The sequence below is a fragment of the Phyllobates terribilis genome, unplaced genomic scaffold, assembly GCF_046119375.1.
Source record: "Phyllobates terribilis strain yellow unplaced genomic scaffold, ASM4611937v1 Scaffold_3__8_contigs__length_932513732, whole genome shotgun sequence".
Lineage (NCBI taxonomy): Eukaryota > Metazoa > Chordata > Amphibia > Anura > Dendrobatidae > Phyllobates > Phyllobates terribilis.
Window position 1 is genome coordinate 680,144,575 of NW_027362763.1, and position 127,610 is coordinate 680,272,184.

General features: G+C 45.9%; 1 protein-coding gene across 1 annotated transcript; it reads right to left on the bottom strand.

Annotated features, from left to right (window-relative positions):
* Positions 1 to 20,023: 20,023 nt before the first annotated feature.
* Positions 20,024 to 96,351, bottom strand: LOC141257346 (calpain-13-like). Its single transcript, XM_073671810.1, has 24 exons — positions 96,273 to 96,351; positions 94,194 to 94,410; positions 90,619 to 90,688; positions 89,327 to 89,445; positions 79,963 to 80,096; positions 79,308 to 79,482; positions 79,105 to 79,137; positions 78,731 to 78,778; positions 76,228 to 76,269; positions 64,399 to 64,473; positions 62,571 to 62,656; positions 62,324 to 62,401; positions 53,239 to 53,399; positions 50,340 to 50,491; positions 46,741 to 46,943; positions 44,795 to 44,822; positions 44,117 to 44,152; positions 41,260 to 41,317; positions 33,078 to 33,145; positions 32,301 to 32,369; positions 31,721 to 31,799; positions 28,613 to 28,729; positions 23,516 to 23,571; positions 20,024 to 20,848 (listed from the first exon to the last, which is right to left on the bottom strand). The coding sequence occupies exons 1-24, from the start codon at positions 96,290 to 96,292 to the stop codon at positions 20,828 to 20,830; spliced, it is 2,145 nt and encodes a 714-aa protein (XP_073527911.1). The 5' UTR covers positions 96,293 to 96,351; the 3' UTR covers positions 20,024 to 20,827.
* Positions 96,352 to 127,610: the final 31,259 nt, after the last annotated feature.

Genomic DNA, 127,610 nt, shown 5'->3' on the forward strand with positions numbered 1-127,610 from the left:
ATTGATTGGTGAGAGATGTTGATTGGTTCCATGTTCCTTAGCTCATCTGTCGTCCATGGATTTATCTCATGATGTACAGTACAGACCAAAAGTTTGGACGCACCTTCTCATTTAAAGATTTTTTCTGTATTTTCATGACTATGAAAATTGTACATTCACACTGAAGGCATCAAAACTATGAATTAACACATGTGGAATTATATACTTAACAAAAAAGTGTGAAACAACTGAAAATATGTCTTATATTCTAGGTTTTTCAAAGTAGCCACCTTTTGCTTTGATGACTGCTTTGCACACTCTTGGCATTCTCTTGAATGTGGACACATAAGATTATCTCAACACAGGAAAAAAAATTTAAACACATCCAATTGTGGAAATTATTATTGTTCCAAGATGTATTGATTAAAATCAACCTTAAAATTAACTTTGATCATAGGAAAACTGCATGTACCATTTTTTTGCATACATGAAAAACATTTACGTCTGAATGAGGTTTTACAGTGCTCCTTACCCAGTAAAAATGACCCCCCATTATGCTTCACACACAGTTAAGTGCCCTGTTATTGCCCCTACACAAAATTAGGGATCCTTAGCGCCCTGGATTAATAGTAATAGTGCCTTAAAAAGTTATTTTGCCAGGTGTCCAGTCAATGAATGTATTGTGCCCGGAACAAGCCCACGCTGATGTTGTGCTCCTACCTCTTCCTCAGCCCCAAGAAAAATTTGGTTTCTGCCAGTAGAGGATGGTTTCCAGCTGCAAGTCATAGGGTTGCATCTCTCTAATTTTTCATTCTTTTTATTGCTTTCAATAATCTATTCATGTGTAGTAATGGTGAAGGAAATAGCTTCCCTCTGGCACTAAAAGGGTTAAAAAGCATGTTCCCAAAAGTTAAATCTCTCTGGGCTGCAGTTAGGTCCAGTTAAGGGGTTAGCTGTGATAATCTAGCCCAGTAGAGGGAGGAGGAACCCAGTGCTGTTGTTGAGCACAGGAAGTGAATAGTTCAGTAGGGTGCAGGGCTTCAAAAAAGCGACAGGCTCCATATACTGGCTGCTAGTGTAGACGTGGGCCTTAGTATCCCAGACAGTGCATTATCAAAGGCAAGAATCTCTTCACAAGAGTCCCTTTAGCTGGCCTGGGAACCTTGTGAGAGTCGTCGGGGACCTAGGGGCGCATTCAGTCTGCAGGACTGCAGAAGAAGTTAGAACTCAAGGCTAGCACGTGGAGAGAACTCAGATCCGGATATACTTTCACAGGTGAGGAAGATTCTCTAGGGCTACAGAACAGAGCAACAGAGATACTTAACCTTTAGTGGGAACCAGGGCTCAAGTTGTATCAAGTACCTGTGGGAAAGATGACAACCCGTTGGGCCTTATCCTTTATACCTGCCTGGAAATATTTTACATACTCCCAGTTACCCAGTAAAGTCCCAGTTATTGTTATGAACTTTGTGTCCTCTGAATTCATTGCTGCCCTGCTTCCAAAAGAGAAATTCCTGGAGACTGCAGAGACTTGCTGATCAGAAGTAAGTGGAAAACACCGTATACACCGCAGCACATCAGAGGGAGGACACACTTTGTCTGTAGGGTGCCAGAGCGAATATGGGCTACAGCTCACCCACGACTACCTCACTGGGGCAGCTTACGCATGCAAAGCCAAATGCCTCCATAACTCTTACTTGCCAGCAGTCCCTGTTTTTCAGGGACATTCCCAGCAACATGGCCATAAAAATTGGCTGGTTTATGCAAACCCCACCCAAAAAATGTCATAATCCCAGACTAATCAATCATTATAAAATCTACGTTGGCTTATAGTCCAAAGATCTACTGTTAGATTTGGCACCATCCATTTTCACAATACATAATTGTGCTGCATGTACGATCTCTTGAACCGTGTTTTTGTATTTCAACATTATTTTTGTCACCTTGTATACAGAGCAATGCCAGGTCAGGGAAGCATCAAAACTGTTTCTGGTAAAACAAGCTCAACAACATGAATTGAAAAAAAGAACCGAAAAGAGTTCGAGCAATTCCCACCACAACTGATATCAGTGAACCTTCACATTATCCAATAATTCAGAAAAGCTTCATCCTAGAGGACCTTTCACCACTTTTTAATTGCTAAACTGGCTACATCACTATTAAGGGGCTAAAGATCTAAATAAAGCGTAGCTTTTATTTTTTTATTTCTCCGTTGCGGAGATATTGGCTTGTAAAGTTTATTTGACAATTTTCCGTTCATCCACTGATGTTTATTTTTTTCCCTGTATGACATTACCCAATCATAAGCAGGAGAAAAAAAATAAGAAAATCACCTCAGAGAAGCATGGAACAGGCTTTGATGGAATGATGGACTTGTTATGGAGTGTCAAGATGGAAAGCTCAAACATGGGACCGCTATTCAACACAAAAAAGACAAAGATATTGACTACTTCCAGGTACAACCGGGTCACTTTTGAGATGGACTGCAATGAACTGGAGGTTGTAAAGGACTTCAACCTAATCGGATTGTAGCATCGGCGTCTCTGCCCCTTGCTAGGCAGAGACGCCGTCTCTCTCACCTCCGAGCTCCTGGCACAGCGTCCTCCAGCGCTTCTCTCCTCGCTGCTCCTTCCCTGCCAGTGTGCTTAGGGCGCATGCTCCCCCTCTCTTAAAGGGACCGCGCGCCGTCCTAAGGAGTCCCCGGCCAATTGCCGGAGGACCTCCCATATATAAGGCACCTCCTCCAAAATGGAGGTGCCCGAGCAAAGTTGTTTGCACTGTGTCTGATCTTTGCTTCAGCCCCCTGGTCCCGCTGCTAGCCTGACTCCTCGTCCTGCCTGCCAGCCTGTTATCTGCCCGTTACCTGCCTAGCCTGCCAGCCTGCTCACCTGGAGCGCTCACCTGTTACCTTCCTGTTACCTGCCTTGGTAGTCAGTCCGCTCACCTGGGAGCACCCGACTGTTATCTGCTGTGTCCGTCAGACCGCTCACCTGGGAGCACCTGCCTGTTATCTGCTGTGTCTGTCTGACCGCTCACCTGGGAGCACCCGCCTGTTACCTGCTGTGTCCCTCAGACCGCTCACCTGGGAGCGCCCACCAGTTACCTACTGAGTCCGTCAGTCCGCTCACCTGGGAGCGCCCACCAGTTACCTGCCAGTTACCTGCCTCATCTGTCTGCCCGCTCACCTGGGAGCACCTGCCTGTTTCCTGCCTGCCTGGGACCCTGCCGTCACTTGCTGTGACCACCTTCCTGGTAAACCTAAAGACTGCTACTTGCCCTGCTTTCTCGAACTGTGACCACCTGTCAGCTACCAGAGACTTCCGCCTGCTTGCCGTGTCCATCCGCCATACCGGTCAGTCCCAGCCATCTGACCCGTGGGTGCCACCTGCTCTCTTACAAGGTCGTACCCAGAGTAGCACCTGGTCCCTCAGCCAGGATCCTCCTTGGTCACGGTGTTGTTTGCTGCCGTACGACCAGGGTCGGTTCGGGTGGATACTTAGTCACGCCCCTCTGGGTCCCTCCTTGCACCTCGGCACAAAGGTTCCACCACCCGGACCCGTAACAGTTTGCTCGGGCCATGGAACCCGGTGGCACCCAAGCTCCCTCGTTCTCTGACCTATACCATGAAGTCTTCCTTCAGAGATCCCAGCAGGAGTCCATCCTGAACCACCTGCGGAATGTCAACTCCCGCCTGGACACACTGACTGCTCCACCAGCAACCACCACTAGTTGCACGACTCGCACCCCGGCAGCGCCGCTGCCCACCAATACCATGGCATCCTGCCCCGGACCCCGGCTTTCTGCACCTCCTCGTTTCGGAGGCGACCCCGCTCATGCTCAGGGCTTCATAAACCAGTGCACCCTGCACTTTGAACTCTTGGCTCATCAGTTTATCTCCGACCGGGCCAAAGTGGCATTCATCATGTCCCATCTCACTGGGGAGGCACTGGCATGGCTTAACCCCCTGTGGGAGAGAGGGGACCCCCTGGAGTCTGACCTGTCGTCTTTCCTCACTGCTTTCCGGAGAGTCTTCGATGAACCGGGACGTAAGACCTCATCTGCCTCCTCTCTGCTACGTCTCCACCAAGGGAGTCTCACCGTGGGCCAATATGCCATACGGTTCCGCACCCTCGCTTCTGAGATTGCCTGGGATAATGAGGCCCTGGTGTCCGTCTTCTGGGAGGGCCTTTCCGGTCGGATTAAAGATGAGCTCGCCGGTCGGGACATTCCTACCACCCTGGATGACCTGGTGTCGCTGGCTACCCGGATTGACATCCGGTTTCTAGAGCGCACCAAAGAGACCACCCGGGAGAGAAAGTTTCCCTGCCTTGCTCCTACTTTCCAGAGACCTGTCTCCTCTTCTGTCATTCCCCGGGCGCACTCACCCGAGCCCATGCAGATCGACCAGTCCAAGATGGTCAAATCTCGCCAAGTGTCACGCCGAGCCGAGGAGAGCTGTTTCTATTGTGGCAGTAAGGAGCACCTGATCCGTTCCTGTCCGGAGTGGCCGGGAAACTCCAGTGTCTAGGACGGCTCGGAGAGGTCGCCCTAGACAAAAGTAAGTCCTCTCCAACCCTGACTTTGTCTGTCTCTATCTCCTGGAGAGAGAGCCGTCACTTTGAACTCGCCCACCTGGATTCTGGATCCGCTGGAAACCTCATCTCCCAGTCCCTGGTTGAGAAATACCGTATTCCCACCAAGTCTCTGGCTGAACCATTGTCAGTCGCCTCCTTGGATGGAGGACTCCTTCCGGTGACCATCCTGCTCGTCACGGAACCCATAACCCTGCAGGTGGGAATGCTGCACTCTGAGGTAATCTCCTTCCATGTGCTACCCGGACTCTCCCACTCCCTATTGCTAGGCCTACCTTGGCTCCAGACTCATGAACCCGTGTTGAACTGGCATTCTGGTGAAGTACTCCGGTGGGGGTCGGCCTGCCATAAGACCTGCCTGGTTCCGGTTCGCCCGGTTCGTCCACCACCTACCCCAGCTAATTTACCCGGTCTTCCGGCTCCTTACTGGCCCTATGCTGACGTCTTCGGTAAAAAGGAAGCAGAGACATTGCCACCTCATAGGCCATATGATTGCCCGATCGACCTGGTACCTGGCGCCACTCCCCCCCCGTGGGCGTATTTATCCGTTGTCTGAGGCTGAAACCCGGGCCATGTCCGAGTACATAGAGGAGAATCTGGCTAGGGGATTCATCCGGAAGTCTACTTCCCCGGCTGGAGCCGGATTCTTCTTTGTCAAAAAAAGGATGGCTCGCTACGCCCCTGTATTGACTATAGAGGACTCAATCAGATCACGGTTAAAAATAAATACCGCCTTCCGCTCATCTCCGAGTTATTTGATCGCCTTAAAGGCGCCAGGATCTTCTCCAAGCTGGATCTACGTGGAGCGTATAACCTGGTCCGTATCCGTCAAGGAGACGAGTGGAAAATGGCATTTAATACCCGGGACGGACACTATGAGTACCGTGTGATGCCCTTCGGCCTCTGCAATGCTCCCGCCGTCTTCTAAGAACTGGTCAACGACATCTTCCGTGACCTTCTTTACTCCTGCGTGGTGGTATACCTGGACGACATCTTGGTCTTCTCTCCGGATCTTCCCACACACCGGAGGGATGTTCCTCAGGTCCTGCTTAAGCTCAGGCAGAACCACCTCTATGCCAAATACGAGAAGTGCCTATTTGAGCAGACCTCTCTTCCATTCCTGGGCTATGTTATCTCCCAGACAGGCTTGCGAATGGATCCCGAGAAGCTCTCTGCTGTCCTAAAGTGGCCCCGTCCAGAGGGGTTGAAGGCGATACAGCGATTCCTGGGCTTGGCTAATTACTATCGTCTCTTCATTCCACACTTCTCGCCTCGGACTGCTCCCATATCTGCGCTCACCCGTAAGGGAGCAAATCCCAAGGTATGGCCACCCGAAGCTGAGGAGGCCTTCCTTTCCCTGAAGCAAGCCTTCTCCTCTGCCCCTGTGCTGCACCGTCCGGACTGCAACAAACAGTTCTACCTGGAGGTTGATGCTTCCTCCTCTGGAGCCGGAGCGGTGCTCACCAAAAAGTCTTCATCCGGGAGAATGGTAACCTGCGGCTTTTTCTCCAAAATCTTCTCCTCCTCTGAGCACAATTATTCCATAGGAGACTGAGAACTGCTGGCCGTCAAATTGGCGCTGGAGGAGTGGCGCTATCTGCTAGAAGGGGCTCTATACCCGGTGATCATCTACACGGATCACAAAAATCTGGCATATCTCCAAAATGCCCAGAGACTTAATCCACGTCAGGCCCGGTGGTCTTTGTTTTTTGCCCGCTTCGATTTCATCCTTCATTTCCGCCCGGCGGACAAGAATGTCAAAGCTGATGCCTTGTCTCGATCCTTCCTGTCCTCCGACCAAGAGGAGGAGCCTATGCACATTATTGACCCCTCCAAGGTGATGAATGTGGCCCCCTTGGATTTGACTCGTCTTCCACCCGGCAAGACGTTCTTGGCGGTTCCTGACCGTGAGCGGGTTCTTCGCTGGGGTCATTCTTCTAAACTAGCTGGCCATGCCGGCCAAAAGAAGACTTTTCTGCTCATTTCCCGGCATTACAGGTGGTCTACCCTGCGTAAGGATGTGGTAGACTTCGTCTCTGCCTGTTCATCTTGTGGCCGCAACAAAGTTCCCAGACACTTACCAGCCGGTCATCTCCTCCCGCTTCCCATACCTGTTGCCCCATGGCAACACATCGCTATGGACTTCATTACCGATCTCCCTGTTTCTGCCGGGTGTACTGTCATTTGGGTGGTCGCGGACCGCTTTTCTAAAATGGCTCACTTCATTCCCCTGCCTGGTCTCCCGTCTGCACCTGAGCTGGCTAAGGACTTTATCCGCCATAACTTCCGTCTCCATGGCCTACCCCTCCACATTGTGTCGGATCGAGGGGTTCAGTTCACCTCACGCTTCTGGAGAGCCACATGTAAACTGCTGGACGTCACCCTGGACTTCTCCTCCGCTTACCACCCTCAGTCCAATGGTCAAGTGGAGCGGATCAATCAGATCCTTACCAGCTACCTCCGGCACTTTGTTAATGTCCACCATTCTGATTGGGTGGACCTCCTTCCTTGGGCGGAATTCTCTTATAATAACCACGAGAGCGAATCCTCTTCCAAGTCCCCGTTCTTTATTGTCTATGGCCAACACCCCCGGATTCCGTTTCCCGTCTCCGCTTCTGTGGACAATCCTGCCGTGGAGTCTCTTGTCAGCGAGTTTTCTACCATTTGGGAGAGTACTAGGTCCGCACTTCTTCAGTCCTCCGAGCGGATGAAGAGATACGCTGTTAAGAGATGTCTAGATCTGCCTCAATTCCGTCCTGGAGACAAGGTTTGGCTCTCCTCCAAACATGTGCGGCTCAAGATACCCTCCTACAAGTTAGGTCCTCGCTTCATCGGCCCTTTCGAAATCCTCAAGCAAATGAATCCAGTGGCCTACAAATTAAAACTCCCGGCCACCCTACGGATTCCCAACTCCTTCCACGTATCTCTCCTCAAACCCGCTGTCTTTAACTCTTTTTCCAACAATCCAGGTGCTCCCCCTGCTCCGGTTTCCGCTGAAGACGTCTTTGAGGTAGAGAGTATTCTGGCCACCAAGAGGGTAAGAGGAAAGACCTTTTTTCTAGTAGATTGGAAGGGGTTTGGTCCTGAGGAGAGAACTTGGGAACCCAGGGAGAACATCAACGCCCGCTTCTCCTTGAAAAATTTCTTTCTGCCCGAAAAAAGAGGGAGCCTAAAGGGGGGTGTACTGTAGCATCGGCGTCTCTGCCCCTTGTTAGGCAGAGACGCCGTCTCTCTCACCTCCCCGCTCCTGGCGCAGCGTCCTCCAGCGCTTCTCTCCCCGCTGCTGCCGGCGCGCGCTACATCCCCGGTAGTGTGCTTAGGGCGCGCGCGCGCGCGCTCCCCCTCTCTTAAAGGGACCGCACGCGCCGTCCTAAGGAGTCCCCGGCCAATTGCCGGAGGACCTCCCATATATAAGGCACCTCCTCCAAAATGGAGGTGCCCGAGCAAAGTTGTTTGCACTGTGTCTGATCTTTGCTTCAGCCCTCAGGTCCCGCTACTAGCCTGACTCCTCGTCCAGCCTGCCAGCCTGTTATCTGCCCGTTACCTGCCTAGTCTGCCAGCCTGCTCACCTGGAACACTCACCAGTTACCTGCCTGTTACCTGCCTTGGCTGTCAATCCACTCACCTGGGAGCACCCGCCTGTTATCTGCTGTGTCTGTCTGGCCGCTCACCTGGGAGCACCCACCTGTTATCTGCTGTGTCCCTCAGACCGCTCACCTGGGAGCGCCCACCAGTTACTTACTGAGTCCGTCAGTCCGCTCAATTGGGAGCACCCACCAGTTCCCTGCCAGTTACCTGCCTCGTCTGTCTGCCCGCTCACCTGGGAGCACCCGTCTGTTTCCTGCCTGCCTGGGACCCTGCCGTCACTTGCTGTGACCACCTTCCTGGTAAACCTAAAGACTGCTACTTGCCCTGCTTTCTCGAACTGTGACCACCTGTCAGTTATCAGAGACTTCCGCCTGCTTGCTGTGTCCATCCGCCATACCGGTCAGTCCCAGCCACCTGCTCTCTTACAAGGTCGTCCCCAGAGTAGCACCTGGTCCCTTAGCCCGGATCCTCCTTGGTCACAGTGTCGTTTGCTGCCGTACGACCAGGGTCGGTTCGGGTGGATACTTAGTCACGCCCCTCTGGGTCCCTCCTTGCACCTCGGCACAGAGGTTCCACCACCCGGACCCGTAACACGGATCAATGATCACTCAAGATACAGCGTTGACACTGGAAGTCAATAGGAGAATAATAGGTATGGGCAAATCAAAAATGAAGTCACTGGACAAGGTCTTCAAATCGAGGAACATTTTGCTAATGACAAAGACACGTACATAGTTTGGTCTTTTTTGTAGTAACATATGGATGCGAAACATGAATGATAAAGAAACAAGACAGAAGAAGAATCGACTCCTTCAAAATATGGTGCTGGAGAAGGATGTTATCAAAACCGTGGATGGAAAGAAGAACAAACAAATCAATTTTGGAAGAAATCGAGCCAGACATGTCACTTGAAGTAAGCAACACCAACCTGCGACTTGCTTACTTTGGACACATCATACAAAGAGAGCAATCACCGGAGAAAGACTTCATGGTTGGAAGAATAGATGGAACAAGATGAAGAGGAAGACCAGCAACCCAATAGCTTGATACTATCAAGATAACTGCAGAGAAGACCATGGTGGACCTATCTAGGCTTGCACAAGATCGATCGTCCTACAATTCGTTCATCCATTAAGTTCCCATGGCTTGAGATTGAGCCAAAGGCAGTTGAAAATTAAAAAAACCTGGAATAGATGCATTGCAGTGTGTGTAACATGTTACTTGCACACTGCAGCTCTCTTCTCACAGCACTGTCACAACAGAGCCAGGGATATTAGAGCTGCAGCCTGAAAGTATTGTGTCCCCGGGATTTTATTCCTCAATGCCTGTCATAGATGCAGAGCAGTGTATGTAATGACACAAACCTCTTCTCTTCCTTCCCTGTGCTTGGAATCACAGTAAGTGCCCGTAGTGAGATTGCAATAATTTATGGTTAGTTATATATTACTCTGAAAAAGTGTTACGCTCACAGGTGGCGCACGTGGTTTGTGGACCCACTGTGTGACTGAGCAGCTACTTTGGTGTTCACTGGAGCCTCCAGTGGTGAGGTCAGGCTTGTGCGGCAGGTAGTTGCCAGGTGCCACTAGAGGGCAGCATCCGGCAGTAGCAGCTGACCCCAAGGATAAGCGACGTTACTTCAGATTCCAAGACAGGGCAATATTGCCACTTGGGACATGAACAGACTGTACAGACAGGACAGCCACTTGAGACAAGTTCAGACTGTGCAGACAGGATGGTCACTGGGACAGGTTCAGACTGTGCAGACAGGACGGTCACTGGGACAGGTTCAGATTGTGCAGACAGTATGGTCAATGGAAGAGGTTCAGACTGACAGTTCTCAGTATAGCAGACAGGTGCCGCCAATGCGGTTTCAGGATACGGACACCGCCAAAGCGGTCACGGGAACAAGGACAAACTATATTGGACTAATGGGACACAGGATATGGGAAGCAGTTTAACAGACTAAGGACGGAGGACCTGGCGACATACAGTTGCATACACCAAACACCTAACAGTAACTATAGGGGTTCCTCAGGCACCTCCCTACGAGGGAGGGTGCATTTTATACAAGATGTCTCCCAGCTACTAACTAGGAGACATCTTGCAGGTGATCATATTAAATAAATGCTTCTCAGTTGTTAGGCATTTAGTTAATGTGTTAGTGCGCGCTGCCCCTTTAAGAGCAGGGGAGCGCCCTAGACGCGCCACCGAGACACAGGAGAGTAAAGGGGACAAGCCGGGACCACGCCGGAGGGCCGGGGAGGTGAGTAAGCCGGCATCCTTGCATGGAGGGATAAGGGGACACCATGCAGGGGCACCAACCATTGCGCTATAAAAAGCCAGTTCTTAGCTTCTCTAGGAAGGTTTTCTTATTTTTTCCTGTATGTCACTGTCTGCTTATAATTAGGCAATGTCATATAAGATAGAAAGGAAACGCTCCCATAAAGGAATCTCTGCTAAAGCTTATGGGAAATTAGCAAAATTTATAAACTAATATATTCAAAATGGAGATGAAAAATTAAAAAATAAAAACTATGTTTTATTGAGTTCTTCTCATACTTTATTATGATGTGGCCAGTATAGCACATAATAGTGGTGAAAAGTAGAGATGAGCAAACGCAAACTGTATAGTTTGGGGTTTGTACTGGATGCTCAAATCCGAACACAGACTTCTCACGGAAGTTCCTTTTAGTGTTCGGAGTTCAGATGCTCAATAAAATTTGTTGAAAAGTTGCAGCGCAGCCACTGAACAAGCTTTTCGGCGGTGCACATTTCCTCAGCTCTCACAAGCATGCCGTGTACTGGCATGGCTGTGATTTGTCAGTGCACCGCGCGACCTGGTCTGTATAACTGCCGGATTATGAGTGGCACTGTCATTGTGCTCTGACTAGTGTAGGGACAGGACGCGGCTTGAGTGAGGGACAGTGTTATGTTCTGTGGGGGTACTCTGAAAACATGCTCCGTGGGGGTACTATGAAAACAGCCTTTGCGGGGCTACTCTGAAAACAGGCTCTGTGGGTGTCACGTCAGGTGTGGGAAAGACTAGTGCAACACAGAGGGAAGAGGGAAAGGGAGCCCCGACACTAGGTAAAGGAGGGAAGTGAAGACCTCCTAGTCTGGTCTATTGTCACCCTGTCTCAACTACACATGTGGTCAAAATTGTTGGTACCCCTCGTTTCATGAAAAACAAAAACCACAATGGTCAAAGAAATAGCTTGAATCTGACAAAAGTAATAATAAATTAAAAATCTATGAAAATGAACAAATGAAAGTCAGACATTGCTTTTCTGCTTCCACAGAATTTAAAAAAAAATTAAACTCATGAAATAGACCTGGACAGAAATGATGGTACCCCTGAAAATAATGTGACAAAAGGGACATGTTAAATCAAGTTGTGTCCACTAATTAGCATCACAGGTCTCTACAGTCTTGTAATCAGTCAGTGGGCCTGTATATAGGGCTACAGATACTCACTGTGCTGTTTGGTGACATGGTGTGTACCACACTCAACATGGACCAGAGGAAGCAAAAGAAAGAGTTGTCTCAGGAGATTAGAAAGAAAATTATTGACAAGCATGTTAAAGGTAAAGGTTATAAGACCATCTCCAAGCAGCTTGATGTTCCTGTGACTACAGTTGCACATATTATTTAGAAATTTAAGATCCATGGGACTGCAGCCAACCTCCCTGGACGTGGCCGCAGGTGGAAAATTGATGACAAATCAAAGAGATGGATAATACGAATGGTAACAAACGAGCGCAGGATAACTTCTAAAGAGATTAAAGGTGAACTTCAAGCTCAAGGAACATCAGTGTCAGATCACACCATCCATCATTGTTTGATCCAAAGTGGACTTCATGGGAGATGACCAAGGAGAACACCATTGTTAAAAAAAAATCATAAAAAAGCCAGACAGGAATTTGCCAAACTACATGTTGACAAGCCACAAAGCTTATGGGAGAATGCCCTATGGACAAATGAGACAAAAATGGAAGTTTTTGGCAAGGCACATCAGCTCTATGTGCCCAGATGGAAAAATGAAGCATATCAAGAAAAGAACACTGTCCCTACTGTGAAACATGGAGGAGGCTTTGTTATGTTCTGGGGCTACTTTGCTGCATCTGGCACAGGGTGTCTTGAATCTGTGCAGGGTGCAATGAATTCTCAAGACTATCAAGGGATTCTAGACAGAAATGTGCTGCCCAGTGTCAGAAAGCTTGGTCTCAGTCACAGGATAATGACCCAAAACACACAGCTAAAAACACCCAAGAATGGAAAGCATTGGACTATTCTGAAGTGGCCTTCTATGAGCCCTGACCTAAATCCTATTGAGCATCTTTGGAAAGAGCTAAAACATGCCGTCTGGAAAAGGCAACCTTCAAACACGAGACTACTGGAGCAGTTTGCTCATGAGGAGTGGGCCAAAATACCTGTCGAGAGGCGCAGAAGTCTCATTGACAGTTACAGGAATCGTTTGATTGCAGTGATTGCCTCAAAAGGTTGTTCAACAAAATATTAAGTTAAGAGTACCATCATTTCTGTCCAGGCCTATATCATGACTTTAATTTTTTTTTAAATTCTGTGGAAGCAGGGTTCAAAAGCAATGATTGACTTTCATTTGTTAATTTTCATAGATTTTTAATTTATTATTACTTTTGTCAGATTCAAGTTATTTCTGTGACCTTTGTGGGTTTTTCTTTCATTAAACAAGGGGTACCAACAACTTTGACCACGTGTGTACTGTCCCTATATTGCCTCTTCAGCAATCGCCGCACACGTGCCTCGCCCTGTCCTTCCCTGGCGTATGACTAAGGCTATGGATGGGAGGAGATGAGCACTAGTCGATCTCCACTAAACTCTATAGACAACAAGGGTAGACAAACAGGGGGAGATTGCTTAGCTTTTGACGACTCCAGACAAATGAGCGCTTGGCCTCAAGCTCCGGAGAGGACGAAGTACTGCTCTTACTAAGCCTTGACAAGTAAAAATGAATATAGCCGGCACCTCCCTCTCAGACACACCAGGTATTTATTCACCCAGGCCAGAGAGCTAATTAACTAGAGGGAGGTAGCTGCTAGGTCCTAGAGGCACCCTCTCATCTAAGAAGATGTCTGTAATGCCGAACGTAGAGATCTCCTGCAACTAACTTCAGGGCAACTGTCTGTCACCTCTGATACACCCGTGACAGTGGGGGTACTCTAAAACCAGGCTCTGTGGGGGTACTCTGCAAAACAGCCTCTGTGGGGGTACTCTGCAAAACAGCCTCTGTGGAGGTATTCTTCAAACAGCATCTGTGGAGGTACTCTGCATACAGGTACGTATTAGCAGGAGGCAGAATTTCAAGAACATGATGGAAGAGTACAGTCATGGCCAAAAGTATTGAGAATGAGACAAATAGTAATTTTTCCAAAGTTTACTGCTTCATTTTTTGTAATGGCAATTTGCATATACTCCTGAATGTCAAAGAGTGATCAGCTTAACAGCAATTACTGTACTTGCAAAGTCAATATTTGCCCAGAAAATGAACTTTAACCCCCAAAACACATTTCAACATCATTGCAGTCCTGCCTTAAAAGGAGCAGCTAACATCATTTTAATGATTGATCCATTAACACAGGTGTGGGTGTTGATGAGGACAGGGCTGGCAAGCAATCAGTCATGATTAAGTAAGAATGACATCACTGGACACTTTAAAAGGAAGCTGGTTCTTGGTATCATTGTTTCTCTTCAGTTAACCATGGTTATCTCTAAAGAAACACGTGCAGCCATCATTGCACTGCACAAAAATGGCCTAACAGGGAAGAGTATCGCAGCTACAAAGATTGCACCTCAGTCAACAATCTATCGCATCATCAAGAACTTCAAGGAGAGAGCTTCCATTGTTGTCAAAAAGACTCCAGGGCGCCCAAGAAAGACCAGCAAGCGCCAGGACCGTATCTTAAAACTGTTTCAGCTGCGGGATCGGACTACCAGCAGTGCCGAGCTTGCTCAGGAATGGCAGCAGGCTGGTGTGAGTGCTTCTGCACGCACTGTGAGGCGGAGACTCTTTGAGCAAGGGTTGGTTTCAAGGAGGGCAGCAAAGAAGCCACTTCTCTCCAGAAAAAACATCAGGGACCGACTGATATTCTGCAAAAGGTACAGGGAGTGGACTGCTGAGGACTGGGGCAAAGTCATTTTCTCTGATGAATCCCCTTTTCGATTGTTTGGGACATCTGGAAAACAGCTTATTCGGAGAAGAAGAGGTGAGCGCTACCACCAGTCTTGTCTCATGCCAACTGTAAAGCATCCTGAAACCATTCATGTGTGGTGTTGCTTCTCAGCCAAGGGAATCGGCTCACTCACAGTCTTGCCTAAAAACACAGCCATGAATAAAGAATGGTACCAGAATGTCCTCCAAGAGCAACTTCTCCCAACCGTCCAAGAGCAGTTTGGCGCCCAACAATGCCTTTTCCAGCATGATGGAGCACCTTGCCATAAAGCAAAGGTGATAACTAAATGGCTCATGGAACAAAACATAGAGATTTTGGGTCCATGGCCTGGAAACTCCCCAGATCTTAATCCCATTGAGAACTTGTGGTCAATCATCAAGAGACGGGTGGACAAACAAAAACCAACAAATTCTGGCAGAATGCAAGCATTGATTATGCAAGAATGGACTGCTATCAGTCAGGATTTGGTACAAAAGTTGATTGACAGCATGCCAGGGAGAATTACAGAGGTCTTGAAGAAGAAGGGGCAACACTGCAAATATTGACTTGCTGCATTAACTCATTCTAACTGTCAATATAACCTATTGGTACTCATAATATGATTGCAATTATATTTCTGTATGTGATATAAACATCAGACAAACACTAATAAAAACCAGAGGCCAGCAGATCATGTGAAAATATAATTTTGGTGTCATTCTCAAAACTTTTGGCCATGACTGTATGTGTCCACACATCTCCAAGTACTGAGTAATTTTTCAGCCACATTTAACTTCTGGGTCTCCAAATTGGACACATGGCCTGAGCTTGCCCTTCATGCGTTGGAGGTGCTGGCCGGTCCTGCGGCAAGAGCCATGGCAGAAAGTGTGTATAGCAATGCAGGGGGAGTGATCACGGACAGGTGCATCCTCCTGTCGACAGCCAATGTCGGCAAGCTCACTTACATTAAAATGAACCAGGCGTGGAACCCACTGGACTTGTCTGTACCTTTGGCTGACTAGAGAAGTATACAACAAGCCGTACCCAGCCATTGTTATACTACACCGCAGTTTGTTCGTTCTATTTGCCATTCTCAATGTTTTGAGACCTCCCCAAATTAAAAAAAAAAAACAAACACAAAAACTGTGTTGGTTACCTTCCCCTCCACTTCTTCCACCTAAACCTCAATTTCCACCTCCTCCTCAACCTACTCCTCCACTTGGACCTCGGCCTCCTCATTCAAAATTATTATTTTTTTATTCTGATATTTTAAGCCATTCGTTTCCCTATCCACGAATGTTTGCAGGGCAATTGTCCTGCTCTTACCCCCATTTTGCTTCCTTTTGCTTCCTTTTGCAGCCCCCTAGCCCATAGTACGACCATTTTAAAGCCATTTTATAGCAAAAAAGTTTGGGTCCCCATTGACTTCTATGAGGTTCGGATTTGAGTTCAACTTCGGATAGAGTTCTGGTACCCGAACCGAACTTTGGACTTTAGTTTGGTTGAACCCGACGAACCCAAACATCCATAGGTCTGTTCATTCCTAGTGAAAAGTCCTTTTTAACGGGTTATTCCTAGCTAAAAAAGTTATTACCTATCCATAGGATATATGTCAACTTGCTGCTAACTGGGGGTCCCATAGCTGAGACCATCACCGATCTCCAGAATGGGGCTCTGAAATGCTGTGTTAAAATGGAGTAGTGGCCATGCATTGATGCTCCATTCATTGACTGTGGAACTGCTATTGAAGGTGGAGTACAGCACTCGCTTTTCTCCCTTAGACAATGAATGTCATGTTTAACCTGCCTCAAATTCTCCGGATCAGTGGTGGTCCCAGCAGTCGGACCTCTAGTTATCAGCAAAATCCTGTGGATAGGTGATACTGTGCAGAGTTGGGAATAACTCTTAGACTTTAGCTGTTGCTATACGTTATGGTTGGGCCTGTTTATATAGTTATGTTGCCCATTAGTGATGAGCAAGTTTGTTTGCCACTGTTCAATACTCGATCGAGCATTAGTGTGCCCGTTACTCAATCGGTATTGCTGGTGTTCAAGTATCATGCTTGAGTCCCTACCCTGCATATTTTGCGGCTGGTAGGGTACGTTCCCACTATCAGCGTTTGTTCAGGCTTTCACGCAGCTGAATTTCAGTATGAGTCTCGCACCTCAGCTCACTTGCGTTTTCGCTTGCATTTTTGTATGCGTTTTTGCTGCATTTTTGATACATGTTTTTGTCTCTCTTTGGTATGTTAGATTAGATGTGTAAAGATTTAGATATATACGGGGTACAAAGATAGATATCCATGAGATATCTAATCAGTGCCATGAGTGTAAATAAATGAATGAAAAATATGATGTGGGGTCTCAACTATTTTTGATAACCAGCCAAGGTAAAACAGACAGATGAGGGCTAATATTATCAGGCTGGGAAGGTCCCTGATTATTTGGCCCTTTCTAGCCGAAAAATACAAGCCCGCAGCTGCCTCTCATTAGATGCGTCAATTCACATTTTGTATTGAAGGACTGAAATAAATTAACTTTTTGATGATATTCTAATTTAGTCAGATGCACCTGTATATTGTTTTTCAACAAAATTAACAGGATTAAGAGCAAAACGAATATTGTCAACCCTCATATCTAGGGCTATTGATAGGAGTTCCAGCAGCAGAAAGTGGACCCTATTCTGTATTATAATAGTACAAACTCTCCACAAACTCTGCCTAACTAGTGCTATCAGCAGGATTAATAGTTTCTTCAGAATGAGCCCTTCCAAGGACTGTTAGAGTAGATTTCTAATAGTGATGTGGATTCTCTGTTTTAATTCTCTCCCTCACTCAGCAGCATCTCTCCCTAATCTACCTGTTTGACCGGTAGACTGTGACGAGCATAGGGTCCCTGGTCTTATATAGAGCCGATGACACTATGCGGCCAGCCAATCACTGTAATGCCACAACCAACATGGCTGCAGCATTACAGTAATAATAATAATTTTTATTTATATAGCGCCAACATATTCCGCAGCACTTTACAATTAGGCGGGGACATGTACATACAATAAGTTCAATACAAGGTAAAATAGTTACATTAGGATTGAGGTCCCTGCTCGCAAGCTGACAATCTACAAGGAAATGGGGGGACACAGTAGGTGGAAAGTGCTTGTTATTTCAGGTCTGGCAATTATAATAATAATAAGTCGGGATTATCATATAAAGCTGTATGATCCGGTCATCAGCCTGTATGTTCAAGTGCAATACTCACTGTAGTGCAATTCCTGCATAGTAATTGGCTGTCTAAAATGCGCCCAACATGCAGGGTGGGGACCCGAGCTCCCGCCAGAGCATTTCAGAATTACTCACCGAGCACTATGATACTCGGGCGAGTAGTGAATAGTGTCGAGCACGCTCGCTCATCACTAATCACTATGAATATTACTCTCTCTTTCTTTTTCTTTCTCCTTCATCTCCTCTAAATCATGTGTGTTCTTTTTCATTGCAATAGTATTGTATGTCTTTAAGAACTTTCAATGTTTTTTTTACTATGTATCTAGTTTGCCAGGATTAGCTTGGATGTATCACGTGTCCTTAACAGGAAAAGGTATATAATGTGGATTGAATGGTCACTACACCATGCAATGACTAAAAACCTTACCATCTGAATTGCATCTACTAGACCATGTTCCCCCCTCTAGGGGTTGTGACATCCATGCTTTTATCGCAGATTTTTAATATTTACGCAATAAAGCAATGTTTTTACAGGATCCTTGAAGCTGGATTTTTTCTGATCTTGCCTTCCATGGTTATGATAATATCCTTCTCCAGCACTACATTTCGAAGGCGTCAATCTTCTTCTGTCTTGTTTCTTTATCATCCAGGTTTCACATCCATATGTTACTATAGAAAAAAACAGACTATGTACGAGTCGTATCTTCATTGGCAGTGCAATTATTCTGCTCCTATGTACAGGAATAAAACTACTATAATACTGCCCCTATGTACAGGAATAAAACTACTATAATACTGCTCCTATGTACAAGAATATAACTACTATAATATTGCCCCTATGTACAAGAATATAAGTACTATAATACTGCCCCCTATGTAGAAGAATATAACTACTATAATACTGCTCCTATGTACAAGGATATAACTACTATAATACTGCTCCTATGTACAAGAATATAACTACTATTATACTGCTCCTCTGTACAAGAATATAACTACTATAATACTGCCCCTATGTACAAGAATATAACTGCTATAATACTGCTCCTATATACAAGAATATAACTACTATAATACTGCTCCTCTGTACAAGAATATAACTACTATAATACTGCCCCTATGTACAAGAATATAACTACTATAATACTGCTCCTATGTACAAGAATATAACTACTATTATACTGCTCCTCTGTACAAGAATATAACTACTATAATACTGCCCCCTATGTACAAGAATATAACTACTATAATACTGCCTCCTATGTACAAGAATATAACTGCTATAATACTGCTCCTATGTACAAGAATATAACTACTATAATACTGCTCCTATGTACAAGAATATAACTACTATAATACTGCCCCCTATGTACAGGAATATAACTACTATAATACTGCTCCTATATATGAGAATATAACTACTATAATACTGCTCCTATGTACAAGAATATAACTACTATAATACTGCCCCCTATATACAAGAATATAACTACTATAATACTGCCCCCTATGTACAAGAATGTAACTACTATAATACTGCCCCTATGTACAAGAATACAACTACTATAATACTGCCCCCTATGTACAAGAATATAACTACTATAATACTGCCCCTATGTACAAGAATACAACTACTATAATACTGCCCCCTATGTACAAGAATATAACTACTATAATACTGCCCCTATGTACAAGAATATAACTACTATAATACTGCTCCTATGTACAAGAATATAACTACTATTATACTGCTCCTCTGTACAAGAATATACCTACTATAATACTGCTCCTATGTGCAAGAATATAACTACTATAATACTGCTCCTATGTACAAGAATATAACTACTATTATACTGCTCCTCTGTACAAGAATATACCTACTATAATACTGCTCCTATGTACAAGAATATAACTACTATAATACTGCTCCATATGTACAAGAATATAACTACTTTAATACTGCTCCATATGTACAAGAATATAACTACTATAATACTGCTCCTATGTACAAGAATATAACTACTAAAATACTGCCCCTATGTACAAGAATATAACTTCTATAATACTGCTCCTATGTACAAGAATATAACTACTATAATACTGCTCCTATGTACAAGAATATAACTACTATAATACTGCCCCCTATGTACAAGAATATAACTACTATAATACTGCTCCTATGTACAAGAATATAACTACTATAATACTGCTGCTATGTACAGGAATAAAACTACTATAATACTGCTCCTATAGCAGGTGAAATAAGTACTGAACTTGTCACCAATTTTCTAAGTAAATATATTTCTAAAGGTACTATTGACATGAAATTCTTACCAGATGTCATTAACCATACATCCAATCCACACAGGTAAAGAAATTAAACCATAGATGTCCATAGATTAAGTAATGTGTAATAATGAGAGATGACACAGGAGAAAAGTATTGAAGACGCTTACTGAAATTTAATTAATACTTCGTACAAAAGTCTTTGGTGATGAAGCTTCAAGATACCTCCTGTATGGAGAAACTAGTTGCATACATTGCTCAGGTCTGATTTTGGCCCATTCTTCCACACAAACCCTCTTCACATTCTGAAGATCCTGTGGGCTCCTTCTATGAACTCTGAGCTTTAGTTCCTTCCATACATTTTCTTTTGGATTCAGGTGCGGTGATTTGCTGGCCCATTTTAGCTGCTTTATTTTTTTTCTCTGAAACCAAATAAGAGTTTCCTTGAATGTGTGTTTGGGATCATTGTCTTGCTGAAATGTCCACCCTTATTTCATCTTCATCATCCTGGTTGATGGCAGCAAATTTTTATCAAGAATGTCTTGGTACATTTGTCCATTCATCCTTCCTTCAATTATATAAAGTTTGCCAGTGGCACATCCTGAAAAACAGCCCCACGCCATGATGATCCCACTTCCAAACTTCACTGTTGGTATGGTGTTTTTGAGGAGATATACAGTGCCTTTTGGCTTCCAAACATGAGTGACTGCAGACTTATCGATTTGGACTGATTAACCCCTTTAAAGTTTCCAAGATGGGATAATTTTAGCAATCTTAAGAAATTGGTAGAGAAAATGAAAACTATGTCTTTTATTTTTTCATTTTAATAAATATTGAGTAGTTTAGTAATACAGAATCTTCAGGATTCTCGCACTTCTGGCCAGGTCTGGTCAATTCCCATTGACCTGAAAGGACCCAAACCCTGTTCATCCAGTCTTCACATATACAGTGTCTGTTAGCATTATAAATTGTTTCTACATCATTAATTGCAGCCACTGTAAAAGAAAAAAAAAGGAGAGCAAGTGAGATTGTATATATTAACAAATTAATAATAGAAATTAATTATTTTTAAGGGGTTGTTGGCAGTAAAGGAAGACTAAAATATAATTTACTAAATAGTTTTTATGATTATAGAGGTTGGCAAACTTCAAAGATCATTTTCCTAAATAAAACAGATGGTATTAAAACAATAAGAGTAGGCAGAATCAGGCAATCTATGCATCTGTCACAGCTGTCTAACAGCCGTAACACTTGCAGCTGTGGTGAAAGTAAAAGCAATGCCGCGCACGCCAAAATACTCGGTGAGCACGAGTATTTAGGGTTAATGAAACATACTCGCTCAACACTAGTGGACAGCTAAAATAGGAGCTTTAGCTGGGAGAGAGACAAGCCAGAAGTTCTCTGTAAATGGAGATTGCAAGGCTCAGCTAGGAAAGCTGAGCAGTTTGTGTGCTAGAACTGCAGAATAACGTGTGGAAGCTGCAGTCTGTTCAGTGTGAACTGTGCATGGAATTAAACACTTCTGTTTGGTGCTGGAAACTGTTGGAGCTCAGACTGAAGGTGACACCAAGATGGGTAGGGCCCCTTCTGTGTTTAAAGTTTGGGTGAGCCCGCTCTGATATATATGTGCATGCTGAATGGACTGTTTATTTGCTGCGTTACTTTTGTGCCAAGAAGAAGCTGTTTAGTTTTTTTTTTAGTTTTATGAAAGCAATAAAACGACACGTTTGGACCAAACAGCACTGCATGTGTGAACGACACCTTATGCCTGCATGAGAACATGGATCCCTACAAAATATATATAATTATTTTATCCAAGCATTGCTACGTTTTGCCCTATACTTCATTACCTCATTTTGTTTCCTTCTTTCTCAAATCCTATGCTGCAATGTTGATTCAAAGTTTGAGCTTTTTTTAGAAGCTGCTTTCAACCGCTGCTCCAAAAGTATCTGTACACTATATTCAGTCTGTGTACAGGACTTTTCCTGTCAGAGCTCCTTTGCTTCCCAGCCTCCCATACTTAGAGAAGATTTTTGTTGCAGATCTTGCTGAGCAACAATTAAAAAAACTTCTAAAGGAGCATGAACTGAGCACTGCAACATCTCTACAGCTTAGTTTGGAAGAGATGAAAGCATTATTGGCAGGGTTCCACAGAGACGACACCGGGGAGTTCACACAATATCTCACTGCTGCCGTCACTCTGTCCGGATTTCGTCAGGGATTCGCGAGCCCACGATCCAGAATTACTCATTACGTAGGTATCGGCAAGTGACCAGTAAGCGTATGGCGTCACACCTCTGGATTCCAATGCATGGAATATGCGTATACGCCCCCGTACAGTCACTGTCAGCTTCACGATAGCCCAATTGTTATTATTTGCTGCCACCACGTGACAGATTTGAAATATAATACAGGCCTGGTCGGATGCCTGCTTTCTGGTAGCATATATGGCTTCGGGGGAGGGAACAATTACAGAGCAAAAGAAACAGAACTATTAAATTTTATATTTAACCCAAAAGGGGACATTACAATACATATGCAGGTACACAAAATAATGATTAAAGCAGATACTATATTATCGCTGAGATGATTCAATATAGGTGGAGGGGAGATACTCTGCTTGATTAAACAGTTATCGAACAGGATACGTTGCTATATTAAATATATACTCCCGGCAATGAATACTACTCCAACCTCAGCAGATTCTTTTATGCTGAAGGAGGAGACCTGCCCACACATCCCCTGTGCTGACATCACAGGGGCTGGGCTCTAGCCTGCACATTTTTAGTAAGATATCTGGTTTTTGGGATAACTTATCGTTGGTTGATCATAGAGGCCCGAAAGAGATACCATTTTTTCCAATATGATTTTACCTTGCTTTAGAGACCACACATGGAGTAGCTGCGATCCGTTATTCTGGTGCTTTCGCACTACAGCTCCACAGAGGGGCTTACGGCGATGGGAAAATATCCATATTGGTCCCTAGCTGAACCTGTCACTAAAAATATAGGTCCCATTATTACCGGAATTCTGGAACTTGAGCTATTCCATATTTCTTATCGGTGCTGGACGGCCTGGGACTCCCTATTAAATTCCCTTTGAAGTCCTGAGAATAGAACTTCCTCGGCTACCTGGAAATTGATCGCTGCCTGTGTCTAATTATCCCCGGCCTCTGCCAGGGGGGAAGACACTCGCATTTTAATTGGGTTGGTGGCACCTCTTGTGTGCCAGCATTTGTTAAAGCTACTTCTGCTGTGGGTGATAATTTGCAGAGAGAGACAGATGCTGGACTGTCAGCTCTCCTCTTGTGACAAATGAGGGATAAGGGAGGGGTGAGAGGCAAGGGGGGTTTGGGAGAAAGATTTCTTAATATCTTCTTAATATATATGACAGGGGAGAAGAAACGATTTTAAATTTTTCTATGACAATTTTGGTTGCAAAATATTGCTGTAAAATACTATTAAAATCTGCTGTGTGTGAATGAGGCCTTACTGCAAAACAACCGTGTTGTCCAGAGTTTTCTAAGGATCTCTCCAACAGGGACATAACAACTTGTAGAAATTCAAAAGCTGATTTTCAGAGCATATCCCCTTCATTTGCTCTGTCCTGTCCCATTACATGCCATGAATATATACATTCTGTCTTCCTTTATGACCACTCACCTTCTCAACAGTCATGTTTGTAATTTTATCATCAGCTGTCAGCTTATAAAAAGTTTCTGAAATTGTGAAAAAAAGTTAAATGGTCACTGTCTTTTCAATGAGTTCTGTGTACAGTCATGGCCAAAAGTTTTGAGAATGACACCAAAATTATATTTTCACATGATCTGCTGGCCTCTGGTTTTTATTAGTGTTTGTCTGATGTTTATATCACATACAGAAATATAATTGCAATCATATTATGAGTACCAATAGGTTATATTGACAGTTAGAATGAGTTAATGCAGCAAGTCAATATTTGCAGTGTTGCCCCTTCTTCTTCAAGACCTCTGTAATTCTCCCTGGCATGCTCTCAATCAACTTTTGGACCAAATCCTGACTGATAGCAGTCCATTCCTGCATAATCAATGCTTGCATTTTGCCAGAATTTGTTGGTTTTTGTTTGTCCACCCGTCTCTTGATGATTGACCACAAGTTCTCAATGGGATTAAGATCTGGGGAGTTTCCAGGCCATGGACCCAAAATCTCTATGTTTTGTTCCATGAGCCATTTAGTTATCACCTTTGCTTTATGGCAAGGTGCTCCATCATGCTGGAAAAGGCATTGTTGGGCGCCAAACTGCTCTTGGACGGTTGGGAGAAGTTGCTCTTGGAGGACATTCTGGTACCATTCTTTATTCATGGCTGTGTTTTTAGGCAAGACTGTGAGTGAGCCAATTCCCTTGGCTGAGAAGCAACCCCACACATGAATGGTTTCAGGATGCTTTACAGTTGGCATGAGACAAGACTGGTGGTAGCGCTCACCTCTTCTTCTCCGAATAAGCTGTTTTCCAGATGTCCCAAACAATCGAAAAGGGGATTCATCAGAGAAAATGACTTTGCCCCAGTCCTCAGCAGTCCACTCCCTGTACCTTTTGCAGAATATCAGTCGGTCCCTGATGTTTTTTCTGGAGAGAAGTGGCTTCTTTGCTGCCCTCCTTGAAACCAGCCCTTGCTCAAAGAGTCTCCGCCTCACAGTGCGTGCAGAAGCACTCACACCAGCCTGCTGCCATTCCTGAGCAAGCTCGGCACTGCTGGTAGTCCGATCCCGCAGCTGAAACAGTTTTAAGATACGGTCCTGGCGCTTGCTGGTCTTTCTTGGGCGCCCTGGAGCCTTTTTGACAACAATGGAAGCTCTCTCCATGAAGTTCTTGATGATGCGATAGATTGTTGACTGAGGTGCAATCTTTGTAGCTGCGATACTCTTCCCTGTTAGGCCATTTTTGTGCAGTGCAATGATGGCTGCACGTGTTTCTTTAGAAATAACCATGGTTAACTGAAGAGAAACAATGATACCAAGAACCAGCCTCCTTTTACAGTGTCCAGTGATGTCATTCTTACTTAATCATGACTGATTGATCACCAGCCCTGTCCTCATCAACACCCACACCTGTGTTAATGGATCAATCACTAAAACGATGTTAGCTGCTCCTTTTAAGGCAGGACTGCAATGATGTTGAAATGTGTTTTGGGGGTTAAAGTTCATTTTCTGGGCAAATATTGACTTTGCAAGTACAGTAATTGCTGTTAAGCTGATCACTCTTTGACATTCAGGAGTATATGCAAATTGCCATTACAAAAAATGAAGCAGTAAACTTTGGAAAAATTACTATTTGTCTCATTCTCAATACTTTTGGCCATGACTGTACATCAGTAGTAAAATCAAACATAAGAATCTTTGTAATATATATTGAGAGAAATCTGCTTCTTACTCCACTTTTGAGCCACTTCCACCCCCCTCAGCACCTACTTTCTGGTCTCTTCATTCACTCTGGGGGAAAAAAAGCTTAAATCCCTCCTGCTAAAATCCAAGAGGGTCTGTCTGCTCACTGAGAGATCAGATTACAGCTATTTGACAGGCTTCGTGCACACGTTGAGTATATGCAGCAGATTTTTCTGCACCAAAATCCATAGTGTTGGCCATAAAAAAATGGTGCATAAATTAAGCGCCTTTCTATGTGCGGTTTTGATGCGTTTTCCCCAATACATTTGAAAGGGAGAAAAAGCACTGCAAAAACACTGAAAGAATTGACAAGCTGCAGTGGTGAAAAACAAAAATGCTATGATGGTTCAAAGCTACAAAAAAAATAAGCCGAGATTTCAGGAATCTCATTCGCTTTGCTGGTACTCTAAACTGCAGCTTTTTTTAAAACACTTGAAAAACGTGCAGAAAATATGCAATGTGTGAAGAAACCCTAAGGCTATGTTCCCACAATGAGCTTTTGATGAGTTTTTGATGTTGCAGATTTTATGCACCATTTCTGCACTCAATAAGTAAAATAGGTTACTATCATTTTTTCCAAAATAAGCAACGGAAAAAACTCACTAAAAGCTCATAGTGGGAATCTAGCCTTAAAGCCTGTGAAGAGAGAAGAAAAGGAGGAAGGAAAAGAGTGAGAATCAGAGCGAGAAATAGAAACAGATGTGTGGCTTCTTTCTAGCAAGTGTTTATCCCCCCCAGACCTTGATTTTTTAGGGACATTTGTAATTTACGTTCCATTCTAGGTAATTTTCCTAGGATGGGATGTACCGATTTTAAGGTATATAGATGCTTAATGCAAACTGTATAGCATAATGTAAACAGAACCACACTGCTATACTAACTATGGGACGTCCTTGACCCATATTATCACCGGTGTTAGAAGTTGCTGAGTATCTGTAGTTTGCATTCTACTTTTGCAGTGGCTGCCTCCATGTTGGTCTTCTGCTCCTCTCAGTTGTACAAGGGCAGAATAAAGTTGTTTTTTACCTTCTCTGTATACATCTTCCAGGCCTAAAGGAGAGGTTGGGTCTCCAGAAACAAATACAATGTTTCCAAAGGAGGATCGGCAAGTATATTGGTGGCCACAACAGAGACTATAAAGTATCCTTTCCCCCGCACACAACCTCCAACAATGTTCACTTTCCCTACTTGATACATTTTTGCCTTCGGTGGTTTAGGGGTTATTGATTGTATTCCTGTGGGTCTAAAGTGGTTGAGTTTTCAATACCCAATATCTTTGGTGGTCTTGGGTGATGAAGGGGATAATATTGATAACTATTATCCATGGTGGTCTAGGATCGCTTTATGTTTGAGAAGGCTGTGCCAGTACCTATTACTGATGACCTTTTCTTATAATGGGTCATCAGTATCAGATCGGTGGTAGTTTGACACCTGGCACCCCCACTGATCAGTTGTTATTATCTTCGGTCGAAGGCCTCTTGAATAAGAGCTGGGATGATGCACTTAACCATTAGCAAATTGTCTCTTCAGGGAGGAATACGACTTGAACTCTAGTGCCACCTATAGGAAGAAGCAATCCTAAAAGTCAATATCACATGACTTAGGCTGCGTGACCGCTATGTGTTTTTCAAGCGTTTTTGGCGCGGTATTTCCGCAGTGAAAATGCTTAAAAAACGCTTGGTAATACGTGCCCCATGGTCCCCAATGATAATCCGCATGTGCTGTGCACATGCTGCGGAAATTTCCACTGCGGATTATCATTGCGGAAAAATACGCAGCACATCCATTATTTTTGCGGACACGCAGCATAATTGCCGCCATTGACTTGCATTGAATCGCTTAATATCCGCTTGACTACATGTGCACATGTGGATATTAAGCGATTCAATGTGCGGAGACTCCTCCTGACCCGGGTACCATAATACCTGTTAAAATAAAAAATAAACATTATACTTAACTTCTGATGGTCCCCGGTCTCTGTATGATGCGTCCGTTCTCTTGTACGGCTCGCGATGGTCTAAAAGGACCTTTCATGACGTCATTTAGTCATGTGACTGGTCACGCGGCTGCTACGTCTGCGGTCGCGTGACCGGACGCATCGTACAGGAGACCGGGGGCCATTGGAAGGTAAGTATAATGTTTACTTTTTTTTTTTTTTTTTTACCATTTTTATTCTTTTTTTTAACTATTAACTTGGTCACACTCTATAAATCCATGCCGGTTGCATGGATTTATATAGTGTGGTCAAGTTGTCAAGCACTTTTCCAAGTGATGCTAAAATCGCTTGGAAAAGCGCTTGATAACCCACATGCAGAAATGCATGCAAAAATGCTTGACAAACGCTTCTACCTGGCAGGAAAAACGCATGTAAAAAACGCATGCATTTTTCCTGCCAGGGAGATGCGTAAAAAATCGGCAGCATTTCTGCATCATGGGCACATAGCCTTAGGATAAAGGCCAAAACCAGATTCTCAATTTGAAGACACAGTGTTTCGGGGTACTGCCTCTCATCAGTGTAAAGTGTGAGATCTGGTTTGGCTGGGTGAGAGGCGTCTGACAAGGATCCAAGGGGGTAACGTTTCTCCTTGCGGAGAGTGACTTGTTAAGCATGTCAAGGTGAGGAGACTGGTTTGGCTTAACCATTTGGTCACACCAAGGGTGCACCAAGCACCTCATTAGCATTTAAAAAAAAATCTGATAATTTCATGCAAAAACATCAATGTATAAAAGCACCAAAGGTATAATTTTTATTAGGGCTTTGTCCCATGCAAGGTGCTGTCTTTAGTTTGGACACTCATTTTGTGCTCACAGACTTCCTTTAAGGTGAAAAGTAATCATCACCATTTTGGGAAGAAAGGAGGATATTGGGGGGAGATGGTCACCTTGTCCTGTGGGGCACTGTGAAAGCAGTTAGGAGATTGAGCTGCAAATTCTTATACTCTTTTAACCCCTTCTTGCTTTAGGACGTTAATAAACATCCTTCGCTGGGTCAGCATATTTGTAGAAGGCTCAGGAGCTGAGCCCGCTCCACCCATGGTAGATGCAGGCTATACTGCATAGCTGATACCTGTGACTCACAGCCGTGGCTAAAGCTGGGTTTCAGTTGCGGTTTTTAACCATTTAGGTGCCACTGTCAATCTCTGACAGCAGAAATGGCATGTCGCAATAATGGGGTACTGATTTGTTACCACGGCCAAAGCTGGCCTGCTGAAGGCCTCCATTGCTGCCATCTTGATGCTCCTGTGGATGGACTATGTAGGAGGCCAAAATTTTTTCTATACACCGCAAAACCAATTATTTCACTTCATTAGTCTATAAACTAATTAGTCCAAAACTTACCCATAAAGCCCTTCAGTCGCATTGTACAGACCAGGTAGTCAACAAAACTTAGTTTCCCTTGACCGTCTGAATATCGAGCAAAAAGCTGCTGCAGGAGATCATTCTGGACATTGAGCCCTAGATAATAAGAGAATCAAACAAGTAGCTACCCATCAGTGACAGCGCGGCGGCCATGAGGTAGTGACATAAAAAGCGTGGGAATCATTTCTCAATGGTGATGTCTGTACAGCACATTTACAAAGTTGCACCAGACTAATCACATAAATTGGCATCATTTCACAATAAATTTGGTTTTAGCTTTGCCCATGTGCATGTATGTGATACTGAGCCATGGAGGAGCAGGAAATATGGAGACAGGACCCAGGTTGTGTTATAACTATGCATCTATAAATATATACAGTAAGTGTCGGTGGTCTCTGTGTCCGCACTGCACGTTCACTGGATGGGATGGAAGATTTTGGCCAGGACCCCTTCACTTGTCCATACTAAGTGGTGGCACTTAACAAGATGCTTGACCCCAATCCAATGCAATGTTGCTCGGACAATATGCGGCAATGTTATTTTGGACACTGTATAGCGCATTATTTAGACAATGTGGGTCAGCGATATATGGGAATTGTATCATTGTGTTTTTTGGGCACTATATGGTAAGACTGGGGACTCAGTAGAAGGCATGGCCGAGGGCACCACCCAACCTACGATCTACCCTGACTCTGATAACAGGTCCAAAGTTACATCCAAGTGTAGCAAATTATTCAACCCTTTAATGGCCACCAATACACCTTTTTACAATGATCATTAAGGGTCTTTATTCATTAGCACACCAAAATGTCACAAAAACTCCAGTTTCTCAGCTACCAGAGGGAGAGGAGAACCTGGAGTGCTGAATAGGGGACATTTTGTTTGCTGTTATTTAACGATTACCTGCAAACACATTTGCAAAGTGCAGTGAAAAAATGTTTTACCTCTTCTCTGCCATAATACATTCTGCCAGAAGAGACAGGAAAGATGCCCACCAATGGTAAGATAAAGGGGCTTCACACTAATTATAGGTATCTGGTGAAGGGTGGGGTGGTTGGTCACACATCTTACGCACTGTTCACATCTTAAATTATCTATTATGACGGGAACCAGATGGACTCTGTTATAGCCACATTATTTATTGTGTGATTGTGTAAGGTTGGCTTTGTCAACCCAATAAAGTCTGTGCAGAAGGGAGAGGTAGTGTATTGTGCGGCAGAACCTCCCGTGATCATTTATAAAAATGTAGCAATGTTGTAAGGATTTAGGGAGATGCAGAACTGATATATTGCTACACCTAGTGCAGCATCGGAGGGTTGTGATCTTTGAGTCCTTATGTCATGCTCCACCCTCAGTGTTACAATGTATCAGTTTTGTCTGGAGTATATATAGATATATAGATACACTACCGTTCAAAAGTTTGGGGTCATTTAGAAATTTCATTATTTTTGAAAGAAAAGCTCATTTTTTTTTCAATGAAGCTAACATTAAATGAATCAGAAATCCACTCTATACATTGTTAATGTGGTAAATGACTATTCTATCTGCAAACGTCTTGTTTTTATTGCAATATCTACATAGGTGTAAAGAGGCCCATTTCCAACAACCACCACTCCAGTGTTTTAATGGTACATTGTGTTTGCTAACTGTGTAAGAAGCTAATGGATGTTTAGAAAACCCTAGAAAACCCTTGCACAAGTATGTTAGCCCAGCTGAAAACGGTTTGGCTGATTTGAGAAGCTATATAATTGACCTTCCTTTGAGCTACTTGAGAATCTGGAGCATTACATTTGTTTGTTTTATGAAACTCTCAAAATGGCCAGAAAGAGAGAACTTTCATGTGAAACTCGACAGTCTATTCTTGTTCTTATAAAATGAAGGCTATTCCATGTGAGAAATTGCCAAGAAACTGAAGATTTCCTACAACGGTGTGTACTACTCCCTTCAGAGGAGAGCACAAACAGGCTCTAACCAGAGTAGAAAGAGAAGTGGGAGACCCCGATGCACAACTGAGCAACAAGACAAGGACATTAGAGTCTCTAGTTTGAGAAATCGACGCCTCACAGATCCTCAACTGGCAGCTTCATTAAATATTACACGCAAAACGCCAGTGTCAACATGTACAGTGAAGATGCGACTCCGGGATGCTGGCCTTCAGGGCAAAGTGGCAAAGAAAAAGCCATATCTGAGACTGGCTAATAAAAGGAATAGATTAATATGGGCAAAAGAACACAGACATTGGACAGAAGAAGATTGGAAAAAAGTTTTATGGACAGGCGAATCAAAGTTTGAGGTGTTTGGATCACACAGAAGAACATTTGTGAGACGCAGAACAACTGAAAAGATGCTGGAAGAGTGCCTGACGCCATCTGTCAAGCATGGTGGAGGTAATGTGATGGTCTGGGGTTGCTTTGGTGCTGGTAAAGTGGGAAATTTGTACAAGGTAAATGGGATTTTGAATAAGGAAGGCTATCACTCCATTTTGCAACGCCATGCCATACCCTGTGGACAGCGCTTGATTGGAGCCAATTTCACCCTACAACAGGACAATGACCCAAAGCACACCTCCAAATTATGCATGAACTATTTAGGGAAGAAGCAGGCAGCTGGTATTCTATCTATAATGGAGTGGCCAGAGCAGTCACCAGATCTCAACCCCATTGAGCTGTTGTGGGAGCAGCTTGACCGTATGGTACGCAAAAAGTGCCCATCAAGCCAATCCAACTTGTGGGAGGGGCTTCAGGAAGCATGGGGGGAAATTTCTCAAGATTACCTCAGCAAATTATCAGCTAAAAGCCAAAGGTCTGCAATGCTGGAATGGCTGCAAAGGAGCATTCTTTGACGAAAGCAAAGTTTGAAGGAGAAAATTATTCTTTCAAATAAAAATCATTATTCCTAACCTTGTCAATGTCTGGACTATATTTTCTATTCATTTTGCAACTCATTTGATAAATAAAAGTATGAGTTTTCATGGAAAACACAAAATTGTCTGGGTGACCCCAAACTTTTGAACGGTAGTGTATGTGGCAATATGGTCACATTACAAATCTGTTCATCCATAATATTTGATCTAGCACTGTACTGTACCTGTTTGTTTTATTATCTTGTGTAATGCCGTCAGACTGATGTATCCACTGCCATTGGTATTCACTTGATTAAAATGATCCTTAAAAAGAAACATATACAAAGCTTCATAGATAGCATTTCCCATATTGAATGCGTAATAAAGTGATTTACAAATACAGCAAATAGATTGTTTTTAATACTTTCTGCTTTAATTCCTCACATTTAAAGATCTCTGCTTGCTCTAAGGAAACTTTGCTCTGTGCTTCCATATGTCCTGGCCATGTGATGGACAGACGGGTGCACGGCTCGTCATAGATGCAAAACAGTTATCAGAATTGTGCTGAGATCTTGGAAATGGCTCAGAATTGATAGAGAAAATATATTGAAAAATTGTATATTGTTACATTACCTCTCTATTTCCTGAAATTGGAATAATTCCCAGTGTTTTTGTGCTGAGCCCAGTGCCCCAGTAGTTAGCACTTGAGCCATGCAACGCAGGGTCCTGGGTTTAAATCCACACTATCCATGTTGTTAATGTGACAGCCACAGCACAAAGACATTGCAAAGAAATGGTTTAGTTTTATTTTAAACTTTTATTTACCTTATATTGGGTGATAATTTTCCACAATTTAGCAAATGTCCCTGCGTCAAGTTTTGATTTCTTGGAGATCTACATGTGCGTTTAGGAATATGGTCAATGTACAGGAAAGGAGATGGATGAATGAACCTGTAGGATTAGATTCAGTTCCCTCCAACATTTGTGATTTTATGATACCACCCGCCTTTCATCCTAAAAGTTTATTCACAAAATATAAAGTTATCCCTATAGGATAGTGGCTAACCTGCTCATGTCTGGAGGTCTGACCACTGGGACATCCAAGGAACTAGAGTTCAGGGCTCTGAAAATCTGGAAAACGGAGCTCTGCAGCGTCCTCTTAAGTGGAGCAGAGATGCCCACACTCATCCTCTTCTCCATTCCTTGTCTATGTGGCCGTCGAATGCTGAGCACTAGACAGTGAATAGAGTAGGAGACCAGCATGCACCTCCGCTCCATTCAGGATGGGCTGGCAGAGCTGTATACACCGGGTCCCAGAGCATTGATCTCAGCATCACTAGGAGTCCCAATGGTTGGACCTTCAGTGATCAGCAAGTTATCACCTTCCTTTGATTAGGGGACAACTTGATTTTTTTGAATTTATTCACCAGATTAAGTTCAGATTAACCACATTTTATATGAAACTACTAGCGTTCACCTTCCCCCCGGTGCACAAGTGACTGGGGCTGATGACACAAGAACACCATACTTCTGACTGGTCAGAAACACTAGTGACATCTTTCACCCCTAATGATAAAGAAATAAATAAGTAGTAAAGGATACATCTACTGATGCCAGGATCTCCCGGCAGCCATCAATGGTAAATTTTGCATTAAATGGATGCGAATATTCTAGAAAAAAATAAATATGTATTAAACTAATAAGTAATAAATTCATGTCCTGTAATTTTATTTTGGAAGTAAATTAATAAACATGGAAAGTAAATGTTTCACATCCATCATATCCATCCATCCATCCATCTTATCGATCCATATATCCATCCATCGCATCCATCCATCTATCTAAAAAAATAAATATGTAGTAAACTAATAATTAATAAATGAATGTCCTGTAGTTTTATTTTGGAAGTACATTGATAAACATGGAAAATAAATGTATCACATCCATCATATCCATCCATCGTGTTCATCCATCTATCTTTATATATATATATACAGTACAGACCAAAAGTTTGGACAGACCTTCTCATTTAAAGATTTTTCTGTATTTTCATGACTATGAAAATTGTACATTCACACTGAAGGCATCAAAACTATGAATTACCACATGTGGAATTATATACTTAACAAAAAAGTGTGAAACAACTGAAAATATGTCTTATATTCTAGGTTCTTCAAAGTAGCCACCTTTTGCTTTGATGACTGCTTTGCACACTCTTGGCATTCTCTTGATGAGCTTCAAGAGGTAGTCACCAGAAATGGTCTTCCAACAATCTTGAAGGAGTTCCCAGAGATGCTTAGTGTAACATGCCTGGCGGCATCCTTGCATAGTGGTCCATCTCCCACTGTGCAAGAGCGCGCACTTGATCTCCAGTCCAGTCTGCTAGCCTGGCTTCCCTCCATGTTGTCTGCTTGCCTCTGTTTCTGCTGCTTAAGGGTGGCGCCCGATCACTTCCTGTTTCTTGTACCTGCTGCGGGCACACCCCTTGTGCATCCTCAGCCTATTGCTGTCTGTCATCTGGTATTTAACCCAGCTCCTCCCAAGAAACCCTGCCTGAGCATTGTGTTCTGTCAGTTGGCTTCTGGTCACTGATATGCCAGGTCCCGTTTATGTTTCCTGCCTTCAGTATCAGTTCCCGTGTCTGAACTGTATCCTGTCTGTATTATCTTCTAGCCTGTTGTCTTCTGCCTATCCTGGAGGCTGTATTTCCAGGCCTGTGTGAACACGCTCCTAGCCTGTTATTTCCGCCTTCTAGGGGCCGCATACCTAGACCCGTTCCTGTATCTTGCCTGTTCCTGTCTGAACACGTTCCTAGCCTGTTCGTTCCGCCTTCTAGGGGCCGCATACCTAGACCCGCTCCTGTATCTTGCTGCTGTGTCTGTTCTTGTCTGAATACTCTCCTAGCCTGTTTCCTGTTTTTCTCTTTGTCCGTACCTTCCCTTTTTCTGCAGAGTCTGAACTCGTACCTAACTCCTGCTCGTTGTCACTGTACTTCCGTTTGTGAGTTTGTGGTCCACTCGCTACTTCACTGCAGTACCCTGTGGGTATCTGGTTCTGCCTTTCCCTTCCTGTCTGTTCCGTGTGAACAGAGCCCTGTCCCTCCTGCTCTGCCTTGCTCACCGCTCCGGCGGTTCTAGCCTGCTCTGCCTTGCTCACTGCTCTGGCAGTCCTGCTCCGCTCTGACCCTTTGCTCACTGCTCCGGCAGTCCTGCTCCGCTCTGAGCCTTTGCTCACTGCTCCGCCAGTCACGCTCTGCTCTGACGCTTTGCTCGCTGCTCCGGCAGTCTCGCTCCACTCTGACCCTTTGCTCGCTGCTCCGGCAGTCTCGCTCCGCTCTGACCCTTTGCTCGCTGCTTCGGCAGTCTCGCTCCGCTCTGGCCCTTTGCTCGCTGCTCCGGCAGTCTCACTCCGCTCTGACCCTTTGCTCGCTGCTCCGGCAGTCTCGCTCCGCTCTGACCCTTTGCTCGCTGCTCCGGCAGTCTCGCTCCGCTCTGACCCTTTGCTCGCTGCTCCGGCAGTCTCGCTCCGCTCTGCCCCCTTGCTCGCTGCTCTGGCAGTCTCGCTCCGCTCTGACCCTTTGCTCGTTGCTCCGGCAGTCTCGCTCCGCTCTGGCCCTTTGCTCGCTGCTCCGGCAGTCTCGCTCCGCTCTGACCCTTTGCTCGCTGCTCCGGCAGTCTCGCTCCGCTCTGACCCTTTGCTTGCTGCTCCAGCAGTCTCGCTCTGCTCTGACCCTTTGCTCGCTGCTCCGGCAGTCTCGCTCCGTTCTGACCCTTTGCTCGCTGCTCCGGCAGTCTCGCTCCGCTCTGACCCTTTGCTCGCTACTCCGGCAGTCTCGCTCCGCTCTGACCCTTTGCTCGCTGCTCCGGCAGTCTCGCTCCGCTCTGACCCTTTGCTCGCTGCTCCGGCAGTCTCGCTCCGCTCTGACCCTTTGCTCGCTGCTCCGGCAGTCTCGCTCCGCTCTGACCCTTTGCTCGCTGCTCCGGCAGTCTCGCTCCGCTCTGACCCTTTGCTCGCTGCTCCGGCAGTCTCGCTCCGCTCTGACCCTTTGCTCGCTGCTCCGGCAGTCTCGCTCCGCTCTGACCCTTTGCTCGCTACTCCGGCAGTCTCGCTCCGCTCTGACCCTTTGCTCGCTGCTCCGGCAGTCTCGCTCCGCTCTGACCCTTTGCTCGCTGCTCCGGCAGTCTCGCTCCGCTCTGACCCTTTGCTCGCTGCTCCGGCAGTCTCGCTCCGCTCTGACCCTTTGCTCGCTGCTCCGGCAGTCTCGCTCCGCTCTGACCCTTTGCTCGCTGCTCCGGCAGTCTCGCTCCGCTCTGACCCTTAGCTCGCTGCTCCGGCAGTCTCGCTCCGCTCTGACCCTTTGCTCGCTGCTCCGGCAGTCTCGCTCCGCTCTGACCCTTTGCTCGCTGCTCCGGCAGTCTCGCTCCGCTCTGACCCTTAGCTCGCTGCTCCGGCAGTCTCGCTCCGCTCTGACCCTTTGCTCGCTGCTCCGGCAGTCTCGCTCCGCTCTGACCCTTTGCTCGCTGCTCCGGCAGTCTCGCTCCGCTCTGACCCTTAGCTCGCTGCTCCGGCAGTCTCGCTCCGCTCTGACCCTTTGCTCGCTGCTCCAGCAGTCTCGCTCTGCTCTGACCCTTTGCTCGCTGCTCCGGCAGTCTCGCTCCATTCTGACCCTTTGCTCGCTGCTCCGGCAGTCTCGCTCCGCTCTGACCCTTTGCTCGCTGCTCCGGCAGTCTAGCTCCGCTCTGACCCTTTGCTCGCTGCTCCGGCAGTCTCGTTCCGCTCTGCCCCCTTGCTCGCTGCTCTAGCAGTCTCGCTCCGCTCTGACCCTTTGCTCGTTGCTCCGGCAGTCTCGCTCCGCTCTGGCCCTTTGCTCGCTGCTCCGGCAGTCTCGCTCCGCTCTGACCCTTTGCTCGCTGCTCCGGCAGTCTCGCTCCGCTCTGACCCTTTGCTCGCTGCTCCAGCAGTCTCGCTCTGCTCTGACCCTTTGCTCGCTGCTCCGGCAGTCTCGCTCCGTTCTGACCCTTTGCTCGCTGCTCCGGCAGTCTCGCTCCACTCTGACCCTTTGCTCGCTACTCCGGCAGTCTCGCTCCGCTCTGACCCTTTGCTCGCTGCTCCGGCAGTCTCGCTCCGCTCTGACCCTTTGCTCGCTGCTCCGGCAGTCTCGCTCCGCTCTGACCCTTAGCTCGCTGCTCCGGCAGTCTCGCTCCGCTCTGACCCTTTGCTCGCTGCTCCGGCAGTCTCGCTCCGCTCTGCCCCCTTGCTCGCTGCTCTGGCAGTCTCGCTCCGCTCTGACCCTTTGCTCGTTGCTCCGGCAGTCTCGCTCCGCTCTGGCCCTTTGCTCGCTGCTCCTGCAGTCTCGCTCTGCTCTGACCCTTTGCTCGCTGCTTCGGCAGTCTCGTCCTGCTCCTCTCTCGCTCACTGCTCCAAGTGGCCTTGTCCTGCTCTTCTCTCGCTCACCGCTCCAGGCGGTCTCGTCTTGTTCTGCTCTTGCCCGCCGCTCTGGGAGGCCTCACTCTGCTGTTTGTCCACCGCGTCTGCGGTTCTGTTCCTGAGTCCCAGTCTGTACTGGGTCCTATCCACTCGGTGCTCCCTGGTGCACTGGCGTCGTATGCCGTCGTGCGATCTTGGTCGGATCGGGCAGATACTTAGTTACGCCCCTCCAGGCACTCTCCGGTTCATAGCACAGTGGAATCACTACATAAACACGCACACGCCACTCAGCCCGGGCGTGTGCATTACACTTAGCACTTGTTGGCCCTTTTGCCTTCACTCTGCGGTCCAGCTCACCCTAAACCATCTCGATTGGGTTCAGGTCTGGTGACTGCGGAGGCCAGGTAATCTGGCATAGCACCCCATCACTCTCCTTCTTGGTCAAATAGCCCTTACACAGCCTGGAGGTGTGTTTGGGGTCATTGTCCTGTTGAAAAATAAATGATGATCCAACTAAACGCAAACCGGATGGAATACCATGCCGCTGCAAGATGCTGTGGTAGCCATGCTGGTTCAGTATGCCTTCAATTTTGAATAAATCCCCAACAGTGTCACCAGCAAAGCAACCCCACACTATCACACCTCCTCCTCCATGCTTCACGGTGGGAACCAGGCATGTAGAGTCCATCCGTTCACCTTTTCTGCGTCGCACAAAGACACGGTGGTTGGAACCAAAGATCTCAAATTTGGACTCATCAGAACAAAGCACAGATTTCCACTGGTCTAATGTCCATTCCTTGTGTTCTTTAGCCCAAACAAGTCTCTTCTGCTTGTTGCCTGTCCTTAGCAGTGGTTTCCTAGCAGCTATTTTACCATGAAGGCCTGCTGCACAAAGTCTCCTCTTAACAGTTTTTGAAGAGATGTGTCTGCTGCTAGAACTCTGTGTGGCATTGACCTGGTCTCTAATCTGAGCTGCTGTTAACCTGCGATTTCTGAGGCTGGTGCCTCGGATAAACTTATCCTCAGAAGCAGAGGTGACTCTTGGTCTTCCTTTTCTGGGGCGGTCCTCATATGAGCCAGTTTCTTTGTAGCGCTTGATGGTTTTTGCAACTGCACTTGGGGACACTTTCAAAGTTTTCCCAATTTTTCGGACTGACTGACCTTCATTTCTTAAAGTGATGATGGCCACTCGTTTTTCTTTACTTAGCTGCTTTTTTCTTGCCATAATACAAATTCTAACAGTCTATTCAGTAGGACTATCAGCTGTGTATCCACCAGACTTCTGCAAAACACAACTGATGGTCCCAACCCCATTTATAAGGCAAGAAATCCCACTTATTAAACCTGACAGGGCACACCTGTGAAGTGAAAGCCATTTCCGGAGACTACCTCTTGAAGCTCATCAAGAGAATGCCAAGAGTGTGAAAAGCAGTCATCAAAGGAAAAGGTGGCCACTTTGAAGAACTTAGAATATAAGACATATTTTCAGTTGTTTCACACTTTTTTGTTAAGTATATAATTCCACATGTGTTAATTCATAGTTTTGATGCCTTAAGTGTGAATGTACAATTTTCATAGCCAGGAAAATATAGAAAAATCTTTAAATGAGAAGGTGTGTCCAAACTTTTGGTCTGTACTGTATATATATATATATATATATATATATATATATGTCTCAGTATAGCGACCAAAAGTTTAGCATTTTTTTAAAAAGTGTGATTACTTCTGTCTGGTTGTTGTGATGCCATTTTCCTGGGGATGAATTGAAAGTGCATGAAGTTGTCATCATGCAAGCCATGATTTTTAACCAAAATGCTTTTGAATATAAGTACGGTCATTTACTTAAAGAAAACTGACGGCCAAAAGTTTTGCATCTACTATTTATTGATCACAACATAGAGAGTAATTCATTGTTTACAATGCCATAACTTAGTATTTTGTAGCATAACCTGTTGCTTTAACTACTGCACCGCACCGACGGGGCATTGAAGCCACTCGGGTATTCAAGACATCTTGAGGGATCTTGCACAATTCATCTTTATTACTCTGGGTACGGGCCCCAACTCATCACCCTAACTCATCCCAAAGGTGCGCTATAGGGTGTAAATCAGGTGATTCGCTCGGCCATTGCAACAGGCAGACATTTTTCTTTGCTAACCAATTTTTGACTAAGTTGGATGTGTGCTTAAGATCATTGTCTTGCTGGAATTTCCATCCCCTATCTACTTTGGTTTTACCATGTGGCAGCAAGACATTCTCCAGTATATCCTTGTACATGGTAGCAGTCATATTTCCATCAATTCTATGCAGAGGGACAATGGCAGATGCAAAAAAGCAGCCCCAAACCATGACAATTCCACCACCATGTTTCACTGTAGGTGTTTGGCACCTTACATCATTACATTTTCCAATTGGGTGGTATATATAGTGCTTGCCATCACTACCAAACAGATTGAACTTGGATTCATCCAACCAAAACACCTTACACCAATCTGTCTCTTTCCGTTGGCTGTGTTCTTTGGCAAACTCAAGTCGGACCTTCCGGTTCTTTGCAGACATGAAAGGCTTCTTGACTAGACCGCGTACATTCACCCTTCTGCTCTTAGCCGTCGCACCACAGTTTGGCGACTCAGTTTGATCCCATATTCTTCATTCATTTTGTGTGAAATCTGTACAGCACTTTTATGGACATCAGATACTGACTTTTTCTTAATAATGTGATAAGCTCTGGAGGAAGCTTCCCATTGTCGTCCACTTCTAGGTTTGTCAGCTGTCCCATAACCTTCTTTTTCTTTCTTTAATATACCTGACACTTGACTCTGAGAACAGTTGAATTCCATAGCTGCCTCTTTATGGCTTTTCCCTGACTTCACTCTCAGAATAATAAGCTTCCTGACATCTGGTGATAAATTTGGCTTTGTCTTTGACATGTTTTAACCTAAAAGCACACATTAAAAAATGTAGGCAAAATTTGACTACACATAACAAAATATGCAAAACATTTGTCCCAGCAAATGTTGAAAACTAAAACATAAAGGGATAAAACAATGTCAGCCACTGTCAAGAAGATATTGAGAAATATTGAACATATTCTTTCTTGCTTCCCCTGAAGCTCCCTCACCCTTCCCGTATCCATCTTTTGTAACGAGACAAGAGTTGACAGTCCACGCAGCTGTCTGTATGCAAGTAACAGTGCAAGAAGCTCAATAGCCTACTCTACTTAACATATGAATGGATTTCCTCTTAACACAGACCTGGGATAGATTGACACCTTCCAGCATAGGTGCAGAGATGGAAGGAAGGAGGAAATGGCTAGTTTAGTCTCAAAGAGCGTTTAAACAAAGACTGTAGGATTTTCGACTCCGATACGAAATATGGAATAACTAAAGTTCCATACACCCGGTAATGATGGGTCCCATATTTTTAGGGGCAGGGTCAGTTAGGGAACAATAGGGATATTTTTCTGTCGCTGAAAATCCCTCTGTGAAGCTGTAGCGCAAAAACACCAGAATAGCAGACTGCAACTATGCCATATGTGGTCTCTAAATTAAGGTAAAATCATAATAGAAAATATGGAATCACTTTTGGGCTTCTGGGATCAACGAGCGATAAGTTATCCCAAAAGTTAGTCTTTTAATACAAACATGAAGGGCATAAAATAGCATAAAATAGTTGGCTGAGGTTGGAGATTCATTCATTGCCAGAGGGGTATAAGGACTGTAAGCAACGAATTCTGTTCGATAACAGTCTAATCAAATCGGGGAGCCCCTCCTCCACCTATAGTGAATCATCTCAGCTATCATATAGTAAGTTTCTTCCTTAATCCTTATTATTTTGTGTAACTGCTTATGTATTTTAATGTCTCCTTTGTAAAATCCTTGTATATATTTTTTCTAAACACTGCTTCCCTTTTGGATTAAATATAAAATTTAATAGTTCTGTTTCTTTTGCCCTGTAATCGTTCCCTCCCCCGAAGCCATATACACTACCAGAACACAGGCGTCCGCCCAGGCCTGTATTATATTTCATATCTGGATGGTGGTGGCAGTGAATAATAATATTAATTGGGCTATCGTGAAGCTGACAGTGACCACACGAAGTGCGTAAACACTTATTCCATGCGTTGGAATCCAGAGGTGTGACGCCATACGCTCACTGGTCGCTTGCCGGTACCCAAGTAGTCTGGATTGTGTGCTTGCGATTCTGGACGAAATCTGTGACACAGTGACGGCACAGTGAAATATTGCGTGATATCCCCAGTGTCGTCACTGTGGAATACCTGACAGACACAATTTTCATCCTTTTAGCTGAAAACCATTTGCTTTCTTTCATTTCTTTACTCATTTCCCAGTATTACCTTTAATTAACTGATCATTCAGAAGTTGTTTCAGATTCCAGACAAAGATTTTGGATTCCTGTTACAGGATAAATCAGGAGATAAGACCCATCCATTATTACATTGCATCACACTGTATATACTCTATATGGAAGCAAATAAATATATATATAACTGTACAGAGAACTGGGAGCAAGAAACGGGAGAAGAAAACCCTCAATATCATCCTCTATGTGTGATCGGACCATTCACACTCACTTTCTCGCCGAATGATAGATGTATTCAGGGTCGGACTGGCGTGGCGAGGTATTGGTGAAATGCCCGGTGGGCTCCAGAGAAAAAGAAGAAGAAGAGGGATTTTTTTTTTTTAGGGACATGGGCCCTTTAAAAGCGCGGGAGGCAGGGTGCCAATATACCGTATGGAGCAGCATGGGGCCAATATACCGTATGGAGCAGCATGGGGCCAATATACCGTATGGAACAGCATGGGGCCAATATGCCGTATGGAGCAGCATTACAAGGGGCCAATATACCGTATGAAGCAGCATGGGCCAATATACCGTATGGAGCAGCATGGAGCCAATATACCGTATGGAGCAGCATGGGGCCAATATACCGTATGGAGCAGCATGGGGCCAATATACCGTATGGAGCAGCATTACAAGGGGCCAATATACCATATGGAGCAGCATGGAGTTAATATACTGTATGGAGCAGCATGGGGCCAATATACCGTTTGGAGCAGCATGGGGCCAATATACCGTTTGGAGCAGCATGGGGCCAATATACTGTATGGAGCAGCATGGGGCCAATTCCATATGGAACAGCATTATGTGGGACCAATATACTGTATGGAGTAGCATGGAGCCAATATACTGTATGGAGCAGCATGGGGCCAATATACTGTATGGAGCAGCATGGGGTCAATATACTGTATGGAGCAACATGGGGCCAATTTACTGTATGGAGCAGCATGGGGCCAATATACCATATGGAGAAGCATGGGGCCAATATACTGTATGGAGCAGCATTACAAGGGGCCAATATACTGTATGGAGATGGTCACTGTATCACCTGTATATACCTGTATTACAGCATATACAGGGGCTCTGTATATGCTGTAATGTCACCGGTGATCACTGTATTACCTGTGCACTATATACAGGCTCCTGTGTATAATGTCACCGGTGATCCCTGTGTTTCCTGTACTCTGACACTATATACAGAACTCCTGTGTATAATGTCACCAGTGGTAATATTAGTGTCATTAGTATTGTGTTTTTTATTAATGATCACTATTGTATTATTTGGTCACTATGAGGTGGTAATATATGATCTGGCATTGGTGTGTATTTGTTCCTTGTATGTGTTATTATTCGGTCACTGTGGTGGTAATACCTGATCTGGTCATGATGTGACAATATTATTCAGTCTCTATGTGGTCTGGTAATGGTGTGATGATATTATTCAGTCACTATGTGGAGGTAATATGTGGTCTTGTCATGGTGTGACTGTATTAATCGCCTGTATTTGGTATTCGGTCACTATGTGGTCTGGTCATGGTGTGGCTGTATTTGTTCCTTGTTTTCGGTATTATTCAGTCACGATGTGGTGGTAATATGTAGTCTGGTCACTGTGTGGCAGTATTTATCCCTTGTATGTGGTGGTACTGGTATTGGTATAGTGGATTGGTGGATTGTGTCGTGTATGGCGGCCATTTGTTCTCCCTGATATCAATAAGGGGAAGATTCTTGATTCCCAATAGAGATTAAATACTTGAATGTTTAACCCCTCCCTGTCCTGTGACTATTACACAGTAGCAAATATGCACTTATAGGTATTGTACGATGAAAACAAGTAATAAACTATCCTAAGGCCCCGTTCACACATTCAGTATTTGGTCATTATATTACATCAGCATTTGTAAGCCAAAACCAGTAATGGGTGATAAATGCAGAAGTGGTGAAGAGTTTCTATTATACTTTTCCTTTGATTGTTCCACTCCTGGTTTTGAATAACAAATACTGATGTAAAATACTGACCAAATACTGAATGTGGCCAAAGGATAAGTGATGTTATTGATTGGTAGGGGTCCGACTGCTGGGACCTGCACCGATCTTCAGAATGTGGAGCTTTTATCCCCATTAGTATGGAGCGGGATATGCGACTCAACCACTGATCCATTCATTATCTAAGAGGCTGCACTTGGCTTTTAATGGAAGCTCCAAAGAGGATGAATGGAGCTGCGGTCAGACGTCCCACCTGCCGCTGCATTTTAAAATGGGGATAAAAGTTCCCCATTCTTCCGATTGGTGCGGTTTCCAATGCTCGGATTCCACCGATCAATAAGTTATCACCTATAAACTGTGGATCGGTGATGATTTGTCAATGTCGGTGCTCCACTATAACGGGAGTAACGGCTAACAGGTATTTGCATGTAGCTGTATGGTGGGTTCCTAGAGTCAACAATTTCCCCTGTGGGCCCCAGACACCCCGTCAAACCCTGGATGTCTTACAAAAGACTAGAGGCTGTTATGGGGGCATTTTTCTATAAAGATGCCCCCTATAATACCACCCAGACTTTTGTAAGACTTTACAGCAGATTTGGGGACATTAGACCCCTGTCCTTTTAGGCATACGTGGAATATTGAGGTTGACATTCATGTCAGTGCAACAAAGTGCCTATTTATGTCTTTCACATCATTCTGGAAATTATTTGTAGGCCTCGCACTGACTTGTGCTACACAATATAGAACCTCCCGGTTCTGGCAATCAGTGGGGTCCCGGCTGCCGGACATTGACTGATCTCACTTATCACTATTTAAGGGCTTACAATCTACAGATCTAAACAGAAATATAGGGAGGGAGAAAACTTTACCTTGGTGGAGTAAGCTTTGAAGATCGTTTCAGCATCCTAACATCAAGAAATAAAGTAAAAAATCTGCAATAATTAAGAGGACACAAAGAAACTGCTTCCCTGTGATCATATTCATATTCTGAATCCCCCCCTCCCTTCATCCACACTTCTGCACATTACAGACATAAGCATAACAGTTTAGCAGCATTTGCCTGAATTTTACTAATGTTTCTTTTATAGATTCCACAAAGGAAGCAGGGTGGGAAGGAATGGAAGCAGTTGTACTTGAGCCCTCGTCTAAAGTTCCTCTATTCATAAAGAAAACACCAATTTTATAAAAAGCACTTCGAGGGCAGGAATCATTCTACATAATTTCAGTTGTGGTCCAGATTAATGAAGTGTAATACTGTTGCCACCACCACTAGAGGGAGCATTTTGGATACGGTTTTGTATGCAGTAAAGTCTTGAGCTCCCTCTAGTGGTGGCTGCAGAGGATTTGAAACTGGAAAAAATGGACATATGACCCATTATAGAGATACATTAAGAAATGAAAAAGCACTAAATTGGTGACACTTCTTTCTAATAGGCTTTACTCAATGTTGTTGAATTATATATTGCCTCCATGCAATATCCTGTCCTAGTCTTCCAAGTGCGAATATTGCAATCACATGGGAATTATTTCAGTCATGACATACGTACATTAGGACTCTGCCGAAGACTCATGTCACTACAATAAAACAATGGAAATTGTATTATTCTTTCTGAAGGCAACTATATAGCAAACTTAGAAAGAAAACATACTGATATTTACACGACTTTTACTTTATCACTATTTAGTTTATTGCTTTTTAAGATAATTGCTTAAAGAGTTTCTCCATTTTTAGCTCATTTACCGGAGAACAATATTTTGGCCTTGAATTCTCAAAGCCTTTTCTTTTGACATACATGCTTTAAATATAACTCTATGGTCCAAGTTATTATTATTTATTCTAAAGCGCTCTTATATCCGGGGCAATGTACATGAGGAAACAGGGTTTACAGGACATATCATACAAATAGCAATACATAAAAAGGTGGGTAGAGAGGACTCTGCCCCCGAGGTCTTACAATCCACAGGGAAGGAATAAGAAGGCAGTAGGAGACGGTTTGGAGGCAGTGTAGATCGTGTACCGAGGAGGTCTCTCTCAGAATACAGCGGGCCGAGGACAAAGGATACTAGCAGACAATTTGTTGGGGAACACCTTTTCACTAAGAACAGGAACTGGGTTGCCCCGGCAATGCAAGAAAGGAACATTAATAAAATTTCCACACACCTAGTTCAGGACAGCTAGGACCCCTGCGCTGCACAACTGACAGGACCAAGATGTACTAACAGAAGAACTATAATTTGCCTACCCAGTGGTTCTGCTTAATGTGGTAACCGAGTGTTAACCAGAGCAATAATGCAATCACATGGGTGCACAAGGCTGCCCGTGCAGTGGTGCAGCGCAACAGTTCATAAACTTAACAACTCTCTACGCTTACAATACTGTTATTCTAACTATACACAAGCTCACCACTGGGGGGAGTCTCTAGCTAAGGTTCACCCAAACCAGCCTACAACCAATGTCTCTAATTGATAACCTGTGTTTGGCGCCAAACTCTTCCTGCTATTTGCGTGCACGCATCCACCGGGATCCCTGTGGTGGGACCTGAGCTCAGGACTTACCGGCCTGTAACTGTTCTCTAAAGAAGCTGTATGATCGTCCGACCAGTCACTTTTAGAGGCAACAGAGACCTCTTGTGGCCGGAGGTTGACACCACAGCAATGTCCACACATCTCACTCTCACAGCAGCATGGCTATTGTAGGTTGTAAGCTTTTCTGGTTGCATTTGGTAGGTGGTTGTCTGACCAGTTGGGGTAAGGAATTCCAGAAGTCAAAAGAAGTGCAGGAGAAACCTTGGAGATGGTTATTTGAGGAGCATAAAAGAAGGACATTTTGTGAGGACTGGAGATTTCGTGTGAGGAAGTATTGGAAGACTAGATCAGAGATGTGTGGAAAAGACAGAAAAAGAGTGAATTTGATAAATGATTTGAGGCAGCAGAAGGTGATAAGGGCCTAAATATATGGTTTGACGGGTGCGGTTAAATGAGAGGAACCATGAACAGCGACTTATGGGTCTGGCTGAGGCAAAAGGTGTAAATGGAGAAATGTAGGGAACCCAGGACAAAACGAACCAGACAGAGTGAGATGAGGAAGATAGTATAGGTATGCGAGTTAAATATCAAATCTGCAAAGACTGTGACCATCCCTAGGGGGAGCTCGCATTGATCGCAATAAGACATTTGTATGCAGCATGACTCCCTCTAGTGGTGGCTTGAGTCAGTCATCATTTTTCTTATTAGTGATATACAGCTCTATATCAGAAATGGAGCTCAAATGGATTAATGATATAAAGCATTGCTGTTAATTATCACAAGGTCAAAAATGGGCCTCGTTCTTAAGGAGTTAAATGACTTTAACCATTCAACTGTTATTTATGGATAATCTAATCAGCTCCTAGTAAACTGCCTATCTTGCCTCCCAAACCAACAACATGAGATTTTGGGCCATTTTACTGAAATTGGTAATGACCTGGGGCTGAACAAATGTAAAAGTACTTACTCTATGCAGCCTTCACTCTTCAGGAAAACTTGAAAGAGGAATGAAGATACTCTCTTCTTCTGTGTGGTGTACGGTATGATGCCGTACCGCCCCGGCGACAGGTTGTATGCTTTAGCGACATTGTGATTCCTGCAAGACTCAATACTGGATATTTTCTCTGGAGTTAAGAGGGAATCTGGGATTTTATCCTGAGAATCTGGAAACTGTGAGACCCAAGGACAATCAAAGTCACTATCTTTACAATAATTTATACATATAGTAATTTAAGAAGAATATTAATTATAGGAATAGCATAATAAAAACAATAATAGTAAACATAGGAGTATTAATAAATCATATAATAAACCTGATAATTATAACAAAGGTAGAAATAATATGAACAAAATTCATATTAATTAAAACTGTGATACCACCGGTTGTTTCATTATAATCTGTATGGAGATTAGACATGTAAACCTAGAGAGCATCATAAAATCCAGCAATCAGTTTAAGTGTGTACCGTGACCAAGGTTGAACGTCAAGCCGCAAAGGACAGCATTGTCTTTTTCTCTGGGTGATACATGAATGATGAGAACAAAGAAAACCATCAAGAGAAAGAGAATCCTGTGGAAGGAAACAACTTGTCATTTTGTCGACTAAAGGGATCAGAGGAAGACGTGAAGAATCGTTCTAATGAAAGGGATCAGAAGAGGATTTTGATGAGAATCAAATTGGATATCAAGAATTGTTCTTATGAGCATGTGGTGCACAGTGAAGAAACCTACATCGCTGGAGTCCAATACTACATCGCTAAATACCAGAAAAAATAATTTGATGTTCTTTAGCACAAACAGGCAATAACAGCAGATGACCAGTTTCAGAGCCATTACTTTCTATGGGAAATAGAAAAACAAGACAGTGGAAAAAGATCACATAAATTGTATCACTGATACCTGTGGATGGATTTCTGGACAGTAGGGCTGTGACAACTGTGGGTGTGGGCCAATTGTGCCACTGGCTTGGTTTACGCTGGAGGGGCATAACTAAGTCACTACCTGATCTTCACTAGAGCCTCGCTCTGGTGGTAAGGAAAGGCTTGGACCGTTTGGGTAGTAACCAGAAGCCACACAAGGGCAGTCCCCACACCAGCAGCAGCTGACCGAAGGATCAGAGGCACAACATGAAGCTCCGAGGGCAAAGACAGAGACATGGTCACACAGTCCAAGGTCAGAGCGGACAGCATAGGATCAAAATACAAAGCTGGGGTCGAAGAGGTCAGACAAAATTAGTAAATAAGCCGCGTCAGTAACAGAAGAGACAAAACAAACATGCACATTGACAGATTACTTACTACTGTTGGACTGAAACTAGGAACCCAAGTTCAGGTACGGTGTGGAGGGAGGAGCTGCCTAATATATCCACGGCTGGCAGGGGATAGGCCAGAGAAGCAAAACTCTTCAGGACACAGCAAATTAAATTCCTGCAGAGTCTGGCCGCATCTCCCTATAGCCAAGTGGAGACTCCAGCCACATGAGTATGAAACAGTTCTGGAAGTGCTACAAGAGGCAGGTCAGCATAATAGCCTGACACTGGGAGAAGCGGAGCGATGAACACAGTGAGCACGACAGCGCTAAGAAGGCATGTCAGTTACCAGAATGACAAGGTCTTACCTAAGCATTGCGATTGACCAAGTTCATGCCTCCATGGCAGCTGTTTACCTTATTGCCATTGGATAATGCACCATGGCACAACACAATGGTTGTACGGATATAGACTTGTTCCAATAACAGTGAGTTTTCATTGCTCACGATGTTTTTTCAATCTGCAGATCTTATCTCTAAAGAGCATTTCTAGAACGAAGTACAATGGGCAGTTCACAAAATATCGGTTCCTCCATCTGATTTGCAAGAACTGTGATAAGCTCTTCTATCTGTATGGGCAAATATTCCTATAGAACGATTTCAACACTTTGTGGAATCTGCACCACGAAGAATTGCTGCATTTCTGAAGGTCAAAGAAGGTCCAACACACTACAAGATGGAGTTCTAATAAATAGTGATGAGCGAGTATGTTTTGTTAACCCTTTCGACGAGTATGCTCGGGCGAGCACTGAGTAGTTACACCTGCTCGGTGTTATGTTTGAATCACTCCCGTGTGCATGATTTGCGACTGTTTGACAGCTTTACCACATGTGAGGAATGTTTATTTCTTACACATTCCTCACATGTATTAAAGCTGTCAAACAGTTGCAAATCATGCACACGGGAGTGATTCCAACATAACACCAAGAAGCTTTACGGTGCTCGCCAGAGCATACTCAGCGAAAGGGTTAACAAAACATACTCGCTCATCACTACTAATAAACAGACCACAGACCAAACCCCTCAAAAGTTGAGCTTCTTTACAAGGCTTACCTGTGTATAAATTGTATACCTGCAACAGAGTTAAAATGGGTTTACCAATCTCTCACAAAAATAAATTTGCTGTTGATTTGGGTTATTGATGACCTTATTCCAGCAGAGATACCATCACAACCTAACTTGCCTAAGATGCGATACACAAGTAAGCAGTGTTGGACTGGGGTGCCAAGGACCCACCAGTAACATTGACTTTGGGGAGGCCCACTATTCACCTGCATGCAAATATTACACTACCCTCATTCACAAATTTACCTATGCTTCTACATAATAATAAACTGAGTATTTTGGTAAATGAATGATGATATGTTGCATTTTTCTGTACCCAGTGAATCAAGTGAATTATGCCAAGTACTGCCCATACAGTGGGGTTGGGGGCCATATCTGCACAGGGACCCACCGGGGGATTTCCGTGTTCCCATAGGGGTGAGTCCGAGCCTAAATGCAAGAAATTGTGTGACAATTAGGAGAAATGCCACATGAATGAATAACTGATTTATGAGAGCTATGTATGCCACAGTATGTTAGTGTCTCTCTAGATGTCATTGTCAGCCTGTTAGAGGTTTGAGTTGCTGCTTCAGAGCACAAGCCATACATTTATAGCCAACATAGAACTTACATTACCCTATACATCTGGAAGGGATTACAGAAATAATGTACTAAGTTACTGGTGACATGAATGGGTCAAAGTGCTGTGGAAGGTTAACAAAATGTTTTCCGACACTCTTCATATTATGGAAATAGAGATTAGACCTACTGAGACTAACAGTCAATAGCCTGGCAAAGGAATGGAGAGCTATAAAGCCCAGCAGAGAATGTCGGCATCACAGCTAGCTAGTAGTGGGGGTGAGTAACACATGCTAGGGAAGGGCCTTAGTGAAGCAAGGTCCATTGGAGAAAGGTCCTGCTTTTACTAATGCCGGTGTTGTTTATTTCAGGTGAGGGAGACCAGCTCTCCTACATGACAGTACCATATTAATAGCTATAAAATTAAGAGCAGCGAGCAATAAGGGCAAGCCATATAATCAATGCAACTTTTAGCTAAACAGGGATACATTGTATTATGTGGCTGATTGCTGGGACAATTATCAGATTGTAGAACCAGCTTTAGGTATTTTCTGCCTACTTAATCATATTCAGAAATTGTCTTTGTCGCCCTCCTCTACTTGTGGTTCAGTTACTATCTGGCGAGGTGCCACATACCTCAAACATCTCGAAGCCGATTGGCAGCCAGTCATCATATTTATGGCGGTTTCTGCTGGCTTGCATGAGAGAAACAACCACGTTTTCTCCGCTCTTGACCTCATCTGTTGCGGTCACCGTTATTATGTACAGAGGATTCTTGATGAAGAAATCTAAAGTGAACATGATGCAATTATATCTATATACACAGCTCAAAAAATAAAGGGAACACTTAAACAACACAATGTAACTCCAAGTCAATCATACTTCTGTGAAATCTACCTGTCCAGTTATGAAGCAACACTGATTGTGAATCAATTTCTCCTGCTGTTGTGCAAATGGAACAGACAACTGGTAGAAATGATAGGCAATTAGCAAGATACCCCCTATAAAGGAGAGGTTCTGCAGGTGGTGACAACAGACCATTTCTCTGTTCTCATCCCTTTAGGCTGTTTTTTTGGTCACTTTTTCATTTTGCCATTGCTCTCACCCCTAGAGGTACAGCAGCATGAGGCGATGTCTACAGTACAACCCACTGAAGTTGCTCAGGTAGTGCAGTTCATCCAGGATGGCACATCAGTGCGAGCTGTGGCAAGAAGGGTAGCTGTGTCTGTCAGCACAATGTCCAGAGCATGGAGCAGATACCAGGAGATGTGGAGGGAGCCATAGGAGAGCAACAACCCAGCAGCAGGACCGTTACCTCCTCCTTTGTGCAAGGAGGAACAGGAGGAGCACTGCCAGAGCCCTGCAAAATGACCTCCAGCTGGCCACAAATGTGCATGTGTCTGCACAAACGGTTAGAAAATGACTCCATGAGGATGGTATGAGGGCCCAACGTCCACAGACAGGGGTTGTGCTCACAGCCCAACACCATGCAGGACGCTTGGAATTTGCCACAGAACACCAAGATTGACAAAGTCGCCACTGGCGCCCTGTGCTCTTCACAGATGAAAGCAGGTTCACACTGAGCACATGTGACAGACGTGACAGAGTCTGGAGACGCCGTGGAGAGCGATCTGCTGCCTGCAACATCCTTCAGCATTTCTTTAGAGGGCCGCACAGCCCTCCATGTGCTCGCCAGAGGTAGCCTGAATGCCATTAGGTACCGAGATGAGATCCTCAGACCCCTTGTGAGACCATATGCTGGTGCGGTTGGCCCTGGATTCCTCCTAATGCAGGACAATGCCAGACCTCATGTGGCTGGAGTGTGTCAGCAGTTCCTGCAAGATGAAGGCATTGAAGCTATGGACTGGCCCGCCCGTTCCCCAGACCTGAATCCAATTGAGCACATCTGGGATATCATGTCTCGCTCCATCCATCAACGTAACGTTGCACCACAGACTGTCCAGGAGTTGGCGGATGCTTTAGTCCAGGTCTGGAAGGAGATCCCACAGGAGACCATCTGCAACCTCATCAGGAGCATGCCCAGGCGTTGTAGGGAGGTCATACAGGCACGTGGAGGCCACACACAATACTGAACCTCATTTTGACTTGTTTTAAGGACATTACATCAAAGTTGCATCAGCCTGTAGTGTGTTTTTCCCCTTTAATTTTGGGGGAGATTCCAAATCCAGGCCTCCATTGGTTAATAAATTTGATTTCCATTGATGATTTTTGTGTGATTTTGTTGTAGATATATGTGAAAAATAGTATAAATGTTACAGCAAAAACAATGAAGATGTTGTTTCATGTAAAAAATGAGTAAAGTGACTGCTATTCACAGGCATCGAGTAATGACTACAAAGATCATCACAGCCGCTGAGTCATGCTGAGTGAGACCTGGCAACAATGATGAGGGTTGACATCACTCCCTGGCGCCTGTGAATAGCGGTCACTTTACTGCTATTCACATGAACCGGAGACAGAATTGAGGAATGTGGACTACATCGGACCTGAGCAGTAACATGTTGGATAATAAATTGATGAACGAGGGACTGTCTCTTGTTTTTATTTATGACTTTTTATGTCTTTCAGGTATCCTTATCCAGACTACTTTGGATTCGTTGGATTACTTCAGACCTGCATGTTTTTTTTTCCTTTTTTTCAATAAATTGGTGAATGAGGTATAGAGTGGAGGGGTCTTTATTCAAATAAATTGTTTTTTTTTCCATGTGTGTGTTTCTATTTTTTATTCCCGGGTTAATAATATGGGTGTCTGATAGACACCTCTCCATTACTAACCTCAGGTGCTGATTGCAGATATGATTTTTGACAAATCACAGCTGTCATCAAACCCAACTACCAATACCCCGATTGCCACCACACCAGGGCAATCAGGAAGAGCCAGGCAAATCCTCAGAATTGGTGCATCTAATGTGATGCGCCAATTCTGGGGTGGCTGAGGGCTTGTATTTTTACGCTGGGCAGGGCAAAATAACTATGGACCTTCCCAGTCTGATAATATAAGCTCGCAGCTGTCTGCTTTACTTTGGCTCATTATCAAAGATAGGGAGGACCCCATGTCATTTTTTTCAATTATGTATTTATTATTTTAATAAAGAAATTATGCTGCGTCCAGAATGCAAGTATTACTGATCGTGAGCACACAGCCTAATACTCTGACAACAGTGTTCCCAGCAGTGACCTGGGAATCAGAGATGCGTCCAGGCATCTTCCCATGCAGATCGCATTCCATTTGAACGCGGTTTCCATCCATTTCAGTGATTTTCCTGCCCCCCCCAGCCCTCCTGTTAGGGTCTTCTGGAAAAATGCTAGAGTTTTCCATAGACTTCCATTATACTCGTTACTTGAGTCGAGCTCGTCTGAGTGCCTGACCTGCTCGATTCGACTACCAATAACTCAAGCATTTTAGTGCTTGCTCATCAAGAGTTATCTCTAATGAGACAACATCTTTAAAAATAAAAACAGTACTACCTGTAATGTACCTATTATAGTTGTCCCCAAATCCAAACAGAATTACCTTTATCTATATTATTCCAGGAAAGGTTCACTTTCGTCCAACGGCTTCGAAACATTTTTCTGTACCATTTCTTGTCCTGATCTCCCCAATCATAGAAATCTGGAACTTGATTGCAGATAATGAGCTTGGAAAATTCTTTAATAAAATCCTCCCAGCACATCCTGAAAAAATACAAACTTTAGTAAACTTTTAAACAACTCTTGAGTGTGCAGTGCTAAAATTGTGCATTTAAAGGTAGAAATTGACAGACTTTTAATAGGAATATTTTTTTTGATGACACATCTCTTTAAGGTTTCATAAAGAGACTACCTCTACTGTCATCCACTGGTGTCTCACAATGGCACAGTACTGTATTGGTTGTGTGAGTTGATCACTGTTATTGTTGGTGCATTTGATATAATGACTATTTCACTGATTGTTGGCCAGTTTCGTTGTGATTTCTGAACACTGGTCTTCTTGGTAGTCTGTGAGTATTCAGAAATCTAGAAGGATCTGTTTCATGGTAGAGAAACCTAATCACCAAAATGATATTGATCAAGTGGGAGCAACCTGTCACGAAGATACCCTGACAATGAGGGGCCAGAAGATCACAGCGACTGGTCACACGTACTCATGCACTGATAAGAACTGTTTCAACATCCTATTAAACAGTGCAGGTTTTCCTTGCTCTGTCACTGCAAGGGATAATTAGTTCAGTTGATCTCCTAGATCCCTACATCCTGAATTGTCTTAGCTGTTCTGTGTTGGCCACTCCTCTCGGGTACATATGCTCGCCGTTGGCAGCGATAGTTCTATTTCCTGATTTGGTGGTGAAGGAGTTCACTATTTGGAGTCGGCGTTTGGAGATTTATTAAGGAGATTGCTGTGTGGAGTTGGTTTGCATGTTTAACCTTATCCTTACCCATTTGGTTTCACGTTTCTATACCTCCACTGTTTGTTTTGTGAGTGCATTTGTATGATTGTTTTATTTTATCCCTGGCTGTTTATCCCTGTCTGTCTGGTTAGTGTTTTCCTACACACTTCAGCCTCTCACCTCCCTGGGTGGGGTTAAGTTAAAAGCATAACTAGGCAGGAGACCCCAGCGTCCACACCATCCAGGGTAATCCGGGGGACAGGGATAGACTAGGGCGCCCCTAGTTCAAGTGATCGGGTAGGTGCCCACGGTCCCTTGTCACTACGTGATACAACCTGTTTTCTATTGTCTGCATCATAAGCTGATATTCTGGAACCCAAATTGCGTTAGTGCTTAGTTCCCTCCTTCCTCTCAAACTCCACACGACCCAAAATCACAGCCACACTAGCCAGTGGCCTAAGTAGTTTTTGACTCCATGCAATTTGTTAAAATTGTGTTGTACAGGTAAAATGGGCTGTAATGGGGTTGAAAATGGGTTCACCAATGTCTTACAAAACTTAATACTGAATTTGATAAGGAGCTCTAAGGTACCACTTATTAGAAGAGAGGGTTTTACATTGTGTCCTTTAAAGAGTTCAGTTGCTGGTGATATTTCTGTGTAAGAGGACAGCATAGGATGAGATGTGCCCATGCCTTTGATAATGTATAGCATAAAAAGTTATTTTATTCTACTAATAGGGATCATACACATTCAGACATACAGCATTGCAGAAAAAATTAAGCTGTAAAATCACGTATAACATTTCGGCACCATAGCTAGCCAGCAGTGGGGATGAGTATTATGTGCTAAATATGGTGCATTGCCCAAGGACTGTAGAGAGGCCATAGGGGACCTAAAGAGATTCATCTTGTACTGAGCTAAGCCCACCTGCATAAAAGCACTGCTTGTTAGTGTAGCACCCTGAGGATTCGGCTGCTACAGGGGTATTACACCTCAAGCCAGAGGTGTGGTATTCCACTCCCGGGTAAAGATGGAGTGTGGAACTGAGCTCAGAAAGCTGCATGCACTACACACATCCCATTTCCGAGGAACAGACCAACGGTACTCCCACTTAGAAATGTGCAGGTACGACCGAGTCTGTTCCTGGCTGGAGTGGGAGGGGGGTGGTACATCCCAGTAGTGTAGGGGCAGATAGGGGGAGCAGCCTGGGTAAAGTTAGGAGCTCATTGGGTGCTGGTCACCTGGGCTCACACATAGAGGGAGTATTTAAGGTGGGCACCATCTAAGATCAGGGTCAGTCTGTGAGAAGTCAGTCAGCCTTTTGCAGAGTCAGAGGAAGAGAGCAGAAGAGAAGAGCAGCCCCAGGCCCAGAGAGAGTGAGAGAGGAGAGCAAGAAAGACCCAGAGAGGGGGAGACAGAAGGAACTCTGAGAACCCAAGTACAACCCTAGGGTGAAGAGTTGGCAACAGGGTACCGGATCCCAAACTGGTGGGGGCTAAAGCATACCTCAGCCAGAGACCGGAGGCCGTGGGCAGGATCTGCCACGGCCACCCACCACATCCACCCTGAAGGCAAACCACGTGTAGGGTCAGGGAACCCAAGGCCAAGGGTCTCCCAACAGAAGGCCCGAGGGAGCTGGACCTAGGTGGATCCCTGGTGGGGACGGCCAGAAGAAAGGACAAGAAGGAGGGCTCAGGGACACGCTCCGGACTTGCTTGGGGGTTGGCTGAATCCAGGACCTGGTGGACGCAGCACGGCTCGGGTGGTCACTCAAGGCCGGAGTGACCGGAATATCTGCAGTAAGTAAACACCCTGAACTGCACACCCCGACTCTGTCTTTAATTATCATCTACGCTGCACCACCACAACCCCCACCCTCTGCACCTGACCCCCTGAGGCCATACCCCTCCCGTTGGGGGTTATATTATCTAAAGCTGCACCAACACCATCAGCCTCAGCGGACCCTGCTGCAGCGGCGGCCGTAGTGACCACAATCCAACGGGTGGCGTAGTCGACATAACGAACTTTGTAACATCTGTAGGACTGCCACATACTCTGAGCTTGACACCCTGGGCACGGACCGGGTCACAGCCACTCGGAGACTACAACCCCCATCTGATCCGGCTCCGGGTATTCCCCTAAAGAATATGGCCCAGGGGGTGCGTCAACTTTGGCGTAGTCGGCAGGATCACGTGCCCGCAACACCCGGGTACTGCGTGCCTGAAAAAAAGAACAAGTTTACCTCAAAAAGAAGTCTCCTGCCGGTTCCGGAGGGTCCCCGCCATCGGACCCCATCACAGATCGATTCCCGCCGGTTGTCCGCCATTAACAGCTTTTTCCCGCCATCTGCAGAGTTTCCCGCCACTGGGAGACGATTCCCGCCATTTCCGAAGATTTCCCGCCTTGGAAGAGTGGACGCCATTATGGGCGTGCCAGAGGGTGGCAAGAGGCCACCTCCCATCGTGGGCCAGGACCGAAAATGGCGCCAAAAGTGGAAACCGCCCCCACCAACAGAGACTGTGATGCTAGAGGTGTCTGTCAGCGTGAAAGAACTGCCCCTGGAGCTGACAATCACCAAGTGGCCCCGGGACCGCCCTCGAAGTGGGAGGACTGAGAACGAGAGAGCAAAGATGGGTGTCGCCTGGAGCAGTCTGGAGAGAGCGCACCCGGAGACAAGAAGCCTAGAGCTGAGTCCAGAAGAAGCTTACCCGGAGATGGAAGAAGAGCAGAGCAGCACCGGCCCGCTGGCCAGGAGCCTGCTGGAGACAACGAGAAGAGAGCAGAGCAGCACCGACCCGTTGGTCAGGAGCCTGCTAGAAGCAACGACCCCACTAGGCTTAGTGGAGGTCCTAGCACAGCTCCCCCGAGATCGGGAGTGTGCACAGACTGCGCTGGAGGGCCTCGCACGGAGGATGGCCCGGGTGCAACGAGAAACGTTGGCGGAGTGGAGCCGTGAGATGGCCCAGCAGACAAGAACTCGTCAGCGGAGCACGCCACCCGAGATGAGGAGACAGACCGCCTCTGAGGATGGCGCAGGAGGACTGAAGGCCGGAGACGGCGTCGAGAAGGGAGCCGAACGAAGGGAGGCAGGTAAAGGGGACGTCTCTACCCCAAACCGGGAAACCGCGTACCTGCCCCAGCTCCCCGTCGCAGAGCCCGAAGTATCCCCTGCCGTGCCCGTCGCTGCAACGTCACCGCCGCAGACTAGGCCACAACCGGAAGCCGCAGCCGCGACCCCTGTGACGTCACACGCCTCGACCCCGAGCGTGACCAAGCAGGAAGTACCATCGGCCTGGTCGCAAGGCCTAGTACCCCCGGGCGCCGCAATACCAACAGCGCCCCCTACCTCCGCGGAGCCACCGGCCTGGTCGCAGGGCCAAGTAGCCCAGGGCGCCGCCGTCCTTACGGTGCCCTTCACTTTCCAGGTGCCCCAGGCCTGGCCGCAAGGTCTGGGCAACCCGGGCGCCACCACCACCGCGCCCATAAAACCAAGAGTGCCGCATCTGGGAGAAGATCTGTTCGCCCAACATTCGTGCCCGGATGGGCAGCCCTTTATATGGCCACCGGAGTTTCACCATCCCCGACTCCGGAAAGAGAGACCCCTAGACGAACCCCTGATCCCGGCTCCAAAGCCCATAAAGAGGATCTCGCCCCCGCTAGAAGAGACCCAGTTTGAGTGGGACCCCACCGGAGAAGACCTCATGGGGTTCACTCAGGAGACTCGGGCAGCTGCAGCGGAGCGTGCAGAGTGCTGCCGGCAACAGCTCGAGGTCTTCGAGAGGGAGCGGAGAGAGAGGCGGGTCCGGGAACAACAAGCCCAAATAAAGAGCGCGGAGCAGAAGAGCCGGGCCAGGAGGAGTCCCCGTGCAGCCCATGGTCCCCCTTCCACCGGGACTGTGATCAAGTTTAATATGCAGCACGGGTGGGGCTTCATCAGAGATCACCGCACCCCAGGCGACGTCTTCGTGACAAGAAGAGACGTTGAGTCCCACCTACCGGAGGGACACAGAGGACGTGACCTGTATATAGGGGACGAGGTCACCTTCACCCGGCACAAGTGTGCCAAAGGACCCTACGCCCTCCATGTGCATCGCCTAACGGAGGAGGAGCTGCGGTGTGAGGAGGAGCAAGAGGACCCGGACGGGTCTGAAACTAAAGTTAATCACAAAGAAAGAGCAGGAGGACGTCGTCGTTGAGTACAGCAGAGTAGAAGCTGTATATAGTTGCCCGTCGGGGCACAGTGAACTGTTGCTAATATGGTCCCCGTTGGGACAAGTGTGAACTGTTACCCGTATTTCCCTTATTCCCACTGACCGAGGACTGAGAGCGGTCATCCCTTTCCTAAATACCTGGCCGAGGACTGAGAGCGGCCATAGCCCCTTGTATATAGTTGCGCTTCCTAAAGCGCCCCCTACCGGTTTTATAGGAAAACCATTTTTCTAGAGAAACTGTTGCACTATTCCCGGGCACACGTTGCACAGTGTCCGGAGGAGGAGCTAGAAGCAAGAGAAGTCTACGAGAATGTTATTTATGAAAAAAAGTTTTATTGCTGATATATATGTTTTATATGTTTTTATTATGTTGTTTATGCAAAAATTGTATGTTTTGGTGTTGTTTTATATCTTACAGCCCGAGGACGTGCTGTGATTTACCAGGGGGGAATGTAGCACCCTGAGGATTCGGCTGCTACAGGGGTATTACACCTCAAGCCAGAGGTGTGGTATTCCACTCCCGGGTAAGGATGGAGTGTGGAACTGAGCTCAGAAAACTGCATGCACTACACACATCCCATTTCCGAGGAACAGACCAACGGTACTCCCACTTAGAAATGTGCAGGTACGACCGAGTCTGTTCCTGGCTGGAGTGGGAGGGGGGTGGTACATCCCAGTAGTGTAGGGGCAGATAGGGGGAGCAGCCTGGGTAAAGTTAGGAGCTCATTGGGTGCTGGTCACCTGGGCTCACACATAGAGGGAGTATTTAAGGTGGGCACCATCTAAGATCAGGGTCAGTCTGTGAGAAGTCAGTCAGCCTTTTGCAGAGTCAGAGGAAGAGAGCAGAAGAGAAGAGCAGCCCCAGGCCCAGAGAGAGTGAGAGAGGAGAGCAAGAAAGACCCAGAGAGGGGGAGACAGAAGGAACTCTGAGAACCCAAGTACAACCCTAGGGTGAAGAGTTGGCAACAGGGTACCGGATCCCAAACTGGTGGGGGCTAAAGCATACCTCAGCCAGAGACCGGAGGCCGTGGGCAGGATCTGCCACGGCCACCCACCACATCCACCCTGAAGGCAAACCACGTGTAGGGTCAGGGAACCCAAGGCCAAGGGTCTCCCAACAGAAGGCCCGAGGGAGCTGGACCTAGGTGGATCCCTGGTGGGGACGGCCAGAAGAAAGGACAAGAAGGAGGGCTCAGGGACACGCTCCGGACTTGCTTGGGGGTTGGCTGAATCCAGGACCTGGTGGACGCAGCACGGCTCGGGTGGTCACTCAAGGCCGGAGTGACCGGAATATCTGCAGTAAGTAAACACCCTGAACTGCACACCCCGACTCTGTCTTTAATTATCATCTACGCTGCACCACCACAACCCCCACCCTCTGCACCTGACCCCCTGAGGCCATACCCCTCCCGTTGGGGGTTATACTATCTAAAGCTGCACCAACACCATCAGCCTCAGCGGACCCTGCTGCAGCGGCGGCCGTAGTGACCGCAATCCAACGGGTGGCGTAGTCGACATAACGAACTTTGTAACATCTGTAGGACTGCCACATACTCTGAGCTTGACACCCTGGGCACGGACCGGGTCACAGCCACTCGGAGACTACAACCCCCATCTGATCCGGCTCCGGGTATTCCCCTAAAGAATATGGCCCAGGGGGTGCGTCATTAGGAATTGTGATTCTGTGCTCCCACCTGGAAATAGAGCAGGTCTGGTGTTGCGCTACTCCAGTCGCAGGCGCCGCCATTGTCCTGATCCTGGAGGCAGAGATGCTACCCATGAATGGAGACTGTCCCAATCTTTTCGAGCATCGTTCTGGTGTTGTGGGATGTGTGGGACGCCACGTCTGTCACTGATTTCCCCAGTTGCCAGGTAAGGTAAGATGCTGCTTTGTCTGGTACTAAGCAATGGTGGAATTGTGTTCATTCAGCTGTGCAGGCTAGCAGGGAGTGGCTGTCTGGGGATGATTGGGAGTTATTCAACACCTGATCACTAGGCGGGCTATATAATCCTGCTCCCTGCTCAGTGCCTTGCTGTTTAATGCAGTTTCATGTGCTGTACTGGTGAGTGGTGCTAGCATTAGATTTGCTATATTTTCAGGAGTTTTTTCATTTTCTGTTCTGGTTTCACTGCTTGGGGTTCAGCTGTCCGGCGCAGTGGGCCTGGGAAAGGCTCTGCCAAAGTCCCCCTTCCATTTACTGGGAACTGGGTGAAGATTATTCCTGGCCCTCAAGGGCTCGCCTATCTGGGCAGCTTGCGCCAAGTGTGTCTGTGGCTGTGCCTTTGCTGGTTTGGCACCAGTCTTGCTGGGTACCTCTGCAAAGCGTATAACACTGCTATTGTAGAGAGAGAGCAAAGAGATTCACCATAGAGGGGAGAATAGAGGCTTATTTCTCTGAGAGGAATTAAACTGCTAAGGATATTGCCAACACCTGTGTAAATTGTCCCACTCTCAAGCCCAGTGATGTTGTAAATGCCAACTATTCTTACTCTGTTAAAGCCTTTGCCTCATTTGAGAATATTTGTAATCATTAGTAACTGTCTCCTTTGTAACTCTGTATTCTTTTCCTCGTCTCTGAAATTACTCTACCATTATAGGCCACTGTATCCTACTTGCTGTGTCTTCCTGTGATGTTTTTAACTGACATGGAATAAAGAACAAGTTTTTATCAAGAACCTACTGTTTTGGTGCCTTGGCTTTCCTGAACTAATATATTGCTTTTGGACCTGGTGGGAAGCCCAGCCAAGTTCAGTACAAGTCTATCAATGATGCATATGAATCTATCTTTGGACTGAGTAATGTTGGACACATAGTGGATGTGAGATAAACCTGCAGTAATGCTTTAGGACATAGAGGAGTAAAAGGGGTTAATCGACCATGACAGGTTGATTATGAGCAGTTGACAAGTTGAGTGAGATGGCTGCTCACTATATCTCCACCCCTGGGTGTGGTTCACTTTGTAAAATGAGACCTGTTTGTCTCACAAAAGTCAGCGTGTGTGGAGGTTGCAGACCTCCTTTGCTAAAGGACTAAAAAGCTGGACAGGCCAGGTGGGCTAAACAGCACTATTGTATGGACTTTTTGCTTTATGTTTTACTTGATGCCGGACAAGGGCTATATTTGAGTTTCCTGTGATGTGGTTTATGAGGACTGCAATAAACCAGCCGGACTTAAATAGAAACGGTTCCTGTGATACCTCAGATCGCTCCCAAGTGAGTAGCATTGTCACAAAACTAAAATCAGAAGTGGAACAATCAGAGGAAAAGTATAACAGAAACCTGCATTTTTCACCCAGTTGGCTTTCAAATACTGATGTAAAATAATGACCAAATACTGAACGTGTAAACTTGACCTAACTGAAAATGTACTGTACAACCATAGGGGAAACAGAATTTGATATGATGAGTGAGCAGAGAGAATGACTCTCCAATTAGCTCAATTATTTATGTTATCCCTACATTAAAAAATATCCCTTACAACAACTTTTGAAGTTTTTTGTATTTTTATACAATTGTGTTTTCAATTTATTTCCGCATTATTTTGCCTATGTTCTTGTTTTGTTGGTGAAGGTTACATTTTCAGAATACAGTACATGGGTTCTTTGGAAAGACAAAATAAAAGTTAAACTCTCGGACTGCTGGTACTAGAAGGTTGGAAATGCACACCAAACATATACAAGGAGACTTCTCCTAAGGCCACGGCCCCACTATCAGTATTTGGTCAGTATTTTTTCTCAGGTGTTGGAGCTAAAATCAGGTGAGGAACAATAAGAGAAAAGGTATAATAGAAACAAGTCACCAATTCAGCATTTATCACCCACTCCAGGTTTTGGCTTCCACTCCGGAGAAAAAATACTGACCGAATATTGACCAAATACTGATAGTGGGGCTGTGGCCTTTCTCTGAAAATTTATTGTCCAACTAAAGAGGTAACAGAAGTGGATATGATGGGTGGGTAGAGGGAATGGCTCTCCAATGAGTCAAATAATTTGTCAGTCCTAAATTAAAAAAGGACCCTACCAGAACTCCCCATCATCATCATCAATTTTCTGCAGTCTCTGTCTGTCCCCTGCTCTCAGTTCATTCCATAATGGACACCTAAAAGGAGTGAAACATAAAATAATGATTTTTTTATTTCAAGAGTATACAATTTTATACATGAGTTGTTTGATTAATTTAGAGTATTTTACACACTATTGATACAAAACATTATGACACCATGCTTCCCCATGAACGGTGTTAGTAAATTTTGCCTAGTATAAGTTACCTGTCATTCCAGTCCCCATTCCATTCTCCAGACCCCCATGGATTCCATAATCGAATGAGCCTCACATCTCCATCCCGAAAGGGAACCTGTGACAAGACTTAAACATTATTTTATTATTTTTGCACAACTGGATGGATTTCTAAATTCTATGTTGCATCCGGTAGAAAGAAAAAGACAGTAAAAATGTTCATAACGTACAACTCAGAGATTTGTTAATCATGCCCCCACCCCAACACCACCATAGCACTAGTATTGTATTGATTGGTGGCATTGAAAAGAGTTGGACAACCAGATTAGATATTGACAACCAATCCATTAGTATTGTTGTCCCAGAAAATTCTACAAAAAGTTTTGGCTTCTTGAATTTCAATTAGTCAGCCCGTATATCTGCTCCAGAAGTTAGCTGAAAAGGAAGTCCAAAAAAGGATAGACCTGTGATGAAGTGAGATATCATCACTCCAGGGACCAGGACGTCTGCAGATTCTCTTTTGGGATATGGTCAAGTATTATAACAAAAACTAGAATTTCTAAGACCTGTGAGAATCATCTTCTGATGCTGAGGATTAAAATATATCTCACCTTAGTCTTTAGGTTTTGCAAAAAGTTCTATAAGTGTGAACATAACCAAAAAAATTATAAGCCGGGGGAGGTTGTGGAGCGGGTATATATTTATTAGCTTTTTATTGACTGAGCCCATGAAAGTCATTGTTCACACGCAAAAGATCTAAAACAAATATCAATTTTATTTAGGCTGCTTCGTAGTTTTGAGAAAATAACTTTGGGTTACTGAGATGATTGAGGGGTCAGTAAAGTCTTTGAGGGATCAGTAAAGTCCTTGTGGGGTCACTAAGCCCCTTGATGGGTCAGTAAAGTGCTTGTGGGGTCAAGAAGACCATTGAGGGGTCAGTAAAGTGCTTGTGCGGTTCCTAAGGTCTTTGAGGGGTCAGTAAAGTCCTTGTGGGATTACTGATATAATTGAGGGGTCAGTAAAGTCCTTGTGAGGTCACTAAGGCCATTGAGTATCAGTAAAGTCCTTATGGGTAACTAAGGCCTATAAGTGGTCAGTAAAGTCCTTGTGGGGCCACCATAAGCATTGATGGTTCAGTAAAGTTCTTGTGGTGTCACTAAGCCATGGAGAGGTCAGAAAAGCTTTTCTGGTTTCAGTAAAGTCTTTGTGGTATCATTACTGTGGTCCTGGTATTTGTTCTTCCCATAGACTTCTAGTAAACCATCTGTGGTGAGAACTTCATAAAATCAGTCTTGAGTCCATTACATCCATTGGGTCAGTGACATGTTTTGCCCATGTAGCATGCAAACATTTAAAGCAAACCTTTTTTCAATATTTGGGCTTTATGGTCCATGAATGTAAAATCTAAACTACTGTACCTCTATTATATCTAAATAAAGTGTAAAACCATCAACAATCTGCTGTTGATGAATCTACAAATTTCAGGAATCCGTTTAGTACTTTGAACAGCACCAGAGACTACCAGTAACCAATCCTCTATACATGAACTCTTACTTGGCCATATTCCTGATGACCTGGCTTCTTTCCTACAGAATTCACCCTGTGGCTTCTTCAGGACTTTTGAAAACTAGGAAATATTTTCTTCCCAATACCGATGCCGGGGTTTAGAGTAAGAAGACAAAGGGAAGCTCCTTCCATTGTCAACACTGTGATTAACACTGATTGACTTCCTGCCTGTGGAATGGAGCTAATAATATGAGAATCTGTCAGCAGCCATCCTGCTTTCTGATGGTTTCCATTTACCAAATCTTTTATCCTACACTGAACAATATGATTTATTACCACATCATCATTATTTACCTTTGCATATTTGGTTATAGAATAGGCATGACACTCCACAAGGCCGTTGTTCTGGAGGACATTTTCCTCGAGTTTCTGGTGGGAACAGACAGAAAAGTCAAACATTGGGAAAGTTTAGCTTATGTTGAATATTTCATTCCTATTTCCACTCAAAAAGTGAACTTTACTAGCACCAGGCAAATCCAAGCACATGCCAGGGCAGGGCCCATTGGTCTTTGGTGGGCTCGTGTCACTAGTAGTAGATAGAAATCCTTGAGCTCCACGTACATCAGGGGACATGTCTCTAGAAAGATCATCAGAGGCAAAACTTCTGGGGCTGCAGATGTAGCAGCTGTACCCCGGCCCTAGTGATTAATGGGATCCATGGGCCCCTCTACCACATGAGACAGCAGCAGTATAATAAATAGCATATGATCTTACAGATATTCCACTTTTTTTTACCATTTCAAGTCTGCACCATTTTCCTTTCTTCACAACCAGGCACATTTTGTTTATTTTTAATTATACATGTGGTTTATGAGCTTTAGTTTTTTTTCCGATCCGGTAATCTAAACAATATATTCCTATTTTTTTGATGTGTAGAAAATAATTTTTATTTTTATATTTTTATTCTTATTAGAAAAGAAAAATAAAGAGAAGAGAATAAGAACTGATCTGCAGCCTATAAACAGTGTATGGAGCTATTATAAAGCCGGAGGGACACAAAGAGAGATAAAGCATCCTCCATCTTATCTGAGGTACAATAGAGAGCGAGACATAGAGACTCCTCCATTATACCTGAGGTACAAGAAAGAGATAGAGCCTTCTCAATTATATCTGAGGTACAAGAAAGAGATAGAGCCTTCTCAATTATATCTGAGGTACAAGAAAGAGATAGAGCCTTCTCCATTATACCTGAGGTACAAGAAAGAGATAGAGCCTTCTCAATTATATCTGAGGTACAAGAAAGAGATAGAGCCTTCTCCATTATATCTGAGGTACATGGAGAGATAGAGCCTCCTCCATCTATCTGAGGTACAAGAGTTAAGCCCCCGTCTCACATAGCGAGATCGCTAGCGAGATCGCTGCTGTGTCACGGTTTTGGTGACGCAACAGCGACCTCACCAGCGATGTCGCTATGTGTGACACTTTGCAGCGATCAGGCCCCTGCTGTGAGGTCGCTGATCGCTGCAAAGTGTCCTGGACCATTTTTGGGTCGTTGCTCTCCCGCTGGTCAGCACACATCGCTGTGTGTGACCAGCGGGAGCAGCGATCAGGCTGGTAACCATGATAAACATCGGGTTACTAGGGGCACACGCGCACCTAGTAACCCGTTGTTTATGATGGTTACGAGCCTGCTAAAGTGAGCGGTAACCTCCCGCTCACCGTAGCAGAGTGGTAACCATGATAAACAACGGGTTACTAGGTGCGCGTGTGCCCCTAGTAACCCGATGTTTATCATGGTTACCAGCCTGCTCCTGCTTCAGCAGGCTGGTAACCAGGAGCAGGACATCGTGGAAAGATTCTTTCCACGATGTCGCTGCTCCCCTGATCGCTGGTGAGCCTGCCTGTTTGACAGCTCACCAGCGCCCACATAGCGACGCAGCAACGATCCCTGACAGGTCGTATCGTTGTCGGGATCGTTGCAGCGTCGCTAAGTGTGACGGGGCCTTAAGAGAGAGATAGTTCTTCCTCCATCTTATCTGAGGTATGAGAGAGACAGAGAGCCTCCGCCGTGTATCTGAGGTACAAGAGAGATAGAGCCTCCTCCATTTATCTGAGGTACATGGAGAGATAGAGTCTCCTCCATCTATCTGAGGTACATGGAGAGATAGAGCCTCCTCCATCTATCTGAGGTACAGGAGTAAGAGAAAGATAGTGCTTCATCCATTTTATCTGAGGTACAAGAGAGAGACAGAGTGCCTCCGCTGTGTATCTGAGGTACAAGAGAGATAGAGCCTCCTCCATCTGTCTGAGGTACATGGAGAGATAGCGCCTCCTCCATTTATCTGAGGTACAGGAGTAAGAGAGAGATAGTTCTTCCTCCATCTTATCTGAGGTATGAGAGAGAAAGAGAGCCTCCGCCGTGTATCTGAGGTACAAGAGAGATAGAGCCTCCTACATTGATCTGAGGTACATGGGGAGATAGAGCCTCCTCCATTTATCTTAAGTAACTGAGAGATGGAGCCGCCTCCATCTATCTGAGGTAACTGAGAGATGTAGCCTCCTCCATTGATCTGAGGTACATGGGGAGATAGAGCCTCCTCCATTTATTTTAAGTAACTGAGAGAAGGAGCCGCCTCCATTTATCTGAGGTAACTGAGAGATGGAGCCTCCTCCATTGATCTGAGGCAAAAGGTAGAGAGAGCCTCATATATTTTATCTGAGATACGAGGGATAGTCACTTGCATTGTATCTGAGGTAAAAAAAGAGCCTCATCCATTGATTTGAGGCACAAGAGAGAGAGTCTCATATATTTTATCTGAGGTAACAAAGAGCCTCTTCCATTAATCTAAGGCTCAAGAAAGAGAGAGCCTCTTCCATTGTATCTGAGGTAACGAGAGATAGTTTCCTTCCCTTAAATGAGACTGGGATACTCTGGAAGGCGCACAGGTGACAATCACATAACTATTTAAAGGGTATAAACTAGTGATGAGCGAGCACTAAAATACTCGGGTACTCGTTGCTCGGGTCGAGCCAATTGGAATACTCGGGTGCTCGACCCGAGCAATGAGCCCATTGTAAGTCTATGGGAAGCTCGAGCATTTTTCAGGCGGCTCCCCCGGCGGTCGGCAGAGGGCCTAAAAATTGCCCAAATCGATGGGAACAGTGCTCAAATGACATGGGAACAGCATAGGGAAGACCCCTGGAAGCATCTCTGACTCCCAGATCACTGCTGTCAACAACGTTGTCAGAGTATTACGCCACTTTTACGGATTCACAATAAAACATACAAAAATAAAACCAAAATGGATTTTCCTGGGAAATATATACTTTCCAGGGTAATGACTTGTATATAAGGCAAAATAAATAACAAAAACCAAAAATACTCCTCCACACCTTGGGCTATGTTCACACATAGCGTTTTTGATGCGTTTTTGCACTTTTGCATTGCTTTCAACAAAGACAAATGCATTCACTGGGAAATGTCATTTTAACATTTTACAACCTTATCTGGCCATGTGGTGTGTGACACATCATCAGACACATGCATATGTGGCACCCCAGGGGTCTGGTTTCCACAGTAACAGCAATGTTATGTCTGAGAGCAGGTGGGAGGTCTCTTGGTCAGGAATCCTATGCATGCCACACCTCCTGCCCAGTCCTGGGAGGGGAAGAACTTCCCCTATATAAACCTAGGGCTGAGGCAGGGTTAGTGAGTAGAGAAGAAGTAGAGAAAAGAAGCAAATATAGGAACAGAACATCAGGAGCTCTGTGGGAGCAGTGTTACAAGGAGTCAGGGGCTGGCAGCTGCAGAGCTCGCCCTGACTGAGAAGATTTCTTACCGGACCCGGAGTCCGAGGCTGTGGGGACTAACTCCTACCCAGCAGCAGAATCCGTCAGGCAGGGGATTCCAGGTCCTCTGGCCAAGAAACCCGAAGGCACGGTCACACGCATGGGACCAGCACCGCCGTCGTGGAGCGGAAGCTACTAGAAGGCCCCGAGTCACCGGCCATACGGGTGAGCACCACACGGTACACTCAGGGACGTGGGCTACTTATACCCGCCTCTAGCAAGGTAGCCAGAAGAGTACAGTTAGTTTGGGAGGCCTACAACTCCACCTGGCCAGGGGAGATCCTATCTGCTCAAGGACTGACCAGGCCCCAATCGCTAGCCAGTACTCCGGGAGGGTCTATCTTTGTCACCAGTAAAGACCCTGAACTACACCGTACCGTCTCCGAGTGGTTCCTGCTACCCCCATCATCCACGTCGGCTGCCCTGAGGCCATACCCCTCCCGTTGGGGGTTATACTATCACGCTGCACAATCCTACCACCGGCCTCAGCGGTCTGCCCTGCAGCAGCAGCTCCTTAGCTGTACTCAACGGGTGGCGTAGTCGTCCAACATCTACCGCTGATACATCGCCGCTCAGTTTGACTCCCTGGGCACGGACCGGGTCACCGCCACGAGACTACAACCCTCAACAGATCCGGCTCCGGGTAAGCTCCCGCGTGCGCAACGCAGCGCGACACAGGCCCAGGGGCGCGTCACATACAATGCTGAAAAGACATGGGAACAGCATGGGGAAGCATTTCTGACTCCCAGGTCATTGCCTAAAGGTGTGCCCATCATAAGTGATCCTTGGTGCATGTGAAGATGCCTCCCGCCATGCACCTGTCATTGCAGACTTGCAACAATCACCGTCCACGTCCTTGTCCTAGTGCAGTGTTCAGTTTTCTCTACCCCATTCCTTGGAATGCAAGCGTAAGTACGCAGCCAGCCACCCACCCACCCACAGGCTGCAATACTATACTGTCAAACTTTTGACAGCTGCTTGCACTTGAAATGTGGCCTTTTAGGCTTGTGGAGGCGGAAGCTTTTCATAACCTCATGTCGGCGGCGGCCGGGTGTCCATACTTGGTCCCCAGCCGCCACTATTTCTCCCGGTATCATCTCCGCCTTCCACAAGCACGGGTCTCACAATAACCCATGCCCTCCCCAGTGCACTTACTGGGAAGGACCGCCTAACTACAAACATGTGGACAGGTGAATGTGGCCAGGAACGGTACGGAGCCAGTCCACAGCTTTTTTTGCTGAGTTGTATTTCACCACAGCAATATTCTTTAGCTTGGTGAAAGGACTTGGGAAACCATATCTACCCAGCTGTCATTTCTCCCAGGAAGTCCTCTAAAGCTGCTTTCAGTTGAAATGTTGCCTTTTAGGCTTGTGGAGGCAGAAGCTTTTCATAACCTCATGCCAGCGGCGGCCGGGTATCCATCCTCGGTCCCCAGCCGCCATTGTTTCAGAGAGTCTGCTATACAGTTATAGGGTTTTCAGTGAGTCCAACGGCTGACCAATTTTAGGAAAAACCCCACTAAGAATTTAAAGACACATAGAGCAGGGCCACAGTAACGACAAATTCCATTTAGAAAGGAGAGGGTCTGCTATACAGTTATAGGGTATGCAGTGAGTCCAACGGCTGACCAATTTTAGGAAAAACCCCAATAACAATTTAAAGACACATAGAGCAGTGCCACAGTAATGACAAATTCCATTTAGAAAGGAAAGAGTCTGCTATACAATTATAGGGTATGCAGTGAGTCCAACGGCTGACCAATTTTAGGAAAAACACCACTAAGAATTTAAAGACACACAGAGCAGGGCCACAGTAACAAGTACAACATGTTTCCATTAGAAAGGAGAGAGTCTGCTATACAGTTGTAGGGTATGAAGTGAGTCCAACGGCTGACCAATTTTAGGAAAAACCCCACTTAGAATTTAAAGACACATAGAGCAGGGCCACAGTAACGACAAATTCCATTTAGAAAGGAGAAAGTCTGCTATACAGTTATAGGGTATGCAGTGAGTCCAACGGCTGACCAATTTTAGGAAAACCCCACTAAGAATTTAAAGACACATAGAGCAGGGCCACAGTAACGACAAATTCCATTTAGAAAGGAGAGAGTCTGCTATACAGTTATAGGGTATGCAGTGAGTCCAACGGCTGACCAATTTTAGGAAAAACCCCAATAAGAATTTAAAGACACATAGAGCAGGGCCACAGTAACGACAAATTCCCATTAGAAAGGAGAGTGTGTCCCATAGTTTTGGCCTATGCAGTAAATGCAAGGGCTGCCAAAAATTTGGAGGCACTTCAATGCCCCTTGGAAGAGACGTGGAGGAGGGCCTCATAAAAAAATGTTCCCATTAGAAAGGAGCGGGCCTCCTATACTTGTAATGCCCATGCACTAAGTGTATGGGCTGACAAACATTTACCCCTGGGGGGTACACATGAACATACTGTATAAAAAATTTTTTTTACGGGCATCATAAATACCCTTTAAAAAATTTATGTGGGTGTTGCATCACGGACCACAGTCACCCTGGTGATATGGTGAAGGAAGATGAGGAGAAGGAGGAGGACAAGAGCAAATAGCCAAAATCAGGAAGCATATACCCATGTCTGGGTGTGAAATGGTGCATGGGAATACACCTCCCAAGAAAAGACACTGGATTGGAGTTTATGTTACGCTGCTATCATTCGGTGGTGTTGAGAAGTCTGGCCCAATCCAGCCCTTGTTCATTTTTATAAGAGTCAGCCTGTCAGCATTTTCAGTTGACAGGAGGATGCACTTATCAGTTATAATTCCACCAGCCGCACTAAAACCCCAATCTGATAAAACGCTGGCGGCAGGGCAGGTCAGGACCTCCAAGGTATAGAGAGCCAGTTCATTCCACGTATCCAGCTTGGATACCCAATAATTATAAGGCACAAAGGAATCACGGAGGACGTTGGTATGGTCGGCAAGGTACTCCCTCAGCATCTTCCAAACCATTGCACTCCCTGTGACAGTACCCCGCGCCTCAGGGCCTGTGCGATGGGAGGGTCTGAGAAAACTCTCCCAGAACTTTGACAGTGTTCCCCTGCCTCTGCTGGATTGAAGTTGTGTCTTTCTCGCCTGTACTCCTTGGTTGTCCAACGAAGTGTGCCCTCTGCCGCCAGCCTTTTCAGATGGGAATTTTTTTAATAGTTCCACAACAAGGACCTTCTGGAACAGCCCCATTTTTGTAGAGCTGTCCGCCTCAGGAATAAGAGATATAAAGTTCTTCTTGTAGCGTGGGTCTAGAAGTGTCACCAACCAGTAATGACTGTCACCCAAAATTTTGAGAATGCGAGGGTCATGGGATAGGCAGCGTAACATAAACTCAGCCACGCGTGCCAGACTACTAACAGGCAAGACTTCCGTGTCCTCACCAAGAGGATGACTGACCATGCTCTCCTCCTCCTCCTCCTCTCTGTCCTCTGGCCATCCACCCTGAATAGACGGTATGACAACTGTGCAGGTAGTACCGTCTATAGTGCATGAAACTAGCTCCTCTCCTTCCTCCTCCTCCTCCTCTTTCTCATTGTCACCCAGTCCACGTTGGGATGAAATGAGGCTTGGCTGTGTGTAATCACCATGTATGGTTCCTTGCTCCATCTCATCGTGCTCTGCCTGCAATGCATCCTCTTTGATTGTGAGCAGAGAGCGTTTCAGAAGACAGAGAAAGCGGGATGGTGACGCTAATTACGGCGTCATCGCCGCTCACCATCTTGGTGGAGTCCTCAAAGTTTTGGAGGATGGTACATATGTCTGACATCCATGTCCACTCCTGAGGTCTTATGTGTGGACTCTGAACTGAATACCGATGGCCTTGTTGATGCTGGTACTCAACAACTGCCCTCTTCTGCTCACAAATCCTTCCCATCATCTGCAGTGTAGAGTTCCAACGCGTGGGGACATCACACACCAGTCTGTGAGCCGGAAGCTGCAAACGCTGCTGAAACACGGCAAGGGCAGCGGAAGCTATAGCTGACTTTCTAAAATGGGCACACAGGCGGCGTACTTTAACAAGCAGATCCGGCAGCTCCGGGTAGGATTTGAGAAACCGCTGAACCACGAGGTTAAGCACATGGGCCAGGCATGGTACGTATGTGAGCTCGCCTCACCTCAGAGCCGGCTCCAGGTTCTGGCCATTGTCACACACGACCATGCCTGGCTGTAGGTTCAGCGGTGTGAGCCACAGATTTTTCTGCTCTTTCAGAGCTGTCCACAACTCTTCAGCATTGTGTGGTTTGTCACCTAAGCATATTAGCTTCAGCACAGCCTGTTGCCGCTTGGCCGAGGCAGTGCTGCAGTGCTTCTAGCTTGTGACTGATGTGGTAATTTCGGAGATGGAGGCTGAAGAGGAGGAGGAGGCTGAGGAGAATGAGGTTCAGGAGCTGTAGACCATGGGGGCAACCCTGATTGACCTAGGGCCCACAATCCTTGGCGTCGGGACGACGTGTTCTGTCCCAAGGTCCGACTGGGTCCCGGCTTCCACTATGTTAACCCAGTGTGCAGTCAGCGAGATGTACTGTCCATGCCCACAAGCACTTGTCCACGTGTCCGTGGTTAGGTGGACTTTCCCGGTAACCGCGTTGTTGAGGGCACGGTTACTGTTTTGGGACACGTGCTTGTGAAATGCGGGGACGGCATGTGGCGCCCCTGGGGGTTTAGTCGCCACATAGGTACTGCACCTCATCCAGAGGTGTGGTGCCTCCTTCTCTCAGGTAAGGAGGGAGTGCTGCCCGGAACCCCAACACCCGCATTCAACACTACACTACTCCAGGCCGGCCCGAAGGGCAAGATGCATTGTGTTCCTGCTGAGCCCTGTCCCTGGCTGGAGTGGGGGGAACCAAAGAGAGGGGGAACCAGTAGTGGGTGTGGGTGGAGGATGTAGAGTAGGGGAGCACCATTGTAGGAGGTATATAAAGGGAAGCCATCTTAGGGTGGCAGAACAGTGAGTGAGGACAGAGAAGTCAGGAGAAAGGAGAGGAGGGGAGCACAGTCTCTTCAGGAGCTCTGCTCCATAAGTGGGGCCTAGCAATAGAGGCCCAGGAGGGGAGCAGAGGAGAAAGGCTCCGTTTTACAGAAGGCATCCCAGGGGGTACCGTGAGGGCAGGACGGCACCCTTATGCCCCGAATCTGCCAGGTGTCAGAGGGATCAGGCCGCAGGAAGGGAACCGGTCCCTGGACCAGCCATGTTACTCCAGGTCTCGGCTGGAAAAACCGGAGGCTTCTGCACTTCCATGGTGCAGTCGCCATAGTCTCACCCTAGTCACAGTGAAGGGCATCAAGCAGGTCCGGGAACTTCAGGTGGCCCAGAGGGGCTTCAGAGCACCCGATCGGGACTGTGTGTGGGAAGCACAGGGCAGGAGGGAGAAGACCCAGCGCGAGAAGTCGGTCTAGTAAGGAACATAAAGAAAGTGGGGTTCCGTCAAGCGCTCCTGAAAAATTTGAGAAAGTGCTGGACCCCTTATCTGGTAAACGCAGTGCGACGCGGGAGGCTGACACCCGTACAGTGTACCTGAGAACCCTGAACAAGAACTGTGAGTAAAACTAGGATGACTGCACTGCACTGCCTCTGTCAGTTATTTCCGCTGCGCCATCTCTCCTGCACTGCAAGCCCCAGCATCACCACCATTTGCACCTACACTGCCCAGGGGGCCCGCTCCACCTGTGGGGAGGAGAAACATCCCAGCTGCCATCCCATCACCCCCCGGAGGTCTGCAGCAGCGCCGGTAACCATTACCGGAAACCACACGTGGCGTCACGAGACAAACTGTATACTAAAACCCCTTTTTAAAGAGAGACCCAGAGTACGGGCCCGGGAGCCGACTGCCGTGACCTCCTAAACAAGGTGAAAGGCCCGAGTACCGAGTCCCCTATATTCCCCCTGGGTGACACAGGCACACCGGGAGAAATAGTGGAGGCTGGGGACCGAGTACCGAGGGACGGCCGCCGCCATCAGGTTGCGGAATGCTTCCGTCTCCACGAGCATAAAAGGCAACATTTCGAGCGCAAGCAGTCGTGAAATGTGAGAATTTAGTAGTGTGGCCTGTGGGGCGTTGGCTGCGTATTTGCGCTTGCGTACCAAGGACTGGGGTATGGACAACTGAACGCTGCGCTGGGACAAGGACATGGACGTGCTTCCTGATGCTGCTACTTGAGAGTGCACAATGACAGGTGCAGGGCAGGAGGCATCTTCGCATGCACCATGGACAGGGGATTGGCTTGCATGCACAACAGCGGAAGAAGCAATGGTGCCACCTGCAGACACTGTTCCTGGACCCTGGGGTTCAGCCCACAAAGTCGGGTGCTTTGCTGCCATGTGCCTGATCATGCTGGTGGCGGTCAGGCTGGTCGTTTTGCCACCCCTTCTGATGCTGGCCTGGCAGGTGGTGCAAATGACCTTTCTGGGGTTATCGGCAGAGTCTTTAAAAAACAACCAGCCTTGGGAAGACCTAACAGTTGTACTCGCAACTTCCTTCGTGTTGGTGTAACGGGGAACGGTTGCCTGCCTTCTGTCTGCGGCCACCACACTGCTTCTTCCTGCCTGTTGGGGTGCTCTGCCTCCCTCCCCCTGTGTGCTGCTGTCCTCGCTCTGCATGTCCTCCTGCCAGGTTGGGTCAGTTACTATATCATTCACTACCTAGTCTTCCACTTCCGCACCCTGGTCTTCCTCCTGACTTTCTGGCAATTGTGTGTCATCATAGTCCACCTCTTGTGACACTTTCCAACCGTCGCCTTCGTGTGACCGTGGCTGCTCAAATATTTGGGCATCGCTACATGCGATCTCCTCTTGCCCCGCTTCAAGTGGACCGTGCGAGAGGCCCGAATCTATAAATGGAAAAGTGAACAGCTCTTCAGAGTGTCCAAGTGTGGGATCAGTTGTCTCTGGGTACTTGGCATGGTGGGAGGAAGGAGGATCAGGGTGAGGAATATGCAGTCCAGACTCACGGCTACTGAGACTTAACTTGTGGAAGACAGGGTGGTGGTGGTGGTGGTGGCTAAGTGACTGGAAGCATTATAGGCTATCCAACCAACAACCTTTTGACACTGCTCTGGGTTCAATAGTGGTGTGCTGCCGTCCCCTAGAAACTGGGACAGGAAGGTCAGGCGAGAAGATGTAGATGTTTGTTGTAGCACAATTTCAGCTTGTCCACGGCCTTGTCCTTGGCCTCTGCATGCACCATTACCATCACGTCCAGTTCCCCGTCCCTTGCCACGTGCCTTGCCCATTTTAAATGGAGGACAATATCTTCCACGCTCACTACAAATGACTGAGTTTGGAGCGAACTTATATGTGATCCGTGTGACGGAGAAAACTGAGTTTTAAATACCTGGCCTGTAGGCAAGTAGTTAGAACAGCAAACTGCTGTGAATTGCTTCACTGACACACTAAAGGAAATTTTTAATGGAGGCCAGAAATGGCAGTATTTTCTGACAACGTATATGTGATCCGTGTGACGGAGAAAACACAGTTTTAAATAGCTGGATTTCTAGCGCTGTAATATGGAAAGGACCTGGCTGTATTCTGCAGTGCCAACAAGCAAATGGCGCAGAAAAACTGTGTTCTCTGGATTCGTTTTTAACAAATATTGAGGATTAAGAATCAAAGAAAAGCATTCCTGGCCCCTGAGACCTGGGCCTTTGTATAGAAATATCTAACAGCAGCAGAAGGCAGAATTGGAATGGAGCCTCTTGTGCTATATACACTGCCTTCCTGCCTATACACCCTGCCTGCCTGATATCTCTGCAGATGGATTAGTCCTCAAAAGGACTGTTTGTTAAGATGGATATATGTAATGTATGGTTTTTCTCCCTACACTACCTAATACACGATCAAATCTCTCCCTAGCTCAGCAGCACCTCTCCCTACACTGTCTGATCCGGAGTGACTGTGATGAGCACGGTGGCGCCAGGTCTGATATAGACTTGATGACTCTGTGCGACCAGCCAATCACTGTAATGCCACAACCAACATGGCTGCGGCATTACAGTGAGTGGCAGGCAATCCCTGCATGTTGATTGGCTCTCTAAAGAGCGACAAACATGCAGGGAGGGGACCCGAGCTCCCGCCGAGCAACCCCGGAAATACTCGGCGAGTGCCAAGCATCTCGAGCAGTGAGATGGGCGAGCACCAAGCAGTAGCAAGCATGCTCGCTCATCACTAGTGTAAACGTCTGAAGCTACAGTATTTATAATATTGCACCCGAATATGTATATGTGATAGTGCAGCAGATTTGTCTTGAATAAAGACACCTTAATTTCACAGCTTTTATAAAAATAAGGTCATTATAATTTACTGATTCTTCATTTTTTACCTCCACGAGGCTCTTGTCCTGGAGGGCATTTTCTGGGAGCTTCTATTGGGAACAGACAGGACAGATACACATGAGAATAGTTTTGATTATGTTGAATATTTCAGTTTAATTCTTATTTTCTCTCACATAATTCATTTCACCAATAGAGGCACGAGCATGAGGCCAACCTGAGCACATGCCAGGGTCCATCATGCTTTCGTGGGCACAAGTACACGTCTACTGTATGGTTATTACTGTTAAGCTCTGAGTGCATTAAACCCCCATCTGCATCTCGGGGAAAAATAAATAAATTGCAGTGCAATCCAATGGTGGATCCTGTGTTATCTACTGCATATAGAGGTGTTATCAGTCATTGTACAGGAGGAGGAGGAGGTGAGCTGTGACATCACCTATTGTGAATGGTGAATACTGTGTTATCTACTGTATATAGAGGTGTTATCAGTCATTGTACAGGAGGAGGTGGTGAGCTGTGATCTCACCTCTTGTGAATGGTGGATCCTGTGTTATCTACTGCATATAGAGGTGTTATCAGTCATTGTAAAGGAGGAGGAGGAGGTGAGCTGTGACATCACCTATTGTGAATGGTGGATCCTGTGTTATCTACTGTATATAGAGGTGTTATCAGTCATTGTACAGGAGGAGGAGGAGGTGAGCTGTGACATCGCCTATTGTGAATGGTGGATCCTGCGTTATCAGCTGTATATAGAGGTTGTTATCAGTCATTGTACAGGAGGAGGAGGAGGTGAGCTGTGACATCACCTATTGTGAATGGTGGATCCTGTGTTATCTACTGTATATAGAGGTGTTATCAGTCATTGTACAGGAGGAGGTGAGCTGTGACATCGCCTATTGTGAATGGTGGATCCTACGTTATCAGCTGTATATAGAGGTTGTTATCAGTCATTGTACAGGAGGAGGAGGAGGTGAGCTGTGACATCACCTATTGTGAATGGTGGATCCTGTGTTATCTACTGTATATAGAGGTGTTATCAGTCATTGTACAGGAGGAGGAGGAGGTGAGCTGTGACATCACCTATTGTGAATGGTGGATCCTGTGTTATCTACTGTATATAGAGGTGTTATCAGTCATTGTACAGGAGGAGGAGGAGGTGAGCTGTGACATCGCCTATTGTGAATGGTGGATCCTGTGTTATCAGCTGTATATAGAGGTTGTTATCAGTCATTGTACAGGAGGGGGAGGAGGTGAGCTGTGACATCATATATTGTGAATGGTGGATCCTGTGTTATTTACTGTATATAGAGGGTTTATCAGTCCTTGTATAGGAGGAGTAGGTGAGCTGTGACATTGCCTAATGTGAATGGTGGATCCTGTGTTATCTACTATAAACAGAGGTGCTATCAGCCATTGTACAGGAGAGGGAGGAGGTGAGCTGTGACATCATATATTGTGAATGGTGGATCCTGTGTCATGTACTGTATACAGAGGTGTTATCAGTCATTCTACAGGAGGAGGAGGTGAGCTGTGATATCACCTATTGTGAATGGAGGATCCTGTGTTACCTACTGTAAATAGAGGTGGTATCAGTCATTGTCCAGGAGGCGGAGGGGGTGAGCTGTGACATCACCTATTGTGAATGGGGGATCCTGTGTTATCTACTGTAAATAGAGGTGGTATCAGTCATTGTACAAAAGGGGGAGGGGTGAGCTGTGACATCACCTATTGTGAATGGTGAATCCTGTTTTATCTAATGTATATAAAGGTGTTAGAAGTCATTATAATCCTGTTTGTGATGATAATGAGACTCCTGAAAAGTCTTCTGTACAGAGCAGACAATAAAAAAATCTCTGTACAGAACACCTAATGTCTATTTGCATCTATGGGAGATTCTGGAAGGGATACTGTCGGGAATATCATAACGATAGCAATTTGAGGCAATTGCTTATAAATGTTTAAACTTTTACAACTATTTATTGCTTTATTGCGCAAATGGGAGTAACATAAAAAATTAAGCAATAATGTAAATAGTCATCATGATTATTATTATTCTGCGTATATAGCTCTTATGCAGAGCTGTGTGTCCCCATGGTTAATGATTGCATTATCTTATTATATTATTAATTATTATATTAGGATATAATCTTAATAAGCTGATATTTCAGGATTGGGGGGGCGCACTATAGCGCTCTTGTTTTTGTCCTTGATGCCATCACATTTCTGCTGGCTATTTATACAAATTCTCTAAAAAAGTGATAGATTTCTTGCATTAATTAATGTGTAAAATGTTGAGTTGGTTACTTACTAGAAGAAGCAGGATTTCCAGTAGCACAGAGAATTTCAGGACAGGAGTGTACTGAACAAGTTGTGCGGGTAATTTCCTGTCCACTCATGTAATGTTACTACTGAGGAGATGTCTGTGACTGGGGCAGTTTATTACCCCACGGACACCTAAGGTTTGTGGTTGGTGTGACCCATAGATTTTGCATTGGGGACAGAAGCTTCAAGTTGATCTCTGATTGTCAAATAGTTGGGTTGTCCGCTTACCTTCTTGAAGATGTTCCTCCAGTTGCTTGGATTGAATCTCTGTAAGATCTAGGTTTACATCATTAGTATGGTTTAAATAAGGTCTAAACCCATCAAATTAAATTATAGAAAAGGTAAGGACAGAAAAAAAAAATGCAAGTCAAGGTGTTCTCTACTTAGGATAATTACATTTGTTTAAAAGGGTCTCCTTAACAAGCTGATCACAGGATCTCATTCTGATGAGTTCCAGAAAGATCTGCTGAAAGGAACATGATCATATCCTTACAAAACTCCATCCTCTTCTGGAAGTGCATTAATTGCGCTGCAGTGCCACTACAGGAGACATGAAGTATTACATGCGATGCAATTATATGAAATGAGCCAATGGATCTTACCAGACTTAAAGTTTGATTCTTCCTTAAAGGATTCTACAAAACAAAAGACAAATTTATGAAAATTAATAAAATTGAGAAAATCATATTAGAGAACTTTCCCTTTACTGAGAAAAGAAAAATAAAGAAAATCTGCAAAATGCATGTCTACATTCCATGCTCAGCATATCATCTACCTTTTTACAGCCAAACCCCCTTTCCAATACCTGCTTGTCGCTGATACAGGCCATCATTGTGTCTTGACTAGCCAAACTAATCATGTTCCAATAAGTGTCGACCTTGGAGTTCTTCAGATCAAGTGTTACGGTCAACCCACCGGTCAGGTTCACAAAGGTCTCTGCTGGATCTGCCATGTGTAATTTTTCATATGATCCCAGAAATCTAAAAAAAAAAAAGCTTAATTTTTATGTTTTTTAGTTGTTTCATATTGGCTTAATCTGCAGTAATTCACATCTGAACATATCCTTATGAAGTTTTTCTCTAGAAGTACAGTATTGTGAGTGTGATGCATGAGGATGGCACATAGACTGTCTCCCCGTCAGTAATATGGCTTTGTAGCCACTCTACATTCCACTGGACATATTGAGTGCATGAGGCCTTACGTGGAGCCATGTCAATAAAATGGATTCCCCAACAGCATCGGTCAAGAAGACCTAAGTACAACCCTCAATACAAATATCTGAATGCTAAGAAATACAGTCTTTTAAGAAACCGCAGAGCCTTGAAGACTCAGTAGTTCTTGGAAAACCCTCAGTTGGCCCAGGATACCCTCAAGTGACCTCACATTATGGGTAGTGATGTATTTCATTCATAAACGACCTTCTATTATCAGGGTGATGAGAAGATGAATACAGTAATTACTTTGCATAAGCTTTCTCCAGAAGGCAGGGCCAGAATTCATTTCCGCAGGATGGCTGCAAAGACAAATACTTTCCATCTAGGAATGGCAGCCTGTCATCTATCACTACATCCATCCACTCTCCAAGGTGCCAAAACTGAAAAGCAAAAAAAGGAGATCAACTTTCATTAAACACCTTCTGGATGTCTAAACAAGTCTGAAAAGTGGTCATGATCTTAAGGGGTAAAAACAGTAAAAAGTGTACCTATTATTATTGTTTTGGGAACATTGGGAAACAGCCTCCATAATAGTAACTTAACCCCTGCAGGGTAAATGAATAACAATGGCCTGTTTATATAGTGAGACTTCCGATGTTTCTGTCATTGACATAGCAGACTTGGTTGACAACTAGAGGGGCAGCTATAATGGTGACATTGTTGGTTGTCATCCAGTTAATTTAGTTTGATTCCATCCCTTCCAATCAGATGATCACCCTCCCTTCTCAGATAAATGCTGCTTCATCCTCCTCCTCACTTCTCCATCTCCTCTTTTCCTTAGTTCTTGTAATTATTGTAACTGGGAAGTTATCTGAATATTTACAGGGAGCCTGCAGGCTGAGAAAAATGAATGACACTGAAAGTCGAAAGTCTGATTTTGTTATAGATGAAATTTACAATTCAAATCTGCTGAATTTTTCAAATAAATTTCATTTGCTGTGAAACGATTTGCCAGTACTCAAATTGCTCTTAAAATATGTGTGTAAGACTCCGAGGTCTCCTAGGACTGTATCTGTAATAGTGGTGGAGGCAATGGTCTGCCTCCTGGTACAATAAAGGGTTAATAGTGTGTTCTTGAAGATAGAATCCCCTGAGGCTGCAGTTTGGCCTAGGTAGGGTTAACTGTAGTGGCCGGCCCAGTAGAGGGAGGGGAGACTAAGTGTTAGTGCAGGAAATAACAGTCAGTAGTGTGCAGTACATCAGAAGGAGTCACAGGCTCCCGTTAAGGGCTTGTAGGGCAGACGTAGGCCCAGAATCCTGGACTTTAGGTCACCAAAGAATCCCTTTGCACAAGTCCCCTAAGCCAGCCTGGGAAGCCTCGAGGAAGACGTCGGGGCCCTGGCTCATTCTGTCTGTGAGACTGCAGAAGATTTAGGACTCAAACTCTCAGAGGCAGAGTGAAATGGGACCCAGATATACTGTGATTGCTGAGAAAGAATCTCTAGGGCTAGAGAAGAAAGCAGCAGAGATGTTTCACCTAGTTCAGGAGCCAGGCCTGAAATTGTATCCGGTACCTGTGGGAAAGATGACAACCCATTGGGTCTTATCCTTTATACCTGCCTGTAAATACTGTAAATACTGCCAGTTACCAAGTAAAGTTCTGGTTGTTTTTATGAACCCTGTGTCCTCTGAATTGATTGCTGTCCTCATTCAAGGAGTCAGAAGAGGCCTGTGTCCCAGAAGTAAGTGGGAGACACCACATACACACACACAGGACAGGGACACGAGCAATAGCTCGCCCATGACTACCTCGCTTGGGCACCTTACATTTGGCATAGTCAGCAGGATGCAAGCTCCTCACACGAAGAAAGCGGGGAAGAGCTGACTTAGAGCACAGAGGGAAGAGTGCTGGAAGATGCGGTGGTCACATCAGAAGTATGGCCCAGGAAGAGGTGGAGTCAGGAGCGCAGGAAGCGCATCACCAGTAAGCGACAGACGCCATTTTCCATGCCGCACATGAGGCGTGTCATGGTGAGGCTCTCTTGCAAATGGCACACAGCAGGTCAGACTGCCCGATGGAGATGAGCGATGAGGAGATGCTGGAGATCGTCACCCCTGGGGCCGCAGGGGGAAGTTATCGGGCAGCAGGCGCTGCTTATGGGCCGCCACCCCTCCACCGATGGTTATTCAGTGGTTGACGCTGCCACAGCCAGATGTGGGCCTTCTGGCGCGCGAGTTGAATGTGATGTGCTGGAGCCAGATGCCGAAGAGCAAAATCACCTTGTCTGAGGGTGGAGAGACCCCAACCGGAGCCGGCACAGCAACAGCGCGCCTGAAGGAGGACGATGAGTGCAGCTCATCTTGGCTGGTCCCGATGCCGATACCCACAGCAGAAATTCCTGGAAAGGTGATGAGCGCGGTTGGGCTCGAAGGCGGCGAGATGAGGGCAAGGGCGACTAAGAGAAAGGCCCCCTACATTAACTAGCAGGGGTAGAGAGGGACATGATGAGCTCCCCACTGGTCGAGAGTCACCCCGGTTATCAGACAAAGAGGCTAGCTGAGTGCTCACCCCCAATGACCCTGCTAGAACACCGGAAGTGGACCAACACCTTTCTGAGAGGATTTCTGGAGGGATCCAATGCAACCCGGCGTGAGTCAGTGGAGAATTCCCAGACCCGTGGATGAGTGATGGAGTTCCACATTAAGAAGGGGTATGGGTTCCTGGAAGAAGAATGGACCGGGGACGAAGTCTATGTAACCCGCAATGTAGTTAAACGGAAGTACCTGCCCTCATGACTCCACAGCCTGCGTCCAGGAGAAATCGTAGAGTTTGTGAAATGTGATGTCAGTGGGGCTAGTATGCCGAGGTCCTGATACGGATGCACATCTGGGAAGACATACTAGAGAGGAATGAGGAGGAGATCTTCGAAAGAAGGGCCAAGCAGGAGGCCAAGCAAAGGTGGGCCAGAGAGGCTCCCAAGGGTTTTCTGCCAACGCCAAAGCCCAACGACTGGCTTGAGGAAGAAGTGGCACCAGACCAATCAGAGGTGGAATCTGAGTAGGCGTATGGGAATCTCCCAGAAGACTGAGAACCGTCTGACTCTCCATGTGAGGCTCAACAGCTTGAGGGGTATGACTCCACCAGCCAAGGGCTCGTGGAGGATAACCGGGCCACAGCAGGTCAGGTGGTCCAGAATTTTCAAGTGACCAGCTATGGTCTTACCTAAGTGGGCTGCGGGAACGTCACTTCAGCTGAAGAAGACCCAGGGCCTGACAGGTTCTCTGATCAACCCTGGAGGTGGAGGAAACCACCTTCCCAAGCTGCCTGGGCTGCCTTCATGAAGGAGAGAGCTGAGGGCCCAGAAGAAGAAGTGAAGGACTAAGGCTAGTTACCTCTGCTTTAAAAGTTCTACAGGGACCTGTTTCACTCTGTTGAGGTGAGACAGCCAAGAAATCCCTGCTGGGAGTGAACTGCCCCAGTTTCACTGTTAAAGAATTGTTGTTCTGAAGGACTGTTTTTCTAACTTCAGGGACCAAGGAGGCCTGAAGCAGCAGAGTTTTAGTGTTTTTATTGCTTCGTTTTCTTTGTTTATTTTTGTTGTGCCTTTTTCTGCTGGAAATTAAGAGGCGCTGAAGCAAGTTTTGAGGATTTGATATCCTTCACCACTGCGATGGTGCATTCTCAGGGACTGTGCTCGCAGACAAAAGGAAGACAGCTGTTGAATAGGCCTGTTGGCCCATATTTATAAAATGGACATGGACATATTGTTTCCAGGGTCCTTACCAGCTAGAAGTCTTATGGTTATAGACTGTCACTCTGCTGTTCTGGGACCCTTAACTGAGAAGGGCCGGTTCCCACCAAGAGGAAGACATCAGGACTGGTCTTCTATTTAATGTTTTATAAATGTTATGAAAATTTACACTTGCACTGGTTGTTTGGTATGGTCAAGGACAACCATAATTAAAGTGTGGGGGGAATTTAATAGTGGTGGAGGCCATGGTCTGCCTCCTGATACAATAAAGGGTTAATAGTGTGTTCTTGAAGATAGAATCCCCTGGGGCTGCAGTTTGGCCTGAGTAGGGTTAACTGTAGTGGCTGGCCCAGTAGAGGGAGGGGAAACTAAGTGTTAGTGCCTAGTGCAGGAAATTACAGTCAGTAGTGTGCAGTACAGCAGAAAGAGTCACAGGTTCCCGTTAAGGGCTGCTAGGGCAGATGTGGGCCCAGAATCCCAGACAGTGGGTCGCCAAAAAATCTCTTCACACGAGTCCCCTTAGCCGGCTTGGGAAACCTCGAGGGCCCTGGGACACATTCTGTCTGTGAGGCTGCAGAAGATTTACTCTCACAGGTGGAGTGAAATGGGTCCCAGATATACTGTCATTGGTGAGGAAGAATCTCTAGAGCTAGAGAAGAAAGCAACAGAGATGTTTCGCCTAGATCGAGAGCCAGGGCTGAAGTTGTATCTGGTACCTGTGGGAAAGATGACAACCCGTTGGATTTTATCCTTTATACCTGCCTGTAAATACTGTAAATACTGCCAGTTATCAAGTAAAGTTCTGGTTGTTTTTATGAACCCTGTGTCCTCTGAATTGATTGTTGAAGGCTGTAAACTAAGATTACCTTGCGTGTGTATTATACTGTATGTGTTAAAAAATAAAAAAAATGAAAAAAATGGCGTAGGCTCCCATGTAATTTTCAGAACATCCTAAGGAAAATTGTTGCTGGTCTTCAACCCATATTCCACAGAGACCACAGACTGAAAGGAATATTCCCAGAACTACCACTTCTCTCCTACAAACAGCCCCCTAACTTAAGGAATCTCCTTGTCAGAAGTGTCCTCTGATCACCATCAGTGACGGGCACATTCCCATGTAAAAACAAAAAATGCAAAACTTGTACCCACATATTACCATCAAATACAGTCTGTATACCTAACACAAATCAGGACTACAAAATCATGGATGTCTTTTCATGTACATCCTCCAATGTGGTGACATGATACAATGTACCAGGAGCCCGGAAGGTGTTTATAGTGGAGAAACTATAAAAAAGCTACATAGTAACATATAGTTACATAGTTTTTAAGGTTGAAGGAAGACTAAGTCCATCTAGTTCAACCCATACAGGCCAGAATAAATCTACACAGGCACACAATCAGGAATGAACTGGACAAGCCTGTGGAAAAACATTTCTCTGGACCGAGACACTGTATAACAGATTTAAAAATCTTAATACTAAAAGGTCATTTCAAGGACGACAGAGAGAGAAAAATTTGGGAATTCAAACTGATAAGAATATTCAATTCCTTGACAACAGGACTCAATTTAACAGCTCGATTTATGACTCACTACATGGATTCAACTCATACCTCCATCAGAGGGTCTCCAGATAATTAAACATTCCCACAGTTTCTCCATGTGCAACAAAAAACCCTAACTTGACTTCTTTGGCTTATCTTTAGGAGGCATCACCCCCTTCACGTCTTGAACAAATGTCCTGCTCGAATATATGTTAAATGTTGTGCCTTCTTCATTTGTCTTAATTATATTTGTAATCCTGCCTGAAGAAGGAGCCTGTGTGCTCTGAAAGCTTGCATATATATATTTTTTTCTGGTTAGCCAATAAAGGTATCACTCCGTGAATACTTTGTCATTTTTGGACATAAAAGTATTTACATCAAACTCTTAAATTCAAACACAGCCTTAGTAATATTTAACTATGTGGCTCTAGGTAACCTATAGCCTGTTCATCACACACTAATCATCCTAAATGTTATGCTTTTACACACTATCTGTAGAATTTGTTATTTTAAAGCTTTTCCTCCCTGTCTCTATGGCTAATCTGTGAGCTGTGACTTTCTTTCACTATCCACATTCACCATAAAATGGCTGCTGCATTCCCTGTCTCTGCTTTTATACAGGCTATGGTAGTCCTTTCTGATTGGCTGTGCTATATCATGTGATGTGATAGCTGCCAGGCATGATAGGGAAAAAACTAGATCAAGGGAGGGGGAGAAGGAAAAAATATATCAGCTCACCGAATGTAGAGATTGCCTCAATATAGGTGCGGTGCACAGAAACTCCAGACCAGATTCTGGGCAGCAACAGCAGTAGAGACGGAAAAAATCCAGCATCCGCAACATACAGATTGATGTAGATCGAATTGCATAGACATGTGCTCCCGGTTTTCCGCCCCCTTCTCCTTTTTTTGTGCTATATGCCTTTTATTGTCCCTTGTTTTAATGTGACAATAAACGTCATGTTTTAACTACATCTAACTATACATTGCGGATGCTGGATTTTTCCGTCTCTACTTCATGATAGTGAAGCCTGCACCAAACCATCCTTGAAGTCATGTAATCCTTCTCTGGCTGTAACCACTTTAGGTAGTTCAGACAAAGTGAAATGTAAATTGCTCAAATTTACTGTGTTAGGCTATGTGCACACGAAGCACTTTTGATGCATTTTCGCGGCAGTTTTTCCGCTGCGGAAAGCTGCAAAAACGCTTGTTAATAGGTCTGCCAGCTATAGCAATGCTAATCCTGATGTGCTGTGCACATTATGAGGAAATTTCCACTCAGGATTAGCATTGCGGAAAAAACGCAGCATGGTCATTGTTTGGGCGTTTCCACCGCAAATTCACGCCCATTGACTTGCATTGAACCGCAGCAAACCTGCAGGTATAACATCTATACCTGTGGATTTGCTGTGTTTCAATCAAAGCCAATTGGCGCGAATTCGCGCCGGACACACGATGCTGGTGGTATCCGGGTCGGGAGAGGAGGACTACAACTTCTCTCATCTGAACGCCACTCCCGATGACAACAGAGAGTGACGTGGCAGGGAGGAGCAGTAGTCTGCTCTGCCCAGCACTCGTGCGCGCGGTAAAAAAAAAAAAAGTTAAAAAAAAAAAACTTATAATCACAAGTCCGGTGCCCCCCGGTGTCCTCCTGGTCAGTGGCTATGCGCTGCTCCCGGTGGCCGGCTCCAGGCAAGAGAGCTTCCAGCAGTGTACTGAGCTGCCAGGACCTGCGGTGACATGAGCGATCTCAAGAACGCTCCCATGGTGGTGAGCTCACCGGGGCTGATCAGCTGATGAACCCCAGTGACCTCCTGCACAGCTATGCATACTGATACGAGTGATTTTACACTCCTGTCAGTATACATTGCTGGCTTCTACAGCAGTGACATCAGTGATTGCTGATGTTACTGCTGTAGAAGCGACACGGATTGTCGTGGGACAATTGTTGGCGGTACGTGGACTACATTGTGACGACAGACAGGTGAGGGATATGGTTGTTTGTTTTTTTACTTTTTTTCAGAAGATCGAAGGCTTCAGGGAAGGAGAGGGTAATAAAAAAAATGTTAGAACCGTGTGTTTTTTATTTAATTAAAATACTTTATTCTGGCAGTGTCTTTTATTGAAAAAGCGGCAACCACTTTACTACGCGGTTAGTAATGAGGGTGTCTTATGGACGCCCTCCATTGCTAACCTTGGCTTTATGTCAGCCGCCAATACAAGGCTGACTTGAACCCCAACCCCATTACCCCACTTGCAACCGCTATAGGGCAATGGGAAGAGCGGAGGCTAAGTGCCAGATTTGGCGCATCTTATGGATGCGCCATTTCTGGGACTGCTGAGGGGTGATATTAATAACTAGTATCCATGGCCCCTTCCCTGGCTATTAATATCAGCCTGTAGCTGTCTGTTTAGCCTTTGCTGGTTAGATTTTATTCTGGGACCCCAAGTCAATTTTTTTCCGGGGTCCCCCTGTCATCTAGCCAGCAAAGGCTAAGCAAACAGCTGTGGGCTGATATTAATAGACAAGGAACATTGTTGGTTAATGGCTCCTTCCCCGGCTACTAATATCAGCCCCAGCGGTCGGCTTTCTCTCTGCTGGTTATAAAAATGATGTGGGAGCCCACGCCATTTTTTTTTTTCATTTCAGGCACTGTGCCCACGATTCGGACGTAGCAGGGCTTTGGACGCATATTTTTTGCTGCGTCCAAAACATTGCATTCTATTGAACGCAGGTAAATCCACATGTGTTCACTGAACCATGCGTATTTACCACATTCAGTACATTCTAGTGGTCAAATTTCTGTTGCGGAGACTAGCGACTCTGCAAGAGAATTTGACATGCTGCGGTCCTGAAAGGCGCGCCTCATGTCAGTGTCCACGGGTGACTCGCAGCCTCTGATGCACACATAGTAGACATAGGATTTATAGAGATCCCATCCACTATGCTGTAACATCTGGACGCTGCGGGTTTGATGCTGTATAAACACACAGCGTCAAACCTGCAGCGGTTTCTAATCGTGGCCACGTACCGAACCTCACCCGCAACATGTCAATTTCTGTAGCAGACACGCTAGTCTCCGCTGCAGACTTTGACCGATTGAAGTCTCATTGTATGTGGTGGATTCACATGTACCAACAAAAAAGTGCAGCATTAGAACACAGCGTTTTATATGCAACAAAAATACACTACGTCCAAAGCGCTGCTTGTTGCTGTTCGTGGGGACGTAGCGGCTAACGAAACAGCTGTGAGCTGTTAATAATGGCCAGGGACCATGTTTGCAAATGGCACATTCCCAAGCTAAAAATACCAGCTCACAGCTGCCGCATAAATTACGTGAATAGAAATGCTAATGAAGATTGGGTGAATGGGACTAGCTGACACCCAGCTCTTTTGTTTGGTGATGACAAGGTGTCAATCAGACCATTTCATGACCAAACCTAATTAAAATAAAGTAAAGAGTTAAATAAACACACAGACACATAGTAAACACTTTATTTGAAATACAACAGACACATTCTTTAATCATTTAAATTATCCAATATACTCACCCCAGTTCGGAGGGTAATCCAAGGTTTAAAGCAATGTCCCACCAAATAACTTTATTTAGCTCCAAAAAGCATTCATTAATGTACAAAAACGCTTAAAAAAATGCTTGACAAAAAAACATCAAAAAACGCGACAAAACCGCACGGTTTTTCCTGCCAAGGAGATGCAGAAACGCTCAGGAAATTTCTGCTTCAAATCCTGATCGTGCGCACATAGCCTTAAGCGAATTCCTAAAAATTTGGCACAAATTCTATTTGCATAAAATTTATTGGTTCAGCTCTACATTTTACCATTTGAAATTTTAAATTGTATTTAATATGGTAGATAAAAAGATGGCTGAGTAGTGGGGAAGCAAATTTCCTTGCATATCAATTATACCATTTAAAGGCTTTGTCCCACAATTACACTGTATCATTTATCTGCAGAATAGATCCACAGGACAAGTTTGTGATCGCTGCGGGTCACGTCTTGGGCACAGAAATGTCCCCTATGCATGGCAGCTCCATTCAATTCAACTGACAGACATAGCCAAGTGTAGTGCTTCACAATCAGTCATAGACAAGTAGAGGAATTGAGTCCCTCAACGATCAGTAAATTATCACCAGCAGTGGTGGATGACAACTTCGGTCAGTGATTGAATAAACGGGCAATTCAGACATGTCAAGATAAGGCCAGAAAAAGGAGACCAGTGGAGAATGCAATCATATCAGACATCGAGGAGGATGAGTATTACTCTTTCTATTTATTTTAACGTGTCTGAACCTTTTTCCTGGTAATTTGTGTCCCCTGGAAACTATAAAAGAAAGAAGTCCTTAGTATCTTACCCTAAAATGGAAGATTCCAGCATAGCGTTTAGTGAATCCTTGATTGTCAGGAATGACTTTTGCCAGTATTTCTGGTTTCATGGTAACGGATCCAATAACAGATAGCACCCAGCAATCACCTGTGAAATACACGGTTAATAATTATCCCTGCTGAAACTCAGTGTAGTCACCAGGATGCATCAATGACCGAGTAGGGTATTCTGCCAACTAATATCTAAAGATCAAAGCATGTAGAGCCAAAAGTGGCACCAACAGGAACACGGGTTGGACCTGAGCTTTGGGGGATTCTCCAGTGAGTCCAGACTGTGGCTAAACAATGGGCTCCAAATGCAGATGTGAACAAAACTAAACATTTTAAAACTTATTTTACCTACCAATCAAGTACTACCCCCATCATCCCCAGGTTAAGTTAGTACAGTGAGTTTTTGCTGAGTTTTTCTCTGCACAAACAAAAACGCAGCATCTTACACCAGCAAAATGAATGGGATTCATAGAAATATCATCCCCACTTTATTTTTTACTCTGCATAAAGTGACCTGTGATACAGTTTTGAAATCCACAACATGTTAAATTTTCTTGTGGGTACACTGAGTTTTCTGTGTCGAATTTCCCCAGAAAATCTTCACTTAAAAAACGCATGTGCGGTTTTAGTGCGCTTCGGCTGCAGACACACACTGAACACACATGTAATCCACACATCAAAAAAGCTTTGTCAAAGCCAAATACCAAAAAGTATCAAAGATAGTGATGAGCGAGTATGTATCGTTAACCCTTTCGGCGAGCACACACGGGTGCTCACCGAGTATTTACGCCGTGCTCGGTATTTCTGTTACTGTTGCTGCAACTGCAAGTGTCACCGCTGTTAGACAGCTATGACACATGCAGAGATTGCCTGTTTGACAGAAGCGTTAACGATACATACTTGCTCATCATTAGTCAAAGATAATGTGGCTTTATTTAAAACATGAAATACCAATAGGAGATAAAAAATGCAATAAAAAAGCATGTAAAAAACACTGAAAAATGCAAAGAAAAATTATGCAAGTAACTTCTTTTAGCTAAGGGATGCAGAAAATCTGCTACTTCAAAAACTCACCAAATATTCATTCTATTAAGGTCTTGCTGTACCAGAACTATACCTAAGCGGAGGCTGGAGGGACATGTGCACACAATTCTGGGTTGTAGGAGGGCACCATCAAACCACACTGCCCGGTCCAGAGTACTTACATAAAGTATCGCAAACTAAATACTTGCACTGAGTTACCGTAGCTGTTCTGAGAAACCAGTCTTACCGCGTCTACTATGCAAAATGTCAGATAGGCTGATTCCATCCACAGTGAAGCACGGCTCCTTACATATGTCCTGCATAAAAGAACAAAAATTGTAACTAAATCCAGCTCCTAAAAAGAATGACCTCCTGAGAACACCATATTCTTATACAGAGCTGAAAAGAGATAAAAAAAGTTACATGATAAAATCTGGCCTGCAAACCGGCCATACATTGAGTATAATTATGTGCTCCCCCTAGTGGAGAAAGCAGGTAAACAGAATTTTATCATTTGAAGGGATTTTTGATTTGCAAAAAAACCTTTTAGATTTGTTGATATGCTTATAAAGAACTTTTAGTAATATACCTTTATGTTTAATTTTGCCCTGATTATATAATGTTCAGATACCAGTGTTATTCCTGGGTTTGACAGCTTTATTTCAGACCAAGTGCTGAATACAGAAGACTATTCTATGAGTAAGCATATCATCGGTACTGTATGTGATGGGGTCTGTCTAACTGAACAATCTCCTTCTCTATCTATATATCATCTATTGGCTTTGACATAGAAGGGACCTGGCTGAGCTATTAAGATGAGCTGTCAACCAGCCCCCTTCACCCACTGTACTGATGACATGCCAAGAATTAAACACCCTCCTATTGAGAGAACAGAATTGAAAGTAGAGTTTCTGAACCTGGAACTCAGACTGTAGAAATGGTCATGTTACTGGCTGGAGTTAGTGTAAAACAGTGGAAAAGCTGTTGACACCATCCCCTGAAGATCCTATGGTTATGCAATGCATTGCATTGTGTTGAATGCTGTTTTATCTGTTTTGTCGCCTGCAAGCGTTGGTTTGTGTTATGACTGCCAAAGAATATTCACATGGGTACCGTACAAATCTGAAAGAAAAATAACTGAATCTGGCAGGTCCTGGCTCAGAATAGGAAAAGCCCTTCTCTAACCCTGGGCTGTCCCTGTCTAACCACGGGGGTTGGCACCCTAAGGTAATGCAATGGTGCCCCCTCTCGACGGCGACGTACCCTGAATGTCTTTAGCAGCTCCTAGTATTACTAGAGTAGCAGATCACACACAAAACAACTGCAACCAACACATTCTATATCACAGTGAATGAATCCAACAAAGTCTATCACCAGCAGGAAACACCAGTGGGGGAAAGTATTTAAAGCTGCACCTGGAAGGTGATAGGACAAACAAAAAGAGTAAATAAAAGACACCTGTTACCCAAAACTGACAGAAACAAAGATAACAGAACTAAAACACTCAATGAAAAGGTGTCACAGTCGAGTTGTGGCTCAGCTGAAAAAGACGCCGACCATTTAACACAGAATCAAGGGTTAGAACTCAGAAGAATGACAGTTAGCTGCAGATAGAGTTAACTATTGGGGCCATCCCATGGTAGGAACAGTTAAGTGGGCAAAAGGAACCAGGGTCCTGTTGTTAGGCAGATAGGGAGCAGCATTTAGAAGGAAAAGGACCTATGGTCCTTATGTTAGCAGAAAACAGATCTTTCTGTTCAAAGAAGGGAGACCATACCCGGATAGCATGTTCTGAAGGAAACAAGGATTAAGTGGCAGAAGGATTCCTCATCTCAGGCAAGTGGTGCCCACAGCAAACGTTGTTTATACTAGATAATGAGCTAAAGTGTTACCAGACCAGAGGATCATAGAGGAGAAGATGGCCAGGCTCGGACATACTGTATGTTCTCCTATGGGGAATTGCAGATAAAAGTAGCTCAGCAAGTGTAATAATGGGAAAGAACGTAGCCTTCCTTCGGAACTGATGTAGTTAAAAGAGAATGTTCCCGGAGTTAGACCTTTCTGAACTGTTGTTAGGCCAAGCTAAGGGGTTAGCTGCAGTGGTCCAGTCAGTAAAGTAGAGGGGGGACTTAGTGCCTTGATCAAGCCTCAAGTGTTTATAGAGCTTGTTTCTGACATAATTCCTTGTGGGCTGCAGTACTTGTAACCAGCCACAAGATGCCACTGTCCTGGGTGCAGATGCCAGGTTGGGTCTGCCAGCAGTATTGCAGACCATTTATGGGGTTAATGGTTGTGATGACAGCCCACAGTGGGTGGGAACTCTAGGAAATCTGTGGTGAGTTTCCCAGAACACGTCAGTAAGAGTTAGGATAGTGAACCGTAAGGGCAGCCTGAGTATATGGTGGCTGCTAGGGTAGACGGGAGCTCCGTACCCTCAGACAGTGGGATCACCAGTGTGAAGATCTCCCTATGCAAGTGTCCTGTTAGCCGGCCGGAGAAACTCAACGGAGGTATTGAGGACCTGGGGCACTTCTAGTCTGCAGGTAGCAGAGGAAGATATGACTCCAGGCTAAGACGTGGGGGAGATATAGGATCTGGAAAAACTGTTGATATTGAAGAAGATTCTCTTGGGCTAGAGATTAGAGTCACAGAGATGCTTCACTTAACGAGGGAACCAGGACTGAAGATGTTTCCAGCGCCTTGTGAGGGAGATGATAACCTGTCGGGCCTTATCCATTATATCTGCCTGTAAATATTGTACATATTCCTCTTCCCCAAGTAAAGTCCAAGTTATGGTTAAGAACCTCGTGTCCCCTGAATTTATTGCTGCCCTGGTCCCAGAAGAGAAATGCCTGGAGACAGCCGCGATCGGATAGTCTGAAGTAAATGGAGAGCACCACATACACAGCCACACATCAGAGGGAGCACACGAATTGTCTGTAGGGTTCCAGAGCGAGAGGGGGCTACAGCTCGCCCACGACTATCTCGCTGAGGCACCTTACACAAGGAACATGTAGGCTGCATTAAATTGACTTAGAAACTAGCTGTGAGGGATTGTAGCATTACACCTCAACCCCTGCGGTCCTTGCAGGGGAATATGGAGATTCCCATAATGGTTTGATGGATTAATGTAACATAAATAATGTAACATCATGTGTAACCATGAAATTTCTGCTTCTGGATTGTGCAGAAGAATTATTTGTAAAATGTTGTGCCTTCTATCTAATGTGTAGACTTCTCATTAGTTTATTTAGTAAAAAAAGGTTTATTTTTGGACTCTGGTCTCCCTCATTCATCTCTCTCTCATTGGGTCCTGGCCTGCTATGCCAAGCAGCAGCATGTGGTCTACAATGGCTTATCGCAAAGAAACCAGCCCACACCGAGCCAAGATTCCCATTTTCCCGTAGCACAGTGGGGTGCGGATGTGACCCTTGGCCAAGGCCACCCCATTAGATCCTTGTACTTCTTAATAAAATTGGTATTTCCACCTCACTAAGAGCCACTTGCTTTTTAGAAACATGGAAAGGGTAGCATACAAAAATATGGTGCAGAGGGAGTCATAACTCCACCCCATGTTTGGAGATCTGTATGTTAGATATTTAAGCGTTAACCTTTTGACAAATGTTTTCAGACTACATAAACTACATACAGAGAGATGTATACTTTATATTAAATACATTGTTCTTCCTGTATGGATCTCGTGTTATATAATCAAGATCATCCAGATTCCAGAGCTGCAAAGTTTTTCATGTTTCAGTAATCCCTGCTGTTTTAGTTTCTGTGATTCATAGTGCTAATCACTACTTTACAGACATTACTGACCTTGGGTCTTTTCCATTCTATATTGTTAGTATTGAACTCATTTTTCAGGCATAAACCAATACTGTTCATGTTTGCAGGGAAATACTCATCTGTAAACAGGGCGTCCTTCTCCAGGCAATGCTCTTTTAATATTTCAAAGTCCTGATTGTAAAATTTCTGTAGATTCTCCAGAGATCCCATTGAGCTATCACTACTTCTTGTGAGGTTCATGTTTGATCTGAATAAAGGAGTAATACAAAGATATATTATTAAACATGATCTACCCCTGGAGTGCTTCCTTAATCAAAGGTAGATAAACCACACTATATTTTACATGATTCTGTCTATCCTCAGCCACCACTAGGAGGAGCTGAAGCGCATAATGAAGACAGATTGCAGAACAATGAGCTACTAATGAAGCCATGGTGCTAACAAATCTAGCCTTCTTGTACAAGCCGGTCAGTATGAGACTGGATTCACACACACAGCGATTTGCTCCATGTTTGGTGTGTGTTCATTGAAACTTTTTTCCCTGTATTTTTGAAACAAAATAAAAGAAATGCCACAAAAAATACATGAAAAAAATTATCAAATCTCGTAATGGAACAAACAAGTTGCAAGTAAAATTAAGATCAGTAAGGTTCAATTAAAGGGAATCTGTCAGCAGGTTTATGCTATGGAATCTGTGGACAGCAGGAGATAGGGGCTGAAACACTGAATTCAGAGATGTATTACTTATTAGGCTGTGTGCTGTTAACTTACAATGAAGGTTTTATCACTAGGAGATTATCAGTGCCCTGACAAGCTGCCTTGTGACAAGTAGTCCAACCACACCCCCTCCACTGATAAGCAGCTCACTGTCAATGGACAAGTGGGCAGGGTTATCTTTCTAAGCTTTGATACATGCTACATCTAAGATTGTGTCACAACTGTTGCACCCAGAAAACTAAGTGATACATTGTTGGAATCAGCTTCTCTTTTCCTACATCATCCTGCTCTCAGCAGGTCAAAAACCGGTGACAGGCTCCCTTTAAAAAGCAAGAGATCCAAAAGTGATGATGTCTCATTCTATGGTCAGTTAACTCTTTTCTAGTCTTATAGTAAAAAATACACACCGTTATGATAATGTTGCTGAGTTAGCCTGCCTTTTAAATCATAAATATTATTATTTTTACTCTTTACATTAATGTTTCAAGATTATCATAAAAAATTGTATTACATTATGGAAATATATTTATAAAATTATGAATATTATAATATTAAAGGAATGGCACAACAAATGAAAATTATTTTCAAAGGGATCAGACTGATTAAAAAAAAAAATAAAATAAGCGATCCTAAACCACACCAACATTTTTCCAGTCCCCACTGGTCTCTTCTTCCTTGTCCTATTTTAACAGACGAGAAATGGCAGTAAATTATACTTATACTGGCATGATCCATTACCCTTTTCAGAATGTAATTACCGGAGTGGATATTTCCTGCCTTTTTTGATCTAGAGGGGCAAGCGAGCATTGGAATGGGAGATTCGGGGATTTGGTGTGGGCTGAGCATGACTTTTTTAATTTTACCACTTATGGCAAAAATTATTTTTATCTGCAGGACAACCCCTTTATTACTCATCTATTTTTTTAAATTATAAAACAAAATAAAATAATAATTTAAAAAATAATAATAAATGTCCGAGTTCAATTAAAAAGACAGGAAAATAATAAATATTGTAATATAATAAATTAGCTGCTGATGAATGGACTATTCGAAGATCATTATTGCACATGATCATATTACTCTATTGTGGAATAATAATTGTAATAATAATACAAAAACAAATATATTAAATGATAATAGTGTATATAAAAAAAATCTAGGCTGATCTTCTGTAAATCTATTTAATATGATAGAAACCCATAGGGCACCGTGCTACCAAACTATTTTCCTCCTCCGGCTTTGTAGAGTTGTAGCTGCATACAGCGGTACATAAGATGCCTGGTGCCTTATGCCAAAAAGATGCAAAAAATAGTAGTACAGATCTAAAATAAATAAATAACAAGTGCATTGTACAATTCAATTCTATTAAGAATCATATACATAGATACATACATCTCACTGCTTCTCTTCATTTTGATCTTTTCTTCCAAGAAGTATCCTGTTATCTGAGGCTTCTCTAAGTTGCCAGCCATTAAATACATGAGATGGGAAGGTCCAAAATGTATGCAACATGCAAAACAAAACAAAAAAAAGCTAACAGAACAAGTTAGAGCACATGACACATAAGTTAGGGAGTTTTTCTGTGCAGTGACAATATGTAATTATACTGTAAAAACATATTAATGAGGAGATTAATGAGCACAAATTTGGATGGTAGTAAGGAAAAAAAATCCAGAGTGGAAGTGTCACGAAGCATAAAGTGGGGCATATTGATCAGTATTGGCTTATTTTTAAGGAAGAATTTTTAAAGTCTCTTTTTTTAGAGTGAGATCTCAATCTGAGCATGCACCGCCTCCGACTGCCATTTTCACGAAGCCCACTGCAGGGAAATCAATGGGAAAGGGACCTTGCCCAGCGGCGACATCTTAGGAGATCCCAGGGTCCGCAGCGTCGCACTGCCGGGACACCCCCTCCTCCCACTCCTGCCACCGCTGGTCTCCTGAAGCAGTGACCCTACGTCCTGAGACCCAAACTCCACCACCGCTAACCTCCCGGTAAGCTACCGTAAAATTGGGCTACAAAACACACCACCATTTTTTTTTTTTAAATAAGATGTTTTCCCATTTTCCTTGCCAAAATTTGGAGTGCATCTTAAAGTCTGCAAAATACTGTATTTCTTACGGCTAAAGGGAAAGAGCCAATATCAAGAGATGCCAGAAAAAAATGTAATAGAGCCAACTATTAAAATATCACATTAGTGAACACAAATGATGACTTCATAATGTGAAAGCTAATTGCAGGTCACCTTGCCTTTAAAAAAATATCTGTTTACTGTTTTATACCCAAAAATTGCATTAAGTAAAGCTTATCACGGCAAAAAAAAACGTTGTATATCAAATGAAAAATATAAAGTATATTAAAAAGTGCCTTTCGGAATATATGTTAAAATAAAAAAAACAAAATGTATATAAAATTGCATTTAAAAATCTGACTTTCACATCCAAACTTTACAAAAGAAGAATTCATTTTTTTACTGCAACGATGTTGATGTTACTACTTAACAAATAATAATATAGGGTGGGCCATTTATATGGATACACCTAAATTAAATGGGAATGGTTGGTGATATCAACTTCCTGTTTATGGCACATTAGTATATGGGTGGGGGAAAACTTTTCCAGATGGGTGGTGACCTTGGTGGCCATTTTGAAGTCGGCCATTTTGGATCCAACTTTATGGGAAGAGGGTCATGTGAGACATCAAACTTATTGAGAATTTCATAAGAAAAACAATGGTGTGCTTGGTTTTAATGTAACTTTATTCTTTCATGAGTTTTTTACAAGTTTATGATCACATATAAAATTTGTTCAAAGTGCTGCCCATTGTGTTGGATTGTCAATGCAACCCTCTTCTCCCACTCTTGACACACTGATAGCAACACCGCAGAAGAAATGGTAGCACAGGCTTCCAGTATCCGTTGTTTCAGATGCTGCACGTCTCGTATCTTGATGGTATGGTTTGGTATATGGGGTACAAAGATAGTGGGGCCATTCTTCATCAATGGAAACCTCAATTCCACTGAATATCTAAAATTGCTACATGATGACGTGTCGCCCGCTTTATGCACTGAAGATGGCACGTTCCCTGAGTTTTTCCAACAAGATGGTGCACCACCACATTATGGGTGTCAGGTCCGAGCATTCCTACATGAACAGTTTCCTGGAAAGTGGATTGGTCATCGTGGACCAGTTGAATGGCCACCAAGGTCTCCTGATCTGACCCCCTTAGACTTTTATCTTTGGGGTCATCTGAAGGCAATTGTCTATGCTGTAAAGATACGAGATGTGCAGCATCTGAAACAAGGGATACTGGAAGCCTGTGCTAGCATTTCTTCTGCAGTGTTGCTATCAGTGTGTCAAGAGTGGGAGAAGAGGGTTGCATTGACAATCCAACACAATGGGCAGCACTTTGAACACATTTTATAAGTGGTCATAAACTTGTAAAAAACTCATGAAAGAATAAAGTTACGTTAAAACCAAGCACACCATTGTTTTTCTTATGAAATTCTCAATGACTTTGATGTGTCACATGACCCTCTTCCCATTGAAAAAAATAAAGTTGGATCCAAAATGTCCGACTTCAAAATGACCGCCATGGTCACCACCCATCTGGAAAAGTTTTCCCCCTCCCATGTACTAATGTGCCACAAATAGGAAGTTGATATCACCAACCATTCCCATTTAATTTAGGTGCATCCATATAAATGGCCCACCCTGTATAATAATCTTTTTTGGTCCAGTCACCTGAGCCACACTGGTGGTGAAGTAGCTATGCACAATTTTTTTTTTTTAAATCTCAAGTCCCAATTTTTTCAAAAAATATTTTACAATTTAATAGAGAAATGCCTAAACTTTTGATTTTTGTGCAAAGTAGATGAAAAATGTATTTTGCATATGAGGGAAAAGGGTAAAAGAAATAATAACTGGACCAAGTATATGAGTTTGATTTCTCATCACTAGCACATCGGATTGATACAAAACAAGCATCGCAAGTCGGGGCCACATTAGCGTATAGCATTCGATGGCAGAGCATCAGATACAATATGCTGCGAGCGGGATCTGAGTGTCAGTGCTCTGTGCTCCAATCCTCTCACATGCGAGAATCGGATCACAGGTGAGGAGAAGAGAGAGATTAACCTCTCCACCTTCTCCATTGCCTGTCTCGGTGTATATTGGGCTGCAATCAGATGACATCCCAGTGCAGTCCGATGTTTTGCATGCACCCATTGACTTGAATGGGTGTGCGCCGTGCGAGATATGGTGCCCATCGGAGCATGCTGTGATTTTTTTTTTTCTCATGCTGAACTGGCATTGCAAAAATTTGCAGATCTGCTCTGCCACATTTAATATGATTGACCAGAGTGCAATGCAAAATTTTCTCACATTGCACTCCTCCATATTATACGCCAGTGTGAATGAGCCCTTATTGTTGGTCTAAGACTGGATATGAGTGAATCAATTAGATACAAATTGAACTCTTGGTGAATTTTTAGGAATTCGCTGAACTCTGTGAATTCGACCAGTTTGTGATTCTTTTGTCTTGAATCACCAAAATTGGCCTTCACAGTTTTACACATTACATAAGATTGCATCAGTCAGAGAAGATTAACACAACTTTAGATGTTGCCGGGTGTGCTTCCCCATAATGCATTACAGCTATCACACAATATAGTATAGCACAGGTAATGTGAAGAGACTTTTATAGCCTGTATAAAAGCCTAGGCAGGAAATGCAGCAGCCATTTTGTGATTAAACTGGATAGTGAGAGGGTGTCACAGCTCACTTCTTAGCCATAGAGAGAGAAAGAGAAAGCCATAAAACACTGAAAAAAATGTACAGAGAGTGTGTTACAGCACAGTAGTGAAGGAGATCAGTATGGGAAGACTAAAGAATAGTGTCATACACGTCTTTTGCCGGGCAATTGGAGCTGTCATTTTTCCATGACCCAAATCGACTATGTCCCATTCATAAGAAACAACATCCCCAAAAGAAGTGCATCGGCTTCAGAAAGAAACCACTCCAGGAACACAAGGAGCTTCTAAAAGAGTTTGGCATGTGTTACAAATGTTGTGCTTCTACTGAACACTTTACTAAAGACTGAAAAATTACTATTAAGTGTTTGAAGTGTGACAGTGAGGACCATGTACAAGTGCTCCATCCATCCCAACCTAACTCTGCACCGCTTACGCCTTCTCTCACCACAAAACATGGCGGGGAGGAGGCAGATCGAGCAGCTGGTCCTACCATAGTATCTTCTTTATGCACAGAAGTATGCGGAGAAGGCCACTGGGACAAGATGTGTGCAAAGATATGCCTGGTAAACATGTATCCCGAGAGTCAACAAGAGAAGTGGTGTAGTGTGGTAGTGGTGGTAAAGAAGTCTATGGAAGAAGAGCCAGTAATCTTATAGTAGCTTCTCTTGAAAACACTGTGGAGCAATCCGTACCCACACTTGTTGAGTGCAACCAGACAGCATCCAATAGGGACAAGATCCCAACACTAGAGGCTACTCTTCAACGCCCTCGTCTAAGGAGGCTGTTTGTTGGCAATCCCTGCATGTGTTGCAGCTGTCGAATAGCCGCGAGATATGTAGCTGCGACGACTCAAACCAATTTTTCGAGCACGCTGAAGATACTCGGTTAGCACCAGAGTGTGTGTGGCACCCTGCTACTACAGGTACCACAGGACCCAAAAGGGTGCATGGACGGACTTCTCCACAAGAGGCCCTCACTACAAACTGACACCTCCACCCTTCCACCTCAGACCACCAGAGGGAGCCCTGTTAGGGATATATATATGGAGGGTGGAGTTAGGCAGTTGAGTTCTTAGTCAGAAAGCAGTCTGAGAGCAACAAGTGAGCTGCTGTGTGTGTTGAGGGCCCCGAGTGTGGCCGAGGCAAGAGGAGAGGAGAGAGGAGTTGAGGGGGCAGAGGAGCATCTGAAGCTCACCCCAAGACACAATCCAGACACCGGGTCCGCGCCTACAGGGTTCTCTACACCCAGTAGGGACTACCGGCATACCAGGAGGCTTCCAGACCCCTGGTCATCCTGAAACTACCATCAAATGCAGGACTAGGAACCACGAAGGCCCCGGCGTCCAGGGATAGTGGTTGCCAAAGAAAAGTCCTACTACCAAGCGGTCAGGTGAGAAAGGAGCACAACATAGAAGCTAGGCCAAGTTCCAGGCTGGCTAGAAGCTTAGAGAGAGGAAGACACGGATCAGAAGGCCTTATACCCGCTCACTGGGGAGAGTCCTGAAGTGCACCCTTCCTAGCAAGTACCCTGGACCATACCTGCCACTACACCAGTAAAGGTACTGAAGCGAATCCCCCTGTGTGCGTGTCCGTCATTCCCCCTGACGCGCCCGGACCATCTCTCACCTGCATCCCTTCCATCAACCCTGCCCCCGGGGCCCGCTCCACCTGTAGGGAGCAGAAACATCCCAGCTGCAATCCCATCACCCCCGGAGGTCTGCAGCAGCGCTGGTACCTATTACCGGAAACCACAGGTGGCGTCACGAAACAAACTGTTAACAAAACCCCTTTTAAAGAGTGACCCAGAAGACGGGCCTGGGAGCTGACTGCCATGATATCCTACAAAGAAGGTAAAGGCCCCGGGTACCGAGTCTCCCCCATATATCCCCCTGGGCGAGTCACACTCTTCCTGGCATCACGAACAGGATTTCGCGCCCGTTGACACCGGGTACTGTGTGCCGTATTTGAACTGTGTTTGAACTGTGGTGAACATCGCCGCCATTACCGCGTCACCGCGCGGGAAGAAAAGGGGCGTAACCGCGGGAACCAGAGAGGCGTGACCGTTGGTAGCGCACGAAGCTCAAGCCCCGCCTCGCGCTCTGACACAGCACCAGGAAGTGTCAGGTCCTGGAAGGAGACCGTCATCTGTGGAGCTGCGGCCTACCCGAAAAAGAAAGAGAAGGTAGGCTACGGTTTACTAGGGGGGTGCAACCATGGCCAATGACCAGCAAGACGCCGGAGCACCAGTTAATGCTCCCGATGTTCAACTCGCACCCCGCGCTGCTCAGGCCGGAGCGGCCGCCCCACCAGCAGGGGTCATGACTCCATTGATACCCATGGCCCTGCCGTATATCCCCAGAGCGAAATGGCTTCCCCAGTATGACGGCAAACCAGACACCCTGTCTGGATTCAAAAGGAAAATATGCGGTGTACTGGACATGTACTCAATGACTGGTAAACAGAGAGCCGCTGTTGTGCTGGGACAATTGACTGGTGCCGCAGAGCGGGAAGTTGAAACCTGGCCAGCCGCAGACCAGGAATCAGTATCCATTATATTTAAGAGACTGCAAACTGTCTTTGAAAACTGCACTGAGACAGATCTTCGGATGAGGATCTACCACTGTACCCAGAAACCTGAGGACGGTATCCGGGACTATGCCTGGCATTTACAAGAGGCACTGCGGGCCCTGAAACAGATTAGTCCGGCCAGCATACATGATGAGAACAAAATGCTGACAGAACAATTCATCCGAGGGTTGAGGTCCCAGGAGGAGAGCAGAACTGTACGGTGGTGGGCCTTAGATCATCCAAATGCCCCCTTTGACACCCTGAAGGCCTTCAGCCCCTGGAAACATCAGATACTGCTATCCAGCGTTACCAGGGTGGGGCCACCCCAATGGCCACAGCACTCACTGCCCCTTCATTAGCGGCTGAGACGAAAGTGCAAACAGCGCCCCCTAGCGAGCTGGACAGCCTGCGATCTGAAGTGCGTCAGCTAAGTAAAACCCTGACCACTGTCCTGAGCGCCTTGCAGCTACAGGCGGAGCCCGAGCCGGATGGAAGGATCCTACTCGACAGTCCTGAGGATGTCCCCTGGATGAGGAGAAGAAGGAGGACAACGCCACCCCGTGGGAGGACCAACGAACAACGTCGCCCTCCAGGAGAACTCATCTGCTACCGCTGCCACAAGGCAGGCCACACCGCACGGATCTGTCCTTTAAACAGGCAAACCCTGGGGCCAAGGGCCAACACCCAGGAGTAGATCAACCAGGCCCATCAAGCTGGTACGACCGGTTTGTAGTAGGAAGGCCTTTCCTGTCCATCGTGCTGAACGGCATAGCAACACCCGCACTACTGGACACCGGCTCGCAGGTAACCATCATACCTGATGTCCTCTACAAAAGGTACTGGTCCATGGATGAACTCCACCCGCCAGCCCCAAATCTCTCTGTGTATGCCTCCAATGGCCTTCCTCTTAACCTGGTAGGGGTTAAAGACGTGACAGTGAAGGTGGGGAGAGTGGAACTAAAGGACCAAGGACTGATTGTCATAGAACCTAACCCTGGTGATACAAATCCATATATGATACTTGGTACAAATGTTGTTGGTAACTGTTTGGGAGAAGTGTTGTTTTTACTCCAACAGATTGCTGACATGGCCAAACCAAGGCAGAGGAAGGTGCTCCAGAGAGAGATTCGAGCCCTCCTGTACCAGCAACAGGTAAAACTAACAGGTGGTGAGATTGGTAATGTACCGGTGACAGACCCGATATCCATTGTGATTCCCCCAATGAGTAAAATGCTGATTTGGTGTAGGGCAGCAATAGGTCTCAAGGGACAGATCTACCAGGCGGTAGTGGAGCCCATCAGCTCAGAGCACAGACCTACACTCCTAACTGCTAGAGGGGTAGTTGATGTACGCAATGGAAGGGTACCCGTACGTCTCCTAAATTGTGTGGAGGAGGAAGTTAAATTGCCACGATATGCCACTGTTGCCAGACTGTATACTGTGAATAATGATGCCATACACACAGTGGAATCCTTGACCCCACCGGATACAGTGGAGGACAGTGACTCCTAAGCTCAGCTGGAGGATTGGTGTCAACAGCTCCATGTTGGGACTGACGCCACTCCTGTCCACCAGAAACACGGTGTTTACAGAGTGGTTTAGGAATATGAGCAGGTGTTTAGTAAACACCCACTTGATTTTGGAAGGGTTAAAGGGGTACAACATCACATACCCACCGGTAACCATCCACCCATTAAGGAGCGTTACAGACCCATACCACCAGCACATTACCAAAAAGCCAAAGAAATGTTGCATGACATGAAAAAGGCAGGGGTAGTAAGGGATAGCTGTAGCCCTTGGGCAGCTCCCCTGGTCCTTGTCAGAAAGAAGGACGGTAGCATGAGGATGTGTGTAGATTGCAGACAAATTAATCGAATAACACATAAAGATGCATACCCTTTGCCCTGTATAGAGGAATCCCCGGCTGCACTAAAATCTGCCAATTATTTCTCTACATTAGATCTCACTAGCGGGTACTGGCAAGTCTCTGTTGCTGAAGAAGACCGGGAGAAGACAGCCTTCACCACCCCGATGGAATTATGCGAATTCAACAGCATGCCATTTGGACTCTGCAATGCACCCGGAACGTTCCAGAGGTTGATGGAGTGTTGCTTGGGACACCGGAACTTTGAGACAGTGCTGCTATACCCGGATGACGTTATCGTGTACTCGAGGACGTATGAAGACCATCTAAAGCACCTGGCGGAGGTATTTGAGGCATTGTCCCGGTATGGGATGAAACTAAAACCTTCCAAGTGCCACCTGCTCAAACAGAAGGTTCAGTACCTGGGACACGTGGTCAGCTCAGAGGGAGTAGCACCAGACCCGGAGAAGGTCACTGCCATCCAGAAGTGGCCTGAACCAAGGTACATCAAAGAAGTACGTCAATTTCTGGGACTGGTCGGGTACTACAGGAGGTTCATTAAGGACTATACCAAAAAGGCAGCACCTCTACAAGATCTCCTGGTAGGACAGTCCAAAAGAGGAAAAAGTCCCCCATTCCAGTGGGGCAAAGAGCAGACCGAGTCCTTTGCATCAATGAAGGAAGTCCTAACCGGTGAGGAAATTCTAGCTTACCCCGACTACAGCCAACCTTTCCCGTTGTACACCGACGCCAGCAACGAGGGACTGGGAGCTGTGTTGTCCCAGAAGCAAAACGGCAGAGAAAAGGTAATTGCCTATGCCAGTAGGAAGCTTCGCCCTACTGAGAGGAACCCCGAGAATTACAGTTCCTTTAAGCTGGAGTTCCTGGCCTTGGTCTGGGCTAACAATGAAAGATTCAAGCATTACCTAGCCTCAACTAAATTCACAGCCTTTACCGACAATAATCCCTTGACACACCTAGAAACAGACAGGTTGGGAGCCATGGAACACGTTGGGTGGCCAGACTGTCGAATTATCAGTTCACAATCAAGTACCGGGCAAGTCACAAGAACACCAATGCTGATGCTCTGTCAAGAATGCCCCACCAGTCAGACACCGAGGATGAAGTGGATGACCTAGAAGAAATTGAATTACCTGCTTTCCACAGAAGCGGAATGGTCCACGAGCAACACGCCTCCAGAAGACGTCATGGTAAGACGCTAAATCCTTTACCTCATCACAGTTGGAAGGAGACCCAGGACAGTGACCCGGTTGTCAGCCTCATCAAAGGACTGATAACCCAAGAAGGTTCTCACCTGGAGAAGGATGCTCCTCCACAAGCCAAACACCTATGGAATGAGAGAAACCGGCTGTTCATCTACAGAGAAAAGCTATGCAGAAGGTATGTCAACCCCAGAACCCATGAAATGGTGTGGCAGATTGTTGTACCCAGGACGGATATCCAGATGGTGTTAGAGGCCTACCACGACCAAGCAGGTCACTTTGGCTGGAAGAAGCTGGAAACCCTGCTGAAGGACCGATGCTATTGGGTTGGAATGTGGAGTTCCATAGAAAGGTGGTGCCAGAATTGTGGGCCCTGTAGCCTCAGAAGGAAAGACTACGGCAGCCAGAAAGCACCCTTGCAGTCCATCAAAATAACCCAACCCCTGGAGATTGTCGCTCTGGATCACATCAAACTGTCGCCCAGCAGATCAGGCTATTCCTATGCCCTGACCATGGTGGATCACTATTCCCGGTTCCTGGTGGTAGCCCCTGTCAAGGATCTGACAGCAGAAACTGCAGCAAGAACGTTCCAAGCCTACTTCAGCAGACCCCATGGATATCCGGACAAGGTGCTAACAGATCAAGGCCCTGCTTTTGAAGCTCAGCTATTCAAGGAATTCTGTCACCTGTATGGATGCAAGAAGATCCGGACTACGCCATATCATCCGCAAACCAACAGTATGTGCGAGAAATTGAATAACATCGTTAAAAACCTGCTAAAAACCCTACCTTTGGAGGAGAGGAACCAGTGGCCAGACAAGCTACCTGACCTAGTGGACCTGTATAACCACATACCTGTGAGTTTTACTAATTGTACCCCAGCGTACCTCATGAGAGCAAGACCTGGAAAATTGCCCATGGACCTGGAGCTCGGAGTGGTAGAACCTGCTGCAGATACGTCCACTGAAGATTGGGACATAAGTCGGCAAGAGCAGTACAGGAAAGTACAGGCCTGTGTCGAAGACAGTCTAAACAAGGTGAGGGAAAGACAAGAAGAGCAGTATAACAAACATGCACCAGCAGAATCCTTGGCACCAGGAGAAATAGTGCTCAAGCGGAAAAGAAGAGGTCACAAGCTCGATGACCAGTGGGAAAGAGAGCCCTACACAGTGTTAAATTCCAAATTCGACAACACCAAAACTTGCCTGATCAGCAAGGATGGAGGTAAGACAACCGCAACAGTCTCAAGACACCACTTGAAATTGTGCCCAGGTCTACTGAAGACACAGGAGGAAGAAGCACCTCTTGTAATATCGGAGAAACCCAAGGATGATGTACTTCATACAGTTCTAGGAAACTGGCCTCAACTTGATGGAGCAGTTATTATACCAGTAATACACTTCTGTCAACAACCAGAAGAGCCTCCACCACAAGAAGAACCTGTGAGCGCCCTAGAAGAACCTGCTCAGGAACAGGAAGAGTCCCCAGTAAGAGGAGGATCACCTGTTGAAGCAGAGCCTGAATGCCCAGTAATCAGTGTACTTGCCAGTCCCATAGAGAGATTGAGGAAGTTTTATAATTTGGATAAAAAGAAGGGGGAGTAGATTTGTCAATAAAATAAGTTTATTCGAAGCAAGTTAAAATGCATAAATAACGCTATTTAAAAAGTCATTGTGAATGTGTCCCAAGAGGTAGATAGGTTAAAATCCAAACTGATAGTAGCCAGTCAGTGTTATCAGAGGGACCATAGATTAGCAATAATTCCTAGAGGGGAAAGAGAGGAGGTGTATCAGTTAGGAAATGTTATTGCTCTTATTACCGAGACTGGTGAAGAGGGATAATTACCTTCCTCGTATAAGTGTGTTCCTATATTGCTTATTCTCGCCGGGAGTGATATCCAAGTGGCTAGAATATATAGGTACCTATTTTACAGGAAATTGAAAAGTATATATTTATAATAGCGTTATAATTATAAAATAATATCTTATGATTTTATGGTATTTAATCCTACAGGATACCTGATGTAGAAGTTCTGTGTTTGATCCTGGGATATTACTTATAGATAAAAAAGGATCTTATTGAAGGTAGAGCAGAGCACTTAGTTTTCCTAGAGGGAAATAAAAAATGGTGACTAAACTAAAATAAATGCAATTCTATATAAGTCTCCCCAATGGGTGCTAGTACCAAAATCGTTCTTACTGATGAATAGGTAGGAGGACCCAATATGCTGTCAGCAACTAAGAGTGTCAGACAGATTATATACCGAAAGATAATGTATGTCCAATAAGTGCGCTTATGGGTAGGATGTGTTCCCAATGTAGGAAGTAGTAGGTACCTCTAGTGGACGTAAGTATTAATCCTTATGACGATAAAGTCTTACCTCCTGCTCAATATAGATGATTGCAGAGGTCAGCAAGAATGCGAGCACAAGTGCACGCTGCAGGTACTGCTGTTATCCTTGAATTATATAGATAGTATTGGTTTACCTCGGGGGCTGTTGAGCGATGTTGAGCGGCAGGATGGAAGCAGAGCCCCGGCCGGTGGCTCTATGCTTCCGACGGTACAACCTCGTTGGCGCGCAGACTGCAGTGAAGCAGGCGAGACGAATAGGACCTACACCCAGTAGGGACTACCGGCATACCAGGAGGCTACCTTCAAATACAGGACTAGGATCCACGAAGTCCCCAGCGTCCAGGGATAGTGGTTGCCAAAGAAAAATCCTACTACCAAGCGGTCAGGTGAGAAAGGAGCACAACATAGAAGCTAGGCCAAGTTCCAGGCTGGCTAGAAGCTTAGAGAGAGGAAGACACGGATCAGGAGGCCTTATACCCGCTCACTGGGGAGAGTCCTGAAGTGCACCCTTCCTAGCAAGTACCCTGGACCATACCTGCCGTTACACCAGTAAAGGTACTGAAGCGAATCCCCCTGTGTGCGTGTCCGTCATTCCCCCTGACCCAACCGGGCCATCTCTCACCTGCATTCCTTCCATCAACCCTGCCCCGGGGGCCCGCTCCGCCTGTGGGGAGCAGAAACATCCCAGCTGCCATCCCATCACCCCCGGAGGTCTGCAGCAGCGCTGGTACCTATTACCGGAAACAACAGGTGGCGTCACGAGACAAACTGTTAACAAAACCCCTTTTAAAGAGTGACCCAGAGGACGGGCCCGGGAGACGACTGCCATATATCCCCCTTGGCGAGTCATGTGCTCGGATAACCACCTATCCGAGCACGCTTGCTCATCACTAATTGGGACAATCCGTTACCATCCCAGAAACAACAAAGGAAGGAGACATGCAAGAAGTCTCTGAAGGTCTTAGAGCATCTCCAAGTCCCAAGTGTTGTTATGCATTAAAGTTGCTATCAGCCGCCATCAGGAAATAAATCCACACTTTTGTCTGATGCATCCATAGAGGCCATAGCTGCAGAAGTCTATCTGAAGACCTCAGAAACCATCAACAAGGTACATTATGGATTTGTTCTGGGTAAGGACAAATGAACCACAAAACTTCCACACTCTGTACCAAGGTTTGAATTTTATGATCCACTTCTACTGGCAGTGGAAATTGTCCAAGTTATAAAAGACAAAATGGACATTGCAATTGATGAATTTTAGTGATGGGCGAGCACTAAAATGCTTGGGAGCTCGATGCTCGGGTCGAGCACATTGGAATACTCGGGTGCTCGACCCGAGCAACGAGCCCATTGTAAGTCTAAGGGAAACTCAAGCATTTTTCAGGCGGCTCCCCCAGGCGGTCTGCAGAGGGCCTAAAAATTGACCCATGGGAAAAGTGCTCAAATTACATGGGAACAGCATGGGGAAGACCCCGGGAAGCATTTTTGACTCCCAGGTCACTTCTGTCAACAACGTTGTCAGAAGTATTACGCCACTTTTATGGACTCACAATAAAACATACAAAAACGAAACCAAAATGGATATTCCTGGGAAATATGTTAAGGAACATCCTTTCCAGGGTAATGACTTGTATATAAGGCAAAATAAATAACCAAAAACAAAAATACTCCTCCACACCTTGGGCTAAGTTCACACGTAGTGTTTTTGATGCGTTTTTGCGCTTTGCATTGCTTTCAACCATGGCAAATGCATTCACCAGGAAATGTCATTTTAACATTTTACAACTTTATCTGGCCATGTGGTGCAAAAGTGCAAAAACGCATCAAAAACGCAACTTGTGAACATAGCCCAAGGTGTGGAGGAGTATTTTTGGTTTTGGTTATTTATTTTGCCTTTTATACAAGTCATTACCCTGGAAAGGATGTTCCTTAACATATTTCCCAGGAAAATCCATTTTTTTCGTTTTTGTATGTTTTATTGTGAGTCCGTAAAAGTGGCGTAATACCTCTGACAACGTTGTTAACAGCACTGACCTGGGAGTCAGAAATGCTTCCAGGGGTCTTCCCCATGCTGTTCCCATGTCATTTGAGCACTGTTCCCATCGATTTGGGCAATTTTTAAGGCCCTCTGCAGACCGCCGGGGTGAGCCACCTGAAAAATGCTCGAGTTTCCCATAGACTTACATTGGGCTCGTTGCTCGGGTCGAGCACCCGAGTATTCCAATTTGCTCGACCCGAGCATTTTAGTGCTCGCTCATCACTAGTCATGACTAGTGTTGAGCGAGCACTAAAATGCTCGGGTGCTCGAAGCTCGGCACGAGCTCACCGTGATACTCGGGTGCTCGACCCGAGCAACGAGCCCAATGTTAGTCTATGGGAGACCCGAGCATTTTTGCGGCGGCACCCCCGGCAGTCTGTAGAAAGCCTAAAAAGTGCCCAAAACGATAGTGACAGTGCTCAAATGACATGGGGACAGCATGGGGATCGCCCCAGGAAGCATTTCTGACCCCCAGTTCACTGTTGTCAACAACGTGTTCAGAGGTATTAAGCCACTTTTACAGGCTCATAATAAAACGTTCAAAAACGAAAGTGAAACTTTTTTCCTGTGAAATATGTTAAGGAATTTCTTTTCCAGGGTAAAGACTTGTGTATAAGGTAAAATAAATAACCAAAAACAAAAATACTCCTCCACACCTTGGGCTATGTTCACAAGTAGCATTTTTTATGCGTTTTTGCACTTTTGTATTGCTTTCAACAGTGACAAATGCATTCACCGGGAAATGTCATTTTAACATTTTACAACCTTATCTGGCCATGTGCTGTGTGACACATGCATACAGTGCTGAAAAGACATGGGGACAGCATGGGGAAGACCCCTGGAAGAATCTCTGACTCCCAGGTCACTGCCTAAAAGTGTGCCCATCAGAAGTCATCCTTGCCGCATCAGAAGATGCAGACTTGCAACTTTCCCCGTGCAAGTTCTTGTCCCATGGCACTGTTCAATTGTACCTCCATTCCTTTCAATGCAAATGCAAATATGCAGCCAACCACCCACCCACCCCCAGGCTGCAATACCATACTGCTAGCTTGCTTGCACTTGAAATTGGGCCTTTTAGGCATGTGGAGGCCGAAGCTGGCCACTACTTCATGGCTGCTTGGGCAGCGAGGTATCCATACTCAGTCCCCAGCCACCCGGCGGCCGGGTGTCCACGCTTGGTCCCCAGCCGCCAGGGGGCGGCCGGGTGTCCACACTCAGTCCCCAGCCGCCCCGCGGCCGGGTGTCCACACATGGTCCCCAGCCGCCTGGGGGCGGCCGGGTGTCCATAAACGGTCCCCAGCCGCCCCGATTTCTCCGCGGAACATCCCCATTCCCCACACACTTTTCTTAGACTGGCCTGCTTTAGGGCAGCATTGGACGAGCCCACCAGAGAACCCGACTCCTCCGGTGGGCCCTGGCTTCTCCATCAGGGGAGTTGAGAGTGCCAAGGTGAGGAGCATGATGAGGATGATAGAAGTTAGCATCTGCTTTGTTTTGTTGGAATGCAAGCGCATGTATGTAGTAGCGGCTAGGCCTGAGGTGGTCAGCGTTTTGGCGCATATCCTACCTCCTCCGAGGATTGCTGGATGTTTTCCTGCTACTATCCAAGTTCTATGACTCCCGTTAAAACAAAGCTTCAGGTGATAAATGATGGATGAGGTGGTGGCAAAGGAGAAAGAGCAGGAGGAACAGGGACCATTCACATCAATATCAGGCCAGTCAACCACATATGTCTTGTAGGATATGTTTCTGTAACAAAAGGAGCGGTTCGGCTACACAGTTATAGGGCATACAATGAGTGCAATGCCTACCAAAAATTTTGAGGCACTGCAATGCCCCTTGGAAATGACATGGAGGTCAGAGGGCCTTAACTAAACCTTTTTTTCCATTTATAGCAACTGGGTCTCCTGTGCACTGTTGGCCTAAGCAGTGAATGGAAGGCTTTCCAAAAATTATGAGGAACTGCAATGCCCCTTGAAACAGACGTGGATTACAGCATACTAAAAACCTTCTACCCATTATTGGGGAGTGGGTCTTCCTTAGTTTTCGCCTTTGCATTGAAAAGCAAAAGCTGACTAAAATTAGGAGGAAATGCAATGCCCGTTGGAAGAGTCGTGGAGGTTAGAGGTAATTAAAAACAACATTTCAATGCCCCTTGGAAGAGCTGTGGAGTTCAAAGTGGCTTAAGAAGACGCTTTTAATGCCCCTTTGAAGAGACGTGGAGGTCCCAGTAGCTTAACAAGATGCTTTTAATGCCCCTCGGAGAAGTGGTGGAGGTCCCAGTAGCTTAACAAGACGCTTTTAATGCCCCTCGGAAAAGTGGTGGAGGTCACAGTAGCTTAAGAAGACACTTTTAATGCCCCTCGGAAAAGTGGTGGAGGTCACAGTAGCTTAACAAGACTCTTTTAATGCCCCTTACAAGAGCCATACAGTACAGCATCTTAAAAACATTATTCCCATTATTGGGGAGTGTGTCTCCCATAGTATTTGCTTATGTCTTCCAAGCAAAAGCTTCCAAAAATTAGGACGGAGCAACTTGCAATGCCCCTTACAAGAGCCATGCAGTACAGCATATTACAAACATAAGTCCCATTATTGGGGAGTGGGTCTCCCATAGTATTTGCTTATGCCTTCCAAGCAAAAGCTTCCAAAAATTAGGACGGAGCAACTTGCAATGCCCCTTACAAGAGCCATGCAGTACAGCATATTACAAACATAAGTCCCATTATTGGGGAGTGGGTCTCCCATAGTATTTGCTTATGCCTTCCAAGAAAAAGCTTCCAAAAATTAGGATGGAGCAACTTGCAATGCCCCTTACAAGAGCTATGCAGTACAGCATATTACAAACATAAGTCCCATTATTGGGGAGTGGGTCTCCCATAGTATTTGCTTATGCCTTCCAAGCAAAAGCTTCCAAAAATTAGGACGGAGCAACTTGCAATGCCCCTTACAAGAGCCATGCAGTACAGCATATTACAAACATAAGTCCCATTTTTGGGGAGTGGGTCTCCCATAGTATTTGCTTATGCCTTCCAAGCAAAAGCTTCCAAAAATTAGGACGGAACAACTTGCAATGCCCCTTACAAGAGACGTAGAGGTCAGAGTGGTATAACAAGACGGTTTTAATGCCCCTCAGAAGAGACGTGGAGGTCACAGTGGTATAACAAGACGCTTTTAATGCCCCTTACAAGAGACGTTGAGGTCAAAGTTGTATAACAAGACGGTTTTAATGCCCATCAGAAGAGACGTGGAGGTCAGAGTGGTATAACAAGATGCTTTTAATGCCCCTTACAAGAGACGTGGAGGTCAGAGTGGTATAACAAGACGGTTTTAATGCCCCTCAGAAGAGACGTGGAGGTCAGAGTGGTATAACAAGACACTTTTAATGCCCCTTACAAGAGACGTGGAGGTCAGAGTGGTATAACAAGACGCTTTTAATGCCCCTTTGAAGAGACGTGGAGGTCCCAGTAGCTTAACAAGATGCTTTTAATGCCCCTCGGAGAAGTGGTGGAGGTCCCAGTAGCTTAACAAGACGCTTTTAATGCCCCTCGGAAAAGTGGTGGAGGTCACAGTAGCTTAAGAAGACACTTTTAATGCCCCTCGGAAAAGTGGTGGAGGTCACAGTAGCTTAACAAGACTCTTTTAATGCCCCTTACAAGAGCCATACAGTACAGCATCTTAAAAACATTATTCCCATTATTGGGGAGTGTGTCTCCCATAGTATTTGCTTATGTCTTCCAAGCAAAAGCTTCCAAAAATTAGGACGGAGCAACTTGCAATGCCCCTTACAAGAGCCATGCAGTACAGCATATTACAAACATAAGTCCCATTATTGGGGAGTGGGTCTCCCATAGTATTTGCTTATGCCTTCCAAGCAAAAGCTTCCAAAAATTAGGACGGAGCAACTTGCAATGCCCCTTACAAGAGCCATGCAGTACAGCATATTACAAACATAAGTCCCATTATTGGGGAGTGGGTCTCCCATAGTATTTGCTTATGCCTTCCAAGAAAAAGCTTCCAAAAATTAGGATGGAGCAACTTGCAATGCCCCTTACAAGAGCTATGCAGTACAGCATATTACAAACATAAGTCCCATTATTGGGGAGTGGGTCTCCCATAGTATTTGCTTATGCCTTCCAAGCAAAAGCTTCCAAAAATTAGGACGGAGCAACTTGCAATGCCCCTTACAAGAGCCATGCAGTACAGCATATTACAAACATAAGTCCCATTTTTGGGGAGTGGGTCTCCCATAGTATTTGCTTATGCCTTCCAAGCAAAAGCTTCCAAAAATTAGGACGGAACAACTTGCAATGCCCCTTACAAGAGACGTAGAGGTCAGAGTGGTATAACAAGACGGTTTTAATGCCCCTCAGAAGAGACGTGGAGGTCACAGTGGTATAACAAGACGCTTTTAATGCCCCTTACAAGAGACGTTGAGGTCAAAGTTGTATAACAAGACGGTTTTAATGCCCATCAGAAGAGACGTGGAGGTCAGAGTGGTATAACAAGATGCTTTTAATGCCCCTTACAAGAGACGTGGAGGTCAGAGTGGTATAACAAGACGGTTTTAATGCCCCTCAGAAGAGACGTGGAGGTCAGAGTGGTATAACAAGACACTTTTAATGCCCCTTACAAGAGACGTGGAGGTCAGAATGGTATAACAAGACAGTTTTAATGCCCCTTACAAGAGACGTGGAGGTCAGAGTGGTATAACAAGACGGTTTTAATGCCCCTCAGAAGAGACGTGGAGGTCAGAGTGGTATAACAAGACGGTTTTAATGCCCCTTACAAGAGACGTGGAGGTCAGAGTGGTATAACAAGACGGTTTTAATGCCCCTTACAAGAGCCATACAGTACAGCATCTTAAAAATATTATTCCCATTATTGGGGAGTGGGTCTCCCACAGTCTTTGCTTATGCCTTCCAAGCAAAAGCTGACAAAAATAAGGACGGAGGAACTTTCAGTAATGGCAACACGGACCACGGTCACCCTGGTGGTATAGTGGTGGTGGAGGCTGAGGATAAGGAGAAGAACATAAAACAGCCGAAATGAGGAAGCGTATACCCATGTGTGGGTGTGAAGCGGTGCATGTGAATACACCTCCCGAAATAACAGAGTGGATTTGACTTTATGTTACTCTGCTGTCATTTGGTGGTGATGAGAAGTCTGGCCCAATCTAGCCCTTGTTCATTTTGATAAGGGTCAGCTTGTCAGCATTGTCAGTTGACAGGCGAGTGCGCTTATCAGTTATAATTCCCCCAGCGGCACTAAAATCACGCTCCGATAACACGCTAGCAGCAGGGCAGGCCAGGACCTCCAAGGCGTAGAGAGCGAGTTCATTCCAAGTGTCCAGCTTGGATACCCAATAATTAAAAGGCACAGAGGAATCACGGAGGATGCTGGTACGGTTGGCAAGGTACTCCCTCACCATCTTTTGAAACTTTCCACTCCTTGTGAGAGTACTCCGCGCCTCAGGGTCTGTCCGAAGGGAGGGTCTGAGAAAACTGTCCCAGAACGTTGACAGTGTTCCCCTGCTTCTGCTGGATTGGAGTTGCCTCTCTCTCGCTTGTACGCTTTGGTTGGTCAACGAACAGTGACCTCTGCCGCTAGCGTGTTCAGATGGGAATTTTTTTAACAGTTCTGCAGCAAGGGCCTTCTGGTACTGGCCCATTTTTGTAGACCTCTCCACCTCAGGAATAAGAGAGTGAAAGTTCTCCTTGTAGCAGGGGTCTACAAGTGTCACCAACCAGTAATGACTGTCACCCAACATTTTGACAATGCGAGGGTCACGGTTAAGGCAGCGTAACATAAAGTCAGCCATGCGTGCCAGACTGGTTACGGGCAAGATTTCCGTGTCCTCACCAAGGTGACAACTGACCATGCTCTCCTCCTCCTCCCCCCTGTCCTCAGGCCACCCACGCTGAACCGACGGTATGACAGTTGTACAGGTACTACCGTCTACAGCGCATGATACCAGCTCCTGTTCTTCCTCCTCCTCCTCCTTCTCCTCCTCCTCTCCCTCATTGTCCCCCAATGCACGTTGGGATGAGATGAGGCTGGGTTGTGTGTAATCGCCCACTACGGCTTCTTGATCCATCTCCTCATACTCTGGCTGCAATGCCTCCTCTTTAATTCTCTGCAGAGAGCGTTGCAAAAGACAGACAAGTGGGATGCTGACACTAATGATGGCGTCATCGCCACTCACCATCTTGGTGGCCTCCTCAAAGTTTGTCAGGATGGTACATATGTCAGACATCCAGGTCAACTCCTGAGGTCTTATGTGTGGAGTCTGACCTGAATATCGACCGCCTTGTTGCAGCTGGTACTCCACAGCTGCTCTCTTCTGCTCACAAATCCTTTGCAACATGTGGAGGGTAGAGTCCCAATGTGTGGGGACATCACACACCAGTCGGTGTGCCGGAAGCTGCAAACGCTGCTGCAACACAGCAAGGGCGGCGGAAGCTGTAGCCGACTTGCGAAAATGAGCTGACAGGCGGCATACTTTCACGAGCAGATCTGGCAACTCGGGGTACGATTTAAGAAACCGCTGAACCACGAGGTTAAGCACATGAGCCAGGCATGGTACGTGTGTGATCTCGCCTCGCCTCAGAGCCGCCACCAGGTTACGGCCATTGTCACACATGACCATGCCTGGATGTAGGTTCAGCGGTCTCAGCCACAGATCTGCCTGCTCTTTCACAGCTGTCCACAACTCACAAGCAGTGTGAGGTTTATCACCTAAGCTTATGAGTTTCAGCAAAGCCTGCTGCCGCTTGGCGGAGGCAGTACTGCAGTGCTTCCAGCTTGTAACTGATGTGGAGATATCTGAGATGGAGGCTGAACATGAGGAGGAGGATGATGCGCAGGAGCTGTACACTGTGGGGGCAACTCTGACTGACATAGGGCCCGCAATCCTCGGTGTGGGGAGGATGTGTTCCGTCCCAAGGTCCGACTGGGTCACGGCTTCCACTATGTTTACCCAGTGTGCCGTCAGGGAGATGTACCGTCCCTGGCCACAAGCACTTGTCCACGTGTCCGTTGTCAGGTGGACTCTCCCAGTAACTGCGTTGTTGAAGGCACGGCAGATGTTTTGGGACACGTGCTTGTGTAGTGCAGGGGTGGCACACCGGGCAAACGGTTGCCCGCCTTCTGTCTGCGGCCACCACACTGCTTCTTCCTGCCTGTTGGGTTACTCTGCCTCCCTCCCCCTGTGTGCTGCTGGCCTCACTCTGCATGTCCTCCTGCCACGTAGGGTCAGTTACTAGATCATCCACCACCTCCTCCTCTTCCACTTGCGCACCACGATGCTCCTCCTCACTCCCTGGCAATTGTGTCTCGTCATCGTCCACCTCTTGTGACAAATTGCCAGCGTCGACTTCCTGTGGCCGTGACTGTTCAAATATTTGGGCATCGCTACATGGGATCTTCTCTTCCACCACTTCAAGCGTAGCAGGCGATGGGCACAAATATGGAAATGGACCAGTGAACAGCTCTTCAGAGTGTCCAAGTGTGGGATCAATTGCTGTCTGATGACACTCGGCATGGTGGGAGGAAGGAGCATCAGGGTGAGGAGGAGTATGCGGTCGAGACTCACGGCTACTAAGAGTTGACCGTGTGGAAGACAGACTGGAGGTGGTGGTGCCCAGGTAACTGGAAGTATTATCCAATTAATAACCTGTTCACACTGATCAGTTCGCAATACTGGTGTTGTTCTGTGCTTCCTTAGTAATTCGGTAAAGAAGTGGGAGCGAGAAGATGTGGCTGTTGGTTGTGGCACATTTTCACCTTGGCCACGGCCCCGTCCTCTGCACGCACCATCACCAGAACGTCCAGTTCCACGTCCCTTGCCACGCGCCTTGCCCATGCTAAAGGAAGTAAAATAGCTTACACTCGCACTATCAATGGAAAAAGGGTAATAAAAAGTAGATTAGAACCGTGGAAGAGGAAAACCACAGTTCTATTTCTCTGGCCTACACCCGACTCTTTTAAACAATCAGAACAATCAGGGAGAAACTATTACTGTTTTTCTTTACGGAAAAAATACCAAAACCTGAATAATAGAGATTTTTTACCGTGGAATGGCAAAACCACAGTTATTGTTTACTGGTGTATACCAGACTTTTTTAAAAATATAGATTTGCGGCTGAACAGTGAGCGACACACTCAAACTGTTTTTTTTTAAATACCAAAGGCCCAAAACTGGATACTACAGAGATTTGACCCGTGGAACTGCAAAACCACACTGGGATTTGTCGGGCCTACACCAGACTATTTTCAACAGATGGGTTTTTTTAAGGCAAAAAAAGCGAAAAGCTGGATAACAGAGATTTTTTACCGTGGAACAGCAAAACCACAGTTTTAATTTACTGGTGTATACCAGACTTTTTTAAATATATAGATTTGCGGCTGAACAGTGAGCGACACACTCAAACTGTTTTTTTTTAAATACCAAAGGCCCAAAACTGGATACTACAGAGATTTGACCCGTGGAACTGCAAAACCACACTGGGATTTGTCGGGCCTACACCAGACTATTTTCAACAGATGGGTTTTTTTAAGGCAAAAAAAGCGAAAAGCTGGATAATAGAGATTTTTTACCGTGGAACAGCAAAACCACAGTTTTAATTTACTGGTGTATACCAGACTTTTTTAAATATATAGATTTGCGGCTGAACAGTGAGCGACACACTCAAACTGTTTTTTTTTAGATACAAAAGGCCCAAAACTGGATACTAAAGAGATTTGACCCGTGGGACTGCAAAACCACACTTCTGTTTCTGTGGCCTATACCAGACTCTTTTCAACAGATATATTTGTGTCTGAAAAATCAGAGACACACTTTTTTTTTGGGGGGGGGGGAACACCAATAGGTTAATAAGACGGGTATTTGTACAGTGTGAAGGAGGAAAAAAAAAAGAGGATTTAGATGAAAAAAAAGGATTTTTACTGGCCCCCGAGACCAGGAGCTCAGTCCAGCAATTTCAGAAACAGGAGCACACAGGACTGTAATGCAGTGTTTGCTGGTATAACCACTGCGTCTCCTATACAGCCGGCCTGCCTGCCTGATATCTGGGATGGATATTAGTCCTGAGAAGGACTGTTTGTTTGATCTGGCAGCCTTTACAGACCCTACACTAACTATTTCGCAGGAGAAATCTCTCCCTAGCTCAGCAGCGCTGTCCCTACACTGTCTAATCCGGAGCGACTGTGTCCAAGATGGCGGCGCCCGGTTTTAAATACTCGAGGTGATGCTGTGCGGCCAGCCAATCACTGTAATGCCCACAAACAACATGGCTGCGGCATTACAGTGACTGGCTGGCAATCCCTGCATGTTCATTGGCTCTGTAAAGAGCGCCAAACATGCAGAGCGGAGACTCGAGCTCCCGCCCGAGTAACCCGGAAAAGCTCGGTGCTCGCCGAACATCCCGAGTAGCATGATGCTCAGGCGAGTACCGAGCAGTGTCGCGCATGCTCGCTCAACACTAGTCATGACCCATGACTTGGGAATCATACAGTATTGTATTGTCATTGTGTTGTTGTTATACTGCTATACAAGCAGGTTTGCCCCTTTTAGAAATTTGTCCTGTCTCTCTCCCTGCAGCCCAGCTCTGATGTAAGTACCACCTCCCTTCTTCCTCTTGTGTAAGTGTTCATCAGCCATATTTGTCTGAGGTTCATCTCTATACACCTCTGGTTCAGTATTATCTTTTAGCCTACTGCAATTGTGCATAATACAAGAATTCAGCTTAAAAACAAAAATTCTTCTTCCATAAGTGCCTCTTGCAGTCAAGTTAAGCTTTCTGATGAAGTCCTTTGTGTGAGTACTGGTTCATACAGACATCCATAGACATGTTGTCTGAAGAACCACACACTCGCAGCCTAGTTATGGAGTCAGAATAGGAGCCTTTGTAGTACTTTTAATTCACTGCAAGTTGAAATTCCTGGGAAATTGTGGCGAAGCTGGAGAATATAAACTTTAAAACATTAACTCATTGCTAACTAGCACCTATGTGGCCATACCTCTAGTTTCAGTAGTTAAATCCTCCTGACAAATTCTCTTTAATCACGAAGAAAAGAAGTAAAGAAAAATAGATAAGAAAAATAAAAAAATAGAGGTGGGATACATTAATTTATATAAGTGACAGAGTGTGTATTTTTCATTTTCAGCTGCTGCAGAGAAATTTCATTAGTGTATGTTGCTTCATAGTCCATATATTATCTGTTAGTTTTGCCATAATAATTGGTGCGATACATATTTGTGCTGCCAGAAAAATATTTAGGACTTGCACATTCAGCAGTTCTGGTAAGCTTCAAGATGTCAATCTGTCACATGTGAAATTAGGTCAAAAAGTGACTCCAAAAACAGTACTGTAGTTTGGGGAATTCCTACCAACCACATATCTATTAATAAATCACCACACTCCTTACAATAATTATAAGGGAGAAACCTGAATGACAAATGTGAGGAGAAATTATTTATAAGTGCTATTTGCACATCTCATTATTCTCCATACTTTCATTATTTCGGGATAAAATATAGGTACTTACATGAAGTATACAGAGAGATGCCAATGGTATGTTTCACTCTCTTGTGTGGTTTTGACTCCCAGAACCTAATGGTACCCCCACTTTTTTGGGTGATAATAAAGCGACTGGTGAGAAAAGAAGAAACTACGTTTTTGGAGTTCAAAGTGTCATCAAGTCAAAAGAGATCAGGTTTTTTTTTTGCTCTTATTTTTTTCCTGTTGCTCCACTGAATATTTATTGTTTTTATGTGTTTGTTTCTTTGTTTTTAAACCACTATACAGTTCCAGAGATATATGGCTTCCTATTTAGTGCTAATTGTATGGTCTTTACCAAGGGGGGCGTTACTCACATGGTAATTATGTTGAGCAGCTTAAAGATACTCCCCCAGAGAATTATGTGAGTTATTATCCCTTGGTAAAAATCATATAAAAAAGCTTGGAACCGTGTGTTAGATCTAAAAGCAGAATACTCAGGGGAGCAGAAGGCATAAAATAAGAGCAAAAACTAGCCACTTTTGAACTGGTGACAAGTTAAATTGCATTGATCACATGTTAAAAGTTCATCATTATGAAATAGCCAATATTATCTATAGTGTTATCTCTTCCCAGGAAAAAGTCTTAAAATTGGTAATCCAGTATGATATAATTCTTAAATGTTTATTCCAAAGAATTAAGAATTTATCATGTATCCGTGCTATGTAATATAGAAACAACTCTTTACGTTTATATGGGTTTTGTGCAGATATAACTATGTTTTGGTAACCAATGTCCATATGTGGCGCCCCTGAGGGTTCGGTCGCCACAGAGGTGTTGCATCTCAGCCAGAGATGTGGCATCTCACTCTCAGGTAAGGAAGGAGTACAGCTCAGGACCCTAACACCTGCATCCAACACGTCCACTTCCGCAGGGCAGGGCGAGATTGCTCCTAAGGGAGAGTGACTCACCCCCTGGGCCGTGGGGCACTCGGGACCGGGCTTCAGGGCAATGCTGGGAGTAGTAGTGGCGACCCGGTCCCATGGCTCAGGGTGGTCAGACCAGTGGCAGTCTTTTATATGTTTTAGGTAATGTCCGACTACGCCACCCGTGGATTGCGGTCAGGGAGGACCGCCGCTGCAAGGCAGACCGTTGAGGCTGGTGTTAGGGATGCAGCAGGGAATAGTACAACTCCCCACGGGAGGAGTGTAGCCTCAGGGCAGTGTAATAGGATGTTGGAGGTGATGGTGCAGGAGCCGCAGTAATCACACAGAGTCCAATAATGCAGTCCAGGGTCTTTTACTGCAGAACTTATCACAGACCCACCAGGAGTACAGGGTAGGAATGGACCTGGGTGTCTGAGGGCTTTCGGGTGAGCTCCACTGGCCAGGGTGAGTGGGTAGGCCTACCGTTCTCTCTCTGCCCTTGCTGACTATCTCCCCCTTTAGTGGTATGATAGCCCACGTCCCTGAGCTTGCCGTGTACTACGCCTGTATGGCTTGCCTTAGGTACCTGTAGCTTCTCCGTGCTGTACCGGTCCCTCTGTGTGGCGGAGCCTCCAGGTTTCTTAGGCCAAGGGACCTGAAATCCCTTGCGGGTTGGTTATCTGCTGCAGGACCTGCAACCCTGACAGCCTTGGACCCCAGTGTCCGGTTGTGTAGTCTCTCTCTGCCAGGATCGGCTCTCGTCGCCTCTGTCCCTGGCTTTCTGTCCCTCCTTTGCCTCCTGGACTCCTCAGCTGCGGCTGACCTGTCCCTCTCTTCTGGGAACCCTTCTGGATGCTTCAGAAGTGGGTCCTGGTCTCTCTAACCCTGCCCTCAGTACCAGCTTTTATAGGGGCAGCCTGCTCCCCCTACTGGCCTGGGACAGGAGGTGCTGCATGCAAATGGTCCATGACCAGAGAACCCCCCTCCTGCTCTCAGACACAGCCTTAGAAGTTTGTGGCATCCAGGCCTGGGGTGACACATTTCCCCCTAGTAAAGCTTAGTACTCCGGGACAAAACAAGAAACATGAATACAGGGTATAAATTATAACATAAACACAACAAAGAAAGAAATAACAAACAACACCACATATTGAGTTCTTTAGGTCACAGTATGGCCTGTGACTGGGTGTCCATTTCACCCAATAAGGCGAAGTCTCAACCGGTGCGGGGACCTGTCCAAAGCAAACCCCAAACACTGGCCCTGGGCGTGGCTGCAAGGCGAAGCAAACTACTTTGGACCACTCGGGACCACGCCAGACAGGTTTTTCTTCCTTGGCCGTCTTCGCAAAAGGCACAAAGTGCAACTATTTACAACGTAGTTCCGGTTATCCAAAGTTCATAACCTGTCAGTCCATATATCTAGAAAAACTGGAGAAAACACTATTAGTTACAGGTAACAAACATATTAAATATATACATGGTACATTTAGATCTTGTACCTATATCCTCCAGCGAGCTGGTGTTTGACCCCTAGTGCTCCTGGTTGACCTCCTTAACCCACTGTCTGGTGGTGGACCAACCTGGCTTTCCCCACTATCATTGAGGGTACTGCTACTAGCTAGGTGTACAGGCAGGGCAGGCAGCTGTCTGCGGGTCCTTTGGCTTACCGCAGGCATGGCAGGCTCACTGTCAGCAGAGGGTTGACTCTCCTGGGCTGCTGGCGTGGGTTCTTCCGCCTCTGGGGCCGCTTGCTCTTCTTGTTCTTCCTGTCCTCCTCTAGGCTCCTGCTGGGTAGGCTGAAGGAAGTGTAGGACGGGTACCACTATTGCGCCATTTATCTGAGTCCAGGTCCGGGGGAACTCTCCGAGAACTGTGCTGATCATCTCTTCCTTGTCCTCTGCGGGTTCAAGGTCATTTTGATCTTCATTTGGACTCTGTAGTTGCTCGGGGCACCGTTTTAGGTGGTCTCTGGAGACGGTGCTAGTGGTTTCTCCTCCATCCTTGGTAATCACACATACCTTCGGGTTGTCGTGGTCGGACTGCAGTACTGTGTACGGGTCTCTCTCCCACTGGTCATCCAGCTTGTGAAGCCTTCTCTTCCGCTTCAGGACCTGCTCACCAGGTTCCAGGGGACCAGCAGGGGCGTGTTGGTTGAAGAGCCTCTCTTGCTTTTCTCTCACTTGAGCCAGACTCCTCTCCACACTCTCCTGTACCTTCTTGTACTGTAGCCGCCGTTCCGTATCCCAGTCCGCGTCTGGGGAGGTGTTCTCAGGTGTCAGGACTCCCATCTCCAGGTTGATCGGCAGCTTACCTGGTCTTGCTCGCATCAGGTAAGCCGGGGTGCAATTTGTAGCATTCACCGGGATGTGGTTGTACAAGTCAATCAGATCTGGCAGCTTCTCCGGCCACAGGCTGCGTTCTTCCAGGGGTAACGTCTTGAGGAGATCAATGACGATATTGTTCATCTTCTCACACAGCCCGTTGGTTTGTGGGTGGTAAGGCGTTGTCCGAATCTTCCTACAGCCGTAGAGGTTGCAGAACTCCTGGAATACTTCAGCCTCAAACGTTGGACCTTGATCTGTCAAGACCTGTTCCGGATACCCATGTGGATGGCAGAAGTGTTGCTGGAAGGCTCTGGCCGAAGTTTGGGCTGTCAGGTCTTTAACAGGAACCACTACCAGAAACCGGGAGTAATGGTCCACAATTGTCAGGGCATAGACGTAGCCCGACCGGCTTGGAGCCAATTTCACATGGTCCAGAGCTACCAGCTCAAGAGGCTGCCTGGTAACGATGGGCCTCAAGGGTGTCTGCTGGCTGGTATGGTCCTTCCTTCTGAGGTGACATGGGCCGCAGTCCCTGCTCCACTTCTCGATGGCCCTTCTCATGCCGACCCAGTAGAACCGCTCTCTCAGTAGGAACTCCAGTTTCTTCCACCCGAAGTGTCCCGCTCTGTTATGGTATGCCTCCAGGATCATTGCTGCATCTCGCCTTGGGACCACTATCTGCCAGGTCAGCTCGTGCGTCCGGTGGTTGACTAGCCTTCTGCACAGCTTACCCTCGTAGAGGAATAGCCTGCTTTTCTCCTTCCATATCTGCTTGGCTTCCTCTGGAGCGTCCGGGCCAGGGCTAGCGTCTTCCTGGGTTAACATGTCTTTCACCAGGCGTATTGCAGGGTCACTATCTTGCGTTTCAGCCCAGCCGTGGTGGGATAAGGGGTTGAACATGACGGTGGTTAGGTCTTTGTCTCTTACCCGGTGAGAGTACTGAGTGGCCCCATACCGGTGGAACGCAGGGAGCTCTATTTCCTCCAGCTCTCCCGAGTCGTCTTCTCCTTCAGGTAGGTGAGGCATTCTTGATAGGGCGTCCACGTTGGCGTTGGTTCTGCCTGCCCGGTATTTGATTGTGAAGTCAAAATTGGATAGTCGGGCCATCCACCACTGTTCTAGGGCACCTAGTCTTGCATTGTCCAGATGTGTCAACGGGTTGTTGTCCGTGTACACGGTGAACTTTGTGGAGGCCAGGTAATGCTAAAACCGCTCTGTGACGGCCCATACCACTGCCAAGAATTCTAGCTTGAAGGAGCTGTAGTTCTCCGGGTTTCTTTCAGTGGGCCTCAGCTTCCGGCTGGCATACGCGATCACCCTTTCTCTGCCCTGTTGGTTCTGTGACAGTATGGCTCCCAGCCCCACATTACTGGCATCTGTGTGGAGGATAAAAGGCTGGCCATAATCGGGGTAGGCCAGTATCTCATCCCCCGTGAGGGCCATCTTCAACTGGCGGAAGGACTCCTCTTCCGTCTTGTCCCACTTGAAGGGTGGCTTGTGACTTCTGGATTTAGATTGCCCTATCAGGAGGTCCTGCATAGGGGCTGCCATCTTAGTGAACCCGGGGATCAACCTTCGGTAGTAGCCTACCAACCCGAGGAATTGCCTCACTTCCTTGATGTTAGAGGGGCTTGGCCAGCTCTTGATGGCTGTAACTTTGTCGGGGTCGACAGGTGGCACTTTGAAGGCTTCACTTTCAGGCCGTAGCCTGCCAGGGCTTCGAACACCTCGGCCAGGTGCTTTAGATGGTCCTCCTAAGTCTTCGAATAGACGATCACGTCGTCCAGGTAAAGGAGGACCGTCTCGAAGTTTCGGTGCCCTAGACAGCATTCCATCAGCCTCTGGAAGGTCCCTGGTGCGTTGCAAAGCCCGAAGGGCATACAGTTGAACTCGCTCAGTCCCATCGGGGTGGTGAAGGCGGTCTTCTCCTTGTCAGCCTCTGCCACAGGAACCTGCCAGTACCCGCTAGTAAGGTCCAAAGTAGAGAAGAAATTAGCTGATTTTAGAGCTGCTAAAGACTCCTCTATCCTAGGTAACGGATACGCATATTTATGGGTGATACGATTGATTTGTCTATAGTCCACGCACATTCTCATTGTACCGTCTTTCTTTTTTACCAAAACTAAGGGAGCTGCCCAGGGGCTACAGCTATCTCTAATGACCCCGGTTTCTTTCGTTTCCCTCAGCATGCCCTTTGCATTCTGATAATGTGCAGGGGGTACAGGCCTGTGTCTCTCTTTTATTGGTGGGTGGCTCCCCGTGGGGATATGGTGTTCTATCCCTTTTACTCTGCCGAAGTCTAACGGGTGCTTACTAAAGATTCTCTCGTACTCCTGAACCACCCGGTAGACTTCTTGTTTTTGGTGCAGGGGAGTGGAGTCAGCACCCACATGGAGTTTCTGGCACCAGTCCTCCTTTTGTTTCTGGGAGCCATTACCCTCCGCCTGTGGAGATGGAGGCAATGGTTCCACGGCCCTGATAGCTTTGTGCTCAACAGCGAACAGTTTGGCAAGTGTAGCGTACCTGGGTAAGTGTACCTCCCTCTCCCCAATCTTGAGAATGCGAACGGGCACCCTCCCATGATGGACATCAACCACCCCCCGGGCTGTCAAAATGGTGGGCCTGCTGTCTGAGTACACGGGTTCTACCATGGCTTGGTAGTCTCTGCCTCTCAACCCGATTGCAGTCCGACACCTGATCATCATTTCAATTTTGGGAGGCATGGAAATGGGGAATGGGTCACTCATTCTTACGCTACCGATCTCACCACCAGACAGTTCTACCTGCTGCCGTCTCATCAGGGCTCTTATCTCTTTCTGGAGGACCCTCTGTTGGCTGGAGCTCGCATTCATCGCCACCTGCTGTAAAATCACAATTACTTCTGAAAGACAGTTTTCAATTACATTAGTACCCACAGTTATTTTAGGGTGACTTTCACGACGGTCAATGTCCACAATGATCACTCCCTGTGCCGGCAGTTCCACCTTACCAATCTTGATGGTCATCTCTCTGAACCCCACCTGCGGCACGGGTTGGCCATTGCTGGCAATGATGCTTAAGTCATCGTCTGGGTAGCGGGTTATGTCAGCGTCACTCCAGTACCGCTTGAAAAGTACGTAGGGGATGGTAGTCACTTGAGACCCGGTGTCCAGCAGTGCACTCATGGGGATACCGTCCAGCACTACGGGTAAGACCGGGCGTCCCCCCACGTACTTATCACACCAATTAGACGGGCCTGATGACCTTATGCCTGGGGATTGGCCCTCTGCCCCAGGTCGGACCCATTTAAAGTACAGTACCTTGCTATGTGTCCTGGCTGACTGCAACGGCAAATCGGCTGTCCATCCTCAGTGTAGCGGTCGGCGGGCCTCCCTCTGAACGGCGGGATCCTCCTCTGTCGATGCCACGGGACATCCTCCGGACTGGAAGCCAGCGCGATTGGTCTTGACGGTTACACCTGCAACGACTGTACGGTCCTGGTTAATGCAGCCACACTCTTTGTTAGCTCCTGGACCTGATAGTGCAGGTCTGCAGGCTGGGATGGATTTAGGGCCTGTGCATCAGCCCCCACAAGGTCTGCGGGGTAGGGCGCTGCCCCCTAGTGGTAACTGATGGCAGGGCGCCGGGAAGCTACAGCGCACCCGGATGGCCCGATCCTTGAACTGCGCAAAAGTCAAATCGGGGTTCTGTAGGGCCATGAGGCACAGCTGGGTTCTGTGGGCGCTGGACAGCAGACCTTCTATGAACTGGTCAGTCAACAGTTTATCAGAGTCCTGCACGCTACCAGGGTCAGCTTGTTTGATAGCTCTCAGGGCTTCTTGCAGGTTCAAGGCATAGTCTCTGATACTATCCTGGGCCCGCTGCTTACAGCCATAGAACCGCATTTTGATTTCTGCTGAGGTACGGGTATCAAAGGTACTCCGCAGCCGGGTCAGAATGTCCTTTACTGTCCTTTTCTCCTCATCTGACCATGATTTCACTTCCCGCTGGGCTGCACCGGTGAGCTGCTCCGTCAGAATGCTCACTTTCTGTTCTTCTGTCAGGGGATAAACTTTGAATAAACTGTGCAGTCTTTCCCTAAAGTCAGTTAAGGTATGGGGGTCTTCTGAGTATTGGGGTAGCCAGGTTGCTCGGGGGATGTAGGGCATAGAGAACGGCATCACCGCTGCTGCAGCCCCACCGGT

Excerpts from the sequence above, each read along its gene's own strand:
- LOC141257346 (XM_073671810.1), bottom strand. The coding sequence starts at position 96,292 with ATGAAGAGAAGCAGTGAGAT. Across the intron at positions 62,657-64,398 it reads CTATAACCAAATATGCAAAG|GTTCCCTTTCGGGATGGAGA; the intron begins GTAAATAATGAT and ends GTCTTGTCACAG. Across the intron at positions 44,153-44,794 it reads GTCTTCGGCAGAGTCCTAAT|GATGCTGAAACGATCTTCAA; the intron begins GTACGTATGTCA and ends TCTTGATGTTAG.